The 144,179-nt window shown below is 40.6% G+C and overlaps 4 protein-coding genes, 2 long non-coding RNA genes, 2 other non-coding genes and 1 pseudogene across 9 annotated transcripts in view; 6 read left to right on the top strand and 3 right to left on the bottom strand.

Annotated features, from left to right (window-relative positions):
* Positions 1-843, top strand: part of LOC148801378 (cytochrome P450 703A2-like) — a 1,764-nt gene extending 921 nt beyond the window's left edge. Inside the window, exons 1-2 of the mRNA XM_088899973.1 lie at positions 1-9; positions 205-843. The exon at positions 1-9 is cut by the window's left edge and continues 921 nt beyond it. Of these exons, the coding sequence (XP_088756099.1) occupies positions 1-9; positions 205-843 (648 nt within the window). The remainder of the gene's footprint in view (positions 10-204) is intronic.
* Positions 844-43,446: 42,603 nt separating this feature from the next.
* On the top strand, positions 43,447-50,823 carry LOC104588784 (elongation factor 1-delta 1-like). Its single transcript, XM_010246865.2, has 8 exons — positions 43,447-43,567; positions 48,828-48,939; positions 49,028-49,144; positions 49,229-49,322; positions 49,686-49,806; positions 50,081-50,194; positions 50,315-50,476; positions 50,640-50,823. Coding segments are annotated over exons 2-8 (696 nt in total). The 5' UTR covers positions 43,447-43,567; positions 48,828-48,853; the 3' UTR covers positions 50,642-50,823.
* On the top strand, positions 45,785-45,857 carry LOC148801377 (small nucleolar RNA Z199). Its single transcript, XR_016085074.1, has one exon. It is a non-coding gene; the product is annotated as a small nucleolar RNA Z199 (small nucleolar RNA).
* Positions 46,488-46,557, top strand: LOC148801376 (small nucleolar RNA Z199). Its single transcript, XR_016085078.1, has one exon. It is a non-coding gene; the product is annotated as a small nucleolar RNA Z199 (small nucleolar RNA).
* A 26,067-nt stretch (positions 50,824-76,890) lies between the features above and the next one.
* LOC104588785 (hyperosmolality-gated Ca2+ permeable channel 3.1-like) lies at positions 76,891-88,226 on the top strand. The gene is made up of 6 exons (XM_010246866.3): positions 76,891-77,406; positions 80,723-80,868; positions 81,574-81,849; positions 83,475-84,319; positions 86,990-87,245; positions 87,711-88,226. Exons 1-6 carry the CDS (start codon positions 77,139-77,141, stop codon positions 88,092-88,094), a joined length of 2,175 nt encoding a protein of 724 aa, XP_010245168.1. The 5' UTR covers positions 76,891-77,138; the 3' UTR covers positions 88,095-88,226.
* On the bottom strand, positions 85,000-86,996 carry LOC148801375 (uncharacterized). The gene is made up of 2 exons (XR_016083857.1): positions 85,795-86,996; positions 85,000-85,741 (listed from the first exon to the last, which is right to left on the bottom strand). It is a non-coding gene; the product is annotated as an uncharacterized LOC148801375 (long non-coding RNA).
* Positions 88,227-90,552: 2,326 nt separating the features above from the next.
* Positions 90,553-94,429, bottom strand: LOC104588786 (Tetratricopeptide repeat (TPR)-like superfamily protein). Its single transcript, XM_010246867.3, has one exon. The coding sequence runs from the start codon at positions 93,289-93,291 to the stop codon at positions 91,114-91,116; it is 2,178 nt and encodes a 725-aa protein (XP_010245169.1). The 5' UTR covers positions 93,292-94,429; the 3' UTR covers positions 90,553-91,113.
* A 13,314-nt stretch (positions 94,430-107,743) lies between these two features.
* LOC104588787 (phospholipase A1-Igamma1, chloroplastic pseudogene) lies at positions 107,744-109,577 on the bottom strand (annotated as a pseudogene). Its single transcript, XR_016083611.1, has one exon. The product of XR_016083611.1 is annotated as a phospholipase A1-Igamma1, chloroplastic pseudogene (transcript).
* Positions 109,578-140,895: 31,318 nt separating this feature from the next.
* LOC104588788 (uncharacterized) overlaps positions 140,896-144,179 on the top strand; it is a 7,449-nt gene continuing 4,165 nt past the window's right edge. The window contains exon 1 of the long non-coding RNA XR_733849.3: positions 140,896-141,460. This is a non-coding gene — a long non-coding RNA (uncharacterized LOC104588788). The remainder of the gene's footprint in view (positions 141,461-144,179) is intronic.

The raw sequence follows: 144,179 nt of genomic DNA, 5'->3' as shown, positions 1-144,179 counted from the left end.
CTAATTCAGGTAAGACTCTCACAAAACAAGCTATCACTATTTCTTCTTCTTTTATTGTCTCTGGTTTGTTCACATTGTACAAAATTATGTACTGTCTATGAGGCCCATTTCAACTGGCAATTGGGCTGTTTGGTCCATTATGGCCCATTAGGTAATTAATGAAGGGGAATCTATGTAGTGACTGCACCCTAGTTAAATTTGTAGGACATGATAGCAGCTGCTACAGATACATCTTCAGTAACAAATGAATGGGCCATGGCAGAGGTGATCAAGCATCCAGAAGTCCTTGGCAAGGTCCAGGAAGAACTAGACTCTGTTGTCGGCCCAAATCGCATGGTTTCTGAGTCTGATCTGGCCCATCTCAACTACTTGAGGTGCATTGTTCGTGAAACCTTCCGAATGCACCCAGCTGGGCCCTTTCTCATTCCACATGAATCAATTCGTCCCACAAAGATCAATGGCTATGACATTCCTGCCAAGACTCGAGTCTTCATCAACACTCATGCTCTTGGACGGAACACCCGAATTTGGAATGATATCGACGAATTCCGACCGGAAAGGCATTTGCCGGCAGATGGAAGCCGAGTCGAGATAAGTCATGGAACTGACTTCAAGATTTTGCCATTCAGTGCTGGCAAGAGGAAGTGCCCTGGTGCACCACTGGGGCTCACCTTCGTCCTCATGTCTCTGGCCAGGCTATTCCATTGCTTCGACTGGATTCCGCCGGAGGGATTGAAACCAGAAGACATTGATACAACTGAAGTGTATGGGATGACCATGCCCAAGGCCAAGCCCTTGATGGCTATAGCCAGCCCACGCTTGGCAAAAGAAATGTATTGCTGACTGCTGAGTGAATAATCTTGATTGCAGTACGTAGCCAACTAATGGCTGGCTAGTTGGAGAAGCTTTGTTTGAATAAAATAACTTTAGGTATTGTTAGTTTGTTGTTTAGCTTTTTGCTTTTTGGGAACTTCATGGAATCCAAACAAAGCCTTATGGTATATTTTCAAGAATTGAATCTATGAAGTTATGCATAGAAAATTGAAACTATATTGGGCTTGGTTTAGTTCTCTGGCCCATAATTTAAAATTGAAAAAATTCTCAACCCAACCCAAAAGGTTTAATTTGTCTGTCATGGGCTTCTTCCTTCAAATTTCAAAGGCCTAGCTAGGCCTCCCACTTAGAGGCTAGATACTAAATTTTAATTCAAAATAAAAAATATATATATATTAGGAAATAACTCATGCTTTTTAATTACAAATCAAATATCATTTAATCTTCTTATTCAAGTAAATGGAATTTTTATCTGCTGACCCAAGCATCCATATTTTACCCCGTTAGTTAAGCGAGAGATCGGCTCCGATCAGGTCAGGGCAAACCTGTGTCCCCACCCTTCTAACACCCTTTTACAACCTTGCATTGAGAATATCTCCCCATCAAATAAAAGCACGCAAATAGAGAGATATTCTCAATGCAAGGCAATAAAGGCTGCTAGTTAGAATGTTGATTTAATTGAGTTACTTAAGACGATGCTTCTAACCTTATCCTTATCCTTACTTAAGCCGCGTAATTATAGATGGCTTCCGGTGCAAGGCGCAATTAAGCCGTGTAAAAGAGTGTTGAAGCCTGCTATATATATATATATACGATCTCTTCTTGCTGATCAGATCATCGTCTCAAGGCTAACTGCCAAAGCAACCGCAACCGACAGTTAGATAATTTACCAGTCTTCAGTAGTCTCTCTCCGGTACGTACTTGTTCCGATTTGCTTTCTGTCACCTCCTCCGGATCCGGCAATGGTCACCATGGTTGCACCGGCGGTGCGATGTGCCCTAGACGCTGCGGAAGAAAGGTTCAAGGCCCAGGACGTAGAAGGCGCGATCAAGCACGCCAACGCTGCCAAACAGCTTCATCCCCATTCGGAGGGCATCGATCAGTTGCTCGCTGCTTACAGCGTCCATCTGGTTGCTACAAAGAAGAGGAAAAGGAACGGCGACATGGATTGGTACGCGCTTCTCAACATCGCCGATGCTGCATCTGCGGACACCGAGACCATCAAGAGGCAATACAAGAGGATGTCTCTCATGGTTCACCCCGACAAGAATAGCTCCGTTGCTGCTGAGGGCGCCTTCAAGCTTATCTCTGAAGCGTGGAGCGTCTTGTCCCAACCCACCAAGAGGCGCAAGTATGATATTCGATCGGGTACCTACGCCCATGCACGTTCAACTCCATCTGCCGCTGCTCGACCTGCAGCGGCTGAGGCATCTGGTTCTAGTTTTCCGACGACGACGACAACGACGAGTGCAGCTTCCACGGCAGAGATCAAGCCGTGCCCTTGTTGCGGTAAGCCAGTGAGTCATGTAAAGGCCAACAACGGGTTCTTCTCTATTGTGTGCCGGGATTGTGGTTTTATTTTCAAGTACGTGAGTCCAGAATTCTACCAGTTGAGTACCAAGCGCAAGCCCGTGACCTTCTCTTACACCACGGATGAAGGAAAAGAGATCGAGATTAGAGCTTTCTGATGATACTTGGATGTTCACTCTTTCATTTTTTCTTCCCTTCATAAAATTTACTCTGTTGATCATCATTTTCTCAAAAACAAATAAACGATTATATTATGTCAATGCTCAAGCTTTCATCTTATCAGTTTAGGGTCTATATATTTGCTAGAATTTTTGGTACTAGGTTTGTATATGTTTGACTGTGATTGTTTTTACTGATTGATTAATTTGTTTATTTTTATCAGTGCATTTATGTAGGCTGTGTTTGGTTTTTGAAGGAAAGAATAGGGAAAAGGAAAGGAAAGGTAGGGAAACCATTACAAACCTTGTATGGGTTTCCCTACCTTTCCTCACATTTTCCTTCAAACCAATTAAACATAGCCGTAAGGTGTGAATTTGCAATGCACTATTAATTCGGACTGGAAATGCCATCAAACGAAGCCTCTACCTTAGGCTTTGTTTGTTTTTAATTTGCAAGAAAGGGTAGGGAAAGATCTGATTCTAATTAAGGCTCTATTTATTTGTACAAATTAATGGGCTGAGTGCAAATTTTAGATTGCTTTTCTTTCAGGTTTTACTTTATTTTGTTTGTTTGGGAGGAGTAAAATTGGAAGTAAAACAAGGTGCTTCAGATTCATTGCTCCTTTTACATGAGACAGTAGTATGAAGTTAGTGGAAAGTGGTGTAAATTTTGCATCAGCTAGGGATCTAAACCGTTGGTTCCATTTGTTCGTAGTGCAAATCTAAACCAGATATGAAAAATGTGCATCCATCTCAGATTTGCATGCGTTTATCTTTTACTATGACTTGCACCCACAAAATTTTGCGTCACTAATTTTACATCCTAAAATGATGCGAAATTAATATTGCATCCTAAGTGATGCAAAATTTGCACCACCTTCTTACTTCTATCATATAAAATGGAGACCAAATTGTTTTACTTCCCACTTTACTCCTACCACATAAACAACGTTCTTTTTTATCAAAAAAGAAAAAAAAAAACTTTATTTTAGTGGGAAAACATCATTATACTTCTCGCAAACAAATAAAACAAAATAGAACTTCAAACAGAACTAAACCAGACTTTGCATTTAACTCATTTGCACTCCCATCCATTTGAACCAGTGCAACTTTTGCTCTCAAACAAATAGAGACAATATGTTATAAAGAAATCCATACAAATCTGATCACCATGGCACATTGTATATTATAACTGCAAACCAACAGAGTCTAACTAATAAGAGGCCCTTGTCTTGTTATATCCAAACGACTAAAGGAGTCGTGTAGATCTCCTTTGAGGGCAGATTCTCCAAATTTAGAGAGACGTAGAGAGATAAATTGGACAAATCAAACTGTTGAAAAACCAAGGTCCTATTGAGTTCATCGTGCATCAAATAAAAAATAAATATAAAAAAAAAACAGATTGTTTCTCAAAATAAATATTAAAAAGAACACATAAAATAGATTGTTTCTCAAAATAAATATTGAAAAAAAAACACGTTCTTGATTATGTATGTGTTATTTGTGTTGAAAATTGGAACAAAAAATCTGGTTAATTAATATTATTATCCATAAACGGAATAATTTCTAGGGGAAATTCCTGATCGGTACCCTGAACTCTAGGGGTTGTATCAAGTCAGTCCCTGAACTTCAAAACAAGGTTTTAAAAATTGATCTAAAAACGGAACCGTTTTAGCTACCGGTTTTTAGGCCAACGGTTCGACCGTCCGGGTCGAACTGTTCGGATGGTTCATATTAGGAAAGGCCAAATAGTATATGAGTCATGAGAAATAGAGAAAGGAGGACTAGAGGAGTGGAGAAGAGTATTTTGTTGGCTGAGAAAGAAGAGAAGAAGGAAAGAAAGAAAGGAGAAAGGAAAAGAAGCGAAAGAAAAGGAAGGAAAGAAAAGGGAAGGAGGGAAGAAGAAGGAAGAGGAGGAGAATGATTCGACACTCACTGGTGACAGCAACAATGAGATGGCGACGGCGACGGCGATAACACAACGCAGATGACAGATCTCATACGAGTTCTCAGATCTTAGATCTGAGATTGATTTTTCATTTTTTTCTCAGATCTATATCTTCTTCTTCTTCTTCTTCTTCTTCCTAGATATCAGATCTGAGTTCGTGTCTCAGATCTGCAATTTCTCAAACCGCGAACCGCTATCCAGGTCAAACGAATTGACGATTCAACCGCCTGGGTCAGCGGTTTTTTGACTAAGTCAACGGTTTTTTACCCAAGAACGGGTCAGGGGTGAAACGGAACCGGTTGCTTGAACGGTTTCCGGGCCAAATGGTCCAACCATCCGAGTCAACGGCGGTTCAAAAACATTGCTTCAAAATGTGTCTATACAGTACCCTGAACTTTCATAAAATGTGTTTAATAGGTCCCTATCGTTAACAATCTGTTAGTTTTCTGTATCACGTGATGACATGTGCCACTTAAAACTTTTAAAATATCAAAACTACCCTTGAAAGAAGAGACTGTTCATTGTCTTCTACCCCAAACTTTTAAAATGTCTCTAATAGGCATGGTTTTTAAAACCGACCCAGAGACCGAACCGGTCAGGGGTTTGGTTACCAGGTCAAATGGTTGGTCCGTTCTAACAAAAAAATTAAACAAATTAAGAAAATAAAAAAAATGGTCAAAAACGTTCTAATGGTTAACCGCCCGGGTCAGCAGTTTGCTAACCAAAATCAATGATTTTTTTGAGAAATCCCGGTTTTGAGGAAAAACGAAACCGGTCACCTGACCAATTCCCAATTTTTTCAGTCCGACCATCCAATCCGGTCTAGTTTTGGAAACCATGCTAATAGGTCCTTGTTGTTAATAGTTTGTCAGTTCTTTGTATCACGTGATAACATGTGCCAATTAAAACTTTTAAAATATCAAAACTACCTTGAAAGAAGACGCTGTTCATTGTCTTCTACCTTGAGACTGAAGAGCTGCTCCATTGCTACGATGATGCTGGGAACTAATGATAGTGCCAAGAACAGATTTGAACAAACCAACAACGGTACCGGGAACTAACCAAGTTTCAGCAACGGCTGAAACTGCCATTGCTATGGTTTCCTGTATATTCTAAAATCCATCTTGTATATAATTGCTACAACCTCCCTATCTCAACTAGGATGCAAGGGGAAATTATATCAATTTTAGCATTTACAAAGGAAAGGTTATGTTGATTGTTAATGTTGCATCACAATGGTATAACCTAGTTTCTCCCTTGTTAATTTCAGAATTTATTGTTTGGATTTGACTTCATTAACCACATATTCATTGTCGGTAACCAGTAACCTATCATTTCACAAGTCGGAAAACAAGATTGCTTGGAATCAATAGGTGGAACACAACATAGTTTACTGGAATTAATCAAGATGTAACTAGAAAGAGTTTTGTTTAAATTGGTTTATGTGGAAGTGACAGATAAAGAAAGTTAGATGAAACTTAATGGGTAGTTTTGACATTTCCAAAATTAACTAACAACAGGAATAGAAACATTCTAAAAGTTCGGGGTACTATATAGACATTTTAAAGTTTGGGGACTAACTTGAACCAACCTCTAAATTTTAGGGCACTGATAAAAAAATTTCCCTTATAAATAAGGCTCAGTTTGGAAGGAGAGTAAATATAAATATGTACAATGCAAATACAGGTTTAGAAATACAAAATGCAAGTCTTTGTGTTGTACATATTTGTAATTACAATCTTTTAGTACAAATACAAATATATAGAGTGAAAAACGTTGTGTTTTTTATTATTTTGTATGAATTTGTATTGTATCAAATAAGAATACAAATCTTAATTACAAACTCATGCAAAATTCTTATCCGTTCAGATTTAAACTGCAAAGTGCAAACCAAATGAAAATTTAAGTACATTATGATAGAAGGGAACAATATAGGAATATGGCAAGTAGAGAGTGATGGAGGGTTACTGGGACATCAGAGCAAAGTAGACAAACTTTACCTTTCCTAGGAAGCTGGGCAGCTTTTCGAATTTTCACAAAAAATGAAATTTCAACCTTGTTATTCAAGCTTTGTCGGGAATAGAAAGTGAGGCAGATGAGCGGAAAATTGTAGAGGATAGCCAGAGTACTAAATCAGGGAACCCTTCTAACGAAGAGTGTGAAGCTTCGTCTGAAGACTTAAATGAGATAGGACAGTGCGAAGGAGGGGGTAAAACCGGGTTTGGACTCGGGTCTGGTGGTTGGGTCTCCAATTCAAACTCCAGAAACTGAAACGTGTTTAAGTAAAACCCAGTTATAAAATCTTAGGGTCCGTTTCGTTTGTAGGAATAGGGGTCTGGAATCTGAATCAAAATGGGCAATTCCGGTTTTAACTGTTTGGTTGAGCAAAATTATAATCTCATTCCCATTCCTGTTGGAATGCCATTCCCCTATTTGAGGGAATGGTCATTCCCTACTCTCTTGGGAATAGAATCCCATTCCTGCTGATTTTAATTCTTATTCCCATTCTGGTCTGAACCAAACAGACTATGGGAATGGACCATTCCGATTCCGATTCTGAAGGATTTCGATTCCGATTCTGACTACAAACCAAACGGACCCTTAATGTGGAGTAATTGGCCATCGGTTCAGAAAGAGAAAGGAGCGAGCAAGCTGAAATGATGGAGAACTCGGTGATCCAGCAACTGAAGAGGAAGAAAGTCAAAAAAGATGCAAACTACGATGTAAACAAAAAGGAGATAGTTGAGGGGTGTCAATTGGACTGGATTTGGTCAATCCAATCCAATGAATGTTTTAGATCAATTTGGATCGGTCCAATTCAATGTCTGGACCATCCAATTTGTTCAAATTCATTTTAATTAGATTGGTTTCAATCCAAACCCAGTTCATTGACACATATATTCTTATCTTATATCAATGGACCAAATATTGGCTTAGTCCAACCCAATCCAATATAAATTTGTTACGGACGGACCAGATCCAATCCAATATAAATTTGTGCGGGTTGTGCCGTCACGGGCCATGTCGCCCTCCCCGGTGAAAATTTTGGGGGTCAACCCGGCACAACCCACGGCCTGGGCTTGTGTCGTGCCACGGGCCAGGTTGGCCCGTGGGCCGAGCCTTGGGCCAAGTCAGGTTGTGCATCAGACCAAAGCTATTTATTTAAAAAAAAATTGACAAAAAACTTAAAATTTTAATTTTATATGAATTTTGTGTATAAAATTGCTTATATATGCAATAATTAAATAAAATAGTATAATAAAATAAAAAATATTTATTTTATTAATTTATTATATACTATATATTATTATATAATTATAATTTATAAAATATTTTATAACTATATATACAATATATATAAATATATATACAATATATACAATATATATAAATATATATATGGGTCGTGCCACGGGCCGTGTTGGGCCGAGCTGTGGGCTAGGCCATGCCGGGCCACGGGCGGCACGACCCGATTTAAACCTCTAGTCTTGTTGGTCCGTCTAATCCATCCAAATTGATTTTGGACTGGACGGGGCACAATCCAAAACCGGTACATTGACACCCTTAGGAGATACTATGCCTCTTCAATGGTGAGATCGATCAGATGCCGCCAAACTTAAAACTTCTGTAATCATTTGAAACCTTTTGTGGGCTTAGTGAAACTCAATTGTGATTTTGATAATTTGAAACCTTTTGTGGGTGACAAACGGTACAAATATAGGAGCAAACTGAATCTTAGGCAGTGGCAGAGAGAGAATAGATTTTTGGATCATTGAAGAAAAAAGAATAAAAAAAACAAAAACTTGTAGTTTCAAAGAGCCCAAGCTCAGGAAAGTAAAGGATCTTTTTATTCTCTTATTTCAAAAATCAGGTTATGTGAGTCCTTACTCAAATGTGTGTTTACTGGTGAAGAGGACAAATCCCTTAAAGTGGGAGTGAAAGGGGGTGAATAGAATTCTCCTGGAACAAAATGATATGTTTGCCACTCCAGTCTCCAAGAAACGTGGAAGATTTAGGCAATGCCTAAAAAAGTGGAACCAAGAGGATTTTGGCAATGTTTAAAAGTGGATAAAGAAAGTGAAACATGATCTAGTAGTGGAGCAGAGGAAAGAGGGATCAAATTACAGTCAATAGAGAGTGGAAAAGCTCGAGGCTGAATTGGATAGTTGGCTGAAAAGAGAGGAGATTTTATGGGCCCAAAAATTTAGGGTGAATTGGTTAAAGTATGGGGATAGAAATATTAGATTCTTTCATAATTCCACCATCAGAAGAAGTGTAAATAACAAAATTTAAAAAAAAAAATGAGAATGGAAAGTTGATGAAAGGGCAAGATCAAATAAAAAATATCCTAGTGGACCATTTTAATGCAGTCTTCACCACTTCTTCATCTACAGAGATCTCCCTAGCTGCATAAGCTATGAATTGTAGAGTCAGTGAGGAAAACAATGCATATCTATAAAGACAGGTGACTGAGGAGGAAATTAAGGAAGCTCTCTTCCAAATGGCTCCTAGGAAAGCACCAAGGCCTGGTGGCTTCCCGAATATGATTTTTCAAAAATTTTGGGAGGTCGTAAAAGATGATGTGGTAAAAGAAGTGTTATCTTTCTTTAATGATAGCATTCTAAATAGATCCATGAATTCCACCTTTAGAGCCCTAATTCCAAAATTTAGGAATCCAAAAGAAGCCTCCTAGTTTAGGCCGATTTGCTTGTGCAATACAGTGTATAAAATCATTGCAAAAGTCTTAGCTAATAGGTTAAAACCAATGCTAGATGAAATAATATCTAAAAATCAAAGTGCTTTTATACCAAATAAGACTATAACAAATAACATCTTAATTGCCCATGAAGTGATGCACTTTATGTCTCACACTAAGGCTAGAAATGGTTTCATGACTATTAAGCTAGATAAGAGCAAGACTTATGATAGTGTGTGGAATGGGATTTTTTGAAGTCAACCATGGAAAAATTTGGCTTTGGGGAAAAATGGATCTCTTGGGTCATGAACTGTGAGACAACAGTGTCTTATTAAATTTTGGTGAAGGGTTCCCCTTCAAAAAAAAATTTATCGTCAAAGGGGGCTGAGACAAGGGGATCCCCTCTCACCCTATCTTTTCCTTATGTGCTTTGATGTTTTATCTACTCTTTTAAACCAGAAAGGGACAAGGAAGGAATTCTCAGGAATCAAAATTTGCAGAAGAGCTCAAGCTCTCTCATTTATTTATTATTATTATTATTATTATTATTATTATTATTATTATTATTATTATTATTATTATTATTATTATTTTTGTAGATGACAACTATATTTTCTCTAAGGCGAGTCTTAGAGAAGCAAGCTCATTGCTAGATGTCATATTCCTTTTTGAGAAAGCCTTTAGACAATAGGTGAATTACCAAAAATATAAAGTTTTTTCAGTAAGAATATGCATCCCAAATTTAAGAAGCTGGTCTTAAATTGTTAGCATATCAAAAAAGTGGAAAAAGCTTCTGTTTACTTGGGAGCCCATAGTCTTATTGGGAAGAATAAATCCAAAGTTTTTGAATACTTAACCGAGAGAGTATCCAACAGATGTTGTAATTCCTGCATATTGTATGTCTTGTTTCCTACTTCCAAAAGCAGTTTGTAATACATTCATTAAGAGCCAAAAAGCTTTCTAGTGGGGGACTGTGAAGGGAAAAAAGAAAATAAGATGGGTCAATGGGATCAAATCAGTAAAAACAAATCAAATGGAGGGCTAGGATTTAGAGATCCTCTATATTTTAACCTAGCTTTGTTGGCAAAGCTTGGTTAGAGACTGTGTTCAGATTCCAGTAGCCTTTGGGCCAAACTTCAAAAAGCAAAATATTTCCAAATTTCTCATTTTCTTCAAAAATCCCTAAGAGGCAAACAAACAACACTGCTAATTCTTCTGAATTGAAGGTGGATGACCTAATAGATAAAACCAATAGGATTTGGGATGAAAGAAAAATTGATGCTCTCTTTAATCAACCCATGGCCCAAAAAAATCTTGGACCTGGACATCCCTACTGATGCTGCTCGATCCGAGGTCGCAGTTAAATAATCATGCTAACGGGGCGGAGCCAAGGTGGAAGGACGAAGCCGCGCTCCAAGAACAAGGTTAAAGCCCGAGGAGTTGTTCCCCGGGTAAGTACTCCGATGTTCAAGTTAGTCTAGAACAGGTGGTCAGTCAGGCCAAGCAGTAGTAGCAGTATGGAAGTCAAAAGTTGGGATCCCTTACCTTGAGCGGGAGGTACTATTTTATAGTTACAAGTCTATGTCCTGGTCAAATGAGGTTTTCGAGGTTGTCGAGATGAGGTTGCCACTGAGGTCTTCACGATAAGACCTAATCTCCAACGGAGTTGTCCTCATCCGTATGATGCTCTCCTGTCTTGGTCGCTCTTATCCACATGACGTGGTGTCGATGTGGATCAAGTGACAAGGCAGCCACGAAAGCGACATGTGGCATCCAGGGCCAGCTCAACCATAACCTGAACACCACTCCCCTAGTTCCAAAGTCAAGGAGTGTAGTGTTTGGCCGCAGTGTGGTGTGGAAGAGCTCTTGGGTTCTTGGTTGAGGAACACGAGTCTAAAGTTGGTTGAGTGGCCATCTGAGGAGAGGACCTTGGAATTGAACCAGTTTTCTGGGCAAACCGACCAGCTCGACACTTACATCATGATGATGGAAGCAACGCTTTGCTTTCCTGAGGCTACACGCGTGCGAATGTCAGTGGTGTTGTTTCATCTTCCTGAGTTGTCAGAGGGTGGAATGTGATCTATGCCCTTGATCTGGATCATTGGGAGTGCTATATAAGGGAGTGAAGAGCATTTCCCCTATGTCATTTGCGAAGGAAGCACTTGCAAAGCGCGGCGAGAAGTAGTATTCGGCTTGGTGTTTGCTATAGTTCCGCGGTCTTAACCTTTGAAATTCAATAAGATGTCTTCTTCGTCCACTGACTTCTCCTGCTCTTCTTCCTCTTCTTCTGCTTCCCTTTCTGGTAGTGAGTTCAAGCTGGGGTCTCTTGTCGAGGCTGTGGCACTCAATACTCGTGAGGCTGATGGTTAGGGGGCCAAGGCCGAGGAGTTTGTAGGGTTTGGTCCTGAGCAGGTTGCTGAGGTCAAGGAGGCTGAGGCGGGACTGTCGAATAGGAAGGGCAACCTTCTTAGGTGTGCTGGTTGTCGGTTCGGGACCATGCCATGTTGTTTGACGCCCGTGGACATAGCCCGAATCCAAGCCCTGTACTATATTCTGGAGGGGTTCAAGCTTAGGTGCCCTCGAGCTGGTGAGAGGCCTACTAGTGCTCGATCAGGCGAGCTCTGTGTGTATAAGCACAACCTGATAGCCAGGCTGAGATTTTCTGATGTGTATAAGCACAGCCTGATAGCCAGTAGGGATATTATTACTTCTCAGCTCGACAACGCATCAAAGTGCTGGTTGGGGCTCCATCTTCAGAAAAAACACTAGAAGGAGAAATTCTTCTTCGTGCACTGTCTTGGAGGCTCGTCTCTACCGGTCGAGCTCCAGAAGTCGAAGACAAAGGTGAAGCAATCAAAGCTGGCCCAGCTTACCGAGGAAGAGAGGGTGGCGATAGGAATAATCAAGAAGGTCAATTTGATATACTACACGTCCTTCTCGGTGTTGGTTCGTGCTGGTCATATGAGTGAGGCGGCCAGTCTTTTGTTTTGCTGATTCTACTGATCTGTTCTTTTTTTTCGAGCTATGTGACTGTGTACTAATCTATTGTTTGCTTGGTGCAAGTGCTAAAATGGCGAGTAGAGAGGTGATCACCTACCGCATGTGGGCCGTGGCTGACAGAGCGAGGGTAAGAGGAGTTCAGGGGACCTGTTAGACAGTTTTGTATGCCCTTAGCTTCAATCAAGAATGATGTATTTTATGAATTTATTGTAAATGAATAAAAGTACATATTTGATTCATGTTCTCTTGGTATGTTTCTGTGTAATACCCTTGAACTGGACACTTAATGAGACTCGTGTTAGTTTAGAATGTTCACAGACAGTGGATCGGTCTGGGGAGACCTATCCTGACAAGGCTGACACTGTAGTGCTACCAAATCGGTTGGGGTGGCCTGTCTCAGCTACTAGGGTGAGACCCTAGGCACATACAATGTAGGATTAATAGAACCTTTGAACCGGACCAGATTTCCAGTATTGCCCTGGACCTTGGAGATAGATGGGCAAAACTGGAAAGTTACACCTAACCCCTAGACTCGATTATGATACTACACTAGATGTCAGATTGGGCTGTCTTTGATGTACCAATCAGTGAGATCCTTAGCGAGGGTCAAAACCTGGGTATGTTGGGACAATCCGAGAATTCATCTGAGTGGGTGATCATAGTGAAAGGATCAGCCCCTTTGTCGGACAAAGGTAATGATCGGGGATGCACTCTCTTTGATGGAAACCAAGACTGCCGACAGCCGATTTCAACCGTTGATATTTGTTTTTGCAAAGTATATTTTATATGAGATATAAAAGTATATATTATGGTTTCTAAAATGTTTGCAAAAGGTTTTAATTCCCGGGATCCATATAAGTAGAGAGTGCAACACTGTTCCTTGCAGCCGAGGGAGAGGTCATCTCTTGTCGGGCAGTGTATGATCATTATGGACTGAGAGGTTAAGTGTAAGACCATTGAGGATAATACCTGATGGGCTAATCTTGCATCTGCCCACAGTCCCTGGGTGTTACAAGGTGGCTTTGTCTAGGGACCACTTAGGGTAAGTGTTGGGCCCATAGAGCCCATAAGATGGGATTCAGGGGGTGCACTGTTCATAACAGTGTGTTCGGCCAGGCCTTGTAACAAAGGCTGGGCCGAACCCATGTAACTGATGTGTAGATCAATGTTTGGGTCCCACGCCATACAAAGAAGCCCAACTAGGCAGCAGTTTGGAAGGCTAATTGAGTACATAACCTTAAATGGGCCTTAAGCCCATTTCGAACTGAGTTGATTTGATCAGTCAATTATATGGGGCGAATTCTGAGATAGATTAGCAGATAGGATAGGGTCTTAACCCTATCTACTCAGAGAGTCCAGATTTGAATGTGATTCAGATTTAGAAACCTCCTAATGAGATTAGGAGAAAGCTAATATAATCTGCAAATAAGATAAGGGTTTATCCCTATCACCTAAAGAGAGATCTTATCCAAATATGATTTGGATAAGCAGCTCCTAATTGGATTAGGAGCTGATCTTTTAGGTTAACAAAAGAAGGGGGCGGCAGCCTAAGAAAGATACACAGACCCGATTCTCTTCAGAGCTAAGAAAAATCACAAAAAGAGAGATTTCTACACCCTGCGAATTCTCTCCTGCCGCCTCCTTCCTACCGCCGCTATTGCCTTTAGTTCGATCTCCAGTTCTTGGGAGAAATCAAGATCTGATCTTGATTCCAATCTTTTGGGGAAAAGATTGGTTGGAGCTGTACTCACAAGCCATCCAGTTGATTCTTGCGAAGGGTCAAGTTCTTTTGGAAGAACATTGCTGATTCTGCTCCATCCTGCACTGTGCCATCTTCAGTGGGTGTGAACACCTCCATTGGGAGATATTGATTCTCTGTATCAAGTATATCCTCCCTCCTATTTCTTTTGGTTCAGATCTAATTTGGTTCTTGATTCAAGATTGATCCTTGAAAATATGTTTTTGAAATAGGGAATTTGATTCCCTGCAAAGATGGGAGAAATTTTTGAAATTCGCCCTATCCATTCCGCAAGATTTGGGCGTCCATGAGAAGGATATCCCATCCCTTTAGGACCTTGCCCCGATTTTAGATAGTGCAACCGAGGTCTACTGAGCAAACTCCCCGGTAGAAGAAGAGGGAAAGGCAAGCCAAGGAAGAGGTCGTGGTGGTTGACCCAGATGAGGGCACTCAGGCTGTTTACCCCCTTCCTTGTGAGACAACACATTGGAGGTCAACAATCCAGTCATTTACATGCCGCAGTGGAACGTTTGGCCCGAGGATGGACTTGAAATGGCAAGTGTTCCTGAGGAGCTGCTTCATGGCTTGTTAACCCCACTTATTAGGCATGAACTCACCGGATCAATGAGTGGGGCTCTAGAGAGTGCGCTCGTGCTTCAGATGGCGTCGGTAAGTCTTCCTTCCTTGGTTACATTCACTTTGGTCGGTTATTTCCATTGTACTGACACTTCTTTCATTTCTTGTAGAGTGCTTGCTCGGTGATTGTACTGATTGAGCGCCTTGGTGTAGTGCGACACCTCTATGAGTCGGGGTAGACCGAGGTGGAGCGCTCGAGGGCTCGAGTGGCCGAGCTAGAGACCGAGGTTGCTGAGCTAAAGTGTGGTATTGACAAGTGGAAGGAGGCACGAGAGAAGCTGAGGAAGGAGGCCGACGAAAGGGTGGCCCAGGTAGGAGAGGAAGCAATTGCCCAATTCAAGGGCTCGAAGGAGTACTGGAATGAGATGGACAATTTTGCCTCATGCTCCTAGGAGGCGGGGTTCTATCTCTGTCGAGATAAGGTTATGCGCCGGCTCCCAGATGCCATAGAAGTCGTGTAGGGCTTATGCCCTTATGATCCTGAAATGTTTGCCAAGGGCGATGCTACTGCCGTCGAAGTGCCAGAGGAGGCCAAGGAGCGCCCTACCGAGTATTAAGGTGTCTGCCTACTACCGTTGCTGCTTCCATGTTGTTCTTCTGGTGTTTATCCCCCTTTTTTTGTTTTTGTTTTGATGTATACGGCTCAGAATGTCGAGCCTTTTTCACTTGTAAATATTTTTTATTAATGAATAGACACTTTTGTATTCCGAGCTGTATCCCTTGCATATTTCCGAGCTTTTATGATTAATGGATGTCAAGCTTTTCTAGTTGATATTTTCGTTGAACTTAGTCGTGGGCCTCGGTCTTCTCTTGGCTAAGGTCTTCAGTCTTTGGCTTTTGCTGGCCGAGATGCTTCCGAGCTCTCATCATTTGGGGATGCTCAGTTGGCATCTGGTTTCAAGGAGCCTTATGCTCTTACTGGGTTAGGCATTCCTCGGCTAGCTCTGGTCTGACAATCAATCAGCAAAGTGTGCGGAGTTCGATGGCTGCCCTCTAGCCTTAAGAGGCGGGGGCGTCCTTCCCCGCTTTGGGCTCTAGCAGTCATTGACCGAATCAGCTTGCTTGGTCGGCTATGCGCTGCTAAGCTAGCATGTGGCTATGCGTTGCAGGCTCTGACCGTTGTGGGTAAACCGAGTCAGTGCGCGAACGGTCCAATCATTAGGGGTCACTTGGGCCGTACTCGTTGCACGACATGTGTTGTTTTGTGTAACGTGTTGTGCACTATGCGAATAATGTGTGTCGTGTTGTGTGTCGTACAGTGTGTGCTGGACAACTGATTGTAGAAAAAGTTGCTTTTGTTAATGTGGACTACTAACAATACATTCTCCAACTCCTCGGTACGAGCTTCCTGTCGAGGTCTTCTAGTCTATAGGTACCAAGTCCGAGCACTTTGGTGACTTCGTATGGTCCTTCCCAGTTCAATCTGAGTTTTCCTTCTCCTAGCGCGGGTACTATGACTTTGCAAAGAACAAGGTCACCTATTTTGAACTCCCTTCTTTGGACTTTGGAGTCGTAGTACTTAGCCATTCGTTGTTGTTGTGTTGCCATCCTGATGTACACTCGGTCTTGCGCTTCCTCCACCAAGTTGATCTTTGCATAGAGGTCTTTGTTATTCTACTCCTTATCGTAGAACTTGGTCCAGAGAGTTGGTGAGCCTATTTCTACGGGGATCATGGCTTTGGCCCATATGAAAGGCTGAAGGATGTCTCTCAAGTAGTTGTCCGTGGTGTCGTCCTTACGCCCAGAGAATGCTCGTCAACTCCTCGACCCACCTTCCCTTGACCTGGTCAAGTCTGGTCTTGAGGCTGTGCAATAGGGTTTGGTTGGTCACTTCGGTCTAGCCATTGCTCTAAGGTCGGTGAACAGTTGTAGTCTGGAGGTCGATCTTTAGGTTGACGCAGTAGGATTCAAGGTGGTCATTGGGATCTGTGGATCTGTTGTACCTTTCGAATTGTGGGGCTCGCCAGCCAGCTGGGGGGAGCTCGTACATGATGTCCTAGGTGAAGACTGGCTCCTTCGTAGGCTGGTTGTTCACCTCTGCGAGTTGGACCATGGGAGGGGATGCGCTTCTTTGAGCATGGTTGCGCTCCAAATGTAGGGATTAAATATCCATCATATGGACACCCAAATCTTGCGGAATAAGGTGGGCGAATTTCAAAAATTTTTCTCTCCCTTTCAACTAGGAATCGCATTCCCTATTTAAAAAATCATATTTTCAAGGATCAATCTTGAACCATAAACTGAACCAGATCTGAACAAAAACAGAAGGAGAGAATTATACCTGAAATAGAGAAGTAATATCTCCCAATGGAGGTGTTCACGCCCAAGGAAGGATCCAAAGACTGCTCCCACAAAACATGGCGTAGTGCAGGATGGAGCAGAATCAACAGAATTCTTCTCCAAGAACCTAGTCCTTCGCAAAAATTGCAGGATGGCACATGAGCACAGCTTCTTATCAGTCATTTCACAAAGAATTGATGTTAAGATCGAATTTTGACTTCTCCCGCTGAACTGGAGGTCGAACTGGCAGGTGAGGCGGTGGCAGGAAGGCGGCAAGAGAGTATTTTCGCAAATATGCTAAAATCTCTCTTCTGTTATTTCAGCTCTAAAGACTTGTAGTGATCTGATGATCTTTCGATTGATGTAAAGGTTGTCGCCCCTTCCTTCTTTTTTGTTACCCTAAAAGATTAGCTCCTACTCTAATTAGGAGTTGTTGATCCAAATCTCATTTGGATTAGACATCCCTTTAGGTATTAAGGATAAACCCTTATCTTATCTGCAGATTAGATCAGCCTTCTCCTAATCTTATTAGGAGGTTTCCAGATCTGACTCGTATTTAGATCTGGACTCTCTGAGTTGATAGGGTTAAGACCCTATCCTATCTACTAATCCATCCCAGAATTCGCCCCATATTTAACTAATTAAACAGCCCAGTTCAAAATGGGCTTTAGGTCCATTTAGGTCAAGTGCTCACTTAAACTTCCTATCTACTGCCCAGTTGGGCTTCCTTGAATGGTGTGGGACCCAAACATTGATTTACACAACAGCCACATGGGTTCAGCCCAGCCTTTGTTACAAGGTCTGGCCAAATACACTGTTATGGACAGTGCACCCCTGAAACCCATCAAATGGGCTCTATGGGCCCAACACTTACTTTAAGTGGTCCCTGGGCCAAGCCACCTTCTAACACCCAGGGACTGTGGGCAGATACAAGATTAGCTTATCAGGTATTATCTTCAATGGTCTTACACTCAACCTCTCAGCCCATAATGATCAAACACTGCCCGACAAGAGAGGACCTCTCCCTCGGCTGCAATGAACAGTGCTGCACTCTCTACTCATATGGATCCCGAGAATTAAAACCTTCTTGCAAACATTTTAAAAACCATATATATATACTTTTATATCTCATATAAAATATATTTTGCAAAACAAATCTCAACGATTGAAATCGGTTGTCGGTAGTCTTGGTTTCCATCAGAGAGAGTGCATCCCCGATCATTACCTTTGTTCGACAAAGGAGCTGATCCTGTCACTATGATCACGCACTCAGATGATTTCTCAGACTGTCCCAACATACCCAAGTTTTGACCCCTGCTAAGGATCTCACTGATTGGTACATCAAAGACAGCCCAATCCGACACCTAGTGCAGTATCATAATCGAGTCTAGGGGTCGGGTGTAACTTTCCAGTTTTGCCCATTAATCTCCAAGATCCAGGGCAATACTGGAAATCTGGTCTGGTTCAAAGATTCAATTGATCCTACACTGCATGTGCCTAGGGTCTCACCCTGGCAGCTGAGACAGGCCACCTCAACTGACTTGGTGGCACATCAGTGTCAGCCTTATCAGGATAGGTCTCCCCAGACCGACCCACTGGCTGTGAACATTCTAAACTAACACGAGTCTCATTAAGTATCCAGTTTATGGGTATTACACAGAAACATACCAAGGGAACATGAATCAAATATGTATTTTTATTCATTTACAATAAACTCATAATGTACATCATTCTGATTGAAGTTAAGGGCATACAAAACTGTCCAATAGCTCCCACTTGCACTTAGGTCCAATCAGGTACAAGCCAGAGTCCCATGCTTTCCACGTGTTTCTCAAACACTTTATGTGATAGTGGCTTCGTCAATGGGTCTGCTACATTTTTCGCTGACGTTACCTTCTAAATCAGGACGTCCCCTCTACCAACAATCTCCCGCAGTACGAGGTACTTCCTCTCGATGTGCTTTGACTTCGAGTGGGTTTGTGGCTCCTTAGCCTGAGCAATGGCTCCATTCAACGAGATGGGTGATGTGCTGGACGGAACTACTCCCAACTCGTGAATGAACTTCTTCATCCACACGGCTTCTTTGGCAGCCTCGCTTGCGGCAATGTACTCGGCCTCGGTCGTGGAGTCTGCAGTGGACCCCTGTTTTCTGCTTTTCCAGCAAACAGCACACGATCCTATCATGAAAACATATCTAGATGTAGACTTTCTATCATCTGGATCCGACTGGAAATCGGCATCAGTATGCCCTTGGATCTATAGTGAGCTGCCATCAAATACCAGACAAAACTCTTTTGTCCTTCGAAGGTACTTAAGTATATTTTTCACAGCAGTCCAGTGCTCCTGCCTTGGTTGATCTGGAATCTGCTTACCACACTCACTACCTAAGCAATGTCAGGACGAGTGCACAGTTTGGCATACATGATGCTCCCTACGACAGAGGCATAGGGAACATCTTTCATGCCTCCAATCTCCTCAGAGGTCTTGGGAGACATCTTCTTGGAGAGAGTGACTCCGTGCCTGAAAGAAACATTTCCATTCTTGGAGTTCTCCATGCTGTATCTTTTGACTATTTTGTCAATGTAAGCAGATTGGGATAATCCTATTATCTGCTTCGATCTATCTCTATAGAATCGAAGACCCAGTATATAGGAGGCTTCTCCAAGATCTTTCATGGAGAATTGTTGTGAAAGTCATACTTTCACTGTAGTTAACATTCCTACATCATTTCCAATGAGTAGAATGTCATCTACATACAGAACCAAGAAGGTAACCTTATCCCACTATACTTTCTGTAGACACAGGGTTCATTCGGATTCTGCTTAGAGTCAAACTATTTGACAGCAGAATCAAAATGGATGTTCCAACTTCTAGAACCTTGCTTGAGTCCAAAAATGGATCTATTAAGTTTACATACCATGTTTTCCTGACCAACAGCAATGAAGCCTTGCGGATGCTGCATGTAGATATCTTCAGTAAGATCTCCATTCAGGAATGTAGTTTTGACATTCATTTGCCAAATCTCATAATCATGGTATGCCGCTATAGCTAGCAGGATCCTAATGAATTTAAGCATGGCCACAGGCGAAAAGGTTTCCTCATAGTCGATGCCCTCTTTCTGAGTGTACCCTTTCGCCACCAGACGAGCTTTGAACGTCTCAACTCTACCATCGGGGCCCTTCTTCCTCTTGTAAATCCATTTGCAACCGATTGCTTTTACCCCAGAGGGCGGATCTACTAGAGTCCATACTTCATTGGTCTCCATTGAGTCCATCTCAGCTCTCATGGCCTCCACCCACTTCTGGGAATCTATGTCCAACATAGCTTCCGCATAAGTCACGGAATCCTCCTCACTAGTCAAGGTTTCCACCAGGTAACTATCCTGGTCACGGGATCCTCCTCACTAGTCTAGGTTGGTCACTACCTGGAACTTGTGGGACATCTCCCACTGCTCTTGAGCTCTCCTCATCAAGAATTATTTCCTGACGATGGGTATCCAGGATGTAATCTGTTTCCAAGAATTGTGCATTTCGGCTGCAGAACACCTTCTGCTCACTTGGGTCGTAGAATAGGTAACCCACTGACCCTTTTGGGTAGTCTACAAATAGGCAACGGTTGGTCTTGGATTCCAACTTGTCTGCACTCATTTTTTTAACGTGTGCTGGACAACCCAAAATCTTCAAGTATCTGACACTTGGTTTCTTTTCGGTCCAAAGTTCATATGGAGTGTTCCAAACCAATTTGGTTGGAACCCGATTCAGCATGTAAATCGTAGTCTCTAATGCGTAGCCCCAAAAGGATGTGAGTAACTCTGAGTGTATGAGAAGTGATCGGACCATATCTAATAAGGTCTCATTCCTCCTCTCTGGAACACCGTTAAGTTGTGGTGTAGCAGGAGGAGCCAATTGTAATACTATCCCATTGTCCTTTAAGTAGTTAGTGAATTCGTCAGAGAGATACTCGCCACCTCGATCTGATCGAAGGGCCTTAATTTCTCTCCCTAACTGTTTCTCGACCTCTTGTCTAAACTCTTTGAACTTTTCAAAGGATTCAGACTTTTGTATCATTAGGTACACGTTGTTAGACAGTTTTGTATGCCCTTAGCTTCAATCCAATTTGATGTACTTTTGATATTTAGTGTAAATAAATAACGTGCATGTTTGATTCATATTGTTTGGTATAATTCTGTACAAGACCCTAAAACTGGACACTTATTGAGACTCGTGTTTGTTTTAAATGTTCACAGCCATTGGATAAGTCTGGGGAGATTTATCCTGCCAAGGCTGATACTGGTGTGCCACCAAGTGTTGGGATGGCCTGTCTCGGCCACTAGGGTAAGACCCAAGGCACATGCAGTATGGGATTACTCGAATCCTTGAACCGGACCAGATTTCCAGTATTGCCCTGGACCTTAGAGACAGATGGGCAAAACTGGAAAATTACACCTGACCCCTAGACTCGATTATGATACTTCACTAGGTGTCGGATCGGGCTGTCTTTGATATGCCAATCAGTGAGATCCTTAGCGGGGGTCAAAACCTAGGCATGTTGGGGCAGTCTGAGAATTCATCTGAGTGGGTGATAATAGTGACAGGATCAGCCCCTTTGTCGGACAAAGGTAATGATCGGGAATGCACTCTCTCTGATGGAAACCAAACTGCCGGCAGTTGATTTCAATCGTTGGAATTTTGTTATGCAAAATCAAGGGGACTGTTTTCAGTCCCCTTTGGACCGAATCTAGGGTTCGAAGGGGGCTGTTTTTAGTCCAATTTTTTCCCTCTTGCAGTTCCAAATCTGATGTTCAATTGCAGGGATTAATTCGGCCCATCTGTAAAGCCCAGTTTTAAAAGGTTAAAACTGCAAAAGCCCACTCTTGTGAGAAAAGCTGTATGGGCCGAACTGGTAACTGCGATTCAACGCATATACCTAGTCGACATTAATTGTTACTGTTTTGAATTTTAAATGGGCTGTTCAATGGGCTTTACAGCAGTTAATTGATTGGATCAACTCTTCCTTTATATATGATGTTTGGATGTTTGATGTGCTGCGACCGTGGGCCATAAGGACTTGGCCCAAGATAACTCGTTAGTGGCTCTTGCGCACACCATGGCTGAATGCACATCATTGCCATGGTGTCCCTTAAGGTCATTGGATGACCTCTCCTTACTTGGTGGGCCCCACAACCCTGAAAAGGGACGCGTGCGGAAACCCTAGCCGATTAAGGCCCACCAGAAATCTGACTTTGTAAAAGTCAGTGGGAGCCACTCTGGTTTGACCTAAATTAGAACTATGGCATAATTTTGTTCCCTCCAGCAAATATGAGTGCTTGTGATAGGGAGATTCATATGATGGACTCTCTATGTCCTGGTGTGTTGACTCCAGGGCTTCAACTCATGCGTGTAACTCACTGCAAGGGTTCAAAGTTAGCAGAAGATTGAGTGAGGGCGAAGTGACACTATTCTTGGGAACTACTGCAAGTGTTGCAGCTGCGGCAATAGGAACCGTAGAATTAGTCTTTAGAAAAGGAGTGCTTGTACTTAAAGATTGTCTTTATGTACAGAACTTGAGAAGAAATTTAATTTCTGTTTCTAAACTATGTGCTGATGGATATACTGTTTATTTTAGTAATATGATTACTATTAAATGGAATAACAAATTCATCGCATGCGGGGAACTGGAGAACGGTCTCTATGTTCTACATCCTTCTCTGGAAACTAACTTAACCGAAACTATGTCGGTCAAAAATCCCAAGAAGAGAACTCGTGATATAGTAAATCCCACGTGCCTCTGGCATTACCGACTTGGCCATATCGGTGTTGACCGAATCACAAGGCTGGTGAAGGATGGTCCTTTGGATTTTCTAACCATAGAAAATCTTCCCACTTGTGAGCCTTGCCTCCAATGTAAGATGACTAAGCGGTCATTTGACGGTAAGCCTGAAAGATGTATATGCACACTTGACCTAATACATACTGATGATGTATGTGGTCCCCTGAGTGTTAAGACACGGAATCAACACGTGTATTTCACCACCTTTACAGATGATTTTTCACGATATGGTTACGTGTACCTAATGAGACACAAGTCTGAATCCTTTGAAAAGTTCAAAGAGTTCAGACAAGAAGTCGAGAAACAGTTAGGGAGACAAATTAAGGCCCTTCGATCGAATAGAGGTGGCGAGCATCTCTCTGATGAATTCAGGGACTACTTGAAGGTCAACGGGATAGTGTCACAATTAACACCTCCTGCTACACCTCAACTCAACGATGTTTCAGAGAGGAGGAATAGGACCTTGCTGGACATGGTCCGGTCACTTCTCATATGCTCAGAATTACCCACATCCTTTTGGGGATATGTATTAGAAACTGCTATCTACGTGCTGAATCAGGTTCCAACCAAATCAATTCCGAAAACTCCATATGAACTATGGACCGGAAGGAAGCCAAGTGTAAGACATTTGAAGATTTGGGGTTGTCCTGCACATGTTAAAAGAACGAGTGCGGACAAGTTGGAATCCAAAACCAGCCATTGCCTATTTATAGGCTACCCAAAAGATTCGGTGGATTATCTATTCTATGACCTGAGTGAGCAGAAAGTGTTCTACAGTCGAAACGCCCAATTCTTAGAAACCGAATACATCCTGAACACCCATCATCAGGAAATAGTTCTTGATGAGGAGAGCTCAGGAGAAGTGGGAGATGTCCTACAAGTTCCAGGTAGTGACCAACCTAGAAGATCCACTGGGGTATCCAGGCCACCAGTCCGATATGGTGGTTGTTCACCTCTACGAGTTGGACCATGGGAGGGGAAGTGCTTCTTTGAGCTTGGTTGCGCTCCAACTATAGGGATGAAATATCCATCATATGGACACCCAAATCTTGCGGAATAAGGTGGGCGGATTTTAAAAATTTTTCTCTCCCTTTCAACTGAGAATCGCATTCCCTATTTAGAAAATCATATTTTCAATGATCAATCTTGAACCATAAACTGAACCAAATCTGAACAAAAATAAAAGGAGAGAATTATACTTGATATGGAGAAGTAATATCTCCCAATGGAGGTGTTCACGCCCAAGGAAGGATCCAAAGACTGCTCCCACTGAAGATGGCGCAATGCAGGATGGAGCAGAATCAGTAGAGTTCTTCTCCACAAACCTAGTCCTTTGCAAGAAATAGTAGGATGGCACATGAGCACAGCTTTCTATCAGTCCTTTCACAAAGAACTGATGTCAAGATTGAATATTGACTTCTCCCACTGAACTAGAGGTCGAACTTGCAGGTGAGGCGGCGGAGTTGAAGCTGAGTTGAAGCCCCGGAGTAGAGCGTCATTTCACCTTCATTCAGCCTTCTGCTTACCTTGAACCCCTGCAGTGACTTACACGCATGAGTTGAAGCCCCGGAATCAATACACCAGGACACAGAAGCCACCAATAAATTGGTTTCTATGACACAAGATTCGAAATTACCTTTCTTGGTTCCAAGTATTGAGGACAATTCCTCTTCAAGTGGTCGGTCTGCTTGTAGAAGTGACACGCATCCGATGCCCCGTCTTTCTTCTGCTTCTTAGGTTTGGCAACTTTCTTCTGACGCTTCTTTGCCTTTTTCTTTTTCTTGCCCGATTTTCTAGCTTCAGCAAGCATAGCCACAGGCTCATCCTTCTTAATCAAATCCTCGGCCCTTTGTAATTCATATTGTAATTCATTATGAACAGGTTGAAGAAAGGAGGCAAAGAGTTAAGGATGGCATCCACTTGCGTGCCAAGATCTAGCCCAGATCCAAGGGCTTCAAGTTCGTTGATATAACCCATCATCCGAAGACAATGGTCGTGAACCTGTTGCCCCTTAGACTGCCTCTATATCGGATTGTCTAGAGAGGCAATGACATAACAGCGGGCTAGGGAGTTCTTATCCTCCCAATCTTGGAATTCCCTCATTCGGGCCTCAGAAGCCCTGTCACTCGGATGCTCTGGGGCAGGATTTTTTACTACCTTATCCAATTTTTCAGATGTTTAGACCAGCATGAGGTTACGGTACCAATCGGCATAGTTCGGGCCCTTAAGCTTGTTGTCGTCAAGCAGCTTTGCAAATTGTTTGTTTGCCATTTTCTGGTAAAATAGCAAACATTAGTCCACAACCTAATTTGATTCATGTTCATTACATTGATATGGCTTTTAATTTATGTTCCATTCCCATTTGTTCATCTCTAAGATTTCCCTCCCATCTTAGTGACGGAGACAGTGACTTGTCTCTGGAAATGTGGGAAACCACATAGGGTGCATGCAGCCAACTGTTTTCAGCTGCAAAACCCCACCACCTTTCTGTGAAGGATCATATCCACTCATCATATGAGTTTTCCCTTTGGCCTCTATTAGACAAGGTTCAGAGTCGTTTTCAAGTAAACCTTTCTGTCCAGTGAGTGCTCACCCATTATATTCATGAACGCCAAGGTACCGTGAGAGAGTTCCCATTTTCTGGTGAAGCCCCCTCCAACATCGGTCTATGACACCCCTATCATCTTATGAAACACTCAGGCAAGCCCAACAGCAAATGGATAGCCCATTTTCTGGTGTGTTTCCTCATTATTGAAGGACCCATCCTCGTGCTAATGATAGAAGGCCTTTAGAGAGTTCATCATACGAATCTCCCTATCACATGCACTCATATTTGTTGGAGGGAATGAAAAAATTACGCCCTAGTTTGATTTAGGTCAAACCAAAGTGGCTTCCACTGACTATCATAAAGCCAGATTTTGGTGGGCCCAAATCGGCTAGGGTTCCGCATGTATCATCTTCAGGAGGTGTGGGGCCCACCACTGAGGGAGGTCATCCAATGACCAATAGGGACACCATGGCAATGATGTGCATTCAGCCATGGTGTGCGCAAGAGCCACTATCGAATCAGCATGGACCAAGCACTTATGGCCCACGAACGAATCACACATCCATACATCACATGCAGGGAAGAATTGATCCAATCAATTAATATCTGTAAAGCCATTTTAAAGCCCATAATATTAAACCATTAATATTATCTAGGTATATGGGCCGAAATTAGGGTTGATCAATTTGGTCCATATAGCTTTATCAGCGAAGTGGGCTTTTAGTAGTTTTAACAATTTAAAATTGGGCCTTTACAGGTTGGGCCGAATTAAACATTCAATTAATTATCAATCATCATGCCCATTAGTGGGAGAATTAGGGCTGACATTCAGCCTTGATCGAACCTTAGATTCGGTCCAACCAGTTTGGACCAATCTGGTTCAAATGGGTCTAGGGTTTGATCTTTAATTAAAGATTTAATTCAAGAAAAATTAATCTGAAATTAAATACTGATAAAAGAAAATCAAGAATTAGTCAGATAGGGATTTTCGCACAATCCATCATGCTAAACAGAGGTTAGATCACAGTTTGTAGTTTCATAAACTGCAAATCGCAGATAGCAATTTTCCCATCTGCGAAATCTCCTTCCTTGCGCCGCCATCTTCGATCCAAAATAAAAATAAATAGAAAACCTAATTTCTATTATAATTACATCAGATTGAATGCCTATACATTCAGTCTAAAAAATTAAAAAAAAAATATTTTACATACCAAATGTAATAAAGTAATCAAGAAACTGCAAAATCGTAGGTTCCCTACACCAATCAAGATTTCGATCTCCATGTGTACGAACAACCCAAAATCAAGAAAATTATAAAGAACAATTCTAAATAATAATCAGATTTATAAAATTTAATTTCAGATTAATCGCCCATTAGCTGGAAACAAATTTTCCAGAAAAAGCCTTATATCTGCGCAAATCGAGTAGAACGCCTTCTGCCCATTTGCGCAGGTTCAGATTTGATCTAATTCGGTTCAAGATTTGAACCTGGCTCTGATACCACTAAAGGGATGAGATTTCCATCGTATGGACGCCCGAATCTTGCGGAATAGAATGGGCGAATTTCAAAAATTTCTCTCAATCCTATTGGGAATCGTATTCCCTAATTTAGAAAAATCATATTTTTCAATGATCAATCTTGAACCAAGAATCGAACCAGATCTGAACAAAAGCAGTAGGAGAGGGATATACCTGATGTAGAGAAATAGTATCTCCCAATGGAGGTGTTCACACCCAAGGAAGGAACCAAAAACTACTCCCAGTGAAGATGGCGCATTGTAGGATGGAGCAGAATCAGCAGCGTTCTTCACAAGAACCAGATCCTTCACAAGAATCAGTTGGACGGCACGTGAGCACTACTTCCAATCAGCCCTTTCACAAAAGACTGATATCAAGATCCAATCTTGATCACTCCTACTGGCAACAGGAGATCGAACTGGTAGATATGGCGGTGTCAGGAAGCAGGCGGCAAGAGAGATTTAGCGCAATGTTGCTGAATTCTCTCTACTATGATATCAACTTTGAAGAGGATGTGAATATGAATTTCTAAAGGCAGCTGCCCCCTTCCTCCTTTTATAAACTTAAAGGGATCAACTCCTAATCCCATTAGGAGTTGCTGACCCAAATCATATTTGGATCAGAATTCCCTTTAAGTGATAAGGGCAAACCCTTATCTTATCTGCAGATTAGATCAGCCCCCTCCTAATCCTATTAGGAGGTTTTCGTATCTGAATCACATTCAGATCTGGACTCTCTGAGTGGATAGTGTTAAGGTCCAATCCTATATGCTAATCTAATCTCAGAATTCACCCCTCATTTAACTGATCAAATCAGCCCAGTTCGAAATGGGCTTTAGGCCCAATTAGGTTATGTGCTCACTTAGCCTTCCAAACTGTTGCCCAGTTGGTCTTCCTTGTATGGCGTGGGACCCAAACATTGATCTACACATCAACCACATGGGTTTAGCCCAACCTTTGTTACAAGGCCTGGCCGAATACACTGTTATGGATAGTGCACCCCTTGAAACCCATCACATGGGCTCTATGGGCCCAACACTTACCCTAAGTGGTCCTTGTGCCAAGCCACCTTGTCACACCTAGGGACTGTTGGCAGATGCAAGATTAGCCCATCAGGTATTACCCTCAATGGTCTTACACTTAACCTCTCAGCCCATAATGATCAAACACTGCCCGACAAGAGAGGACCTCTCCCTCGGTTGCAAGGAACAGCGCTGCACTCTCTACTCACATGGATCCCGAGAATTAAAACATTTTGCAAACGTTTAGAAACCGTAACATATATACTTTTATATCTCATATAAAATATATTTTGCAAAGACAGCCCAATCTGACACCTAGTGCAGTATCATAATCGATTTAGGGGTCAGGTGTAACTTTCCAGTTTTGCCCATCAATCTCCAAGGTCCAGGGCAATACTGGAAATCAGGTCCGGTTCAAAGATTCAATTAATCCTACACTGCATGTGCCTTGGGTCTCACCCTGGCGGCTGAGACAAGCCACCCCAACATTTGGCAGCACACCAGTGTCAGCTTTGGTAGGATTTCTCCCCAGACTTATCCAACGGTTGTGAACATTCTAAACTAACACGAGTCTCATAAGTGTCTAGTTTAAGGGTATTACACAGGAACATGAATCAAATATGTGCTTTATTCATTTACAATAAATTCATAATGTACAATAAATTCATTTACAATAAATTCACTGTCACAACCTGCTTCTTCGCCGAATTCTTGTAAGATGAAGAAGAAGAAGAAGAAGAAGGTGAGGGAGGAAGACGAGAAGAATAGGAAGAAAAAGAAGGTGAAGGAGAAGAGGAAGATGGAGGGAGAGACAGGGAACAGGGAAGGTAGCAGATTGCCGCTACCTCGAACACTAGTTCTCTTTCCACCGCCACCTCCTCTGTTCAATGGTAGCATATCACCTCTGCCCCTCGCACTGGTTCTCTTGCCACCACCGCCTCTTCTATTCAATGGTAGCAGATCGCTGCTGCCCTTCACATTGGTTCTCTTGCCATATCCGCCTCCTCTGTTCGAACGGGGAAGGCAATGAACAGTGGTTCCTTGCTGGTATCTAGTGAAGAAAACAGTGGAGAATAGATCAGGTCACACAGTTCGTCGTCGTTGTTGGTTCATCTCCTTACTCCAGTTGAAGAAAACAATGGAGAATAGAAAACAGTGGTTCCTCTACCATTCTTCATCGCTTGTTTGTCACCTTACTATAGCTGAAGAAGAAGGTCCATCCCATGAATGAAGAAAAGTTCAGTTTTCTCGAGTTTTCCCACTAGGGTCGCATTGTTTTGGTGCGACCCTGATTCCATGATTTTGGGATCTCGCATCCCACATTTTTCTCATCCCATCCCTTTATTTCCTTCAAAACAAATAAGAGAAAAAGGAATATTTTTGGAATATTCCCTTTTTCTCATCCTCATCCCACAAACCAAACGGAGCCTAAGGGTCTAGTAGAATCAGGACTTTGTGAGAGATGTGGGAAAGAACCAAAAACGTTCCTTCATGCTTTACTCATTTGTGATAAAGCCATATGTATTTTGTTGGGTGCTGGATTAGGCATTAACCCAAAACATGGAGGACTCTTTAACACCTTTGGGGAGTGGCTAAAGAATACCTTCTCTCAAGCTAAAATTGGAAATACGGACCCCTTGGCTAATATAGTAATACCCCTATGGGAAATATGGAAAGATAGGAACTTGTATTACTTTGAAAATGATTTTAGCCCCTTTCCTATTTTGTCCAAAATTCACATGTCAATAGGAGAGACTCAGAGAGATATCATCATTGGCAGCTGAAATTGGAAAGCTATTCCAATCTATGGTGAAAGTTGGTGAACTTTTGTGGAAGCCTCCATATCAACGTTTTCTTAAAATGAATTGTGATGCAAGTTTTATTTCTTTTTGTGTGATTACTTTGGAGTGTGCTGGGTGAAGGGATGAGAAATCCATCATATGGATGGTCGAACCCTGCAGGAAGGTTTGGCAAAATTTCAAAAATTTATCTCTCTCTCTCTCCCATGTGAGAATCATATTCCCTATTTTAGAAAACTGCATTTTCAATGATCAATTTTGAACCCAAACCAGACCAAATCTGAAACCAAAAGGAAGTGGAGGGATATACCTGATACGAAGTAGTAATAACCTCCAATGAAGGTGTTCATGCCCAATGATAGATCCAAAGACTGCTTCCACCGAAGATGACACGGTGTAGGATGAAGCAGAATCAGCAGGATGGTTCTTTAGCAAGAACCGAATTCTTCAGCAAGAATCTAATGGAGGGCTAGTGAGCACGACCTCAGATTACCTTTTCTGCCAAAAGGTAATATCAAGAACTCTTCTTGATCGCTCCTACAGGTGGAGATCGAACTGGTATGACGGCAAGAAAATGAGAGAAGGAGACAGTTCAATCAGACCGTGTTGTCTCTCTGGAAGTCAGCAGTCACTCAAATGATTTCTGTTGTCTTATGAGGGTTCACCCTGCTCTCCTATTTATTGCCTTAAATAGAGGTTCTCCTAATCCCATTAGGAGTTTCCTAATCCAAATCTTGTATTTGAATCTGTACTCTCTTTAAGAGATAATGATAATCCCTTATTTTATCTGCAAATAAAGATCAGTCCTCCTAATCTAATAAGGAGTTTTCTGATCCAAATCTTTATTTGGATCTAGACTCTCTGAGTGGATAGGGATAATCCCTTATCCTATCTGGTGATCTAAATCCCAGAACTGCCCCTTTTTAATTAATCTCATTAAGCCAATTCGAATTGGGCTTTAGGCCCATTAAGTCTATTTGCTCACTTACCCTCCAAACTGCTGCCCAGTTGGATATCCTTCTATGGCGTGGGACCCAAACATTGATCTACACATCAGCCACATGGGTTCAGCCCAGCCTTTGTTACAAGGCCTAGCCGAATTCACTGTAGGAGACAGTGAACCCCTAAGTCCATCACCATGGGCTCTTAATGGGCCCAACATTTACACTAAATGGTCCCTGCGTCAAGCCACCTTATAAAAACCCAAGGGCTGTAGGCATATGCAAGATTAGCCCATCAGGTATTACCCTCAATGGTCTTACACTTAACCTCTCAGCCCATAATGATCAAACACTGCCCGACAAGAGAGGACCTCTCCCTCGGCTGCAAGGTACAGTGTTGCATTCTCTACTCACATGGATCCCGGGAATTAAAACCTTTCGCAAACGTTTTGAAACCATAATATATATATATATATATATATATATATATATATATATATATTGCAAAACAAATTTCAACGGTTGAAATCGACTACCGGCAGTTTTGGTTTCCATTAGAGAGAGTGCATCCCTGATCATTCACTTTGTCCGATAAAGGGGCTGATCCTATCACTATGATCACCCACTCAGATGAATTCTCGGACTGTCCCAACATACCCAGGTTTTGATCCCCTCTAAGGATCTCACTGATTTGCATATCAAAGACAGCCCAATCCGACACCTAGTGTAGTATAATAATCGAGTCTAGGGGTCAGGTGTAACATTCCAGTTTTGCCCATCTATCTCTAAGGTCCAGGGTAATACTGGAATTCTGGTCCGGTTCAAGGTTTCAAGAAAGTAGAATAGGAGATCTCAAGTGTTAGCTAAAGAGCTTAAGTTCCAATCCCTTACCATGAGGGGGTCACCTCCTATTTATACTTGAGGCCGCCTAGAGGTAGGTGAGCTCGGATGGTCGGGATGTAGTCTGTACGAGCGAAGTGTGGCCATCCAAGGCCACCAGGTGACTCCACGAAGCCTGTTGAGCTCTGTCCTATGCGTACCCTAATTGGGTCCGCTCTAACTTGCGCCACTTGACATGTGTGGGCCCTTGATGGGATGGGGCCATCTGTGCCTACATCATTTGCCCCCACTCCCGAGGTCGTGGTGGAGGTCCGAGCTGAGAGGGCCTCAGCTTCGGCCGAAGGGAGTGCGTCGGTTGTATTAGGAGGCATTGATGGGCCTTTTGGACGCATCGTGGCCTGTGGTGGCATCGACTTGTTTTTGTTCCCTACTCTAAGGGTCATCGTAGGGGCTCCTTCTACAAGAAGGCCTCAACCTCGGCTTTGAGGTCACTGTTGTGTCACTATTGTAAGTGGGTGAAGGTAGACCTTGCCCCTTGTCTTGTATTAGTGCTGGTGTGGAGGCGAGACCTCGGAGGCCTTGGCCTCGGCTGGGTGTGCTGAGGGCAGGGCGCTTGGGTGCCCGAGCTAGTAACTTAGTTGCTTGCATGGTGGAGCTCGTCTTTGTGGTTCTGTAAGCCATAGAGGAGACAGGTCTCGGTGTCGGGTTCGGTCATATGCGATGTGGGTCTCCAAAGCGTTGAGTCAAGGTTGTGCCCACGATAGGCTGTGGTGCCGCTACCGTAGGGGAGACGAGAACTAGGTGAGTCAGGCCGCGTTTTCATAGGGTCATCATGGTTGGGCGGACCAGCGAGTTGTGGTGAGAAGACCGGTTGGTTCGCTCGGCATCATTTGGTCTTCCCGAGGTGAGCAACGCGTGTCGGTCAGCGGACGGGGCCGCAGAGGCGATCGCTACATAGCCATTGGATTAAGTGCGATCTAGACCATCCAGTTTTCTTTAAATAGGGGCCTTAGTCTTCTACTTTCTCATCATTTGCCTTTGAGTGCTTTTTCCTTCAAGAGCCCTTTGCTTCCAGAGCCCTCCGCTAGATCACCTTTCTTAGAACTTCCCAGCACTCGTCTTCTGCTTCTTAGATAAACACCTCAGCAACATGTTTTACTCCAATTCTGGCCCAGAGTGCTATGAACTCCCAGATCCTTGGGGGGCGAGCTCTCATCAGACCCCATCACTCGCCAGCTTCGACCGAGGGTCCTCGGTAGATGAGATCCCAACCCTAATGCGAGAGGTCGAAGTGCTGAGGGAGAGGACTGCCCCACGAGGTGTTGAGTGTAGCCGATGGGGTGGAGACTCTCCCTGTGAGAGTGTCGCGTCTGTGACACCAAGGGAGGCCGAGGGGTCCCCCTTAATGGTAGAGGGGGAAGAGGTCCCTAAGCCAAGCTCGAGGACGGTGGCTGAGTATGCTGCCCGAGGGGTGAACGTAGAGTGTCTATCATGCTCGGAGCATGACGGCACTCTAGATTACGACAAGGTGAAGTCCTTGGCAAGGAGGTACCACATCCCGTGGTTCTATAGACTTAGGGTTCCCGATACTAGTGATCGACCATGGACACCGGAGGAGGGGAGATTGGCATCTACTAGTACTTCCTAGAGTTTGGCCTCAGATTTCCCCTCCACCCTCTGATCTCCAAGCTTCTGAAATGGTTTGGGATCACGCTTAGCCAACTAGCCCCCAATGCCCTTAGGACTATTGTCACCATGTTAGTAGGGGGTTGGCTTCAAGACGTAGACTTGACACCAAAGGTGTTTCATACCATGTTCGTGTTGAGGTCGCATCCTACCGACAATGGGGTGTATTACTTGTAGCCTTGGAGAGGCCGACCTGTCGATAACCTCTCGTCCGTCCACAATTGGAAGAATAAAATTTTCTTTGTGTACTGCCCCGAGGATTGGCCATTTAAGTTGGGCTGGGGAGAGATGTACCTTTCTACCGAGAAGGTCGTACCTCTTTTTCGGGACAATGAAGCCGCAGTAATGGCCCACATCCCGGTGTTGGGGATTATCTAGGCCAAACCACTTATGTTGGAGGAATTTGCCTTGGTTTTCGCCGGGCTCAGTCCTGCTTGCCTCGGTAGGAGTAGTCTTGCTATTAGCTTTTGCCTTTCTTGGAGGGACTAATTCCTTGTTCTTTTTTGCACAGATGCCATTGGATGTGAAGAGAATGCAATTGGAGAGCACGTTGGCGAAGAAGAAGGCCCCAGGCAAGGGCACGTCCGAGGGGGTAGACGCCGAGGAGGTCCATGGAAAGGACGCCTACATCGTCTGAGAGGACGTCAACACCTGCTGAGAGGACACCTCGGCCTCAGGCCCTTGCTGGCGCTGGCACTGCCGAGGATTTTGTTGCCCCTCCTACCGAGGGTGAAGGGATGAGAGATCCATCATATGGATGGTCAAACCCTACAGGTAGGTTGGGCGAAATTTCAAAAATTTCTCTCTCCCATGTGGGAATCACATTCCCTATTTTAGAAAACTGCATTTTCAATGATCAATCTTGAACCTAAACCGAACCAGATCTGAAACCAAAAGGTAGGAGAGGGATATACCTGATACGGAGTAACAGTAACTCCCATCGAAGGTGTTCACGTCCAAGGAGATTACCAAAGACTGCTCCCACTGAAGATGACACAGCGTAGGGTGCAGTAGAATCAGCAAGATGGCTCTTCAGCAAAAACCTGATTCTTCACCAAGAATCTGATAGAGGGCGACTGAGCATGACTTCAGATCACCTTTTTTGCCAAAAGGTGATATAAAGAACCCTTCTTGATCGCTCCTATAGATGGAGATCGAACTGGCAATGGCGGCAATAGCAGGAGAAGACAAGAGAAGAACATGGCGTCAGTCCAACTATATGCTATCTTCCCTCTTGTATCAGTAAGACTGAATGATGAATTGGGGTTCGCCCTTCTCCTCTATTTATAGCCTTAAAGAGAGGTTCTCCTAATCCCATTAGGAGTTTCCTAATCCAAATCTTTATTTGGATCTGAACTCTCTGAGTGGATAGGGACAATCCCTTATCCTATCTACTGATCTAAATCCCAGAACCGCCCCACTTTAATTAATCTAATTAAGCCAGTTCGAATTGGGCTTTAAGCCCATTAAGTTCATGTGCTCACTTATTCTCCAAACTGCTGCCCAGTTGGATATCATTCTATGGCGTGGGACCCAAACAATGATCTAAACATCAGCCACATGGGTTCAGCCCAGCCTTAGTTACAAGGCCTGGCCAAATTCACTATAGGTGACAAGTGAACCCCTGAGCCCATCACCATGGGCTCTTAATGGGCCCAACATTTACACTAAATAGTCTTTGGGTCAAGCCACCTTATAAAAACCCAAGGATTGTGGGCAGATACAAGATTAGCCCATCAGGTATTACCCTCAATGGTCTTACACTTAACCTCTCAGCCCATAATGATCAAACACTACCCGACAGGAGAGGACCTCTCCCTCAGCTGCAAGGTACAGTGTTGCACTCTCTACTCACATGGATCCCGGGAATTAAAACCTTTTGCAAACATTTTGAAACCATAATATATATATATATATATATATGTATGTATGTATGTATGTATGTATATAAATATATTTTGTAAAACAAATTTCAACGGTTGAAATCGGTTGCCGGCAGTTTTGGTTTCCATCAGAGAGAGTGCATCCCTGATCATTCACTTTGTCTGACAAAGGGGTTGATCATATCACTATGATCACCCACTCAGATAAATTCTCAAATTGTCCCAACATACACAGGTTTTGACCCCCTCTAAGGATCTCACTGATTGGCATATCAAAGACAGCCCAATCTGACACCTAGTAAAGTATCATAATCGAGTCTAGGGGTCAGGTGTAACATTCCAGTTTGGCCCATCTATCTCCAAGGTCCAGGGCAATACTGGAATTCTGATCCGATTCAGGGTTTCAAGAAAACCCACACTGCATGTACCTCAGGTCTCACCCTGGCAGCTGAGACAAACCACACCAACCAACTTGGTGGCACGGCACATCAGTGTTAGCCTTGGCAGGATATATCTCCCTTGATTTATCCAATGGCTGTGAAGATTCTAAACTAACACGAGTCTCATATGTGTCCAGTTTAAGGGTATTACACAGAAACACACCATAATAACATGAATCAAATATGTACTTTATTCATTTACTTTAAATTTCATAATGTACATCATTCTGATTGGACCTAAGGGCATACACTGTCTAACAGAGGGTGGTGTGTAGGCGGTTGGGTCTCTTGAAAGGTTTTTTCTCTTATTCTTTTTTGTATATCTTTTTAGTAAAGGGGGCTCGGCCTCCCCCATTCGAGGTCAAAACTTTTGTAAGCACTGGATCAATGAATACTTAATGGAATACCCCTTTCTGAGTACCTTGTGCCTTTATTGCCTCTTTTTTCTCTTCTTCTCTCTCTCTCTCTCTCTCTTGCTAAGGGGTCTATGCCCCCCTCTGAGAGGTCACAAGTAGCAAAAGTCGCTACCCAAAGTGGCTTGTTACTTAGTCACTCACTTTAAGAAGTTAAATGGCATTGGTTAAGTCTGAGCTGTGTTGCCGAGGTGCTCGGGGTTGTGCTACACCTAGCCTTTGTCGCGGTAAGTGTGTGGTGCCAAGGTGGCCTACTACCGCCGAAGACGGCTTGTTATTTCCTATTTGTCCAGGTACTTAGATTATTTTGTGTGTTTGTTCGTTATTGGCCGAGGATATTGGCCGATGTTTCTAGCTGAAGCCCCTGCCTGTCCCTGCCTTAACTACGGAGGCTAGGCAGGCGTTTAGTTCGTAAGAACTGTGTGTCCCGACCATAGTCCAGTCTGAGCGTAGGGGCCTCGAGGGAGGCTGTATGCGTCGGCCGATCGTGTGACTAAGTGGTCCTAGCCACTTTTCAAATGAGAACTTGTACACTAAAACATTGAGCCGAGGGGGACGAACTTTGCACTAGTATTCACTGTTCAGTCAATATGAATTACATTCATTGGTAGTACATTCAGAGATTCTTCGAGTTCCATGTCCAAGGGACTGGTCTTCCATCTAAGTGTTCGAGCCAAAATGTGTCGGGGCCGACAACTTGGTTGAGTTTGTAGGGACCCTCCCAATTGGGAACGAGCTTGCCTACACCAGGCTCGGGCACCATGACTTTTTTGAGGATGAGGTCTCCTTCTCAGTAGTGTCTCTCTTTCACCCTTAAATTGCAGTAGTGAGCTACTCTCTGCTGGTAAGTTGCTACTCTTATCTACACTTGTTCTCGGACTTCTTTCAACAGGTATAGATTTGTTCTAAGTTCTTTGTTATTCTCGACTTCATTGTACGCCTCAGTTCAAAGCATCGACTAGCCGATCTCTACTGGAATGATGGCCTCGGTACCTTAAGTTAGGTTGAATGGGGTTTCTTCATGGTTGTCTGAGGTGTTGTCAGGTATGCCTATAGGACGTTGTTCAGTTCGTCGCCCTGTTGAGCCTGGTCTTCAGTCCTTCTAGGATAGTTTAGTTAGTGACCTCGGCTAGGCAGTTCGTTTGAGGGTAGCCTATCAAGGGGTACTATTGTTTGATGCTAAGGGAGGCATACCACTCTCAGAACCTCGTGTCATCGAATTGCTTCCCGTTATCAGTGACTAGCATGTGGGGGAGGCCTAAGCGAAATATAATGTTCTTCTAGAAGAAATTTTGTATCATTATGGCGATGATGGTGGCCAAGGGCCCAACCTTGACCCATTTGGTGAAGTAGTCGATGGTGAGACGATGTACTTTTTGTTTCTTGTGGCTTGAGGGAAGGGACCAAGGAGATCCATGCCCCACTTGGCAAAGGGCTAAGGGCTGCTGAGGACTGATAGGGTTGTGGATGGCCGATGGGAGATATTGGAGTGTCTCTGACACTTATCACACCTTCGCACCAACTCGGTTGCTTCCTTCAGTATCATCGACCAAAAATACCCTTTCTAAGTGCTTTATGGGTCAAGGCTCTACCTCCGAGGTGGTTACCGCAAATGCCTTTGTCAATCTCTCAGAGCACGTACTCACCCCCCTCCTGATGGAGGCATCGGAGGTAGGGCAAGGTGAACAATCTTCGGTACAACTTTCCTTCAAGTAAGGTGTAATGCGCGGCTTAGCGTCGGATTTGTCTGGCATTGTTTCTGTCATTGGGTAGTTGCTCAGTCGTAAGGAAATTGATGATAGGATCCATCCATGATGGCTTGGCCTAGACAGGAAGGACTTGGTCTTCTTCGATCAAGGGCCGAGCTAACTTTTCCATACGAAAAATGTGGCTAAGGGATGAGCCCGAGGTTCTTGCCAACTTAGATAGGGTGTTGTTTCTCATGTTCTCAGACCACGGAACTTGCTGTAGGGAGAAGTGTTGGAAGTGGCGGGCTAGTTCTTAAGAGGAGATGGCCGCCTTGAGTGCTTGGAGGGTTTGCCACTTGATGATGGCGTTGTAGGGGGGGTTGATCCTCATGAACAGGAACTCATTCATCCTCGTCACCTATCGAGGTTCTATCCCTACCGTGATGGGTAGGGTGATTCTTCCTTTTGGCCTAACCGCATTGTCGGAGAAGCCGACGAGTGGGACGTTGGCGGGTTGAAGGCCTCAGGCACCAGCTTCATCTTTTGAAATGCCTCATAGAAGAGGATGTCGACCGAAGAGCCGCTGTCCACAAGGATCCTCTTCACCATAGTCCTCGTGGGGGATTGTGACCCCCTTTAAGTCCTCGTCTGTGAATGCAAGGGCTTCTTCCTGTTTTAGCTTCTTGGGGGCCGGCCCCTAGATGTTCAATTGCCTGGCGTAAGCCTTGCGGGCCGAGGCCCCACCCGAGGTTGTGCCCCCGACAATGACGTCGATGACGCCAACGAGTTATTGTTGGTGGTGGTGATGCTGTTGCTAGAAGGACAAGGCCTCGGCCTCACCCCCAACGTACTGCTTGAGGTGACTGCGATGGATGGGGGACTCTATTTCATTTTTCAACTGATAGCAGTCCTCGGTGTTGTGGTCGGTGCCGCAGTAGTACTTGTAGTATTTTTCGGTTTCCCCCTCTTGGTGTTCCTTTTCATCTTTTCTGGTCATTTCATGTATTCCTCCTTCCAGACCAGCATCAGGATCTGTGTTCAAGTGGAGTTGAATGGTGTATGTTGATTGTAAGCCAGAGCCAAGGTCGGTGGTTTCTTGTTGTCCTTGTTGCTGTTGTTTCCACTGTTGCGGTGGTCCCCATTCTTTCTCTTCTTCATTGGGCCTCCGTGATGGCGATCAGCTTTCCCTTCCTGATGTTCACCGATCGAGGTCTCATCATTGGCGATGTACTGCTATGCCTTCTTGAGAAAGTCTACCTTGGACTTCAGCGGTATCTTGTCTACCGAGCACCTAAGGGTTAAGTTGGGTAGAAGGCCCGTTGATGGTAGCGTGCATGGAGACCATGGGGTCAAGGTCTCGGACCTCGAGTTCTTCTTTCTTGAAGCGGTCGATGTAAGACCACAGACTCTCACCGCGCTTCTATTTTGCAGCCATCAAAGAAACGACGCTCTTTGGCACCATTTACTGCTGATGAAGTGGGCGAGGAAAAGGAGCGAGGAGGGAACCCAGAGAACTAGTGGTGGGTTGCCTCCTTGAAGATCGCCTGGAAAGTTCGTCACGTCAGGGCGTTGGAGTATCCGTAAAGGAGCATGAGTGCCTTGAAACTTTCTAGGTGGTCGTTCAAGTCGGTGGTACCTGCCTGTTAGACAGTGTATACCCTTACTTCCAATTAGAATGATGTACATTATGACATTTCATTTAAATTAATAAAATACATATTTGATTCATGTTATTATGGTGTGTTTTTGTGTAATACTCTTAAACTGGACACTTATGAGAATCGTGTAAGTTTAGAATCTTCACAGCCGTTAGATAGATCTGGGGAGATTTATCTTGCCAAGGTTGACATTAATATGCTGCCAAGTTGGTTGGGGTGGCTTATCTTAGCTGCCAGGGAGAGACCTAAGGTACATGTAGTGTGGGTTTTCTTGAAACCCTGAACCGGACCAAAATTCTAGTATTGCCCTAGACCTTGGAGATAGATGGGCAAAACATGAATGTTACACCTGACCCCTAGACACGATTATGATACTACACCAGATGTCGGATTGGGTTGTCTTTGATATGCCAATCAGTGAGATCCATAGAGGGGGTCAAAACCCGAGTATGTTGGGATAGTCCAAAAATCCATCTGAGTGGGTGATCATAGTGATAGGATCAGCCCCTTTGTCGGACAAAGTGAATGATCGGGGATGCACTCTCTCTGATGGAAACCAAAACTGCAGGTAGTCGATTTCACCCGTTGAAATTTGTTTTGTAAAATATATTTGTATAGATATATATATTATGGTTTCAAAATGTTTGCAAAACGTTTTAATTCCCAGGATCCACGTGAGTAGAGAGTGCATCACTGTACCTTGTAGCCGGGGGAGAGGTCCTCTCTTGTCAGGCAGTGTTTGATCATTATGGGCTGAGAAGTTAAGTGTAAAACCATTGAGGGTAATACCTGATGGGCTAATCTTGCATCTGCCCACAATCATTAGGTTTTTATAAGGTGGCTTGACCCAAGGACCATTTAGTGTAAATGTTGGGCCCATTAAAAGCCCATGGTGATGGACTCATGGGTTCACTGTCTCCTACAGTGAATTCGGCCAGGCCTTGTAACAGAGGTTAGGATAATCCATGTGGTTGATGTGTAGATCAATGTTTGGGTACCACACCATACAAGGATAGCCAACTGGGCAGCATATTATGAGGTTAAGTGAGCACATAGACTTAATGGGCCTAAAGCCTAATTCGAACTGGCTTAATAAGATTAATTAAATGAGGGCAGTTCTAGGATTTGGATCAGCTGATAGGATAAGGGATTATCCCTATCCACTCAAACAGTCCAGATCCAAATAAAGATTTGGATTAGAATTCTCTTAATTAGATTAGGAATGTTGATATTTATCTGTAGATAAGATAAGGGATTATCCTTAAAGAGAGTCCAGATCCAAATAAAAGATTTGGATTAGGAAACTCCTAATGTTTGCAAAAGGTTTTAATTCCTGGGATCCACGTGAGTAGAGAGTGCAGCATTGTACCTTGCAGCCAAGGGAGAGGTTATCTCTTATCGGGCAGTGTTTGATCATTATGTGCTGAGAGGTTAAGTGTAAAACCATTGAGGGTAATACCTGATGGCCTAATCTTGCATCTGCCTACAGTCCTTGGGTTTTTATAAGGTGGTTTGACCCAGGGACCATTTAGTGTAAATGTTGGGCCCATTAAGAGCCCATGGTGATAGACTCAGGGGTTCACTATCTCTTACAATGAATTCGGCCAGGCCTTGTAACAGAGGCTGGACTGAACCCATGTGGCTGATGTGTAGATCAATGTTTGGGTCCTACACCATACATGGATAGCCAACTGGGCAGCAGATTAAGAGGTTAAGTGAGCACATAGACTTAATGGGCCTAAAACTTAATTCGAACTAGCTTAATAAGATTAATTAAATGAGGGCGGTTATGGGATTTGGATCAACTGATAGGATAAGGGATTATCCCTATCCACTCAGAGAGTTCAGATCCAAATAAAGATTTGGATAAGGAAACTCCTAATTAGATTAGAAGGATTGATCTTTATCTATAGATAAGATAAGAGATTATCATTATCTCTTAAAGAGAGTCCAGATCCAAATAAAATATTTGGATTAGGAAACTCCTAATGGGATTAGGAGATCCTCTCTTTAAGGCTATAAATAGAAGAGCAGGGCGAACCTCCATATCATCCTCACATTCTACTGAATTACAGAGAGAGACAACACAGTTTGACTGCACTGTCTTCTGCTCTTATTCTCTCCTGCTCTTGCCGCTCTACCAGTTCGATCTCCACTAGTGGGAGTGATCAAGAACAGTTCTTGATATTGCCTTTTGGTAGAAAAGGCAATCTAAAGTCGTGCTCACCTGCCCTTCATCATATTCTTGCTGAAGAATTGTCCTATTGATTATGCTTCACCTCACGTAGTGTCATCTTCGGTGGAAGCAGTCTTTGGTCTTCTCCTTGGGCGTGAACACCTTCAGTGGGGGTTTATCATTACTCCGTATCAGGTATATCCCTTTACTCCCTTTTGGTTTCAGATCTGGTCCGGTTTGGTTTCAAGATTGATCATTGAAAATGCAGTTTTTTAAAATAGGGAATGCGATTTCCACATGAGAGAGAAAAATTTTTGAAATTTTGCCCAACCTTCCTACAGGGTTCAGCCATCCATATGATGGATCTCTCATCCCTTTAGTACCATTGTACATCTCCAACGTCGGTGCTTTGAAGTGTGAGGGGAGAGGCTTGGAGATGATGTCCGAGGTGAAGGCATCCATCCTTCTGGATGGATGGCTCTGGCTAACCGAGGCCTTTGCTTGGCTCTCTCTGACTTGATAGAGCTCGTCCTTAATGGCTTCGAGTTGGGCTTGCAGGTCCATGATTCGTTGGTCGATGGGGGCCTGAGCCCCATCCCAGTCCTCATGGACTCAGTGGGGGGTTGGCCTGGACCCTGGAGTATTCGGAAGTGGGGCAATGTCCGTTCCTTTTGGCTCGCCTATCATTCAGGAGGTCTGGGAGATCCGATATGCATGAGGGAGAGGCGTAATGTCGGCTCTCAGCCCTCGAGTGGGGGTAATGATGGCCAGATTGCCCGCCTTTGTCTCGGGAGTTCTCTCTTCGACGGTGGTGATGCTGTTCGGGGTCTCAGCAATGATTCCAGGACTAAGTTGATTGCTCCCCCCTTCGGCTAGGGGGTTTGGAGGTTCTCTGTGGCTGGCTAGCATGCTGGCTACTATCGAACTCTAAAGGGTCGGCCCGTTGAGAGTTGATTGGACCGAGGGCCAAGGGGTCCGCGGACACGCGCTCGCCCTGGTGGCCCAAGCTCCCAGCAGCGCGGGTGCCCTGGGGGTGGCCTCCTGTATGGGGTTATTCCTCGTCAATCTATTGAGCGAGGTGGTCCAGCTGATCGAGGACAGATTGGAGTTGTTTTGTCATGACCAGGTTTTGAGCGTTCCTAGTGTTTCTCACCATGTCGGTTGAGACTTAGGAGTTTAATTCTTTTAATTTTAAGTTGAATTGAGGGAAGTCTTAGCAACGTTTTCCATAGACGATGCCAATTGTTGATGCTTGGAATAGGCCGAGGACAACACTGTAATTTCGCTCCTAAGTTGGGTGCCACTGAGTGATCCGAGGTCGAGGTGAGGGATGTCCGAGTTGGCCGAAGACTTGTGGGTCGATCCTATAGAGAGGAAAACGTCAGAGACCTTGGGTTGATACCCAGGGCGGAGACTTCGACGATCAAGTTAGTATTAAGAGACGATGAGATGTGGACGAGGCATGAGGTATGAACGCTTAGACGAGGCCACTAAAGAAAATAGGAGATCTAAGATGTTATCTAAAGAGCTTAAATTCCAATCCCTTAGCTTGAGGGGCTCACCTCCTTTTTATACTTAAAAAGACCGCTTAGGGGTAGGTGAGCTCGGTGTAGGGGGCTTCGCCCGTTATAGATAGTTATTGATATGACAGGACAAAGAGGAAATTTGGAAATAATTAATATTAATAACTTCCTTTCTCTTATCCGAGATGAATTGAAGATTTTGCTTTCAGCTGATAATTCGGTCATAACTCGGATAGCTTATTGAAATCTTATCCGAATCTGAGCTGATGTGCACGCCCTGATTGGATCCGCACGTATGTGCCTGCGATGGGACGGGGCCATCTGCGCCTACATCAGTGTCCAAGAAGCTTGAACAGTGCTGCTAATGCTGCAGGCTGCAGCTAGGATTGGCTTTTCTTCGTCTTTTAAGTTCCTTTGGTTTAGCTTGTTTTTTCTGTTTTCTTAGTTTGTTTTCTTTTCTTAGTCTATTCTTTCTTTCCTGTTTTGTTGCTTGCTTTCTTCCTTGATGAAATTCTTTTACTCTGTAGCCTACTTTACCAAAAAAAAAACACAAAACTTCTATATACAGACATAGCCCATCTCAACCTTTTTTTACCTAAAAGTCTCCACCATTCAATGATCATTCCGATTTGACCCTCCTAAACTCGACATTACGAAAATCCCCCTAAACTTCATAAAATTACGAAACTACCTTATTACCCTAATATAAAATCCAACCGCAAGGGAGCCTAGCTAGTTCATCATCTTCTCCGTCGAAGCCTCGAGCATACAGGCTACAGCGGCGGTAGCGTTTTCCCCATTCGTTCTCCATAATATCTATTTATTTTAGCTTCTTTGTTTTGTTGTATTTTAATTGATAATAATTAGGCATTTACATGTATTTTTTTTTTTGATAATAAGTTGGCATTTACATGTTCTTGTTTCGTTTTTCATTCCCGAATCTGGACTAGTTACAGGATGGTCTCAGGCCTGACCGACCGAGACTGTTAGGTGCTTGGCCAGTTAATGTCAAGTGCAGAACCCCAACCTCTGGCCAAAACCCTTTTTATTAAGTCAACTTGTTTAACGCCAAGTGCTTGATCTCCTTTAGTTTCCATCGTTGCAACATATGTTATTCTCTGAATTTGTTTAATTTCCAGTCGTCTTTCTCCGTCCCTTTTCTTTTGGTTATGATTTCTGGTTATCGCTTTCTAATTTTCACTAGGACCAACTTAGTCCCTGTGGCCATGGCCCGCTTCATTGTTGGAATTAGTTAACCTTTTGTTTTTTCTCTAAATTCGCTTCTTGCCAGAGTTTGTCAATTTACTTGACCCTTAGTATTTTTAATTGAATCAATCAGTATGATTTATTGTGAGATTGTTCTTCTCTTGCTAATTAGTCTACCTGATTTTTGCCTGCCTCTTCATGATTAATATTCCTCAAATTGGTAGGATCTTTTGCTATTTTCATTGTCCTTGATATTTGTTAAGTGCTATATGCTAGATGATATTCCTCGTTCTTGGTTGTTCTTGTTAATCAATAATTCAAACAACATTGTCTTCTCTTTAGACTACGTGACTGTCATACTGTATTCATATTAACGATTTTGTGCTTTTTACATCATTGGGTAGGTCTGTTTATCCCACCGAGTAATTCCCACCCCATGTTATCTAACTCCTTTTTTATATGATTTAGGCTGCATTTGGCATTCCTTTTTTTAAGGAGTTTTCTCCTTTTTTGCAGTTAAAATGCCCTTTTAACACTGGGTCTTTAACTGCAAAAAGGAGTTAAGTCCTTAAAATAAGGAATGCCAAATGCAGCCTTAGTAATTCTCATTGCATGTTGTTGTTTATATCCCTCTTAGGTTATTAACTTTGTTGATTGATCTTTGTGTTGTGTTCATTGACTAATGCGTCTATGTGGTTCAATGCTCATTAATTTGTTTGTACTTGGTGACTGTGCTTGCTGTGGGAATGCCCATGTGGGCCCCACCATTTGGAAACGGGAGAGGGGTGTCTAACCCCTTCCCTTTCCCATTTGAGTCTTACCTGGACTGGTTGGACCATTGCTTTGGGTTTTTGAGTCACTATAAAACAAAATGATTTTGGATAATAACTCTTGAAGGTCTCATTACCTCCAATTCTTTCAAATGATGGGTGGTGACTCCAAGTCAGCCCAAGTGAGCTGTTTCTTGATGCTCACACACACTCAATGTATGTGCAAACTTTTAGAAGCCATAATGTTGTGCTTAGATGTCCAATTGGGGTGATTTTTTTGACATTGGGTAACTTTTTGAGATCTCTGCATCCCAAGGGCCATATGCACCTTGCCCCGTTAGGTTTGCAAAAATCTCCTTTTTGGCCCCAAATAGCAAATTTCGATATCCTTTTACAAATCTATATCAGATGGTGAAGTAGGGAGTCAAGGTAGGGAATTAGCTAGTGTGTGGGGTGGAATATGTGTAAACATAGAGTCATATCAAAGATGTTAAAATGGAGAAAAGAAGATCAAATAACGAAGTAGAGGGTTAGAAGGGTTTAAAGAGGAAGGGCCAAAGCTAGGCCCAAGCCCATTTCAATTTGGAAAACATAGCAACCTAGGAGCCTAACTTAGGCCAAGGCCAAATAGGCTTAGGCCCAGCCCATTTCCAATCCAAGCCCAATTTGGCCTTGGCCATATAGACCAAGCTTGGGCACAAACTCAAGCTATAGTCTAAGCCCAATTTGGCATAGACCATTATAGGCCTAGCACGGGCCCAAACTCAAACTCAAGTAATTGCAATTCAACTAAGGCCATGTTGGCCTTGTGTAACCTAAAGTCCAAGTCCATTTCAGCTTGGAGCCAAGTTCAAACCTAGGCCAAGGCCCACACCCATTATACTCAAAACCAATTATAGTTTGTTTTGGATGAACTTTGTGAACTAATTATAGTTTGTTTGCTTTTCTTCTGTTTTATTTGTTGTTTTGCTGCTTCTTTTTATGTGCTTTTAGATTTGATATATTTTTCGTTCTACAACTGAAGAGGATCATCTGATGAGAAAAAAACTGCAACAATATGATGCTTCATGATTTGTTGTATTTAAGTCTCTGATGATCTCATCTTCATTCCATATAATGATTGTTGTTTTAATGAATTTACTACACTCTCAGTTCTTTTCTTTGATATCTGAAAGGAATAGATCTTGGGGAGGATCTGATGAATAAACGTTTTTGACTGACCAACCATTATCAACCTCTGATTTCCTTTAGATCTATAATAAACCATATTGTTTCTTCAAAAAAAAACAGTTTCTGTTTTTCTTTCTAAATAAGCGTGTTCATTTATATGATAATTCTGATATTGATTTGTTTCTCAAATTACAACAGTCCTCTCTTTTTTTTGGCTGTTTTATTTCCAGAGAATTTGTCTTGATGTATTGTCTTTGGAAAAATTTCTACTGAATTTACTTGGCTATTCTCATCAACGATCAATAAATGCTCTTTAGTGATGATTTTAATTTTGAAATCAGAAAAAAAGTCTTAATATTGTTTATTGGTTCCTTGTTTAATGTACTTCTAATTAGAATTGGGAATATAATTCTGTACGCCCTTCTGTAATTTTGTCTTTTGTTTTCTTAAATTGTTTCATTTATATTTGATTCTCCTTACATTATATTATTGTTATTATTAATTTGCATAATATTTTTTATTTTCTTTTTTGATATATTTTAGTTCTACAAGTGAGGGGGATCATCTGAAGAGAAAACTGCAACAATATGATACTTAATGATTCGTTGTATTTAAGTCTCTGATGATTCATATCTTCAAACCCCTTAGAGTCCTCTTTTGTTTAACTTAATTTACTCTCTTATTTATTCCTTCGATTTCTGGAGGTGATGATGAGCAATCTTTTATCTGACTTGTGGCTCGTTACCAACTTCTTCTTACACCCCTCTTTAAAAATTAACAAAGTTTCCTTTCTAATTTTTTTCTATTTTGTTTTTCTTTTAGTTGTTTCATTTCTGTTGCAATTTTAAGCTCTTCTTATTCTGATTTTTTTCTAGATTTTTTTTAATCCCATTTCTTTGGGCCAATTGATTTCTAGAAAAAGTTCCTTGGTTTTTTCAGTGAAAAATGTGTGGAATTTATTTATCAAATCTGCTATGTTATTTATTATTCTTTATTAGCCAATAATTTTTTTTAGTGATCTTTTTGATTCTGCAATCAGAATAGAATCATAATGTGTATTTGGTGCATTATTTGTTTCTATACAGTACTTCTGAGTACAAATGAGAAATGAGTACATAATGTTGTGGACAACCCTTTAGTTCCTTTGTCTTGTGCTTTTTACAATATTGTTTTTTCGTTTTCTCATGTTGTTTCGTTTTGTTTAATTTCTCTCAACTTGTCTTACTAATCTGGTCTTTGTTATGGTCCATTTGGTTTGCAATTTGAATCGGTATCAGAATCAGAATGGTCTATTCCCTCAGCCTGTTTGTTTAAAATGGGAAGCGGAATCAGCTGGAATAGATTTTCATTTCCAAGGGAGGGGGAGGGAATGGCCATTCTCTCAAATGGGCTATGCCATTCCACCAAGAATGTGTTTGAGATTTTGATTCTGCCCAAACAAATGGTTGGAATTGGAACAGACCATTCTGATTTTGATTCCAGACCCTTGTTCCCATGAATCAATTGAACCCTTGTTCTTTTTCTTTGATTAATTGAAAAAGTAATTATTTCTGTGGGTGGAGATGATGAGTAATCTTTTTGGTCCGTGTTTCTGATTTAACCGTGACCGACAAACCATTACCAACCTCTGATCTGCCTTGTACCTACAGAAAAATATGCTACCTTCTATTAAAAACTGAATTCTATTTTGTCACTTGTCCCTGTATTTGTTGTTCTTTAATTAATTTTTTTGCTTTGTTCCGGAATAAAGGATCTGATCTATGGGTGGAGATGATGAGTAATGTTTTTGGTCTGTATTTCTGAGTCGAAACATGCTATCTTCTATTAAAAAACTGATTTATATGTTTGGTATGTTGCAATTACCACGATTCTGATTCTCTTTTTTTAATGAAATTTCCTAATTCTCATTGCTTTATGATCGATTTTAGAAACTTTGTTCTCCTATTTTTGTTTTTTCTTTCAATTTCCCTGTAATCTCTTTGGGTTAAGGGTGGAGATGATGAGTAATCTCTTTGGTCCGTGTTTCTGAATTAACTGTGACCGACAAACCATTGACAACCTTTGATCTCCTACAGATCTGAAGTCAAATGTGCTATCTTCTATAAAAACTGATTCCATTGCCAATGTTTGCCCTGGCTATCTGGGGTCTTGAAATGGGTCGGCAAGTTCTTGATTGGACTTTTTTTTTTTTGTTTTTGATGATCAGTGAGGTCATTGGGTACGTTTGGGCTCACAGATGAGGCTAATTCCTGATTCTTGGTTTGTTCTTTGATTGAACTTAGGTGCCCCTCCCTATGTTTAGGATGCCTTCTGTTACTATATAAGTATCAAATATGGATTGCTGAACAAAAGTGGTATTAAATGTAGATAGTCATAAAAAAGCATCAAATGTGGATTTTTTTACTTAATTTCTAATTTGTTTGTATATTTATGAGAGTGCCTTCATTTGCTTTATTCAAATGCATGTGTAGCAATTCTTTATTAAGAACCAATGCCTAGGACTTGGATTGACTATTAATTAAAACCTCAACATTTGGTCTGGTGTTGCTAATAGTTATCTGCCATACAAATCATGAATGAGATGTTTTTAAACAAGTTGAATGCATCTTCCCTAGCTAGGTCCATTGCCAATGTTAGGTGCCCCTCCCTATGTTTAGGATGCCTTCTGTTACTAAATAAGTATCAAATATGGATTGCTGAACAAAAGCGGTATTAAATGTAGATGCTTGTAAAAAAGCATTAAATTTGGATTTATTTTTCTTAATTTCTAATTGGTTCATATATTTATGAGAAGAACCAATGCCTAGGACTTGGATTGACTATTAATTAAAACTTCAACATTTTATTCTTTTTCAATACTCTACAAAAATCTTATCTTTTGCTTTGTCGTGCTTGTAGTAAATCATTTAAAGCCTGTCGAAGCCATGGCAGTTGCATTCTACAACCTTAACGCGGAGTCTGGCTTAAAGAAACTTGATGAGTATCTCCTGACTAGGAGTTACATTACTGGGTATATCATTTTGCTTTAAATTTTCCTTGTTTCTTGGTTTTCTTGGGTTTCATCATTTAATATCCTGTTTTCCCCCTCTTAATCCCAGGTACCAGGCTTCAAAAGATGATATTACTGTCTATTCTGCTCTTTCAAAAGCTCCTTCGACTGAATATGTGAATGTTTGTAGGTGGTACCACCACATTGATGCTCTTTTAAGACTTTCGTAAGTCTAACTACAACACAATCCTTGTCATATTTTCGTTTGCCATTTCTCCGTGGTTTTTAAAATTCTTAAGTTTGACTACAGTGGTGTTTCTGGAGAAGGCCAGGGAGTTAAAGTGGAAGGATCAGTTTCCATTACAGTGGAGTCCATTGCAACTCCTCCGGTGGCTGACACAAAGGTAAGCTTAGAACTTTTCTGTATTTGTTCATTGTTTATACATGTGAATTTACTCAATATTTCATTTTTCCTTTTTGCTGGATCCAATTACTTGTTTATTTATAATCTATAGTAATGTTGGATGGTGTTGTTGCCATAAAACTTGTTAAGTTATTAGTGTTAGCCTTGATTTCTAACAGTAACAGTTAAGGAAATATGAGCATTTAGTGTTTTAAGAGTTTCTCTTATCCTTGTTACATTCAGAAGTGTGAAATATGGAATTCTTTGTTCTGTTAGTTAATTTCCTTTTCGAGTTTCAAGATATAGTATAAGTTCTACCAAAAAAATTATATACTCATGCATTAATAGGAAATTTGAGTTTCAGGCATCGGCTACTGAGGATGATGATGATGATGTTGACTTATTTGGTGAAGAGACTGAGGAAGAAAAGAAAGCTGCTGAAGAACGTGCTGCAGCCATGAAAGCATCAGGCAAAAAGAAAGAGTGTGAGTTTCTGCTTTCTTTTACATAAAAGATTTGTGATATTTTGTCATGTGTCGTATGTAAATAACTAAGATTCTTTTCTTTTTTTTTCCTTAAAGTTCCTAAGTTGTGTTAAATATCGAATATTCATCTTTTGATTAAATCACAATCTTTGATGCTCTTGTTGTTGAAAATTTGCAATCTAGAAGAACAAATCAATTATTGTAGTTTTGTTTTATTTATTCTCTCTGCATTGAGCCTTGTTAATATTTTTCTCTTTTTTTTTTTATTCTTTAGCCGGAAAATCCTCTGTTTTGTTGGATGTGAAGCCCTGGGACGATGAGACAGACATGAAAAAGCTTGAAGAAGCAGTGAGAAGTGTTCAGATGGAAGGCTTGGTTTGGGGAGCCTGTAAGTGCCCACCTCAATCTTTTTGACGTTTACCATTCAGTGATTAACTCATCAAACCAAGTTAGAGAAAAGTTAAAATATGTTTGGATGCTCAATTAACTTGTATCCTGGTAATTTCAGCTAAACTTGTACCTGTTGGATATGGTATAAAGAAAATGCAAATCATGTTGACAATTGTGGATGATTTGGTATCCATCGATAACCTTATTGAGGATTACCTGACTGCTGAACCAGCAAACGAGCACATTCAGAGCTGTGACATTGTAGCATTCAACAAGATATGTAAGTTGAACTTCTAATCCTAGTATATCGCCGTTACGATACCAAGATGCTTCTAAGACAACATTGTTTTACGACCATTGGGGAGCGAATATCCTTCTTTCATTTGTTTTTCTTGCTGGGCAATGATATTGATCAATGTTTTTGTGTATTCTTTGTTTTGCAGAGGGCGCTGGGCTTTCCCAGTGTGGAAAATAGTTGATGGCTACTATAGCTTCAGCGGAAATGCATCTTCTAGGAGATGTCTTTTTTCTAAGAAGTTATTTTTCGTTAAATTTCTTGTAAAACCTCTGAGTGAAACTAGTTTTACATAATGAATTATCAAGTAAACCAATCTTTTCTTCTTTTTAGGGCTGTAATCAGCACGCCATCCTTCCATTTGTTTGGATTCTGTGGGCTGTAATCAACAGAGAATTAGTTTGTCCGAGAAGTCGGGGTGGTCATGGCCTCATGGGCCTTGCCGGACTCGGGCTGGGTTTAGCACCAATGCAAGTGCTATAAGCGAGGCGTGGGCCTGGTCCTGCCTGTGCCTAAATTGCAAGTCTAGTCTTTTGCCCTACATTGGTATTCTCCCTCACCTTCTAATCTATATCTATATAGAAAATTTTTGAATTTTAAAATTTAAATTATTTAAATATTATCACAAAATTATGTAATAACTTTAAAATATTTATTAAAAATAACTATATTATCTATACTATATTTTTCCAAACCCCCTTTATTGTTATCTCCTTAATTCCTTTGTTTTTCTTTTTTCTCCCTCTCTCCTCTTCATTGGAGTCCCACGCCAACTCCCTCTGTCTTATGTTCCCAATCACTTAGCCAACCCCTCCCAAATTTTGTCCTAAACTCTCTCTCCCACCTTGGACTCTCTACAAAACACCTCTTAATCTTACATCCAATAAACTATTTAAAAACTAGAAAATGTGGTTAAATAAATTGTTAAATTTTATTTTAGATAGTTAAATTAATTGTAAAATATTTTTGATATTTTCAATAATTACTAATATTATTGAATATTATTTAGTAACTATTAACACCTAAACTATGCTTTTCCGTAGTTTTGGTAAATTGGAAAATTTAATTATTAAAAAGTACTTGATGAAAATTACTGATTTGTTAATTAAATTTTAAAAAAATTGGTTTGTAATTGAAATCAATAATTACTAAAAAATGAATGATTAATTAAAATATTAATAAATACAACTTTATTAATAAAATTTTATTAGTAATTTTCATTTTTAAATTTACTTCAAAAATATAACTTTTTTTTTATATTTTTAGTAAGTTTGATATTATCAGTATTTTTTTAGAAATAATTAGTTATTGATATTTTTCAGAAAATTTGGTCAATTTATTAATATTTAATGATACTATCAGTAGCTTATTTGTGGAAAATTAATTTCAACAAATATAATTTTATTTTTTACATTTCCAGTAATGTTGATATTTACTGTACTTTTTGAGCAATAATTAGTGATTTTGGTAATTTAATTACTAAAATTATTGATTTTGGTAGGTTAATTTTGTGAAAGTTAAATTATAAAACTTTCAATTATTTAGATACATGATTGGGAAATTTTAATAATTTTCATAATTATTGCATACTACATTTATAATTGCCATAATTATTGGAATTATATTTATGGGTTTAGGGGATGATCTCTTGGTAGGAATGAGAATGGGTGGGTTCGGGGTAGGGATCACACTCCCTGTCCCCAACCTTTAGTTTTAAATTGTTCCCCATCTCTGACCTTAGAGAAATCTTTACAAACATTGTATTGGTTTTTCTATCTTTCCCTTCCTTTTCCTTCCTCTTCCTTCAAACCAAACATAGCCTAATGGAAATTGGTTCCTCATAGGGGACTTTAATCCCCAAACTTTTTATTTAAAAGATTGTTTTCATAAAGGTATTTATTTAAAATAAAGAAAATTAAAATGCAAATAATATATATATATACTTGAGGTCGGAGAAGGGCATGGACTTCATTCCCCATTCCCATCCTCTTCCCTATCCTTGACATGGTGTTCTTATTAATCCCATCCCCACCCACCAGATCGTGGAGGTTGGGTATTTGACAGGGATGGGGGAAATTGCCATTTCTCAAGGTTGCTAGTATTTAATAATATTTGGATTATTAATAATTTTAGATATTTAGAAAATTTATAACTAAATTATATAATGAAAATATAAATTATAATTTTACGGATTATCAATTTAATAACTAAATAATATTTTAAATATTGTTTAAATAATAAAAATTTAAAAAATTTAATTATTAATTTAATATTTCAATAACTTAATATTTTAAATAACAAAATATTATATTAGCTAAATAGTTGTATGAAAAAATATTTATTATTATGAAATAACTTTAAAATAAAGAAAACTTAAATAACAATAAAAGTTAAGTATATTAATTATAAAAAATTTAATAACTATTTCATAGTTAAATATTATTTAAATAATAAATAGATTAAATAACAAAATTATGTAATAACTTAAAATTTTTAAGAACAAAAGTGATTATAACAAATTTAATAATATTTGATAATAAAAATAAAAATATAAGTAATTTAAAAACTTAATTATTATTGAAATAATAAAAAAAATTAAATAATTCAGTGGTATTAAGGATTTCAAATAGCAAAAATATGTAATAATTTGCAAAAAAAAGATATTTTTAATATATATTAAAAATTAAAATAATGATTACAGTTATTATTATACTAATAATAAAATCATACTTTCACTTTATCAATTAATAATCATAGAGAATAATTTTCAGAAAAATTAATATTTATTGATAGTAGTTTTGAAATCATTATCTATATCTATCTATCTAATATAAACATACACTCACACACACAATATATTATGTATATATACATACACTAAAATTAATATTTATTTTATTTTTAGTAATTATTTATTGTATTTTTGTGAAGAATATATTTTAAATAATTATGTATAAATATATTTTTGTTTTGTTTGTTAACATTGAATTTTCAATATTTATTAGTGATTAAATTTTTGTTATTTAACTTTTGAATCTTAATTTATTATAATTATTGGATTTATTGTATTTTTGTTATAAATTTGTTTTCAGAAATTATGTATTTTGACTAATAAACTTTAATGACTATTGGAGATTAAACTATTGTTATTTATTAGCCAACTAAAGGGTGCTCAGTTGGTTCCATGGTTCATTCCAGCATAGATGTGAATTCAATTCCCGCAATCATTGACTTTGGGGAGGTGTTTTAGTGTGGTGCATATCACTAAATACAAAAACGAAGTATTGCCATTTATTAGAGACTAGACTATTAATTTAGTTGAAATTAATTATGATTATTTTTTATCGTAAAAGTTATTAAAACATGTATATTAAACATAAATAATTATTAATTATTTAAAAAATTCAAATCTAAAAAATTGTCTACTCATGTATTTTTTTTGTTTCACTTTTGCTTAACAAAACCTGTACATCATATGAGCCCCTTTTGGTATCAGGTATAATTTTTGTGTAATTATAATTTTCTCCTACTCATTTTGGTTCAAATTTGGTTCAGTTTATGGTTCAAGATTGATCATTGAAAATATGATTTTCTAAATAGGGAATGCGATTCCCAATTGAAAGGGAGAGAAAAATTTTGAAAATCGCCCCTTTATTTCACAAGATTTGGGCGTCCATACGATGAATCTCTCATCCCTTCATTAATGCTTGGGCTAGGTTTACACAAAAATTTGGCCCTAGGTCAGAAATTTTGTGCGCTGGGCTGGTTCAAGAATGATCACTCTTACTAAGAAATGAGTAGCAAAAATACTAATGCTTAGATGGATGTAGATTGAATGTTAAAGAAATTAAGTGAGAATGTAGATTGAGATGGTTTTAGTGTGGTGCATATCACTAAAAACCGAAAAGAAGTATTGCCATTTATTAGAGATTAGACTATTAATTTAGTTGAAATTAATTATGATTATTTTTTATTGTAAAAATTATTAAAACACGTATATTAAACATAAATATTTATTAATTATTTAAAAAAATTCAAATATAAAAAATTGTTTACTCATGTATTTTTATTGTTTCACTTTTGCTTAACAAAACCCGTACATCATATGAGCCCCCGCTTATATATATATATATATACAAAGCCTTGGATTGGGCAGTGTTGGACTCAATCCCTGCTTGGAAGTTTTAGGGCTTAATGCCTAGGCCAGGACCCCTAGGTCAGAAATTTTGTGCGTTGGGCTGGTTCAAGAATGATCACCCTTACTAAGAAATGAGTAGCGAAAATACAAATGCTTAGATGGATGTAGATGGATGAATGTTAAAGAAATTAAGTGAGAATGTAGATTGAGATGGCTTTAGTGTGGTGCATATCACTAAATACCAAAAAGAAGTATTGACATTTATTAGAGATTAGACTACTAATTTAGTTGAAATTAATTATGATTATTTTTTATCGTAAAAATTATTAAAACACGTATATTAAACATAAATAATTATTAATTATTTAAAAAATTCAATTATAAAAAATTGTTTACTCATGTATTTTTATTATTTAACTTTTTCTTAACAAAACCCGTACATCATATGAGCCCCCACTTATATATATATATATATATATATATATATATATATATATATATATAAACAAAGCCTTGGATTGGGCAATGTTGGACTCAATCCCTGCCCGGAAGTTTTAGGGCTTAATTGTTGGATAGTTTTGTATGCCCTTAGCTTCAATCAGAATGATGTACTTTATGAGTTTATTGTAAATGAATAAAAGTACATATTTGATTTATGTTCCCTTGGTATGTTTCTGTGTAATACCCTTAAACTGGACACTTAATGAGACTCGTATTAGTTTTGAATGTTCACAGCCAGTGGGTCGGTCTGGGGAGACCTATCCTGATAAGGTTGACACTGTTGTCCCACCAAGTCGGTTGGGGTAGCCTGTCTCAGCTGCTAGGATGAGACCCTAGGCACATACAGTGTAGGATAAATTGAATCTTTGAACTGGACCAGATTTCTAGTATTGCCCTGGACCTTGGAGATTAATGGGCAAAACTGCAAAGTTACACCCGACCCCTAGACTCGATTATGATACTGCACTAGGTGTCGGATTGGGCTGTTTTTGATGTACCAATCAATGAGATCCTTAGCGGGAGTCAAAACCTGGGTATGTTGGGACAGTCTGAGAATTCATCTGAGTGGGTGATCATAGTGACATGATCAGCCCCTTTGTCGGACAAAGGTAATGATCAGGGATGCATTCTCACTAATGTAAACCAAGACTGCTGGCAGCCGATTTCAATCGTTGAGATTTGTTTTGCAAAGTATATTTTATATGAGATATAAAAGTATATATATACATTATGGTTTCTAAAATGTTTGCAAAAGGTTTTAATTCCTGGGATCTATATAAGTAGAGAGTGCAACACTGTTCCTTGCAGCCGAGGGAGAGGTCCTCTCTTGTAGGGCAGTGTATTATCATTATGGGTTGAGAGATTAAATGTAAGACCATTGAGAATAATACCTGATAGGCTAATCTTGCATCTGCCCACAGTCCCTAGGTGTTACAAGGTGGCTTGGCCCAGGGACCACTTAGGGTAAGTGTTGGGCCCATAGAGCCCATTGATGGGTTTCAGGGGGTGCACTGTCCTTAACAGTGTATTCGGTCAGGCAATGTAACAAAGGCTGGGCTGAACCCATGTGGCTGATGTGTAAATCAATGCTTGGGTCCCACGCCATACAAGGAAGCCCAACTGGGCAGCAGTTAGGAAGGTTAAGTGAGCACACAAGCTTAATGGGCCTAAAACCCATTTTGAATTGGACTTATTTAATAAGTTAAATATGGGCGAATTCTGAGATGGATCAGTAGATAGGATAGAGTCTTAAGCCTATCCACTCAGAGAGTCCAGATCTGAATATGATTCTGATCTAGAAACCTCCAAATGAGATTAGGAGAAGGCTGATCTATTCTACAGATAAGATAAGGGTTTATCCTTATCACCTAAAGAGAGGTCTGATCCAAATATGATTTGGATAAGCAGCTCCTAATTGGATTAGGAACTGATCCTTTGGGTTTACAAAAGAAGGAGGGGGCGGCAGCCTTAAGAAGCATCAGATAATCAGATCATCTTTAGTGCTGAAATCACAGAAGAAAGATTTCTGCAATCCCTGCAAAGATCTTTCTTGCCACCTCATTCCTGCAGCTGCCAGACATCCAGTTCGATCTCCAGTTGTGCGAGAAGTCAAGATTCGATCTTGACATCAGTTCTTTGAGAAGGAATTGATAGGAGGCTGTGCTCACGTGCCATCCTACTATTTCTTGCGAATGATATAATTTTTGGAGAAGAATACTACTGATTCTGCTCCATCCTGCACTGCGCCATCTTCAGTGGGAGCAGTCTTTGGATCCTTAGGTGACTTCGTTGGGAGATACTTTTTCTTTGTATCAGGTATAATTTTCTCCTACTCCTTTTGGTTCAAATTTGGTTCAGTTTATGGTTCAAGATTGATCATTGAAAATATGATTTTCTAAATAGGGTATGCGATTCCCAATTGAAAGGGAGAGAAAAATTTTGAAAATCGCCCCTTTATTTCACAAGATTTGGGCGTCCATACGATGGATCTCTCATCCCTTCATTAATGCTTGGGCTAGGTCTACACAAAAATTTGGCCCTAGGTCAGAAATTTTGTGCGCTGGGCTGGTTCAAGAATGATCACCCTTACTAAGAAATGAGTAGCAAAAATACTAATGCTGAGATGGATGTAGATGGATGAATTTTTAAGAAATTAAGTGAGAATGTATATTGAGATGGTTTTGGTGTGGTGTTTTAGTGTGGTGCATATCACTAAATGCCTTAAAGATGTATTACCATTTATTAGAGATTAGACTATTAATTTAGTTGAAATTAATTATGATTATTTTTTATTGTAAAAGTTATTAAAACACGTATATTAAACATAAATAATTATTAATTATTTAAAAAATTCAAATATAAAAAATTGTCTACTCATGTATTTTTATTATTTCACTTTTGCTTAACAAAACCCCTACATCATAGGAGCCCCCGCTTGTATATATATATAAAGAAAGCCTTGGATTGGGCAATGTTGGACTCAATCCCTGCCTAGAAGTTTAGGGCTTAATGCCTGGGCTAGGCCTACACAAAAATTTGGCCCTAGGTCAGAAATTTTGTGCACTGGGCTGGTTCAAGAATGATCACCCTTACTAAGAAATGAGTAGCAAAAATACAAATGCTTAGATGGATGTAGATGGATGAATGTTAAAGAAATTAAGTGAGAATGTAGATTGAGATGGTTTTGGTAATTTGTGTTTTGATGGGCTCCATCATAGAACATGGGGCCCACAGAAGTAAAAAAAACATCCTAGTGTGCACTAGAAACATCTCCCGTACTTTATTTTAAAATTTCAAAACTTGATTCAAAACGTCTCTAGGATGCATTACCCTTCAAAAGTAATCACATTCTAACTCCTAACATTAGTGGATTTAAAAACTAATAAATACACAACATATGTAACACTTTGAACCTTGCTAACAAACATGGCAGGAAGGACCAAAAGTCAAAACCAATAGAATTTAAGATATGCTTGACCCGCTGCCTCAGGCAATTTTTATAAAATTAACATAGTTGCAATTTTTTGTCAAACTCATGCTTGATATCTTTAGGGTAAATTGCATATTAGTATCTTGTACTTTGGGGTTAGTCTCACTTTAGTATTGGAACTTTAAAACGTGCCATTGCAGTATTTGAGCTTTCAAAGATTGCTATTTTAGTCCAAAACCATTAACCAACGTTAGATGTCATGTGAAATGACAAAAATATCCTTTAAGTTTTTAAAATGACAGTTCTATAGTCTCTATTCCAAATGGGCAAATGTCATGCAAAATTTTCAGCAAGACAAAATTCTTCCGGTCATTGACACACCAAAATCGCCTGAAATCTTGTCTTTTCTTTTCCTTTTTTTTTATTTTGTATTGAAAGAATAGAAAACAATGAAGTTACGATAGGAAGAACTGAGATAAAGTAGTGTGTTTCTTTTAAGAGGTTCCTCTACATTTGTCCTACATTCAGAACCATCACAGATTTTCTTAGGTCACTACTAGTTGGAATTACCGAAAACTTGATTTTTCATTGAACAAACAGTGATGTAACGGTGGGTTTTTCCTTGTTCAGTTACAGTAATTGAGACTAGGGGTGGATTCGAGGTGAGCCGATATACTTGGCTATTCGAGTTCGGCTCGAGCTCAATTTGAACTAGAGGCATAAGCTCGAGCTTAGCTCAGTTCAAAAGATTGCAAGTCCGCTATCTAGCTCGGGTACTCTACTTCTTTAATAAAAGGATTATAGTTGATAAGGGCAACTTTTGGGTCTTATTATCAATAAAAATAATTTTTTTAACATAATTTCTAGAATATGGTAACTTTTTTTTAAAAATATCAATAAAGGGTAGAAACACTGTTCATCTCCTTCCTCCTTAAGACCACCGGACAAATCTCCCCACCTCTGGTCTCTATCTTTCTCTTTCCTCCTCCTCCTCCTTTTTCTTCTTCTCAGCATCTAAATTTGGAGCAGAGCCGCTATGAGTTCTTCTTCTAAAGGACATCCGTGTGTGGCTTCCGGTTCCACACTCCCCCCAACGGCTCCGCTGCTTCAGGCTCAAGCTTTAGGAATGATTCCAAGCCAGAGATCCGCTCTTTCAGTTCGACTTCACTACTGGTGTGTTGATTGTAGAATATTTCCTCTTTGAAAGGAAAGGATGTGGATGTGGTAGTATCTGATTGTCCTCCTATGGCCAGAAAAATCTTTTGGGCTGAGTCGGGGATGAAGCAACATCATCTCTTGGTTGGTGGTGGTTGTGGTGATGGACATAGCAACCTCTTCGGCAGAGTTGTAAGAAGATGAATAGTGTTTGGAAGAGGAAAAAGATGAACAATGTTTTTTCAGTTATTTGATATATTTTTTAAATAGTTAACCTATTTTAGAAATTATATTAAAAATATTATTTTTATTGATATTAGGGCCCAAAAGTTGCCCTTATCATCTATAACCCACTTTAATAAATCTGGCATTGAGGAGCTTCTTTACCTCCTCATCAATGGTTTTCCACTACTTTAGGGTGAAGTTCATTTTCCTTTACTTTACAGTTTTAACCAAAGGACTTACGTTAAGCCTGAGTTATAACAAAGGAGTCTATGTCGGGCATGTCTGTAGCCGATTAGGCAAAAATATCACTACTAGAACATAAAAAACTTACTAGTTTAGTGCATAGGGGCTCCTCGAGGCGTGACCTAATCTATACCATCTTCTCATGCTTAGTATTTGGGACATGCACCAGGACAACGTCTTCCACAAGGCGACCTTGACCTTTGTTAAGCTCTGGGAGCGGTTCTAGGTTAACTACCAATGACTGTTTTCCTTTGCCCATTAAGGCCACCGCGTAACATTTCAAGGACTCTAACTACTCCTTGTGCACTACCCCAATTCTTGCTCGGTGGGGAATTTCATGGCCAGGTGGTATGTGGATACCACGACTTGGAGTGTGTGTAGGATAGGGTGGCCAAGAATCTATCATGATTAAAAGAGGTCCTGTTTGGCACGGTCCCCATTGTAATTGACATGTTGATTCTTTCGAGAGGGTAGATGATGCCCCCGCTGAAATTGACCAATGGTATGTTGGTAGGGATGAGGTTTTTCTATCCAACTTCATCTTTTCAAAAGCCTTAATGAAGAGAATGTATTGAAAGGATGAGAGATCCATCCCATGGACGCCCAAAGATTGCAGAATAAGGGGGCGAATTTCAAAAATTTTTCTCTTCCTTCAACTGGGAATCGCATTCCCTATTTAGAAAATCATATTTTCAAGGATCATTCTTGAACCTTAAACTGAACTAGATCTGAACCAAAAGGAGTAGGGGAGGATTATACCTGATACGGAGAAATAATATCTCCCAACGAAGTTGTTCACGCCCAAGGAAGGATCCAAAGACTGCTCCCACTGAAGATGGCGTAGTGCAGGATGGAGCAGAATCAGCAGTGTTCTTCTCCAAGAACTCTGTCCTTCGCAAGAAACAACAGGATGGTATGTGAGCACAGCTTCCTTTTCAATCATTTCTCAAAGAACTGATGTCAAGATCGAATCTTGACTTTTCCCACAACTAGAGATCGAACTGGAAAATAGGGCGGCAAGAGAGTATTCGCAGGGTGCAGAATTCTCTCTTCTTGTGATTTCAGCACTGAAGAAAATCTGATGTATGTCTTCTAAAGGCTGCTGCCCCCTTCTTCTTTTGTTAACCTAAAAAATCAGCTCCTAATCCCATTAGGAGCTGCTTATCCAAATCATATTTGGATCAGCCTTCTCTTTAGGTGATAAGGATAAACCCTTATCTTATCTGCAGATTAGATTAGCTTTTTCCTAATCTCATTAGGAGGTTTCTACATTCAGATCTAGACTCTCTGAGTGGATAGGGTCAAGACCCTATCCTATCTGCTAATCCATCTCAGAATTCACCCCATTATTAACTAAATAAATAGCCCAGTTCGAAATGGGCTTTAGGCCCATTAAGCTTATGTACTCACTTAACCTTCCTAACTGCTGCCCAGTTGGGCTTCCTTGTATGACATGGGACCCAAGCATTAATCTACACATCAGCCACATGGGTTCGACCCAACCTTTGTTACAAGGCCTGGCCGAATACACTGTTAAGGACAGTGCACCCCCTGAAACCCATCAAATGGGCTCTATGGGCCCAACATTTACCCTAAGTGGTCCCTGGGCCAAGCCACCTTGTCACACCCAGGACTGTGGGCAGATGCAACATTAGCCCATCAGGTATTATTCTCAATGGTCTTACACTTAACCTCTCAGCCCATAATGATCATACACTGCCCTACAAGAGAGGACCTCTCCCTCGGCTGTAAGGAACAGTGTTGCACTCTCTACTTATATGGATACCGGGAATTAAAACCTTTTTGCAAACATTTTAGAAACCATAATATATACTTTTATATCTCATATAAAATATACTTTGCAAAACAAATCTCAATGGTTGAAATCGGCTGCTGGAAGTCTTGGTTTCCATCAGTGAGAGTGCATCCCCGATCATTACCTTTGTCCGACAAAGGGGTTGATCTTGTCACTATGATCACCCACTCAGATGAATTCTCGGACTGTCCCAACATACCCAGGTTTTGACCCCCGCTAAGGATCTCACTGATTGGTACATCAAAGACAGCCCGATCCGACACCTAGTGCAGTATCATAATCGAGTCTAGGGGTCGGGTGTAACTTTCCAATTTTGCCCATCAATCTCCAAGGTCCAGGGCAATACTGGAAATCTGGTCCAGTTCATGGATTCAATTAATCCTACACTGTATGTGCCTAGGGTCTCACCCTGGCAGCTGAGACAGGCCACCCCAACCGACTTGGTGGCACCACAGTGTTAGCCTTGTCAGGATAGGTCTCCCCAGACCGATCCACTGGCTGTGAACATTCTAAACTAACACGAGTCTCATTAAGTGTCCAGTTTAAGGGTATTACACAGAAACATACCAAGGGAACATGAATCAAATATGCAATTTTATTCATTTACAATAAACTCATAAAGTACATCATTCTGATTGAAGCTAAGGGCATACAAAACTGTCTAACATCTCTATCAATCTTCTACTGTCGACTAGAGTGCGCTTCCCCTCATAATTATGGATGATCAGCTTCACCACTAGAGCATCATCGTGCAGGTAATGGACCCCTCATGTATCATCTTTAGTGAAGTAAATCACCTCCTCAGTCCTCAACCTCTTCAAAGGGTTGTCTTCTTCATTGTTGAAGTCGCGCATTGCTTCTCTTCCGACCGTTGAGCTGCACCCTACCACTATTGACCCCGGCGGGTGGTTGTTCAATCTACCGGGGCTGGTCCTTTGATGGGTTCCTTGGTGGCTCAATAGCTTGGTCCTCCTTCTTGATGATTTTCTTCAAATATCCTCACTGAATCAACTCCCCGATCTCACACTTGAGGTTCAGACAATTCTTTATGTCTTGCCCTTTCTCCTTATGGAAGTTACAATACCAATGTTGGTTCTTGTTCATTGGATTTCCCTTTAGGCGAGGTGGCCACTTCAGGTAGTTAGTTGACTTAATCTCCACTAGAATCTCCTCATCCTTGCGTTAATGAGGTGTAATTCTTGTACTTCATAGGGGGAGTCCTAGAATGTTTCGAAGATGACCTAGAGCATTGGGGAGACAACCTGGAATGATGGTCAAGCAACCTAGAGCGCCTAGAGGACCTGTTGTCTCATTGGCTTTTCTTGTTGCTACTTTCACCTCGGTCATCATTGCATTCCTTCCTCTTTCCCATTCTGGCTATCTCTTCCTGTGGGTCTCAATCATTAAAAATCATCACGTCATCTGCATGGCAGGATTGTGGTTCTGGATCTGCAAGGACTCTAGGTTGAACCTTTGTATGAACTCCCGGAGATCTTTGTCGAAGCACTAGTAGACCGTCATGGGGTGCTCGATAGTCTTTGGACAACGTTAGCTTGTGGCGATGTGAGTGGTGAAAAGGTTCACAAACTAGTCCCAGGTCATAATGGAACCTGGTGCCAAACCTGAATACCACATCCAAGCAACTTGGTGGAATGTGGTCAAGAAGGTGAGGCATAGGCTAGCATCGTTTTTTCCATGCAGATAACATCATTGCCTGAAAGCTATCCACATGGCCAACTGAGTCATTGGTTTTATCGTAGGTCTCTAGGTTCGAGACCTTGAAGTCCTTGGGCCTAGGCTTGACAAGGATCTTAGCTGATAGGGGTGATGCCTGAGTGAACTAGGGGTGTGCTCAAGGTGTTTGACCAACTGACTTCTCAGTCTTTAGCTGGGCTTGTCTGGCGATCTTCCACTTTCGGGCCAAGTCGGCTCTTGGTGGGCTCACGCCTAGCGTGCCTCTTTCGCCTGTCCCACTTGAACCCTGATAACAAAGCCGAGTTGGCCAACTTAACGGGGGAGTGTTGCTCTATTGCCCTCCTCGTCAGGGGCATAAGTAGCGCCCTGCGCTTCGGAAGTACGGGTCCTAGTAAGGTCCTCCATCACGTCGTGAGGTTGACATTAGTCCTCTAGCAAGGTGACTGGCCAGGATGAATTCATGTTCTAGTTCTGGTCCTAGTTCTAGAGTAGTGGTTGCACCTATAATGGTACTCGGGGATGATTGACTTGAGAGCTACAAATCGATGCTTCTAGGACTGCATGCGTAGAGCCATGCTTCGCATGTAATGCATCAGCTCCTTGAACTATTGATGATCCATATCGACAAGAACCATTGAAGGCTCAACTGTTTATAATTTCCCTTATTAGAGGTTTTGTCGAGTTAGTTTCCTTGTTCTTGGGTGAAGACATTATGAAGACAGTGTAGTGAGAAGTAGAGTACCTAGGGTGGTTAACCTTGAAAAGGCACTCCAATGCTTAAGTTAGTTGAGTTGATTAAGTTTGCTGAGAGAGCAGAGAGCAAAGAAAGAGAGTGAGTGCAAGTTTTGGACGAGATTGCGTACATTGTGAAGGTTTGTAGGTTCCTTTATATAGACATCGAGGCTTAAGTGGCGTGTCCTAGATATCTAGGAACAATAAGCCTTATTAGCCTATTATCTTCGGTGCACACCGTATCAACATTGTGATGGTCCTCATTTGGTTCCTTCCAAAGCAGATGGAACCGGGCTCATCACTACTAGGTGGGTGACGTATCACCATGTGATTCGGAACCAATAGGTGAGGTGACTAGATGAGGTTGGACACACCACGTGGGCCAATATGCCAGAGGTCGGTTAACCACACAGGTTGTCAATGGCCTAGGTCGGGGAGACAGGTCGGTCGCTTGAGTCATCGACTTATGCCTTCAAGGTGGTGTAGTTCAGGTTGTCATTGAGCGACTTATATGTCTCGCATTGGTCGAGGTCTGATTCATAGAGGCCAATTTAGGACAACCTAGTTAGATGAGGTTCGGCCACATGTGGTGCCGAGGTGTCATAAAATGGTTCAGACTTGCCACGTGGCACTATTATTGGAGGGCCAAATCACCCCTCATCAGAAGGGACATTATCGTGGTTGTTGGATTAGAAGGATCTCAATCGTTAAAGTTTTTATAAAAGGAGGGGTTGAGGGGACAAGAGACCTATCATTTGTTGCTTTAGCTTTCATTTGAGAGCTTTCATATCACCTTGGTCTGCTTTTTAGTGTATGTTCTTTGAAGTCTTCGTTGTCTTCGTATTTCCTTTAAACTTCCTGGTAAGTCCCTACATCCCTCATCATGTCATTTGATTCTGATAGTGAAGCTTATGATCTTCCTTAGTGGTCCACCCCAACATTTCCTTTTCCACTTCCAAGGATGCTTCATGGAGGAATCCAAGGATGAGGTAGAGGAGACCTCCTAACATCACCATGAGTCAAATTGTGCCCAATTCCATCAAGACCGTCAATAACATTCTCTCCATAGTTCATCTCCAAAGTGTTCCTCTTACCCTAAATATGTTTAGAATCTTGTACATTACAAGGTGCTACCCCTCAGGCAAGGGATGGTGGTACTTCAAGTCTTGAGATGGGAAAATCCTGAAGGGGTCTTTGTCTTCTATGCACAACTTCAAGGGCAAATACTTATATTTGTCTTGTCCTAGGGTTTGCTCCTTCAAGATGAGGTGGGGAAACCAAAATATCACATTTGAGAAGTTCAAGTTGTACAACACCGAAGAGGAGAAGGGGTAACTAACCCGTATTAGATATAGAGGGAGTGTCTAAGTAGATGGCTGGCCTCGATTAAGCTAAGATCGGTGGATACATGTTCTTGCTTAACTTATTTCGATTTATGCATGAATTGTACTAACTTTGAGTTTCTTGCTTTTATAGACATGGATGTATCTGTTAGGAAGAAAGTGGCACTAGCGACCAAGAACGCCGATGTTGAGGCAACAATGAGGGTGACTACGGACAAGGCTAGTAAGAAAAAGGGTAAGGTTTCCAAAGGCAAGGTGGTAGCTATTGACACCACAAAGAAAAACAATGCTGAGAAAGATGCCACTTCGAAGAAGAAAGAAGCTAAGGTTGTTGTCATGCATAAAAAGAAGGCAATAGTAGTCAACAAGAGGACCTCCGACACTATAGAAGGGGAAAAGACCGCTTAAGAAGCAAGTTATTGGCCATGGTGAAGGCTCGTTAATGACTACACCTCAGTTTACTCCCCAAGTGGTTCTCTTTGATACCCCTAATGGCTCAGCTGATAGTTGAGAGCATGAGCCCCTTGACAAGTTAGTCGATGAAGTTGGGAGACTCCATCACTATGAATGTTTTAGGACAAGAGCTAGCCTGTGGCAGTGTTCTGCCTAGAGACATGCAGTCTTTGGAGGCCAAGCCCAACTCTCCCCTAATTGACTTGGCGCTAGGCAAGGGAGCTGATGTAGGGAGAAACTTTTTACATACTTGTAATTTTTGTTGGTGGTCACCCCTTACAATCGGATCCAGCCCAAGAGCAAGCATATAGAGTAGGCTGATGCCGAGGCAAGCCGCCTATCAAAGGAGGATCGGCTACAAGAAGAGGTATAGTGAAGATGAAGGAGGAGTGCCACAATGCCCTTTCTTCTCCAAAGGTGGCAGAATCTAGGGTCCGTAAAGTCGAGGCCTAGGTGTTCATTGCCATAGGGATGCGAACAAATCAGATCGGATTTGAATCAAGGTATATTCAAATCTGATTTGGTACATTATAGATCCGATTTGAAGTTCTGATCATATTTCATAAATATTGATTTAAATTCGAATATGATCAAGATGTCGAATACCTAAATTTGATCCAAGATTTCATTTTTAAAAATTAATAAATTATTAAAAGGAAAAGAAAATATAATAGTTTAAATAAAGTAAAACAAAAAATACATGTATTTTTTCAACTATTATATATATATATATATATATCAGATAAGGAGATTATCCGAATTCGATCTTTCAAAGGCAAGTCTTTCTTAGAGGGGTTCAATCTATGCTAGGGGTAGCTGCTAGCAATTATTCTAGACTTTGATGCCAACAAGCTTGACCCTTTCATGGACACTCGAGAGGAAGAACCGGGTGACAAGGTAGCCAAGGTGGTAGGCAAGAACACAGAAACCGAGGTCCGATCTATTAAAGGTGACAATAATCCAAGGAATACTAAAATATTATTTAAATAATAGTAAAATATAATCAACTAATCTTTGAAATCAAAATCTTAAAGTTTCTAGAGTCAAGTGTGATCAGTAGTCAACAACCCCTGAAGCTATAGTCGACTAACCTTGACAACAGATACTTATGTCACTCAATAGTCATTCCCCTTGAGGCTATAGTCAATTACCTTTGATAGCTGATGCTAGTGCCACTTGAATATTGCTTGGTAGTTAACTATAGAAAATCAATAGTCAAGTATGTCTCACAGCCAAGATTGAGTATTGGCTAGTAGTTGACTATAGGAGGACGTAGTCGACTACCAATGAGAAGAGACTCCTCCCTACATAGTAGTCAACTACTAGCTCGTGCTTGTCCAATACTTGGTGAAAAATTTGACCGTTTGAAGGTATAACAACTATTTCCTCTTTTGTTAAGCCTTCAACGTTATTGGGAGCTTTTTCTAAACATTTTCAAATATGGTTTAATCCTTCCCAATGGATCTATAACAGTCACTTGCTCTCTACCACTAGAAATCAGTGGTTTTGGATTGAAAACAAGAAGAGCTTAATCAATAGAAATTTGATAAGTGAAAAGAGAGCATATTGTGTGCAAAAGAGTTTTAGAAAGAAGAGATTTTTTAGCTTAATCAATTCTTAGTAGTGAGAAAAATTTGTTTCCCATTGAGGTTTCTTGAATCTCTTCAAGTGTTTGAGCCTATAGTATTGTACATACTCTTGCATCTGATATAGATATGTTTGCATTTGTTTTTATCAGCTTATCAAGAGGCATTTGTTTTGTGCTTTACATTGTTATTATCAAGTTGTGTCAATGTGTTCAAGTTTGAACACCACTTCTTTTTCCCACATTTTCTTTCAAACCAAACACAACCTAAATGAGAGAGAGATCCATGTTAGGGATTTTAATAAAACAGACCAAAAAATAGAAGGGCATTTTGGGGGCAAATAATAAGAATGTTGTCAAGTCTAATGTATAAAATAAAATCTAAAAAACAAGATGTATTAGAAGAACATCCTGATATCTAAAAAAAAGAGTGCTTTTAAGACATTAGAAGGTTGAAACCAAACCAAAAGAACAAGGCCTAAATTAGAAACCCAATTCGGTGATTAGTCGTCCACTCATACTTGTCAGATTAAAAAGTTGAAAACATTGGGTAAAAGTGGATCAATTTATATTTGGATCTAACCTATATAGATGCATTTGCAGGATGAAAGGGTTTGATTTGGTCTGAGCCATATTCAAATGGATTGGATATGCCTATTTATGGATCCACTCAAATCCAAATCTGGATCAGGTAAAGTCTAGAATTTCTATATCCATACTCAAATTTTGTTGGATGCCACAAATCCTCAAATAGGAGATGAGTGGAAAAATTAGAAATGATATGATCAAAACTTATGCCATTGTAGAAAATTAGAATGGTTTTAATAGGTGATAAAATGATAGAAATAGATTAAGATGGTTCGGTCATGTATGTGCATAGAAGACAATCAAGAGCACCCGCAAGAAGTGATTTGATACACAAGTTGAAGGGTCTAAAACGGCAAGGGGTTAATCTAAAAGGACATAAGTAGAAATAGTGAGAATGATTTAAAGGATATGGCATTAATCAGAACAGACCACAAAGCAAGATTCATGTAGCCAATGACATAAATAAGGCTTGGTTAATGATAATGATGAAATTTCAAATACGAGACTACTTAAACTCGCCCACAAATGGTTAAGTATCTTGAGAAGCTGTATTGATGTTTGGAGAAGCTATATTAGGTCATTTGTATATGCAGAGTCGATGCAGTAAAATGATGTTTTGAGAACCTGGCCTAGGGCCTAGCTAAAGACACACCACCAGCTTCTACTACGATATTCCTAAGACACCGCTAATGTCTTTGTGGGTCCCTTACAAATTACAATACAAAGATAAGGTTCAATGGCTGGTCAAAGTTTGAGATAATTAGGATTATTTAAGAGGAAAACTTGTTTCCAACTTTGAATAGGTAGTTAGTTTGTTGGAAATTTGGAGTTAAAGTAGGAAACTAATTAGATCTCCCTTATCCTAAGTTGGTTAGGATTGTTTCCTAAGTTTTAGCTTTTCTAATCAGCTAGGAGAGTGTTTAAACGCTCAAAGGCCCTAAAACTGATGTTGCCAAATGTTGTAGCAAGGTCAAAAGTGTAACCCCTGAGGTTTGGTTTGAATACAAAAAAAAGTCAGAGACTCCGAGGTTTGGTTTGAAATATAAGGACTCCAACAGTCAAGTTAGTCAAGGTCTTAGAAAGCCGAAATGTAAATAGGAATACTGGAGTGTGTAAAAAGGGTACCTGTGGTTAGAGATCCATACTTATAGTCGATGTCTCTTCCAAAGCGGAAAGGGAAATTCCTCGTAACGACTCAACGCATCGGGTGTCATTAAGGCCAGGGTCATTAAGGTGATAACCGCATGGTCGAGTGTCACTTTGTCACAAATGCACTAGAACATTCAATCTTGGTCGTAACGCCTAATTCGGCCCAATAAGTAATGTAACTTTTGACTTACGTTTTAGCCTGAGTTCAAGCCTAATGGTTTGAAATGAGAAATGCCCGTTAAATAATTGCTCCCACAAGCAGGGGTGGAGTCAGGATTTTTTCTTGCGGTGAATCTAACAGATCATAATTTTCATAATAAAAATGCTAATAATTAAAATAAAATCTAATGCATGATTCTAAAAACCAAAATTCTAAAGTTAATATACCAGAATTTTTTCTTATATTTTCAAGATCTCCTTAGCTCTTAATTCAAAATTATATGTTTTTTTTCATACTAGATTAGTTCAATAGTTCTAATTTAACTAAATTCTATTTTTTTATTATGTTCATACATTTATTTTCGTTAGATATTTTTTGTTCTGTTGATTTCAAGATATATTGAAAATAATAAAATTGTTTCACTCATCAAAATGTTAAGTAGTTTTACATTTTTTATTGAGTGTTTTTCTGTTGTCATTGACTACTTGATTAAAAAGAAAAAAACATTTATTGAGTGTTTCCTATTGTTTTTCAATTGTTTTTAATCTTTTATATGTTTTTCTTTTTCTTTTTTAAATTGGTTTTCCTTGTTGTTTTCCTTGTTAATTACAAGGGGGCTGGGTGGCTAGGCCAAGGTGGGTGGGCTGGGCATTGGTCAAGTCCAGGCAGGTGGGCTAGGTAGTGGGTAGGGGGTGCAAGTGCAGTCATGTAAGTGCTTGCGTGCATTGGGTAGGTCGTGGCCTATGCGAAAGTCCCATTTAGGACTTTTGTTCAACATATAGGGTTCATTCATTGCTAATGCTTGTCTATTTCAAAATTGATCATTTATTCTCATTCATTAACCATTAGGTTCTTTATAGAGGAAAACTAATAAAAAATACCAATAAATAAAATAAAAAATATAAAAATTCAAATAATTTATAAATATATCTCAAATCTGTAATGTAAAATTTTTTTTGGTACTCCATATTCCAACATGTTGAATGAAGGAATTCCAGTATGCACACAATGACGAACTAACAATAAAAAATTAGAAAAAAATTCAAAATCAGTTTCTTAGACTCCTCTAATTAATTAGATACATGATAAAAATAACCTTAAAAATGGAAGAGATTCAAAGTTAAAAAAAAAAAAAAAAACTTTCACAATTTACTTGCTGTGCACTTGTGTAGTCTACTAGCCTTTGTATTCAATTCAAGAATTTAAAAAGGTAAAATATATGAAGCCCACCTAATTTATTACCTTGGTTGATTGGTTATAAGTTTTTCAATTTCATATGTTTTCTGCATTATAGTCAAACTCCTTAAAATATCATAAGTTCAACTTCAACTGTTCAAATTAATGAATAATTTGCACTGTTGGGCAGTGTTCAATCTTCAAAGAAAAACTTGAACAGTGGACAAGAACAAGAAAAAAAAAATCTGGTTGTTCAAACATGTAACCTATACAAGTCTTTTGTTCCACGGTTCTAAGTTTTTGTTTTAGGCAATGTTCGAATTGATTCCAAGTGATTTTAGGCATTGGGTATCAGGTTCTTTGATTGAATCTTGGTTTTATAGAAAAACTTGAACAGTGGACAAGAACAAGAAAAAAAAAATCTGGTTGTTCAAACATGTAACCTATACAAGTCTTTGGTTCCACGGTTCTAAGTTTTTGTTTTAGGCAATGTTCGAATTGATTCCAAGTGATTTTAGGCATTGGGTATCAGGTTCTTTGATTGAATCTTGGTTTCATAGAAAAACTTGAACAGTGGACAAGAACAAGAAAAAAAAAATCTGGTTGTTCAAACATGTAACCTATACAAGTCTTTGGTTCCACGGTTCTAAGTTTTTGTTTTAGGCAATGTTCGAATTGATTCCAAGTGATTTTAGGCATTAGGTATCAGGTTCTTTGATCGAGTCTTGGTTATGTTTTTTATTTTGTTTTTATTTTTCTTTTATTTTGCAAAATAATAGGTTAGTAGCACATGTTATAGGTCTGAATCCACTACTAGGGGGGATGGCTCCCTTGGGTCCCCCCTAGTTCCGCCTTAGCCAACAAGACATTTGTAGTTAATCTTTCAATCAACAATACTTAAACACTGTTGACAGGGAATGACCTTTTCCCTGATTGGAAGATATAGTGTTACACCCTCTACTAAGATGGATCTTGGGATTAAAATCATTTTACAAATTTTTCATTAAAATAAACCATTTATAATTATAAGTACATTTTGTAAAATTTATTTCAAAACAAGTTAAGATCTACTATCGACAATTTTAAGCTTCCATCAAAGAAAGTGCATTTATACATGATATTCTATTTATTTGACAAAGTGGCTGATCCTATCACAATGATTACTCACTCAAGTACAAGTATTTGACCTTACAAAGATCTCACTAATTAACATATCAAAAGTAGATTGGTTCAACACTCAATGCAAATTCACTTATCTAGTTAGGGAATTAAGTGCAACTTTTTTCAGCTTTACCCCTCTATCCCCGGTGTCGAAGGTTAAATTGGAAATTGTCCCGTTTAGTGTTTCTTAAACACCAACTCATTATATCTTAGGCCTAACCTAAATAGTTGAGATAAATTGTTCTACCAATTTAGCAGCATAGGAGTGTCAACCTTAATACGATAAATTTCCCAACTTCTTTATTTTAAACTTACATAATTCTCATAAATGCATAATTAAGGGGTAATTTTGACAATTACACACTTGAAATAATAGTGTATTGATTTTGTTCAATAATACATGTGAGTATACATAAAATTGATGGGGTTGTGGGCATTCAATGCTTAATAGCTAAAACAAAATCACCTCCTAAACAATTCAAAAATGTTCTTGTGACATCTTTATACTAAAGCATTTTTTTTTTTCTGGTTAAACTAAAATAGGGGTGCAACATGAGGTCCTCTAGATGGTGAGTTGGTCACCCATCCTACTAGTACTCCCCCTCAAGCCTGCTTAATTTCGAAATTCAAGAGCAAAATTTTAAGAGCATACCTCAACCTCATTTTTGAAAATTACATCTTACTCCCCTATTCATTATCTTTCATGTATAGTGGAGATCACATGATTCTGTACCGCATATTACTACTCCACAAACACTTAAAACAAAGTCAAACCGCTAAGAAAAATAAACCAGAATTTACAGTCAACTCATTTGCACCCTAATTTTGTCCTTTAAAAAAACTATTTTTGGCAGGGCCACAAATAATTACATTTAATCCAATTCATTTAAATTTGGACACAGATATCTGTTTATACATAATTGGATCTAAAAATATGTTCAATTAAATTTATTAAGCTCATTGCTTGATCTAATCCGATCTGATAACTTTTTGCTATTAAAATTCTTTAGAATTATGTTGGATATGTGATTCAAATAAACTAATTTTCACCATTTAAGGTGATTTTTGTTTTATATTTAATTTTATAAATTTATACCAATTATATATAAATCCGATGATATTTTAATACAATTGGATTTAAATCAGATAACCGATATTGTTGATTACATGTTTTAGAGTCCCAATGTTTCTCTTTCGATAATATCACTTATTGTATGTTATACATATTTTAAGTGTTTCAATATTTTTACTTTGACAAATTGCCAATCAGTTGGTTGGTAAGGTTTCTTACTGATTATAGTGAAGACTTGAGATCAAATCCTACTTACACCTGAGTTGGGTGATGGGGTACCTCTGTTGTTTAACTCTAAAATCAAAAAACATTTTTCCTCTGTTTTACATGAACATCGGATTGAATTCAGATTCATCAAATTCTTATCGAATCATATTTGAATATGCCCCTACCCAAAATTTTATTGGTTGGATAATCCTATGCAAATTTGATCCGATGGCTTTACTACAGCCCTAATCTTTTTGATCTTATTGACACCAGAAATTTTGATAGAAAAATTATACCAATTAATGCTTTAATCTGCGCAACATCCTCTTAAACAAGGGGCAAAAATATAGCCAAAGTATCATTTTCACAATATTTTTTTTGCTATTCTTGACAATCTTAGACGGTTGGACCATTTGGGCAACTGGTTTCATTTTACCGTAAACCTGATTTTTAGCAAAATACCATTGAATTGATTAGCAATTTATTGACTCGGGCAGTTGAATCGTCGATCCATTCGACAGTTTATTTTAATTATTTTCTTTTATTTTTTATTGGAATAAACTGTTTATTCAAATCAGATGGTCAAACCGTTGATCAAAAACCGGTGGCTAAAACGGTTTGATTCCAAATTGATTTTTAAAACGTTGCTGGACTCCATCCCCCAGCCGGACAGAGGTATAAATAACTGCAATTTAATACTGTTTCATTGTTATTGCCGTTGTTTCTGTACTACATGTCTCTAGTCTATACATGAGATTTTCGCCTAAGGAAATTAGCGAGACTAGCACATGGTGTTATTTAATACATGTCATATGACCCTACCAATCCGCTTTTGACACATGGCACCATTAATTGCATTTTCCTCGGTGCCCACTATTCAAGTTTGATCCAATAACTGTTTTTCATGAATTTTGCTTATTAAATAAACGTTTACACTTGATTTGTCTTCAAAACCGAGAAAAAATTAGTTGATAAACATTTTTATGGGATTTATTGATCACTAGGTGCCACTTCAGTGGAATAGTAAATAAGTGCTTAGCTGTTGGAGTAAGTTTACGATTGGTGTGTACATCAATCAAAAGCAACTTTTATCAATACTTATGCCTACGAACAGAATAGAATCCACATGATGGGATAAATACTGATTTGACAATGACATGGCACCATTTATCAAATAAATGGAAGCTGCCCCAATGATTCTTTTCCCTATTCATGTCAATGTAATAGTGGCATCCACTTGCTACCCACATTTGCTATATGTCTAGGTATGCGTTGAAACAACCAAGTCAAAGCCTTTGATTTGTTGCCATGGTGTCCAGATCTCCTACCAATAGAACAGATGCCAACCCCCTACCAATATGATCTAACACCACACATCTTATCTATGGTAGGTCCTATTTTATGGTGGATCCCAGTCTCATTATGAGATGTACCGTGTTAGATGAAATTGGTAGGGGTTTGGAACACGTTTTATTGGTAAGAGATGCCAACTGGTTGCCATGGTCTCACCATTAATAGATGAAGTGATTTATTGGTGGGGCCGCTGTAGTAATCTAAAGTCATGATTTTCTCTTTTAGCCCCCTATGTTAGCAAAATTGAACCCATATACTTGCTCCTAAGATATGTGTTCCACCAATGCACTTTATTCTTACTTAAATTTTAGGGTTCAAAGTTGTATTTTTTTCTAAATTAGGATTTCAAGATTTCGAATTGGGATTTAACTTTTAAGATTACGATTTAGAGTTTAAGATTTAATAAATCTAAAATAATTTTGGATTTTGATGATTTCCCTACCTTTTCCTTTCTTTTCCTATTTTTTCCTTCAAACTAAATACAACTTAAGGGTTTAAAGGTTTATAATTTAGATTTTAGGATTTAAGATTTAGGCGCCTAAGATTTAATGGTTTTAAGCGTTTATGTTTATGGTTTATAATTTGGGATTTGGAAATAAAACTCAAGAGGTGGTCTGACGCTTTCATCCGGCGAAACTAAAAGTTCATTGATATCTACTTATACGCTGTGTTTGGTTTAAAGGAAAAAATTAGGGAATGGAAGGAAAAGCATGCATCGGTTTTTCTTCCTTTCAAACACTGCATTAAAAAATGTGGAGCCTATTGTGTATAACCAGAACCCAGCAACAGTGTGCTGGACACGAGATTAGATTCAGTATTTACAAGGCTCTGGTTACTCACGGCCACTTGCAACCGTGTGCTTGAAATGTCTATTTGTATATGGGGAGATATCCTAAATGCACAGCTGCAATTGACTGAGGAGTGAGGACTGAATCCAAGTTCGCTGGTCACATGAATCGCAACGTACCAAACCAAATTTCCGTCTCCCGTGTCCAGACCGTGGGCCATAAGGACACGGCACACCGGCAGAGGGCAGTCACGGCACTATCTATTATTCCTCACCTAACGAGAAACTTTGGCATTCCCACATCCACAACCTCGTCACGTTGGCCCACTATTCTCTCCTCCTTTTCAATTCACAACTGGTCAATTGCTGTGCTTATCCACATAATTATTATTGCCACGTGTCGCCATCTCCTGGTTGATGGCCTGTCAGTTGGATTATCATCCGAAGCAAGCACCAAGCAGCGATACTGACAACTGGCCTCTCACTCGCGTTCACTCTCTGAGCCCTCCTGTTCGTTCGCAGAGTCCGGATCTGTTTCCACTAGAATGCGTTCCAACACGATTCCAACCTGAGTTGACAACCTACGTCTCAGACTCTCAGGAAGGGTGGGCTCAGTCTTACACTCTTAAGGTGGATGATAACTGGGTCCCGGTCTCATCTCAAGGTGAGATTTTCGATCTTGGGACGGGTTTCGTTAGGAGAAGACACTGACTCTCTCCGTCGCTCGTTCCATTCTCATACCGACCATCTAAACATTGCTGACGTGGTCCCTTTCTTACTTATGTTAGTTATGTAGGTTCCATTTATTATGTACACACAATGAGTCAGTGACCGGACCTGACACCAGAAATATCTCAATTTCCAACTACCATTCCCTATCTTCTCACGTGTCGCGTCCGTGTCTTGCTCGACGGTGACGTACCTGCTCCTGACGTTGTCGTTCCTACACGTGTTCGTTTTTTATTGGGTATCATTAGTTGAAAGAAAGCAACAATAAATAAGATTCATATCTCATTTTGGACAAACGAAAAGACAAATGAACCATTAGTTATAATTGCAAGAAAGGTGGGACCATAAGGGTACTTCTGTCTTTCGAACCATATTATTAATCTAATTAATTACTTAAATAGTAAGACCAAAAGGCACCGTTTGTTTATTATTCACTTATTCTTGCGATATGATTGTCGGTAGAGCAGACAGATGGCGACACGTGTTTAACTCGGAAAGGAAGCGATTTGCTTTCTAACTGCCACGTAACACTGCTGGACAGCTCCCATTCCAAAGCCACAGCGAAAAAGACAAGTCCTAGCTCTCCTAAAATGGACAAAGTACCATAATTAAATGACATAAATATCCTTCAAAATGCAGAAAACTCCCAAACCCTCCTCCCGGTCTGTTCAACTTTCTAATTAACTAATTTGGCAAACTAGCTAAATCCAATTATCCACAAGTGACAAGAGTGGTCGGCTCACTTCCCTGGATGAACCGGTAATTTGACCCTATAACTGTTTCTTGACATTAGTCCTTCCTCTTCTCAGGGCCTTGTATGGTTGCTTCAGAAGAAATGTACCAGAGGCAATACTATCCAGTTGAGTTTAAAATGAAAGGCATTTCTGTCATATTAGGTGGTTTGACAGTTATACATGAAGGACATTTTCGTCATTTGGACTTCACGCTCAACTCCTGTGTCTGAGTGTCTCTCTGTTGAGTCTGTTCGAATTCGATCCTTTTCCTAAAACCAAAAATTAAAAGATTGTGATTCATTGGATCTGGCTTCTCTTGATTACTAAAAATAAAATAAAATAAAATAATTAGAGAAGAAAAGGGTAACGTAGGCCCCAGAGAACAGCTCATCAATCATCGTCTCGAGTCTCGACAGATATTTTCTTCTTTTTTATTTATTTTATTTTAATTTCTCCAGAAAAAATGGCTTATAAAAACAGTGATCATCATCAATCTCCATGGCCCTTCGGTCTCCTCCTTTAATTTCCCGACACTTAACCGTTACTTTACTTGCTTTAATGGACAAATCAACGGCTAGTTTTCCTGGTTTTTAGAGAAAGGAATTGCTTTACGAGGTTTACACCCACCACAACTGAACAAAAGCTTAAAGCTGTACTGTAGTAGAGAAGTGGAGAAGAGGAGAAGAGTAAGAAGGGGGGATTAGAAGAGAGAAGAGATGGATTTAAATTCATTTCTGACGTCTCTGGGTACTTCGTTTATAATATTCGTGGTGTTGATGCTACTGTTCTCATGGCTTTCCAGTAAACCTTCCAACAATGTTGTCTACTATCCAAACCGAATTCTCAAAGGGTTGGAGCCTTGCGAGGGACCGAGGTCGAGGAACCCATTTACTTGGATTCGAGAGGCTGTTACTTCCACTGAAGCAGACGTCATTTCCATGTCCGGCGTCGACACAGCCGTGTACTTTGTCTTCTTGAGCACTGGTCAGTCTCTGTTTCTTCCTTGGTTCACCATGCCTCTTTCTTATTTCTGTTTGTCTGCAATTTTTCTTCTTAATTGATGGGTCTGGATGACTTCTTTTTTTCCTTCTTGGTGAAATTGTTCTATTCTGGTTCAGGTGCTGGTTGTTGCCGGTTTCTGAGCAGACGTCACCATACTTTTTGTGTCGGTTTCTGAGCACCAAATTACGTATTAACTTGCTCTGTTATTTTGGGAGATGGATTTTGAGAGATTCCTTGCCTTTTTTATATTTATTTATTTATTTGTTCTTTATATAATTTTTATGAAAATATCCTACAGTTTTCTTTTCTGTTTTAGTTGATTCTAAGGATGAGTCTTTTTCTTAATGAATTCCCTTTTGTCCTATAATTTTTATGATTGTTTTTTTTATGAAAATCGCCCTTTTTGTGTTTCACTCCTCTCCTAAGGCCATGGTTGGTTTGACAGAAAATAAGAGAGAAACATAAGGTTGAGGGAAAGTTCTTCACAAAATTTATGAAATCTTGAGAATTTTTCTTCAACTTTCTGTTTCTCTCTTGTTTTTTCTTTCTTTCTTTCTTTCTTTCTTTCTTTTTATTATCAAAACAAACACAGCCTTAGTAGTTCGTTTTCTTTCTCTTGGCGTTTCTGGGACTTTCTGAGTTTGACGACATGATGGGAATTAAAAAAGCGGCTTTCAATTGTTAAATAAGATGTTTTTAATGGCAACTGTTTCTTTAAAACATTAAAATATTTCATTTTTCTTTGAAGTACCAATTTATTACATGTTTTATGCAATTTAAAAGCTATTCTTATGCATTTCTAGGCATTTCCAGATATTTAATTAAGATGTTTCTAGTGCTTAATTCAGTTCTTATCTTTGATATTTCCTTGGGATTTTCTTAACTGTGATAGTTGTTGCATATAATTCCTTCAAAGAAGTTGTCTTCCATGTGGAAGATCAATTTGCAGATATTCTTGTTCCTTCTAATAAACCTCTGTGGGCTAGGGTGGACTAGGTTTACAAAAACAAGAAGAGGAAAAAAGAGAGCAGGAAAAAAATGAAATAAGAAAATGAACAAGAAGTACAGAATTAAGAATAACAACTGGGTCCATGAACTTTATAAACAAAGTAGTGAGATATTTGACTGAAAAATTTTGGATGAAATTCTGAAAATTCCTGGAATAAATGAAAGTAGAAATTGATATGTATCTTAAATATTTTCTAATTTTCCTGTATTGTCTTAAATATTTTCCATAAGATGCATGTAGAATAAATGACTAGAAGAGGCAAGTGCACTACTCAATGTGAGAGAGTTAGATAAGAGGGGAGACAAATATGGTGGTAGGAGTTACATTGGAGAAGAGATATGCATGGCCCCAATTTATTATCTTCTAGTTACATAGCTACTCTTGTGGAATTACAAATTTGACCTTACTTTCTTGTTCTCAACTGTTTGATAGTTTCTATGGTACCATAAAGATATCATACCTGAAAAAAAAATTAACCAATCAGCAAATTGCGTGAATACCAGTAGATTGGTTATCAGTTTTAGAGGTACCATATCTTCAGTACTATGGTAGGACTCCAACTGTTCATTGCATAAAGGAAATATACAGAAGAAAAAATCAGTTCAGCCTCAGGAAGGTCCTTTTTGCTTAACAAGTATTATCCATTCTATGTAGAGTGGATATCTCACTTCTATAGGAGGCTTTGATGCATGCAGAAAGGCTGCATAAAGCAGTTCTTGTCTTTCTATATCACATGTAATGCACATGGTTTCTCTGCTTGTTTGTTTATATCAAATAATATGATTTTTTTTAGTAATAAACTGTATAATCTACAAATGCCTTAGAATTTCTGTATAATACTTGGAATTTTGGATAATTTCATTTCATTATCCCCATATTATTATTATCTAAGCCTTGTCCCAACTATATGGGGTGAGTGACATAGTCCTGTTTTTCCATTCAGTGCCATATCCATTGTTAAATTATGGTGTGGAAGCTCTTGCCTATTTCTCACCACAACTGGGCAATGTTGTGTGTGTCACTTCTAAGGAATGCCCTAGCATACCTTTGCTCATTTCGTACACTTGGCTGAAAGGATTTATATCTGATTTATGTTTTGATGAGAATTCAATAAGGAAGAGAAGAATAGAAGAGGAGAAGAGAGGAGAAGAGAGGAGAAGGGGAGAAAAAGAATGAGAAAAAGGGTCATACTGCTCCATTCTTCTATTTATATGTTTGTAAATAAAACATGAGTACAATTCCATTAATACCCCAAACTGGATTTCCTGCCCACTACTCTCACCCACACTCTACCTGCCTTGAATTGCAGCCACACGTCACCATCTTGTATTGTGAGATGTGTGGCTGCGATGCACTGTGGGTAGGGTGTGGCTAGAGAAAGTGAGTAGGAAATCTGGATTCCTAATACCCCTGCTGTCTATATGAGAAAGAAATAGAATAAATAACATAAAACAAGCATAAATATGAAATGGGACCACACAACTACTGCACTATATCTCTACAATACTTGGGTTAAGGTGTAGTGGGTTGCTTCTGGGGACTCTAGCATGAGCAAGAAAAGACAATTCAACATCCATATTTATAAGAGTTTTGCCAAAGTTTTAAAGCCAACTGCCAACCTGACACAACACTCCTTTATCCAAGCTTGGGGCTGGCAATTGTAAGACAGCATATATATGGACGTACATTGTTTGATAATCTGAACACATGTACCTGGTGCCCTGTTGTATCAGACACTTCAATTTGTAGCTTAAATTCCTTGCTTTACACCTCCAGGCATGCCCTTAAATGTATGTGTATCATAGCTATACACCTGTCAACAAGGAATAAAGAATAATGATATAGGAAACGAATTTACATGGCAATCTGGGACAATAAACGAATTCAACAATATGAAAGTAATATCAGTATTTGTAGAGACTAGAGACCAGCTTCTGTGTGTGATCAAAGAAAAAGGTTTAGCCAGCTAATTGCTGTTATGTTGTACTCTGATATCTACCATTATGGATGGCAGGGAGGCTTTCTTCAATCTAGTTAAAATTTATATTTACCATTGTTTATAAAAATAAATTAGTATTTAGAGAAAGACAAAAGATATATTTTAGAAATAAATACCTTCTGTTCTGTATTATGGAGTCAGTGGTTTAGTTATAAAGGGCAGAGTAAGAAGTTATGATTTTGAAAACAATTATGAGCATACCAAATAAATGCTTATATGATATGCTTTTGTGTTTGAAAAATTGTATACATGGTCATTTGGTCCTTTCTAATTGTAAATCTATGTTCCAGTATTGGGTATATTGGTTTTATCTGGCCTGGTGCTGCTCCCGGCTCTTGTACCAGTTGCTGCAACTGATGATAGTGTGGGCTTAACTCAGACAACCGGTAATGGGAACTTCAGCAGCCTTGAGAAGCTATCCATGGGAAATGTCAAAGTAAGATATGTGGCCTTCTCTATGAACTTCTGTATTCTCCTCATTCATTAGTGGAAAGATACAGACTTCTAGTATTCTGAAGAGAGTGTAACCAATTTATACAGTATAGTTATGCTGTTGCCAAGCTTCACTGTTTTGATTTGATAATTCAGATTCCACATCAGTATGAGAAAGCACTCTTTAATGTCCACATCTAGGCACCGAGGAATGACTGTTAAAGCCCATATTATTTTTCTGTGTAATATAAACCATTGAGTCCACATTTGTTTCCTTACAAGTACAACTTGTCAAAAATTCTGTGCTCCTACCTAAAGTCTAATTTTATAAGGATCTTAGCTTTTGATTTCTCTTTTTCTTTTCAAACTGTTTTGGCATGAAGTTCTTTTTACATAACCATCATTAGTCCTCAATCTGGAAGTAAATGTAAAGTTATATCTACAGGGACTACTTCATGAAGGTTTGATTGTAGTTTTCAACACCAAGGATTCTGCAGTTCATGGTGGTTGATGTTTGAAATGTTTTTGGTGTATTTTGTAAAACATCAAAGCATGTTTTACATTCTCCACTGGTGGGATTATATGAGGTCCTGCGTTGGAAAACAGATTAGGATTTTACCATGGCTGTTCATGAGTCATGACACAGTGCTTTCTAAGATTTCACCACATCCCCAGCATTTTGTATTGATTTTACTATTATTTATTTTAGGCAAAAAGTCCAAGGTTGTGGGCATTTGTCATTGGAACCTACTGGGTTTCATTTGTTACACTCTATATGTTATGGAAGGCATACAAGCATGTTTCCGAGCTGAGAGCTGCTGCTTTGATGGCTCCACATGTGAAACCTGAGCAATTTGCCATTCTTGTGAGGGACATACCTCCAGTTTCTGAAGGCCAAACTCGCAAAGAACAGGTTGACTCGTATTTCAAAATGATTCATCCAGACACATTTTACAGATCAATGGTTGTCACAGACAATAAAGAGGTATTAATCTTCAATTCTCAATAAATGTTGGGTATTTTGCTTGTAATGGTTCAGTGTTTCTGTGCATACTATTTTGTTTCAGGACTCTTTGCAGTTTTACCCTTCTGGAATTTGTTATTTTTATATTGATTGTTTGTATTATCCCAAGCATATATATCTTCACAATGTAACTTTGGTCAATGAAGAGAAAGAAAGTGAAGAGGTTGAGGAACCTTGCAATACAAACATTTGCAAATGGATAAATTTTGTTAGGTGTGATACTGTGACCCTTTTGTGCACTACTTTGCTATGCATTAAGAATACTAATATATTTCTTTGTGTCTGACCTGTTATTTGAGTGTCTAAGAAAAAATGCAGAGATACCCATGTAGATATCATATGTTTTGGTATATATTTTTGGAAAATCAGGGAATTTATGCATGCTTGAAACATAGAAAGAAAAGGGTGTTACCCAATGCTAGTCCTAGTCCTGGTCACTGGATGAGAGGGGTGGGATTTGGATAACCTAACCTTTTGTCATTTTATCACAAAGAGGGTGCTCTTAGACTCAAATACATGTTCCCATACTTGTCATCCCTGGATTTATCTTTTGACTAGGCAATGTTTATAAAATAAGATTATGAACAAAAAATTGACTTGTTTTGTAAGTAGTGTCTTGAACTAAGAGATATTATAGTTTTGAGTTTCAGATCAAGGCTGTAGCAATATCTGTCATGCTGCTTGCACAACAAACTTTGGAACCTTATACATTTATTTTAAACTTTCTTGCAAAACCAAGCTTAGGCATTTATTTCTTAGATAGTACAAGTTGTTCATCCCTAACATCCCTGCCCATGGTCATTTTATCTGAAAGTAGAGCCAGGACTGTAAGCATGATAATAGATCACAATCTTGTTTTCATGCTTATTCTGACAATCTAAAATCATCTGTTAAGTCAGTTGCTTGCCTGACTTGGGCATTGCTTGAAGTTCTTTTGTGGTTTTTCTTTGTTTGACTTTCTGTAGGTCAACAAAACTATAATATCTCTTAGTTCAAGACACTACTTACATAACAAGTCAATTTTTTGTTCATAATCTTATTTTATAAACATTACCTAGTCAAAAGAACTTCAAGCAATGTCTGTCATGCCGCTTGCACAACAAACTTTGGAAGCTTATACATTTATTTTAAACTTTCTTGCAAAACCAAGCTTAGGCATTTATTTCTTAGATAGTACAAGTTGTTCATCCCTAACATCCCTGCCCATGATCATTTTGTCTGAAAGTAGAGCCAGGACTGTAAGCATGATAATAGATCACTAATCTTGTTTTCATGCTTATTCTGACAATCTAAAATCATCTGTTAAGTCAGTTGCTTGCCTGGTTGATGAAGTTGTTAGTTTGGTGTCTTGGGCATTGCTTGAAGTTGTTCATCCCTAACATCCCTGCCCATGATCATTTTGTCTGAAAGTAGAGCCAGGACTGTAAGCATGATAATAGATCACTAATCTTGTTTTCATGCTTATTCTGACAATCTAAAATCATCTGTTAAGTCAGTTGCTTGCCTGGTTGATGAAGTTGTTAGTTTGGTGTCTTGGGCATTGCTTGAAGTTCTTTTGTGGTTTTTCTTTGTTTGACTTTCTGTAGGTCAACAAAATTTGGGAAGAATTGGAAGGGTACAGAAAGAAGCTTGCCCGTGCTGAAGCCATATTTGCAGAATCTAAAACAACAGGCAAACCAGAAGGAACAAGACCAACAAACAGAGTTGGTTTTCTTGGTCTTATAGGTAAAAAGGTAGACACGATAAATTACTGCAATGAGAAGATCAATGAACTTATCCCAAAATTAGAGTCTGAACAGAAGCTGACCCTCAAAGAGAAACAGCAAGCTGCTGCCATTGTCTTCTTTAATAGAAGGTTGGCTGCAGCTTCTGCAGCTCAGTCACTTCATGCCCAAATGCTTGACACATGGACAGTGACAGAAGCCCCTGAACCCCGCCAAGTAATATGGAGTAATCTTAAGATGAAGTTCTATGACAGACAGATTCGGCAGGATATTGTTTATGTGATTGTGGCATTAACCATATTTTTCTACATGATCCCAATTGGGTTTATCTCTGCATTAACAACCTTGAAGAATCTGAGAAAGCTTCTACCATTCTTGAAGCCAATTGTGAACCAAAATGCAATTAAGACGGTATTGGAAGCTTATCTGCCTCAGATTGCACTTATAGTTTTCTTAGCCTTGCTGCCAAAGTTTCTTCTGATTCTATCCAAGGCTGAAGGGATCCCTTCTGAGAGTCATGCTGTGAGAGCTGCCTCAGGAAAGTATTTCTATTTCACTGTATTAAATGTTTTTATTGGAGTAACAGTTGGTGGAACACTCTTCCAAACATTCAAGGATATTGAGAAGCATCCAAACAATATTGTGTCCTTGCTTGGGACTGGCCTACCTGGAAATGCGACCTTCTTTCTGACTTTTGTGGCCTTGAAGTAAGTTTATATCCTTTTCTTCCTTGTAGTTTACTCTGCACCTGAAGAGAAACTACTTTCAATTTTTTCTTATTAATTAACATGAAGAACCTTGAATTTTGAAAGGTTTCAGAAATCAGGAGTCTGAAATATAGGTTTGAAATGCAACATGTTCCAAATTTGATGTATCACAGATGCCCTATAGTTTTATACTTTAATTTCCCTATATCTTTTTTTTCCTCTTTATTTTGTGTCCTTTCTACAGAGCTATATAAAAGGGCCATTACCCAGTGATGGTCCAGGCTGTTTAGAGTCTTGGGAGCAATCCAGGCTGTTTAGAGTCTTGGGAGCAATGTTTTATAAGGCGTGGGAAGCATACACTTGTAGGTGCCAGAAGTGTTGATGTCTCTGATGTGTACATCTCAAAGTTCAAGCACCTTTTGCATGAGGCGTGCTAGAGGGTTATAAACCTTGTACAAAAAGAAAGAAAAGAAAAAGGAAGAAAGGGAAGAAAAGGAAAAGAAAAAGAAAGAAAGAAAGAGAAGAAAAAAAGGAGGAAAGAAAGAAAAGAAAAGGAATGGAAGGGAAAGACCTCCATCCTTTCAGCTAGTGTTATGCATCTTCTTTCTTCTTAATACAAGACAATCTTTCATAAAAAAGAAACAAAGAAAAATAAGATGAGACCCTCCTCCTTCTTATTCTCCCCCCCCCCCTCTTAAAGGGTCTTACACCCTCCTTGTTCTTGGGAGGCTTACACCTCTTGTGTTCTGAACTACACCCCACACCTCCAAATAGTGGAACACCTCATGCCACATCTCCACCTTTTAAAATGTTTCTTGGGAGGGGTAGACTGGTTAACCATTGGCATTTTTTTTTTTTTTTGTTGGACAAGGTGGCTGCTTTTAGAGTCAAAACTTGTTGTCATTCTTGTCAAAACTTGACAAGGTGGGACCAACCATGTATGAGATGTGCGTGCAGATAACATATCATGCCATCTCCACCTTTTAAAATGTTTCTTGGGAGGGGTAGACTAGTTAACCTTTGGCATTTTTTTTTTTTTGTTGGACAAGGTGGCTGCTTTTAGAGTCAAAACTTGTTGTCATGCTTGTCAAAACTTGACAAGGTGGGACCAACCATGTATGAGATGTGCAGATAACATATCATGTTGGAATGTTTTTTTGTTGGTAGGAGATCCAAGCACACATACAAGCCAGGGGGCATCAGTTTTCTGTTTTCTTCATGAAAATTTCTGTCTGGGTTATACCATATGGGATTAGCAGAGACATCCCCATACCAAAATAGATAGAAAGTCAGTTGATAATCTTTGTTTTTATTGTGGTCATCAAAGACCCTGCTAGTATGTAGTATTGGGGGTCTACATTGTTGTAGACCACATGATCTAGGGTTACAAATGTTCTTGGCTGGTGCAATGGGCTTTTAGGCCTGGCCCAGCCAGCATAGTTTATATGGGCTCATGGTGCAATGGGCTTTTAGGCCTGGCCCAGCCAGCATAGTTTATATGGGCTCATGAGTTAAGCTTGGAAAATTTATAGAAGCCTATTTAAAAAATAGGCCGGACTTGCTACTGCTGGCCCAATGTGCCTGGAAGTACATCCCTAAATAGGCCTGGCCTATAGAAAAATTGTTCACTGGTTCAGTAACATAGGGTACTTTCCTACATGAATCCACCTATTCCTCCCATGTGGTGGGATCTTGTAGCTGATCCAGACGTCCATCATATATGGGATCTACCAGGTTGGCCATACACTCCACCCTCTATGATACCTAGATACCTGTATGCCTAGTGTACAAGTTGTCAGACACTATACTTACTAGCTAGATACGGCACTGGGTACTGCATGGACACTTCTAGATGTATTCCATAGAATCAAAACTATTAAAATATGTAAAATTATAGTTTGTTTTAAATTATCATACTCTAAAAAATTGTATACATGTTAAGAACTTGACATAATCCGACAAGACATAAATTTTGGCAAATGTCATTTAGATTCAAAACTAGATATAGAAATATGATATAAGCATATTACATGGGATATAAGTGTCATATCCCTGTTTCCCTTATCTGTATTCATGTCTACATCTGTATTTTGGCATCATATAGGCATGTTCAAATGCTTTAGGATACATTCCTATGAAAAATGATGTTGATTTGGGCATCATAGAGGCACCTTCAATGGTCGAAGATGCCAATGAAAGGTCCCTTATTGTAGAGGGAAGATAATTGGATCATTACAAAACAGGCATATAGTGAAAAATAGGTAGATGATGACATGACCCCATGTATAAGATTTATGTGCATTAGTTACAGTTTGTAAATCAGATGACTCATGATATATGAAAAGGCCCCTATGACAGACCTCTGGTACCTCACTATACCATGATCCCATGGACATTTATTATCCTTGGTGGTAATTATTTTACCTTTTATATTTAGCTATGCTAATTTCTTTTAGTTGCATATATCAAATTATTGCTAAAAATTTATTGGTTCCATTTATAAAACGAAATCCATAAATCAAGTACTGTATTGTTATAGAGCAAGACTTAGGTTCTGACACAAGTGGTGCTTCACTTAATGGATTTTTTCTTCCTTTCTTTTTTTTTTTTCTGGTTAGATTCGAAAATTTCTTATTGCTTTGACCATTATTTTCTGTCTTTGGGTCTCAGATTCTTCGTGGGCTATGGACTTGAGCTGTCCCGCTTAGTTCCTTTAGTCATGTACCACCTTAAGAGGAGATTTCTTTGTAAAACTGAAGCAGAGTTAAAAGAAGCTTGGGCTCCTGGAGACCTTGGTTATGCAACAAGGGTTCCCAGTGATATGCTAATCATCATAATTGTCCTCTGCTACTCTGTAATAGCTCCTATCATCATTCCCTTTGGCGTGCTTTACTTTGGCCTTGGATGGCTTATTCTTCGGAACCAGGTGAGTATATAACTCAGTGCACTATTATACCAAAAATAGAAGTCCTAAATTGTAGAGTCAAAACCATGTACACATTACCTTAATTATGGTTCTGTGATTATGTTGTTGTAAATTAGTCATTCTAACTGAAAAAACTCTCTTAGCTGTATGATAGAACTGGATTAAAAGCTGACCACTTGCTTAATGGGGAACATTATATTTTGAAGTCCTATTAGAGGTGGGGCTAGATAGATTCATTCTTCTGGATCATTGAAATGAAAGACACACTTGAGCCCCCGAGCCCACCCATGTGCTTTGGACACACTTGTGGGACAGGTATCACATACTGATTGTGTTCCTTACTCAATGTGCTCACCTAGTGTGCTTACCAGATCCTCCAGGTAGCTGGATGAACATCCTGGTAGTGCTAAAAGATTACTAAGTTTATTTTGGTTCCTTCTTTTTCTGACACATTTTCTTTTCTAGGCTCTTAAAGTTTATGTCCCATCATATGAGAGCTATGGACGGATGTGGCCCCATGTGCATTCACGTATTCTTGCAGCTTTGATCATCTACCAAATTACCATGCTTGGCTATTTTGCAGTGAAGAAATTCTTCTATACACCTATTTTGATACCCCTTCCTGTATTGTCCTTGATGTTTGGATTTGTCTGTTCAAAGAAATTCTACAAATCCTTCCAATCCACACCTTTGGAAGTAGCCTGTCGGGAATTGAAGGAGACTCCAAACATGGAATCTATCTTCAGGGCATACATCCCACCTTGCTTGAGCTCAGATAAAGTCGATGATGGGGAGCAATTTGAAGATGCTCTATCAACTCAAGTTTCAAGAACAGGATCATTTGTTTGATGTAAATACATGACAGCATGTACTTTCACCTAAATTATGTGTTCTTTGACGTATTGTAGCATGACAACACATCTGGTACTGAGATTGGTCATATTTTGCTATATATATATATATATATATGCCCTCTATCTAGTTTTCTTTGTGTTTGGAGAATTTTATTTTGTCAGCAGTGTGAAGAATTTTCTCCATTTCTTTAGTGCAATTTCAGACATCAATTGAGATTTTCAGAGTCCAAGTGCAGTGCAGAAATAAAGCAAATAAGTATAAAAGACATCACATGTATGCTTAGCTTCTCATTGCATCAAATTAATAAGACTTTAACTGATGCTTTCACTTTACATTTGTTAACAGTGCAGTTTCTGCACCATAAATTTTGCCATTTAAACAAAATATGTATTGTCCTCGTGTGGTTTCCTTTCGGTCTCCAATAAATCTAAGGAGCATGTCTGTCATTCATGGTGAGAAGACCACAATTGCTTTCACGTAGGAGATAACAAGCCAGCAGTTTTAATGGAATCTGGTGGGTTATTCCGGAGGTTCTTTTAAGTTCTTCAGACAATGGTATAATAGTTAGAACCTTCCATTTTAGGAGGACGGAGGTGACAACAGCCTGAATCCATGCCATGCATGCAAGGTTCATTGTTCAACGGATTTCTCTTCTTTCATCTTTTCAGCAGTGTGATTTGCAGGTGACTTGTAGAAGGTGCGCAAGGACATTACAGCTGTACATTAGGAATATCTCCCCGTCATTTAATGTTCCTAATACATGGCAGTCGTGTCCTGTGGGTAGAGATTAGGAACAGTTTGTGGGTAGCAGATCCGGAGTGGTTACAAACTATAGCAGTTTAGCTAACTACCTATGCCCAATATAAAGAAGGTACAAACTAGAGGGATTGCTTTCCTGCCACTTGTTAGTCAAGGATTTAAATATTGACACGATACGGGGCATATCGTATCAGTATTGACCTATGTAATGATACAAATGTATATTAGCCTGTATCGCATTGTATTGGTTGATACACATTGATACAGATTGATATGCATTGATACGCTGTGTTTCTCCATAAACTAAAGCAGTTTAGCTACCTTGCACCTTAAATGAAATTCTAAACTATTAAGCCACGTTTATTCTTGGGAAAATAAATAAAATAAAATAAATTTTATAACTCGTCTCTACATGCAATTTAAATAAAAATCACATGTTTATATTTAACAACTCTAACTAAAATTTCAAAAGAATAATATTTAAAAACAGTATTTAATTTATAAACTAATGCAATAAATAATCTATCAAACCCATGTTTATATCAAGAAAGTTATACAAATAAAATATTAAGAATAGAATAATCATTTTAATACTTAAATTTATATTTTTATATTTAATAACTTTAACTAAAATTTCAAAAGAATAATATTCAAAAATAGTGTTTTATAAACTAATACAATAAATAATCTAGCAAATCCTTGTTTATATAAAAAGATGAATTTTAATATCAAGAAAGTTATACAAATAAAATATTAAGAATAGAATAATCATTTTAATATTTTAAAATTTATAAATTTGCACATGATATGCATCTAAAAATATATTTTTTACAAAATATTAATTAATATTAATAAGTAAGAACGACATATTTATTATTTATGAAAAATAAAAATATTGTTATAAAATATTTAAGAAAATAACATTAAATTGAATCTATCAAATCCATTAATATGCATTTATTTCAAAAAATGATTTTTTATTTTAAAAAATTATATAAATAAAATATTAATAATGGAATAATCATTTTAGTAAATAAAATTTATGAATTTTTATATGATATGTATATTATAAATTTTAACAAATTTGATATACTGTAAGTTAACATTATATTTTTATAAATCATTAATTAATATTTTAATTTACATTTGAGAATTTAATATTTAGCTGAATTTTTGTTAATGATAAAAAAGTTAAAAAAGTAAAACAAAAATAATTAAAATATAATAGGTGCATATGTTTAGTGTCTTGGACTCTTGATTAATGCATTATAAATAAAATTATATGATATCTATGCATCTTGATATATTAATTATAATATACATTTTCTATGTATTTATATATTATTTGCAATTATTTTGATCTTAAATGTAATGATATTAATGTATTTATGGAATTTATATGTATTTTCCTAACATAATCATGTGTTTTCATATCTTTTATCCGTATTCAAGTTGTTCGATATGATACCCAATATCAATACTTTACTCATTACTGTTAGTGTCAAGAGGCAATAGATTGAATATTCTATAATTAAGCCTCTTAATTTCAGCACGTTGATCCTTGATTCTGTATTCCTGTTTAGAGTGGATTCCTCAGATTCCACAATGGAAATTAAGTTCTCATAAAAATGTCAGATATTTAACTGAAGATATAGGTATGTAAAAACTAAGACCATGGAAAGCAATAAGGTTTGGTTTTGTTGGATAATCAAAGGCCACTCTGAAAGTTTCCTGAATTGCTGATTATTTTGTTCTTTTTTTTTTGTTCCGGTTTTTTTTCTTTTTTGTCTTGCTGTTATTTCCTGTATTGGTGCTTCTCTTCACAGTTTGTTTAATGATGTTTATATCACCCAAAAATGCCTCGGTGAGTAGGGTACAAGAGGAAAGATTAAAGTCAACACTCTGGATCTCCCACCCATAGTAACTCTGCCCACGTCTACCCACAATACACCACCTCCGTGTATTGAGAATATCTCCCTGTGCACGAGGATGAGATGTTCCCATGTATGACTACGATATGTGGGTAGACGTGGGCAAAGTTATTGTGGGAAGGAGATCCGTACTCACTTTTCATATGCTCCTTCACAAAAGTGGTGCACAAAAAAATATAGAAAGGTAAACCACATAAGAAAAGTAAAAAAAAAAAAAAAGAAATCAATATATCAATATGGTGTGGCTCCAAACTATATTTTCTCATGATTTACTATGATTAGTGAAGGACGATTTCTAATTTGGTTAAGTCTTAAAGAAGGAATTAACTGATGATATATGACCTGAGAGTTCTTATTTCCTCTCCAATTATTCTCAGCATAGATTTAATCTCTTTGAATTCTACATGAGATTGATCTCCAGCAAGAAACAAATTAAGCTTGTTATTTATTATGACCCAACTGCAACCTGGATTCTTTCTTATCCCTTTCAATTTCTTGGCGATCCTTAGGTTTTCCTCATTCTTCTTTTGTCCTACAAGGGAATACATGCTAGATAAGACCACGTAAGCAGTTGCACTATTGGGTTCCAACTCAATAAGTTGCTGAGCTGCAAGTTTTGCAATATCAAGATTCAAGTGGATCCTACTTGCACTAAGCAATGCACCCCAGACTGCTGAATGAGGCTTGAATGGCATTGAGTTGATGAGATCAACTGCTTCTTTAAGAAATCCTGCACGGCCAAGAAGATCAACCATGCATGTATAGTGATCCAGATCTGGTTGAATGTGATATGAAGTGCTCATGGACTTGAAGAATTCCAATCCTTCTTCCACAAGCCCCACATGAGAACAGGCTGAAAGAACACCCAAGAATGTAATTTCATTTGGTTCATAGCCTTTCATCTGCATATTCTTGAACAAAGTTATTGCTTCTTCCCCAAATCCATGTTGGGCAAATCCAGTAATCATTGAGTTTATAGAGACAAGATTAGGTGCATCAATGCCCTTGAAAATTTGATATGCATCATCTACATTTCCACATTTTGCATACATGGAAATGAGTGAATTTTGGATGGATAGATCAGTTTCCATGTTCATCTTGACAGCATGGGCATGGATCTGCAGGCCTTGGTTCAATGTTGCCAAACATGCTGAAGCACTAAGCATACTACTTAATGTGAGAGCATTTGGTGTGATTGAACATTGAAGCATCTGGATGAACCACCGGAATGCCTTTTCAAATTCCCCATTACTGACAAATCCTGAAATAACTGCAGTCCAAGCAATGTCATCTTTCTCAGGCATCTCTTTGAACAGAGAGACGGATTCCTCAATCTTCCCCTTATTCGAGAATCCTGCAATCATGGATGTCCAAGAAACAGCATCTCTGTCTGGCATCTTCTTGAAAAGCATGTAGGCTTCTTCCGTTCTGTCATTTTGAACACAACCAGAAATCAGTGAATTCCAAGAAACAATGTCTTTCTTCTCCATCAGTTCAAATATTTTGTAAGCAGCATCCAAGCAACCGCATCTGCAATACATGGTGATAAGAGAATTTCCTAAGAAGACATCAAATTCAAAACCCATCGACAATATCAATCCATGAACCTGAATCCCTTCTCTAAATCTATTTAGACTGGCACAAGCTTCAAAAATTACTGTCAGTGTTGTGGAATTAACCTTTACGCTACCCTCCCTCATCTGCAAAAACAAACTTAACCCATCTTCGAAATCTCCCTTTTTCAGGTACCCACCGATCATTGCTGTCCAAGAAACCACATTTCGTTCTGGCATCTTCTCAAACAATTCTCTCGCATCTATAATCCTACCGCATTTGCAGTATCCATCAACCAAGGAGCTCCAAGAGACGATGTCTTTCTCATACATGTTACCAAAAACATTAACTGCCTTTTCTAATTCACCCAGCTTCAGATAACCAGTAAGTAAGGCATTCGAAGCAACAGGGTCTCGCCCAATTGGTGGCATTTGAAAGTACACTTTCTCGGCCTCTTGTACCATTCCCACCTGAATAAAACCTGTGATCATAGCAGCATGTGTGATGGGGTTTCGCTCAGGCATCTGTGAGAACAACTCAGAAGCTTTATAAATCTGATTGTTTCGGATGTAAGCCGTGATCATGGCGTTCCATGACGCAGTGTTGCGTTCTGGCATTTTATCGAATAATTTCCGGGCTTCCTCAGTTTTTCTATTCTCTGCATATGCCGTGAGCATGGCTGTCCATGATATTACGTTTTTAAAGGGCATTCGATTAAAGATAGCTTCAGCTTCTTTGAGGTCACCATTTCTTCCATATTTGGTGATCCGAGAATTGCAGAAAATAAGAAATTTACTGGTTTTGGAATTTAGTGAAGAGATGGGTGTCCTGGGTTTGGACTTCGAGAAGCCAAACGTTGAAACAGATGAGTAACCACAGACCAAATCCAATGAAGTTAAGAGAGAGAGGCGTTTGCGGATATGCCTGTAAGTTTGTTTTACTACCATGACTTGATTCTCCGAAGATAGCCCATGGTTTTTATTTTGCTGGAGGGTGCGAGAGTTGTTCGCTTGCCTAACGGTCTGCTGTGTTACGTAGTTCCCAGATCCTCGATCAAACTCCTTCACCGTTCACCCTCTTCTCCCCGTTGCTCGGCGAAAATGCAGAGCTTTGGGTATAAGGTCGGGACCCTTTGGGGAGTTTATGCGCAACTCTAAAAGCTGGTTGTATTGGAGAGACACCACACTGGTAATCAGTCTGGAGGAGAAGAAGATGGGAGGCGATAGGGCGATCAGTCTAGTCTAGAGGCGATTAGAATGAGTCTTTGATCTAGACATCTAGATCGTGTGTCAAACTCAAGTGTGCAAACTGAAGTCATGGAGATTCCGTCTTGGTTATTGGAGATGGTGCGCGATCTGGATGCTCTTAGTTGTAGGGCAGCTCGAACGTCTGTTGTTGAATAGGTTGTTCGAACTGTAAAGAAAAGGAGGATCAGAGAATTCAGGGTGGCTAACCCGGCGAGGTCGCCTCGATGTTTAAGTCAGTAATTGTGATATGCGAGCTGAGAGTTTGAGAAATAGGAGAGCTAGAATGCACTTAATCGTGCGTACCTGGGTCTTGGGGGCCGATGCCATTATATAGTTGAACTGCCGTGGGTCTCACGAAATGGCTCTGAGATCTTTGGTCCGCGTAGATGGGATCCATTTTGCTTTAGAAGGAGAGTAACGTATCAGTCAATGAAGTTTATCGTTACCTTCCAATTCGGGCGGGGAGAGGATAAGGCCTGTTGTTATGCGGCGTGATCCGGGAAATTCAAAGTCCGCTAAGAAGCTTTTGGAGTTGATTATGTGTCACTTCGATACTCGGGAGTCGTAAGTGGCTTTGGTACTGAGGTGCCCAAACACCTGGGCTCCCGAATTGCTGACAAGGCTCTCCTTGCTGAGTTGTCATCCTGTTGGCAGGTTGTGTCCACGTGTCCTTTACTTACTAGGTTGGGCCAAATCACCCATCATCAATTGCCCCCACTCCTCGTGCCAGGGGTCCTGACCCAGCGTGGGGAGTTCATGACGGGCCCAGGTGGATTTGGCACGATGTCTAGATGGTATGGAGGGCGGATCTTCGGTCATAACTGTATGACCACTTGGCTCGACCAGGAAATGACCCAGATTGCGTATTAGGTACGCGTGGACATCACGCCGTTTATAAACTCCACGAACATCAAAACACGCGCTCAACTAATTTCGACCTGAGTGACGTATAGCCAATTTTCATAGGAGCCGTTGGATCATGTAGATCTTGGCCGTTGAACCTGAGTTACGGTGGCTATAAATAGGGGCCAAAGGGGCCCATTTTTCTCGCCTTAAATTGTGTGATTGAGTTGTTAAAGTCGTGCTCAAGTATTCCAGATTAGTGTCAATTGTCCTTGCGTCTCAGGTCATCTCGCTTCATTTTGTATGATGCATTGTTAAATTTTTTAATTAAATGAAAATTTCTCCTAATTAAAAATAATTATTGTTATTTGTTGTATGATGCATTGTTACATAATACTATTTTTTAATAAACATTGTTACTTATTTAAAAATATTGTAATTATTAATAATAATGTTAATTAATAAATACATTACTCTAATAAATGTTGTTAATTAAATATTATTGTAAATACTGTTAATTAATAACTACATTATTTTTCATGTATTTATAGTAATGTATTAAAATATTGTAATTATAAAATAAATTACTATACTTATCAAAGTTCTGTTAATTACACTTTAAAATATTGTAATTATAATTACTGCTACTTACCATTTAAAAATTATTTACTTACAATTAAACAAATATAATTGAAATTGCATCCAAAATAAAAAAAAAATATATTTTCAAATTATAGAAACTATAGAATTTGAAAAACAAAATCAGAAAATAAAAATTGTAGAATAAACACCAAAATTATAGAAAAACACAGAAAATTGCAAATAAATAAAAAAATATAGGAAATTTTATAGATGGTAGAAAATAGTAAAATGTAAAAATAATATAAATATGTTACAAAAACAGAAATTATAAAAACAACTAATATATATATATATATATATATATATATATATATATATATATATTAAAACTTTCAATTATTCATTATTTTTTACTAAATTAATTACAAAAGTTATTACTTCATTAAATATGTATGTATATATATATATATTATAATTATATATTATTGTTAATTAATTACTGCTAAATGTAATTAAATGTATTTTTTGGTAATTAAATTTGATTTTTATGCTATTTATAGCTTAAATTATAATTACTATTAAAAATCATTTAGTTACTATTTTAAAAATATATTATTTTTACAAATAGTAATGTCTTTAAATAAAAAATAATTACTGTTAATTGTTGTATGATGCAATGTTAATTATTGTTAATTACTAAAGTAATAGTAATTAATGATTTATAATTAATTAATTACTATTGATAATTAATTAAATCTATTAATTACTAATATTTAACACTACCCGCAATTTTCAAAAAGAGATGAACCTTATTTGAGATCTAGCAAAACAAAATTTCAATATTTAGAACAGAAAACACAACACCATCTATAGGTTTCGTACACATTTTAATTTACTAAGAAATGTTTAAATGCATAAGAATAGGAAGGTTGGGATCTCTATACCCAAAACTACGAACTTCCGCAACAGACAGAAGAGCCAAAAACTGAAAGAATTACTTCGGATCAATGATTTAGATAGCGACAATAAGGCAAATAGAATTAAAAAAAAAAACAACTTTCAGAAAATCTTAATAGAAATGGGATCAGAAACAAGGATTCTAAACCCATAAATAGAGCTCCACATAAATTTTATGTATAGTTTTCACACTTCCTTCTAATTTTATATATTCTTTATATACATTCAAAAAACACTTCTCATTTATTAATTACTAATAATAATTAATTAAATTTATTAATTATTAATACTAATTAATTATTGATATCTAATATTATATATATATACATATATATATGTATGTATATATAAAAGGAATGATTTCAAGCCAAAGCCTCCCCCAGACATGTGGTTATCCTCTATTCAAACACCTGTCATTCCAAAGATTTAAACAAAATGGATACGTGTCAAATTCTGATTAGTGGTAGTTCAAGAAAAGAGCCCACTAACATGCAGAGTGGAGCCCACCACCATACAGAGTTGTGAGAAGTGGGAAGCTCCCACTTTCAATCCTTTCCTAAAAGAAAAGTAAACTGTGCTATTAATTACTGTTAACTACTAAACTAATTAATTAATTCCAGCTATTGATTACTAATAATATCTACCTCTAATTAATTAAGTAGAGCTATTAATTACTAATAATAATTATTGTTAATTACTAATTAACAATAATTATTTATTTTGTGTGCATTTTCTAAATTCATACCATAAATTAGGAGTAGAGTCTCATTGAATACTCGGCATCGGATAAAGTATTTTAAAATCATTAGTTAAATACTTAATAATAACAATAATAATTAAATATTATAGTACAAATAATCTTTCAAAAAATAAAGAAATAATAATAAAAATTAGACATTTTTTTGCTTAAACAAATGTCATTCCTGAACTTCTCTGAGTGAAGGTTAACTGGACTTCTTTAAGTGAAGGTCAACTGAACTTTTCTAAACTTCTCTATATTTGCAACTCATACAAGCTTGCAATCTCAGAGAAACTGATTCTATTAGGTTAGTTAATTCATATCAGCATAAATATAATTATATATATTTAGTGTTAATTATATACATTATTATTATAAGTGATAATAATTAATACTATTATTATTCTCCAATCAATATTTCATTTAGTGAAAATTAAATTATAGAACTATGAATTCTTCAATATTGTTAAACTAAAAGAATTATTAGAGCAATTATTTTTCCATGAATTAATTAAAAATCTTAATTATAACAAATTATTTACTTAATAATAATAATGATTATTATTATTATAATAATAATAATAATAATAATAATAATTTAATAGCAAAATTTAATTACTTAAAAATCTTTGCTGAAACTATCCGTTTTAATTCAAACTGATTATTAATTAATAAAATTAATTTCTAAAAATTATTATTTACTCAATATTTTTAATTACTCTTTGGTTAACGACCTTATCTTTGAATAATTGGTTTTTTATGTTCAACAAATATGTTTTTTGCAAAAATCCAAATAATTTTTCATTTTCACAACTAACTGATGGAGGTAGATTTGGCCCGACCCCTTGGCTGTGCGACACGTGGAAGAAACCGGGGTGACCTGGCAGGAACGCCAACTCGGCATAGTAACATAGCATGGCCATATCCCAAGAAGAGGCCCAAGCTCCCAAGCTCTCCAAGAAGAAGCCCAAGCTCTCGAGCTCCCCAAAAGGAACCCACACTTCCTGGGAGGTGAAACCCGACCTCTCCCTAAGAATCCCGAAGCTAGCAAGCCCGCGAGGGGCGAAGCCCGGACTAGCCCACCTCGGGTCAGTCCGGGTCATATCCCGGCACCTCGGGACAGGTATGTGATATTTGTGCTTTCTGGTCCTAAAGCCTCTTATTTTCCCTTGCCTTCTCAAGAGTATTAACTTGAGCTTTGGAGTATTCCCACCGGGTTCCTCCTCGGAAATCTCTTATTTCTTCCTTGTTTCAGGCATCTTCAGCTTCGTCAAAGGCAAGGTTACTGACAGTTAAGACCGACCGGATCGTGCATCATCATTTGGCGTTGTCTGTGGGAAGACTTCAAAAAGCCTCCCCTAACCTTTAACTCTCTTCCAAAGAAAACTTAGCATTCATGGCTTCCTCTGGCAGTGACAGACATAACGCCGACCTGAATGCTGTAGAGGAACACCCTCAGCCCGCCACTGTGTGCATCGGGCAGTTCACCATCCCCCTCTTGGCAGACGGAATCCCTAGCCTCAATGCGCCACGAATAGTGGCGCCTGTGAATGTTCCCCTTCCCCCCTCTATTGAGACAACCTTCGTCGAACCGACCGTTGTCCCTCTGGCGACCAGCCAGAACCAGCTTGATGACTTGATGCAATGCATGCGGGCCATGCAAGCCCAAATGCAACAGTTTCAGCAACACCAACTCCATCAGCAGCAACTACTACACCACATTTCTTAGTACCACTACCAACAGCAGTTCCCCCAACTGCCTCAGAATCAGTCACAGCTCCCACCTCGACACCCTGCTCTCAAGCAGGTCAAGCCCTCTCCTCAGGGCGGGCGCCTTCACCGAGGGGAAGCTTTCCAGGCTCAGGACCCCTCCAGAAGCCAGGCCTCATCCCCTGGCAGGAGGGAAAGACTAACTACCCCCGCTTCGCAGCTTGCCGGCGGATCGGGAACCTCCCAGCCAATCAAGTCAGCACCACCTTGGCACTTGAAGTTCGGGCTCCCGCTCACGGAGAACCAATTCGGCGCCCTGGCCGCAGACTACCACCAGCAGTCTAGGCCTATTGAGCTCGGCAACACCGAAGCAAGCAGCGCCAATACCGGACCTTCCAAGCAGCAGCGGAGGCGCCGACGAAGTCGCCGAACTACCACCTGCGTCCTGCCCGAGCTTCGAGGTAAAGAAGAAGCAAGCTCGGATGAGGTAAAAGTTGCTCCTATTCTTTCAGTCCCTTCCCCCCTGTCATCAGAACTCCTCACTGTTCCCATGCCCAAAGATTTCAAACTCCCCCCGCTAGACAAATATGATGGGTCCTTTGACCCTAGTGATCATGTTGATGCTTTCCAATCCCAGATGCACTTGGCAAGGGCCAGCGAGTCCTGCATGTGTGTGGCCTTCACTACCACTTTCAGGGGAGTGGCTCGCACCTGGTATAGGAACCTGGCCCCCGGGTTGATAAGAAGCTGGACCCAGTTTGTGCAAGTTTTCACCGTGCACTTTGTCACCAGCAAGCGGTGCCCCCGGATCGAGGAGAGCCTCCTCGGGATAGTCCAGAAGGAAGGAGAGTCCATCTGGGGCTATATCAAGTGGTTCAACAACGCGTGCTTATAGATACCGCGCCTTGACCCCGCGGTACAGCTCACGAAGGCCAAGAGGGGTGTGACGCACAAGGAATTCAAATGGCACATGGTGGTCAACCAGCCCACAACCATAGCCGAATTCCTCAAGCTCGTAGATAGATTCATAAGAAAGGAGGAGGAGATCAACCAGAGAACTGAGGGCGGGTTCAAAAAAAGGAAGAGGGAAGGCGAACCTCCCAACCAAGATGATAGGAGAAAGAAAAACCCAACTCGGGGGGCGAAGCCAAGTCAGCCATTCCGAGCTCCCATGGTAGATCGGGCGGACTACACGCCCTTGAATGCAAAGCGGGTTGAGATCCTAATGACGATCAATGACACCCCGTACGTGAAGTGGCCACCTCGTCTGAAAGGAACCCGAATGAGAGGAATAAAAATTTGTATTGCAGCTTTCATAGAGACCACGGTCATAGCACCGAACATTGTAAGAATCTCCGCGACGAGATAGAGGAACTTATCCGTCGTGGGCACCTAAGAAATTTTGTACAACATAATAATAATAATAATAATAAGACAGGTCGGCAGGGGGAGCATAACAGAGATGCCCTCGAATCCAGCAGCTGGCTAGCAGAATGCACCTCGGCAGCAGCTCGGGCATCAACCCGTGAGGCCGCTAGAGAAGAACAAAATCCCCCAAAGCGGCCAAGGACGGAAGACCCCATATTCTTCACTGAGGATGATGCGCGCGGGGTTCACTACCCCCACGACGACGCCCTCATCATAAAGGTAAAGATCAATGACTTCGAAGTTCGGCGCGTACTCGTTGACTCCGGCAGTTCGACAGACATCCTTTTTAAAGCGGCCTTCGACAAACTCCAGTTCCGAAAGAGTGACTTGAAGCCCACGAACACCCGCTGGTCGGCTTTAGCGGAGAAGAGGTCCGACCCTTGAGAAAGGTCACAGTACCTGTGGAAGTTGGCACATGGCCTAGCACGGTAAGACTCAGGCACGACTTCTTGGTGGTTGCGACCCCCTCCCCATACAATGCCATAGTAGGTCGGCTGATCCCCCCACGCTTTAAAGGATGTGGTGTCCACTTACTATTTAGCTATGAAGTTCCCCACGGACTTCGGCATTGGGGTAGTGCGGGGTGACCAGCCCGAGTCCCGCAAGTGCTACGTCGTCGCCCTCAAGGAAAAGGCCAAGGTGACCAGTGACCTCGAGCTAGAGCGACCTGCGGAACAGAACGAGGAGCGAATTGCGCCCACAGAGGAGACTGTTCCCATCCCTGTCTCGGCAGAGGACCTAGCCAGATCACTTCAGATCGGTGCTTCCCTGGAGGAGCCCTTGCAATCCGAACTGGTACGCTTCTTACTCAATAACTTAGATATCTTCGCTTGGTTCGCGGCAGAAATGCCCGGCATAGACCCTAACCATATAACTCACAAGCTCAATACTGACCCTGTAGTTAGGCCCATTAGACAAAAGAAACGCAACCTAGCCCCAGAGCGCTGGAGGGCGGTCGATGGGGAGGTCGAGAAGCTCCTCGCAGCAGACTTCATAAGGGAAGTTCATTACCCGAGCTGGGTAACCAACCCCGTTCTAGTAAAGAAGGCAAACGGAAAGTGGCGCATGTGCGTTGACTACACCGACCTAAACCGAGCTTGCCCGAAAGATTGCTTCCCCCTCCCCCGGATCGATTGCCTAGTGGACACGACCTCGGGACACAAGTTGATAAGCTTCTTGGATGCCTACTCGGGTTACAACCAAATCAGGATGGACCCGACCAACGAGGAAAAAACCACCTTCATAACCGAGTTCGGCCTCTATTGCTACAAGGTTATGCCCTTCGGACTGAAAAATGTTGGGGCAACCTTTCAAAGGCTTGTGAATAAGCTGTTTCAACCCTTAATTGGCACAAAGATAGAATGTTATGTAGACGACATGGTCGTTAAGACACAGTTTTCACATGAATTAATACAAGATTTACATTGTCTTCCAAATTCTGCGCCAATTTAGCATGAAACTAAACCCAAACAAGTGTGTCTTCGGTGTCACCTTGGGTAAGTTCCTAGGATACATCGTCAAACGGCACAGTATTGAGGCCAACCCGGACAAAATAAAGGCCATCCTAGAAATGAGACCACCCCGGAAAGTAGGGAGATTCAGGGGTTAAACGGCAGAATAGCCACTCTGAGTCATTTTATGTCCAAATCGGCAGACCGCTGCCTGCCCTTCTTCAAGGCAATGAAAAGAAAAGGGTTCGAGTGGAACCTAGGATGCCAACTCGCATTTGACGAGCTCAAAAGATACCTCGGCAGTATCCCAGTTTTGACCCGACCCGAAGAGGGCGATGTTTTAGAACTGTATCTTTCAGCAAGTGCCGAAGTGGTCAGCTCAGTACTAATAAAGGTAGTAGATCGGGTCCAACGACCTATCTACTATGTTAGTAAAGTGTTGTAGGGAGCAGAGACGAGATATCCAGAAATAGAAAAACTGGCCTATGTGCTGGTCATTGCGGCCCGTAAACTCCACCCGTACTTCCAAACCCATACCATTATCGTCCTCACCGACAAACCCTTGAGGCAAGTATTGCTCAGGCCCGAGGTCTCTGGTCGATTGACGAAGTGAGCCATCGAACTCAGTGAGTACGGCCTCCAGTACAAGCCACGAACTGCTATCAAAGCCCAAGCCTTGGCGGATTTTGTTGCGGAATGCACATTCAGCTCCGAGGTCTTTAGCCCGGTTGAGCACGAGGTCCCCAGTTCGGGTGTGCTCGGTGCTCCCAGGCCAGTTGAGTTCGGGCACCGTGAGGTCGCACCCAGTTCGGTATCTCTCCTGGTTAGGCCAAGCGTGAACTGGGACAAAGAGCCCTGGATCCTTCACGTAGATGGCTCCTCAAATCAGCAGGGCAGTAGAGCTGGTGTAGTTCTTCACGGCCCGAGTGGCACAAAACTGGAGTACGCACTACGCTTCGAGTTCGCGGCATCCAACAATGAGGCGGAATACGAGGCGTTGGTAGCCGGGCTAGCCCTGACGCAAGAGGTAAAAGTACGTCATAATAGACGGACGGTTGTACCGAAGATCCTACACGCTCCCCTACCTGCGTTGCTTGCGGCCTCCCGAAGCCGAGCTTGTACTCCACGACATTCATGAAGGCCTGTGTGGTGGACACCTGGAGGACAGGGCCCTCGCTCAAAAAGCACTACGACAAGGGTACTATTGGCCAACAATGAAAGCAGATGCTGTTGAGCTAGTCAGGAAATGCGATAAGTGGTAGAAGCACGCCAATATTCACCACCAGCCCGCCGTCGACCTCAAGTATCTCACCAGCCCATGGCCCTTCGCACAGTGAGGCCTCGACCTACTCGGGCCATTCCCGCCAACAACGGGTGTGAGAAAGTTCCTAGTAGTGGCGGTAGATTACTTCACAAAGTGGGTTGAAGTTGAACCTTTCGTTCTATGGGCATACCGAACTACAGAGAAAACCGCCATCGGAGAAACTCCCTTCAACCTCACCTATGGCACGGAGGTAGTCATCCCAGCCGAAATCGAAATCCCCTCACTTCGGTTGGAAGCATACAACGACAATACCAATAACGACGAGCTACATACCAACCTCGACCTGCTCGACGAGGCGAGGGACCTCACATACATCAGGACCGCAGCGTACCAGCAAATGGTAGCTCGGTACCACAACGCCAGAGTCAAGAAGCGAAACTTCCGTGTCGGGGACCTGGTTCTTCGCAAGGTCATGGTACCTGAGCCCGGCATTGGCAAACTCGAGCTGAACTGGGAAGGACCCTACCGAGTAAAGAGAGCACTCAGAGGAGCGTACGAGCTCGAGACCCTGGAGGATAGGCAAATACCCCGAGCTTGGAATATCATCAACCTAAGGCAATATTACCTATAAGTTACCGAACTGAGCGGACTGTGAGCCGCTCCCAGAGCCTAAGGGCCAGAACGCCAAGGTAACAAAGACCTCGGCACTACAAGACCCAATCGCCTCCCCGGCATGGGCAAAAACCTAGGAAAATATCCTAAGGGCTAAAACGCCGAGCTGAGGATGACCTCGGGACCTCATCAACGCAAACTAAGTGTTAGTGCCAAGAGAGCAGGCAACACGGGTATGAAACTCGGGGTGTATAGCTCGCTCCAAGCCAGGCCTACTGAACTGATGTTTCCTTTACCCAGGCGGAGAATAGATCGGGCATATAGCCTTACTATGTTAACCTGCCTCAAGGAATCCCCTCGTTTCGAGGACCTAATTCTATGCAGCTCGGCAATATAGTCACTTCGGCAAAAGGAGAATAGTTGCACAAAACTTGAGCAGAAAAAGTACTTCATTACAAATGTTTGCTTTACAATGTTCAAAAAAAAAAAGAAGAGAAAAATTATGAGCTCGCAGGCTCGATACATATCACTTCGGGCTCGCAGGCCCAGTACACATCACTTCGGAACTACATCTCCCTTGCCCTCAGAAGGGACTTCGGCAACCCTTGGGGAGTCAACCTCGTCTTCAGAATCTGGATCTTCATCAGCTGCACGAGCCATCTCTGGAGTAATACGCGAGGTGGTGATGGCACGAGTATCAAGTTCGGGGTAGGTGTGCCTTATCATCCACCGGCTCAGTTTGAAGCCTCTCTGGTATGAGCCCACCATCAGGTCGTCGAAGCGCTCCAACGCTATGTAATCGTCCACGGCCTTCACCTTGGTGTCCTCAAGAGCCTGGAAGAAGATCTCAAACTTCTCCTTGATGTCGGCCTTGAGGTATTCCACCTCGTGCTCCAAGACCCCTTTCGAGGTTGCGAGGTGTTTCACGACAAGCCTCAGGGCATCGTTCTCTCTTCGGAGTCTCTCCAATCACTCCTCTGAGCCGAAGTCTCACCCTCAAGATGCTGGACCCGCTCCCGAGCTGGTCCCAAAGCCTCTTCGGCAGTTTGCGCTCGCTCTCGAGCTGATCCCAAAGCCTCTTCAGCAGTTTGCGCCCGCTTCAGATTCCTCTCCGATTGGATGATCAAGGCATGGATGGAGGAGTTTGCCTGCCAAGCAAGGAGTCAGTTCGGCAAGAAAGTAAAAGTCGAAGCAAAAAATAGAGGAAAAACCATGTCAACTTACCACCATAACATGAGATGCAGCACGTGCGCCGATGTGGCCCGGAGGAAGTTCGGACCATGCTACGACCTCGCCTGGATAAATGGCCTTCTGGCTCTTCTGGAGAGCACAGCTCGGAGTCAACACACTGCCAACCCCATCTTGGCTCCCCGAGTTGGAAAACACCGTTTGTGTTCGAGAAGCCTCTGTAGTTTCAGCTTCCCGAGTCTCTGCAACACCGGGTTCCGCTGCCATTTCTGGGATTGGCCCGGCCACCTCAGGTTCCCTGGGAGAATCCAGGTTGATGATCGGAGGATGGCTCAGGATTTCGGATTCCATGGCCCGAGGAGACTCCACACGAGCTCGCTTGGTGACCCGCTTCCTCCTCTTCATTCCGTCAAGTAGGTTGACACCACGGGTCTTCTTTGCCTCCATGATACCTGCGAATAGAGCTCAGCATCAGTAACAAAAAAAAAAGAAAGGAAAACTGAGTAAAGAAGCCTACCCGGACTCAGGCCGGCCTGAATAAACTTAGCCTCTAAGAGGTAATCTCCGCACTCAAGCCCGACCTGGGCCCAGGACTGAAAGGTCTCCGCCATGTCTTTATCTAACATGACGCCGGGATCAGGGACAGCTGCCCTCCAATGAGTAGGAAACGGCCACCCCGTAGCACTTCGGACCACGAAGTAGTCCCGCTTCCACGCCGGGACCTTATTTGAAAGTTTGTGAAGAAGTTTAAATCCCGGGCGGGGAGACAGGTAGTAGGCCCGCCTATGCTCGGGAAGGAAGCTCGCTTGTTTTTTGAGCATGAGAAGGGCAGAAAAAATTTTTAAGTCAAGGGAATAACGTATTCGCAGCAGAGGAATATGGTCCCGACGACATTACGAATGGAGTTCGGGTGAAGCTGACCGACTAAGACACCAAAGTGGTTCAAGACTTCGACGATTAAGGGGTGGAGAGGAAGGCGCAGCTCGGCAATGAGCTGCTCCCGGAAGACCACGATCTCATCTGGATTGTGCTCCCAAGGAAAGTTGCCCGAAGGTAAGCTATATGCATACTCCCCGGGCAGGTTGAACTGACGAACAAGGAACCAGAGTCTCTCAAACGTCATAGTGGAGAGTCCAAACGTGTCCGGCATCCGAACCCGACGAGAAGTGGACTCTAGGCTACCAGGGGTGACCCGGGCTGAAGGCCCTACCTCGGGCTCATCCAGAAGGCTGTCAAAAGAGTCAGCCCGACCCGAGGTCCCCGCCTCAGGCCCTTCTAAAAGATTATCTAAGCTACCCAAGCTACTCAAACTAGACATCGCAAAAGGGAAGGAAAGGAAATTGAAAAGGCTAAGAGGACTCACCAAGGGAACGCTACCGAACTAGGGAAGGTGACGCGAGCTGAGGACCTTGGACGCGAGCTCAAGAAACAATCGTTGAATATTGACAAAGGAAAAAGTGACCAGGGCCCCCACTATTTATAGCCGTTGTACCCGCGCATCAATGGTCGAGATCAAAGCCATCCAACGGCTCTCTGGAAAACCGGCTACACGACCCCTGAGGTGAAATCAGTTTAGCGCGAATTTTTGATGTCCGAGAGCTGATAAATCGTTTGACGTCCGCGCGTGAGTTGTACGCGACCCAAGTTGACTCTGGTCGAGCCGCACTGACCCTGGTTGAGCCAAGGGCATAGGCGGGTCAGATCGGGGGATCTCTGAACTGGACGAAGCATGCCACGAGGCAAATCCACCTGTCAGTCCGTGAACTCCCCATGGAGGTAGATTTGGCCCGACCCCTTGGCTATGCAACACGTGGAAGAAACCGGGGTGACCTGGCAGGAACGCCAGCTCGGCACGGTAACATAGCATGGCTATATCCCAAGAAGAGGCCCGAGCTTCCCGAGCTCTCCAAGAAGAGGCCCAAGCTCCCGAGCTCTCCAAGAAGAAGCCCGAGCTCCCGAGCTCCCCAAAAGGAACCCACACTTCCTGGGAGGTGAAACCCTAGCTATCCCTAAGAATCCCAAAGCTAGCAAGCCCGCGAGGGGCGAAGCCCGGACTAGCCCACCTCGGGTCAGTCTGGGTCATATCCCGGCACCTCGGGACAGTAGGCCATACTCTCATCCGAACTCAAGACTTCACCCCGTGCACCACTCCGGCAACTCGGGTCTAGGTCGTGCAATTGTGAAATCGTACCTGACAGGTCCGTACTCAAGGGCAGCACGCCTGACTGGTCTGGATCTGACATATGGCAATCACACTGTAACGGCCACCTACTACCGCCATCTCAGTTGTGGCAGAGACGGCCCTGACAGAGAGGACAGTGGCGGTTAGGTCTGCCCCCCACAGAGGCTGTTATACCTGACCTGGCAGAAGCTTGGGAATGAGTGCACCAGGTGGTTATAAAAGGCCTTCTTCCCCTAGAAAGAGGTATGTGATATTTGTGCTTTCTGGTCCTAAAGCCTCTTATTTTCCCTTGCCTTCTCAAGAGTATTAACTTGAGTTTTGGAGTATTCCCACCGGGTTCTTCCCCGGAAATCTCTTATTTCTTCCTTGTTTTAGGCATCTTCAGCTCCTTCAGAGACAAGGTTACCGGCAGTTAAGACCGATCGGATCGTGCATCATCACTAACCATTTTATTTTTCTATTATTCAGTTTTCCAAAAGATAAAAATAAATTAATGATATTTACCTATTATTATCAAACCAAATTAAATTAAATACTGATAATTAATAACAAAAATAATGATAATTCTTTCATATTCATAATAATCAATTTATAATTATACACGTAATGTTAATCATAATTAACATTACTTAGTACGGGAAAGTTAATAATTATTATTTCCATTGGCAGCAAATAATGTAAAAATTATTTACTGAAATTATCCATTTTAAATCAGAATTTTGCATTGAGTTGCAGTATATATATATATATATATATATATATATATATACGGGGTCATTCACTAGTTGAAGAAGTAAGCGAAAATAATGCATGATAGAGTGAGCAACCGGTCATTCACTAAATGGACCTGAAAACCTGGCCGGGTGGTGAACCAATCGGTCTAATTGGATAGGCCAGTGATGGTTTGTTCCTCACATACCTGACCAGACTTTATATTTAGGGGTGATCATTCTTTGCTCGGCCAGGAAACCCAGCCCCAAGCCCAGACACAGGCTACATCCCTTTTCATAGGTGCAAAACCAGGCCCGGCCCATCATGACCCCCACTTTATATCAACTTGAGAGACACCATCTATCTATATTGATAATCCTTTGGACAATCAAACAATTAAGATGGGTGGGTGGATTAATTCTCCAAGACAGTTAAATCCTCTTCAGTCTTCATCAGGATATAGACATGCATATATAGTAGGTTAATTTGACTAGTGAATGAATATGGGAGAATTCAATATAGCTTTTGCCTTGAAAAACTATTACAATCATTTACAATTAATGGGGATCGAATTAAATGTATAGAGAAATAGAATCCATAGAAAATTGAAAGAAGGGAGTAGATCCTTCAGTCCCTTCATAATTGCTTGTAGGCACCTCACCAAAAACTTGCTGATGGCTAGGAGCTTCTCTTGAAGGTGAGGGTATGTCTTCAGGGTCCCTCTTGGGTTTAACCCATCTTCCATAAGAGTTGAGAACTAGTCCCTTGTTAGCCAATTGGTACCAGCAGTGAGGGATTCTCAGCTCATCCACCAACAACCCACAGGCTTTGTTTACCAGCGCAATATCCCTCCGAGCATCCGACCTGAATGTTGAGGCAGAACTCAGGAAGCCATCTACGAGATGTAGGTAGGTCTCCTGGCTGTGGAAACCAAGCAAATCCAGCCCACGCTTGAGGTAGGGTGATGAGCTTACATCAAGTCTCAGTTCAGCTCCTACATGTGTGTAGACCCACTCCAATGGCCCTGTGAAATCATCAAACCTTTCCAAACCCTCATTAAGCATAAGTCCAGGCATCTTTGGGACTACATCTTGCTTCACCACCACCCGCAGCGTTTTCACTCCCATCTGCTGAAGCTTCTCTCTGAAAGCAACGTTCCCTACTCTTGGTGCACCGAAAGAGATGACACTGATGGGGAGGCCAGGGAGAGAGGAGGCAGCTTCATAAGCATTGAGGAGACCTAAAGCACCGCCGAGGCTATGGCCGGTGATGGTAAGGCTCACTTCTTCACCTCTTTCTCTATAGAAGCTAACCAATCTTCTAACTTCTTTCATCACTTGTTCTGATGCGCTTGACTTGTTATATCTAGTGGTGTCACACTTGGAAGTGTAGATGCTGAGGAATCCATGTTCAACTCTCACATCCCCATCTCCAATTGGCTCTAGTTTCCTCTGCAAATCCTCATACCACTCGGAGGGTGCCACAGTCCCACGCCATGCCACCACGATATCTCTTCTTCCTATCCTGCGTGATTCTTCCCCGTTACTGACTGCAACAAACCCCATCCAATTTGAATCCTTGCTCCATGTTTCCTCCACCAAATTTGACCTCTGGAGCCAGCGAGGCATGTCAATGTGAGACATGGCGTAGATGTACTTGCTCATCACGTACCCATTCTTGCCAAGTCCTAGCTTCTCAAAGAACCTTTTGGGATTGTATCTGCAGCTCCCACAGTACTCAGAGAAAGAGTCAAAGTCGAATGCATCATATGTGGCCTGAGAAAATTCGCCATACTTTATGATCTCTCGCCGGAGCCAGGGGTGGAGTGGGTCTAACAGATTGTCCCAGTCGGTCAATCCATGGAGTTCACACCATTTCTCTGATATGTCTTCTTTAGGGGATGATGTCGGAGTAGTCCGATCGCTGTGGTCTAGGCAACTCCAATCTATTTGGTGAAGTTCTTTACGTAGCGGGGTCTCTATATGTACACGGAGAAGGCCCGAGAGAGATTCAGCCAGCCGCCGAGTGGCTGTGGCTGCACCGTTGCTCTTTGCTGGATGATGATGCTCTGACTTGACGGCAATCTTCTGATTGTTGGGGATTAGGAGGCTTCTGGTTTTTGTAGAACTTCTTGGGACAGGAAGGTGCTGATTAATGGAAGAGGGTGTGGTCTGCATGATGTCAATTAATTCCCAAGAGGATCAAAAGATCTCCTGGGAAAACTGTTTTGAGGGGATCGAGATGCTTTCTGAGCTTTACTTTTGATTGTTCCAGGTCTCGACTATATACGGAGCTTTCAGATTTGGAGAAGAAAGAGTGGGAGGAAGATATAAATAGGAAGAGAGGATGGCTAATTTGGACTTTTGGAGGTTCTCTGCAACACGGGAGACGGGACACCGGACACGGCCGGCCAGAGAGGAATTTTAATGGACGCGTCGATGACTTCTTTTCTTCATGGGTAGGTAAGGTCTGGATTGTTGAAAAGTTGGCAAAGGTTGACTTCTTCTGTCTATTTAGCGACAAGCCCGCCCTTACCGCGAGGGAGATATTACGGTAAATGCCCACGACTTTGAAAATTGAAAAGCTCCCACACCCACACCACATCACATGCGGCGTTTGTTAGTCAAACCGGCCGGACCAGTGGACCGGCTTGGACAGGAACTGAACCAGTAGTGAATGGTCTTGTATTGACCCCGAGCGGGATGCATAGAAGTTTGATAAAGTTGGTTTGGATCATTTATTTCATACGATCTATCGAACCGGAAGGACCACTACGCGTCGTTGGTTCTGCTGGTTGGATGTGGCACCGTCATTATTGTTAATGTGTTTTCTACAAAGCCATGAGGCCCATGAAGTAATTTGGTTAAGATTTAAGAGGGTGTGATCAGGGGCCGGCCCGGGCTCCGCGTCTGAAACAAAAGCCCAAGCCCGACCCAAACCTGATTCTAGGCCTATGTCATATATTATGCATATAATATCAAATGACATATATTATATGCATATAAATTTATTTTATACATTATGTAATATAACTTTATATTATAAGTGTTGTATTATAATATTTATAGTAAAAAATAAATATATTAAACTATATGTGGCCAGGCTTAAAGTATTAAGTCTAGGTAAGGATTAATGTTTTGGTATCGAATATCATATCAAATTGTTCAGATATAGATAAGGACGAAAAAATAGGTTTTAGAAATGTGTGGAAATGTGTGGATAAGGACGAAAAAATATGGAGACTCTTGAATACATTTGGAAGTGCATATAAATTTAATAACATTATATTTAAGATCAAAATATCCATAATTAGTGTATTAATACATAAGAAAATGTATATTCTAATGACATTTGTGAATAAATGTATTACAATTAATATAGTGGGATGCATAGAGAACATACAATTTTATTGATAATGTATCAATCAAGAGTCCTAGAATATATTATATATTTTTATAAATTAATGCATGCACAATGTTATTATTATGTTATTTTCTATTGAAGTTGAAGCCACAAAATATATGCAACAATTATATGTGAATTATTATATAGTAATTTTAATTTTTATCATCAACAAAAAAGTCAACTAAAAATTAATTATCAAATATTTTTATTTTTGTAAACAATAAATAATCGTTATAAAGTGTAATTAAAATATAAATTAATAATTTATAAAATATATAATTTTAGCTTAAAATATGCCAAATATATTAAAATTTATAAGATACATATCATATGCAAATTCAATTATTAATATTTTTATTTTTATAAATTTATGAAATAAAAAAATCATTTTTTGATATAAAAGTTTATTAGTGGATTTGAGAAATTCAATTTATATTATATTCTCAATTATTTTGTAAACAATATTTTTATTTTTATAAATAATAAATACGTTGTTATCCAATGCAAATTAAAATATCAATTAATAATTTATAAAAGTTTTAAGATACACATCATGTTCAAATTTATAAATTTTAAGTTCTAAATAGTATTTTATTTGTATAAATTTCTTGAGATTAAAAACCACTTTTTGATATAAATGTGGACTTGAAAATTATTTATTCCATTAGTTTACAAAATACTAATTTTGAATAGTATTCTTTTATTTAGCTGAAATTGTTGAACTTAAATATATGTTATTTGTCTAGATTACATAAGGGCATTATAATTGATAAAGGTTATTTTATTTCATTTATTATCAAAAAGTGTAGGCTGGCTTAGTGGTTTAAGGGTGTGTTTATTAAGTAGAGGCTGGCTTAGTGGTGATTTTGGTGATACAAATGAGTATCACGATATTTAAACTGCCCATCCTTACAAGGCATGTTCATCAAGCCGATGAAACCAACTAACTTGATTAGGTTTTAATATTTTAAGTTGGCTTTGGTTCAGCAATTTTCCAACCTGGTCAGGTCGGGTCAATTTTGGCTAGGCCATTTGTAAGCTGAGTAAAACCAAATCGACCCTGTCATGGATATATATTAATATTTTATACTGTAAATATAATTTTTTTAATACGTGAAAGGGGGAAACTCCCATATTTCCTAGTTTAAAATATTTTATATTGTAAATTTAAATTTTTTAATAACAACATTGTAATTTTTAAAAGTTAAAATTAAATTTTAATTTATTTATTAAATTTAAATTTTTTGAAAAGATCGATCAAATCGAAAACCGATATAACTTGAATTGGCCGATTTTCACTAATGACCAATCGATTTCGGATAACAAACTCCCCAACTCAATTAGGTCGATTCGATTGGCCAAACACCTTACAATCGAACCAACCCATAAACACCCCTATTCCCCACCCGACGAGATGAAACATTCACCATCCTTGTCACATAGAAAAAAGATGTCCACGAGGACCAATAAATTTGAACCAATGAATTATAATATGCTTTCTAGCCTTGCTCAATTATAGACTGTGTTTGGTTTGAAGGAAAAGGTAAGAAAAGGAAGCGAAAATTAGAAAAAAAAATTATATGAGGTTTGGACAGATTTTCCTTTCTTAATTTTCATTCCTTTCTCTAACTTTTCCTTCAAATCAAAGACAGCCTAATGTCCAACTGTTTCACTTTCTAGAGCTCCATACTTGATTTGTAAGTTGTAACCTCTTTAGGGAGGATATTATTCGATGATTGATGCAATAAATTCAGGCTTATGGCTGAAAAATATTGGAAAGGTAAAGGTTGTTTACTTTCAATCATCAAATAAATTATTACAGCTGGTAATTTTTGACAAGATGTGAATAAGATTTATTTTAAATAGGTTAATCATGTTTATTTTATGTTAATTTCGATTATACATGTCACTTAATATAGAATTAAATAGGTTAATCATATTAATTTGGATTGCACCTTGTGTAATAAATAAATAGGTCGTGTTTGTATTTGAAAATTTGACATCATTAATTTGAGTGTAATATTCTCGTTGACCCATATATCCAAATACTGATACCTTGACACAACATGAACACGACTAGTGAACATGAACTGCCGCCCTATAAACAATTCAATTTTGAAGTTGATTATTTTATTGAATTGGATTGATTTTGTTTCTTGTCTCAATTATATGGGTGAATTACATGAATCCTATATTGTCATTTCATTCTGCAGTACTATATCAATTGTCCTATTAAAAGTGTTTTTTATCTTTTCTCAAGAAACAGGTTGGGGGTATTTTATGAGAAACTGAACACTATATGAGGTCAGCTACGTGAATTCTAATTTGGCATTCCGTTCTATTTAGTATTATGTCAATTATCAAATTATGGGAGTTTCCTATTTTTTCTTGAGAAAAATATTAGGGTTTTTTTGGTAATTCCACCAACTTTTCTGATTTCACGCAATATGAACGCTCCCTTCTGTACTGTGAATCGGATTCTGAGTGTAAGTCAATCTGGCTAGGCCGAGCTGATGCCTAGGTGTCCAAGCTAAAGCAAGCTGTAAGGCGAGAAGAGTGAGAGTGACCGGGTGTTTTTTATCTGGGGGGAATACTCCGATGCTTAAGTTAGTAGGTGAATGCAGATTTATCAGTGAGTGTGAGAGAGCTAGAGTGTATGAGTGTGCGTACCTCCCCAAGTGAATTCAGGCTTCTTTTATAGTCATCAGAGGTTCAGGGTGCTTTGGCAATGTCTCTGAGTTTTTGGTGGAGCTATTTCCGCAATATGAGGCATATTAATGCGTCAATTACTAGATCTACGCAGCGGTTATAGTTCGTTCATTCAGATTGTAGCGCACGACACGGTGAGTAGCTCCAACAGTCGCGACATCGGCGGCCTCAGGAGCCGGATGTGGGGGCAGATAGACAATCTCTCCTTCGCAGGTCACCTTAGCTCGCCTCAAGTTGGCTGACTTCTTGGCCAGGTTGCCAGCTACCTTAGGGTCCCTGCCAGCTCGCCCTTACTGAGGTTGAGAGCGGTCCTGTGCAAGGTGCTCTGAGCTAACCTGCCAAGTGGGCTTGCTGACTTGGCATTGCACTGTCGCTGATGACCACGTGTCGTCATTTGTTTGGGAGGGCCAAATTAACCCTCATCAATTGCCCCCCACTCTCGAGTCAATGTCTATTTGGTGAAGAGAGTAGGTTCTTCTACGGGTATTTGGCCCGGTCTGGTTCATGGGTATCCTAGCTCGACCGGGTTCGGTTAGCTACTTGAGCCGTGCTTCTAAAAATTTCAAATCTTGAAAAGGGAGGGAAGGTGCGCGTTCGGCGGGATCTTTGGTGGGCGCTCAAATTTGAATCTCAACATGCTTCATGTGTGCGCGTGTGATTTCAAAAATTTGAACTTTCAAATTTGCGTGCTCAAAATTTCACTCATGCGTGCGCCCTGACAGCTATAACCTAGCTGTTTTGGTCACTCAAAATCTGCACCATTGGATCTCTGGTTTGCGCTTTCTGCTAGCTATAACTCGCATCGGCGCCACTGATCACATCCCTAGCGAGTTATAAGTATGGGGTCCTTGTTGAGGTCCCCACATACACGGTGTAGCTTCTTGGAGGTTTCTGGAGATTTGCGATTCTGCGATCTAAGCCAGTCGGCTGAGCCGAGCTCCATCTTCCTGCTAGTTTGAGCTCCTTTGTTGCTGTTTTTCTAGGTTTCCTCCATTTTTCTAGTGAGTACTCATGATTTTTTTCACCATGTCTGGTAGTCCAGTGGAGTATAGGTTTTCCGACCATCGCTCGGATGGTGAAGTGAATCCCTTGGGGTAGGGCTTGTTCGGTGTGTGTGGTGGTGCCAGGGTGGGAAAGAGACACGAGGTTGAGCAAGCCATGTCGTCCTTTAGCCTGACTAAGTTGTCTGGTGAAGAGATAATCAAACTATGTTGCCGCTATGAGAATCCCCAACGAATTCAATTGGATTGAGCCACTGGCCGATCATTACCCCTCGGACCACGGCCGAAACACTTTATGTGTCTATGAGGAGGCACTTGCCGGAGGTCTTCTCTTTCCTCTTCACCCTTTCATAGTGGCTGTGTTGAGGCATTACCACATGTCTTTAGGTTAGCTCGCACCTAACGCGATCCGGGCACTGGTGGCCTTAATCAGCTTGTTCCACCACTGTAACTTTCCTTTGAGCCTCGAGGCCTTCTCCACCCTGGTTCACATGAAGAGGATTCCAGGTCCCTTTTGTTTATGCCTTCCTTTTCATAGTGGTTGGAAGGTGCTAATTGATCTTCCTAACAAAGTTAAAGGGTGGAAGAAGAGATTCTTCTATCTTGATAAGGATGGTGGTTGGGGTCTCGATACTATCTAGTACAGTAATTGTCGGAATGTCGCTGAGAGTGAGGATGATCAGTTGCAAGCTACCCTTCAGGAATTTATCTACGAGGAGGTGCAGGTTGAGAGAGTTTTAACTGAGCCCATGCTAGTGTAGGTGGGCGTGAGCCACATAGGTGGATCGGTTGACTGGTTAGGCATCTCCTTATAGAATTCATTATATTATCGGCTTGGCTAATGGTTCTTCTCTTTTTTGCAGGTATGGTGAGCTTGTCTTCGATGATGTCAATCGATAAGGAGAGGAGGTCTTCTCAAAAAAAGCACTGACTGAGCATCGCTCTTCTATGGAGGGGACTTTGGCCAGCATGCCTCTTGTTGTTGACCTAGAGGGGGAGGACGAGCAGATGTGCACAGAGTAGCTCCCACCTGAGTCCCAGGTCGGCCAGGAGGAGCGAGAGGCCAGCCCCTATGTCTAGGACATCCCTCCCTTCATCCCTAATGTGCCTGACGTTTCTATGATCGACTGGTCGGATAATGCGCGCGTGGCTCTTTAGCTAGCCAGGGGATACTCCTCCCTAAGGATATGTGCCAGTTTAGTGAGCTAGATCCTATAGAGATAGGAGCTCAGATGACCCAGTGCATCATCCAAGTTTATTCTTCTTCCTTTTTGTGTTCCTTGATCTCTCTGTGCGAGGTATTTTATTATGATTTCATTCTCCGCAGGCGAAACTTACAGCCAAATCTTAGTAGACCGCATCCAAACAGGGCAGAAGGAGAGGGCCAGTATGCAGGTGAACATCGGTTTGCTTCAGGCTGAGATGCAAAAACTCTGGGTCGATTCAGAGGGGGAGTGTCAGCGCCTCTACCAAACGAACCAGAATCTGAAACGCGAGCTGATGGAGGCGCGCTACGAGTTGGAGGAGAGGCGGTCAAAGTGTCCTCAGGACATGCACCGAGCTAGGGAGGAATTTATTGCTCTTTATCTGCAATCCCCAGAGTACGAAAAGAAAAGAGCGGAGGATGACATCCCTTCAACGAAGAGGGGTTTCAAACTATACCATCATTATATGACGTCTCTTTATCCCGCTCTTGACTTCGGCTTCGTCTCTGTGCATAGAGTCCCGGACGAGATCGTCACACAGGTGGATGAGGAGCTCTTCACTCCAGAGGAGGAAGAAGATGACAATGAAGAAGGGGTCGGGGAGGGAGGTGACGAGGAGGCCCAGGATGATGATGGTGACGAGTAGCTCGGCTGGTTTGGTGGTGGTGGTGGTGGTATCTATGTTTGTTCCGGGGGATGGTATGCTCCTGTAAATTTTTCGGGGCCTGCATGCCCTATTATGTTTGAACTATTGAACACTTTCTTCTTTTTTTTTGTAAGCGGCCATTTGGCCTGCTCTTTGTACGGCCATTTGGCCTTTCTTTTCTTAATAGAAGTTGTTTCCTATCCACCTTTTGTTCACTTGGCTTCTTTGACATTGATTAGCTTTGCTCAATTGCAGTATTGCTGATATATTCTATCTTTGTATTCCTTTAATTTCGTTAATCGGCTATCCATGATTCTTGGGCATGCTATCAGTTGACCTCTAGAAAGCCTTGTCACAAACTTTGGTGATCTCACAGATGTAGCTCGAAACACTTTGCTTTAGAGGTAGTACCTTCGCAAATTATCTACATTCCAGGCCCGGGGCACTACCTTCCCTTCGAGTGTTTCAAGCTCGTACGCATTCCAACCTATGATCCTGGAGACATTGTAGGGGCCCTCCCGATTCGGGTCGAGCTTTCCCACACCGGGCTCAGGTACCATAACTTTCTTGAGTACCAGGTCACCAACCTTAAAGTGGCATCTCTTAACTCGACCGTTATAGTACCGAGCTATGCATTGCTGGTATGCTGTGGTCCATATGTAAGCTAGGTCTCTGACTTCCTCCACCATGTCGAGATTTGCTCATAAATCCTCTTCATTTGACTCTTTTGTGAAGGCCTCAGATCGTAATGTTGGTATCTCCATTTTAGTTGGTATTACTACTTCGGTGTCATACGTCAAGTTGAAAGGTGTTTTGCTTGTCACTATCTTGGTGGTAGCTCTGTACGCCCATAGTACACTGGGTAGTTCGTCCACCCATAAGCCCTTAGCTTGGGAGAACCGAGCTTTGAGGCCACATAGAATGGCCCTATTGGTAACTTCATCTTTCTCGTTATCTTGGGGGTGTGCCACCGAGGTGAAATTCTACCTTATTCCCATCTGTGCGCACCAATTCTAGAACTTGAGATCTTCAAACGGCTTCCCGTTATTTGAAATTAATACTCTAGGTAGGCCAAATCTACAGACTATGCTGCGCTAGAAGAAGTTCTGGACGTTGCAAGATGTTATGGTGACAAGAGGTTCGGCTTCTACCCATTTGGTGAAATAGTCCACTGCTACCCATTTGGTTAAGTATCTCAAGTCAGCGGCTGGATGGTATAAGATGTTGGCGTTTGTCACACTACTAGACTAGCTCGGTCGTGTCTGCTTTCATGGTGGGCTAGTAGTACCCTTGTTGCAAAGCCTTCTAAGCAAGGGCCCTGCCCCCCTAGGTGTCCTCCACAGAACCCTTCAAGAATCTCGTGGAGCACATGGTCCATTTCAGTTCATAATAGGCATCGTTGGTAGGGCAGTGTGAAGAACCTTCTGTAGAGCAACTCGCCCACTATCACGTAGCGTGTTGCTTGTCATTCTATCTATCGAGCTGCATTTCTCTCTTTTGGCAATGTGCCATGCTTCAAGTAGCTTAAGGTTGGGTTTATCCTACTTGGCTCGATAGCTTCTATGTGGGCAACCTCTTCTGCCCCTTTTTCTATCGACGGGTGAGGTAGCTCTTCTATCTAAACTGTCCTTTTTGTCGAGCCAATCGTGCTCGCTAGTCTTGAGAGAGTGTTAGCTTCTGTGTTTTCCAATCTCGGAACTTGTTGGAGGTACTAGAAGTGGAAGTTAGGCTGGAGTTCCCTGACCTTGGCCAGATAGGCTACCATGGCGGGTTCTCATGCCTCATAATCCCCGTTTACCTAGTTCACTACTAGTTGCAAGTCACTACAAGCTACTTGATGTTTGTCTCCTACCTCATTTGCTAGTGCTAGCCCAGTTATTAGTGCCTCGTACTTGGCCACATTGTTTGAAGCTCGGAACTAAAACCGGAGCGCGTATTCCAGCTTTACCTCACTAGGTCTGTAGAGTATCAACCCAGCTCCACTTCCACCTTGATTGGACAAGCCATCCACATGGAGTTTCTAGGCTCCTCATCCCAGCTCACAATCTCGCGAACCGGGAGTGGTGTTGCACTGGTTGAAGCCTCCGATGCTTCAATGGGTCCAGTCGTGTTAGGGATTGGCGAGCTGAAAGTGCACTCAACAATAAAATTTGCCAGAACCTGTGCTTTTATCATCGGTCGCGGCTCATAACGGATGTTGTATTCGTTTAGCTCTATTGCCCACTTTGTTAGCCTCCTCGAGACCTCAGGCTTCTGAAGAATCTACCTCAAGGGTCATTTGGTCAAGATGACAATGGTATGGGCTTGAAAGTAAGGCCTTAGCTTTCGGGCAGCTAACACCAATGCAAAGGCGAGCTTCTCTATGTTAGGATATCTTGTCTTGGCAGCATGCAGGACCTTACTTACGTAGTACACTGGTCGATGTACCTTGTCAATTTCTCTTACTAGGACTAAGCTAACCACCTCATCACTCGCAGAGAGGTAAAGTTTGAGCTCGTCCCTAGTCTCGGGTCGAGTTAACAAAGGAGGCGAACTAAGGTATACTTTCAACTCGTTAAAGGCGAGTTGGCACTCTTCGATCCACTCAAAGGGTTGGTTTTCTTTATAGCTTTGAAAAAGGGAAGACACTTCCCAACCAATTTGGACATAAATCAATTCAAAGTTGCTACCCGTCCGGTTAATTTTCGGGTTTCCTTAACCGAGCTAGGAGGTTTCATGTCTAGGATTGCCTAGATTTTGTTTGGGTTAGCCTCTATGCCACGCTGACTAACGATGTAACCTAGGAACTTTCCTGAGGTTACACTGAAAGCGCACTTGTTTAGATTAAGTTTTAACTTATGTTTTCTCAAAACACTAAAAACAAGATTCAAATCGGCAACGAAATCACCTAAAAAATGGGATTTCACTACAATATCATTGACATAACATTCTTTCTTATTTCCAATTAAATCAGAAAAAAACTCGATTCACAAGTCGCTGGAAGGTCACTCCAACATTTTTCAATCCAAAGGGCATAACCTTATAATAGTACAACCCCATTTCTGTTATGAAAGTTGTTTTCACTTGGTCTTTTGGGTCTATCAGAATCTAGTTATAGCCAAAATAGGCATCCATAAAGCTCAGCAGCTCATATCCTAAAGTTGCGTCCACTAGGCGATCTATGCGAGGTAGGGGAAAGTTGTCTTTCGGGTAAGCTTGGTTCAGGTCTGTATAATCTACACACATACGCCACTTGCCATTTGCCTTCTTCACCAGAACTGGATTTGCTATCTAGCTCAGGTACTGAACTTCCTTCACAAAGTCCGTTGTTAGCAGCTTTCCCACCTCTTCATCTACTACTTACCACCTTTCTAGGGCAAGGTTTCTCTTCCTCTATCGGACGGGTCTAACTATAGGGTCAACATTAAGTCTGTGAGTTATGAGTCTAGGGTCTATGCCGGGCATTTCCACAGTCTACCAGGCAAACACATCTAAATTATTTAATAGAAAACTTACCAATTCGAAGCACACAGGCTCTATCGTGCGAGCTCCAATTTGTAATACTTTTTTAGGTTAAGTCTTGGAGACTGGGACCGTGATGGTCTCCTCTGTTGGTCAAGCTCACTCTTCAATATTTTCTAAAGATGGCTCCAAATCTATATCGGTGGCTATCTTGCCTTTTGCTTTTAAGGCCGCTAAATAGCATTTTCGTGATTCCAACTAATCACCACATAGCACACCTACTCCAGTTTCTGTAGGAAATTTTAGCGCCAGTTGATATGTAGAAACGAAGCTCGAAGGGTGTGCAAGATAGGTCACCCCAGAATTGCATTATAGGGAGATGAGGTGGCAACCACTAGGAAGTTGTGTTCGAAACATATGGTGTGAGGAGGAGAGCCTCCCTCGACTGGCACTCTTACCTTGCCAATGGGACGGACTACTTCACAGCTGAAACCTACCTATGGGATGTTGGCAGGTTGTAAATTTGTCTTGTCGAGCTCCATACGCTTGAACGCTTCCAAAAACAAAATGTCTGTCGAGCTGCCAGAGTCAACAAGATTCTCTTTACCCTGAAGTCATTGATTAGCAGTTTAACCACTAGAGCATCGTCGTGTGGGTACTGGATCCCACGCATGTCAACTTCGGTTTAATAGATCACTTCTTCCTTCCAGTGTCACTTCGACGGGTTGCTGTCTTCCTATTCCAGCTCTCTAATCGAGCTCTTGCTTGTTAATGTAGTGCAGCCAGCAACAATCAATCCTCCTGTAATCATGTTTATGGTCTCTTGGACCTGTCTTTCTGGCTGCTGCTGATTTCGGGGAGATGGCTCTTGCTCCCTGCTGGCCTGAGGCGCCTCTCTGCTTGCTCCTTCCTTAGGTTTCTGCTCATCTTTAATGAATTGCCTCAAGTATCCTCATTGAATGAGATCTTCTATCTCATTCTTCAAGTTCCAGCAATGTTCTGTGTCGTGATCCAAGTCCTTGTGAAGATGACAATATTTGTTCAGGTTCCTGGTGGTAGGATCCCCCCTCATCTTGGGTGGCCATTTCACAAAGTCATTTGACTTGATTTGCATTAGAATCTCCTTCCTTTTAGTGTTCAGAGGGGTGAAGGTTCTGGTGTATGTAGGTGGTGTCGCTGCTCACTTGTTCGAACATTTGGCCGGTGATTTACTCCTACGCGGCGAGTTACTACGCTTGCCTTTTGGTGACTTGCTTCTTTTGGGTGATTTACTTCTTCGTTTGGTCTTGCTGTTATTTGCTTCTTCCTCTGCTCATTTCCTTTTTCCAAACAGTTTGGGCTTCAATCCCACTGCTTCCTCAGCCTTGATCAACTGGTGGGCTATGTCGAGAGACTCTTCCATCGTAGCTGAAGGGTGTAGCTCAATTTCCCAGTTCAGCTCGGGGTGTTGTATCCCATTCTTAGTTGCAATAAGTTGTATAGCAGGGTCTAAGTCTGGGATCTGAAGGCATTCCATGTTAAATCTTTTGATGTACTCCCTCAGTGTTTCATTCGGTTTTTGAATCACATTTAGCAGGCAAGTCGCCGACTTGGAATGCCTCTTGCTTGTGGCGAACTAGTTGATGAAAAGTCTGGCGAAGTGTTCCCAGTTTTTATTGGAGTCGGGGGCAAGTCTGAAGTACTAAATCCAAGCTTCTTCTTTCAAGATTGTCTTAAAAGCTATACACATACTTGCATCGTTTGCTCCATGAAGTAGCATAAGATCTTGAAAACTGTTGGCATGTTTGATTAGGTCTGTCTTGCCTTTGTAAGATTCAACGGTTGGTGCCCGAAAGTTGTTCAATCTTAGGGCCTTAAGGATCTCAGGGGCCAACGGAGTTTCCCGAGTCAAGCAGGGTGGTTTGGAGAGGGAAACCATCCTGCTGGCGGCTACACTATTTCCTTCATTATGGGCTTCACTTCCTGTTGGGGCAAGCTGGCGACATCTATTCTAGCGGGAACCTCAGCTCAGCTTTCCGCCAGGACCTTATTATCACGAGCTATGTCGTTAGCGCAATTTCGGTTGTCATCTCTGTTGGGCACATGGACCTGGCTACAAACTCACGAAGGGATTTGTTCTTCCTAGTCGACCTGGTTCAGGCCAGCATTCCGTTGTAAAGGTACTTGTTGACTGTTCCATGGTACTTGCTAACTGTTGCGAGGTGCTTGTTGGCTGTTGTGAATTGCTTGTTGGTTGTTGCGAAGTGCTTGTTGGCTGTTCCAAGGTACTTGTTGGAGGGGTACCCGCGGAAAGTGCTTCTATTGTTGTTGTTGCTGTTGTTGTTGCCCCTGCCATAAAGGTGAACCTATTCTCCCAGGATCGTAGCTGTTCAGTCATCCCTTGCACGTACCATACCAGATCATTGAACTGGCGCATGTCAACCATTGCGAGAGATACAGTAGGCTCAACCGCAGGGGGAGGCGCGTTCACATTGTCTATTGGTCCAGTGGGGTGTAAGTGAACGTCAATCTGGCCAATGATAATGGTGGGGACTTGGCCATTGACGTTATTGTCGTGGGCAAGGGGATTGCTCGAGGATGCCATTGGTGAATTTCTAAAAGAAAGCAAGAAAGAAACGGGAACTCAGATTTTTGTTGTGTTTCCCCTAGACAACACCAATTGATGTTGTGCATTCTAAACACTCCCTCGTGTATTGTGAATTAGACTCCGACTGTACATCAATCTAGCTAGTCCAAGTTGTGTGGCCGAGCTTATGCCTAGGTGTCTGAGCTAAAGCAAGCTAAAAGGAGAGAAGAGTGAGAGTGCCCAGGTGTTTTCTACCCGGGGGAACACTCTGATGCTTAAGTCAGTAGGTGAATGGGGATTTCTCTATGAGTATGAGAGAGCTAGAGAGTATGAGTGCGCGTACCTCCCCAGGTGAATTCGGACTTCTTTTATAGTCATCAGAGGTTCAGGGTGCTTTGGCAATGTCCCTAAGTTTCTGGCGGAGCTATTTCGACAATATGAGGCGTATTAATGCGTCGGTTACTAGAGTTGCGCGGTGGTTATAGTTCGTTCGCTCAGATTGTGGTGCACAACATGGATGATTATGCCGAAATTCATCATGTGCTATGGTCTCCTGACTGTTGTGGAACTTGAAAATTTCAATAAGTGCAAGCTCCTCCCTCCTTTTGGGAGTCTACCATCATTGAAACAATTGGTTATGGCAAACATGAAGGAAGTGGAATTAGGATAAGAAATTTTATAGATGCAACAATAACAATACTAGAGATTTCAAATGTTGGAGAAATTAATTAGATCTTTGGGGCATGAGTATTTTGAAAGAATGGTGGGGAGCAAACAAAGGTGAATTTCCTCGTCTTATAGAACTTATTATTGGATATTTCCCAAATTAAGCAAACTGCCCCTCCCCCCTCCTCTCCTTCCTTCTGTTAAACGAGTACAGATTGGGAGGTGTGATAAGTTGACTTCTCTTCCAAGGTTTCCATCTACTGCTGAATTAGATTTGAAGAAATGTAATGGAAGTAGATTGAATTAGATGAATCAATGCCCTTCATTATCATGTTTTCCAATTGGTAATTTTGAAATTGTGTCATCCTTTCCCCCATTAACATTACATGGTCTTGCCTCTCTTCAAAACTTGAAAATTATAAATTGTCACGGGCTCCAATCATTACTGATGAAGGGAAATTTGGCCCGACCTCGCGATCGCCCGACACGTGGCAAAGACAAGCAGCTCGGGACAGTAGAGCGCCCGAAGCGAACATCGGAAACAAGTCCAAGCTCACTACCGAGCCCGAACTCCAGACCGCTGTACTGAGCCCGAGCTCCCTGTTAAGAGCGAGCTCCCTGTTAAGGGTCCGAGCTCCCTAAGAACCCGAGCTCCCTAAGTCCGAGCTCCCTACTAGGAGCCTGAGCTCCCTGTTAAGGATCCGAGCTCCCTAAGAACCCGAGCTCCCTAAGTCCGAGCTCCCTAATAGGAGCTTGAGCTCCCTGTTAAGGATCCGAGCTCCCTAAGTCCGAGCTCCCTACTAGGAGCCTGAGCTCCCTGTTAAGGGTCCGAGCTCCCTAAGAACCCAAGCTCCCTAAAGTCCGAGCTCCCTATTAAGAGCAAGCTCCCTACTGGGAGTTCGAGCTCCCTATTAAAGAGCGAGCTCCCTACTGAGAACCCGAGCTCCCTACAAGGAGCACGAGCCATACTGGGCCCCAAGCCTCACAAAGCTGACCCGAGCTGGCCCATGGCAGCTCGGAACACTTCAAACCGAACTCAAGACACCTCGCTCGCCACTCCAACACTTCACTTCCGAAACACCAGGCCGACCAAACGTACCCGACACCAAGGACGTCCGTATCCAAGGGCGACGCGCCTGACTGATTTGGGATCTGACGCCTGACAGCCGCATTTCAAACGGCTTCCTGCTACCGCCACCTGCAACCGTCGTCACTAGCCGCAGAGACGGCTCCGACAAAAGGAACAGTGGCGGTTCTGCCCGGCCAGAGGAAATGACGTCCGAACTGGCAGGAGTTCAGAAGTAATCATGCCCGACCTGACGGAAGCCTGGAAGTGAGTGCGCGAGGTGGTTATAAAAGGCTTCTACCCCCCCGGAACGAGGTATGCTAACTTTCGCGCTATCTGGTTTATCTTGCCTTTGAAGGATTCTAACTTGAGCTTCGGAGCCCTTACGTCGGGTTCTCCCCGGAGCTTCTCTTCCCCTTCCGTTTCAGGTCCCTGTTACCAGTTCAGAGGCAAGATCATTGACAGCTAAGACCGGCCAGATTGTGCATCATCAATTGGCGCCGTCTGTGGGAACGCTTCAAAAGGCCTCCCTCCAAAACTTTCATACCCTTTTCTTCTTCTCTGAGAAACTCAAAACTCATGGCTTCATCCAGCAACGCCGGACGCGGCACAGAGACAAACACCACCGGGGAACAGCCCCAAGTTCCCGTGGTGTGTGTTGGGCAGTTCACCATCCCCCTCTCGGTGGATGGAATCCCCAATCTGACTACGCCACAAGCAGTGGCGCCTGTAAGCCTACCTTCCGCAAACATCCCCTTCCCTCTTCCCATCGAGACTACCTTCACTGAACCAACCGCCGTCCCCCTGGCAGCTAGCCAAAATCGGTTGGACGACTTAATGCAGTGCATGCGGGCAATGCAAGCCCAGATGCAGCAGTTCCAGCAACACCAGCTTCACCAGCACCAAGTGTTGCACAACCTCTCCCAATACCACTATCAACAGCAGTTCCCCCAACTGACACCGAACCAACCACTACTTCCACCTCGCCACCCTGCCCCGAAGCCAGTCAAGGCCTCTCCGCAGGATGGGCGCCTCCAAGGAAAGGCCTCTAGGCCCCAGAATCCCCCAAACAGCCAGGCCTCGTCCCCTGGCCGGAGAGAAAGAAAAGTTATCCCCGCCTCGCGGCTCGCAGGCGGATCGGGAACCTCGCCCGCGAGATCGGCACCTCGGGGCTCCAAACCGGAGTCCCCACTGGTGGAAAACCGATTCGGCGCACTGGCAGCAGCGAACTACCAGCACTCCGGGCCCATCGAGCTCGGCAACACGGAGGCCAGCAGCGCCAGCACAAGGCCCACTCAGCAGCGAAGGCGCCATCGAACTCGACGAACCGCCACCCGCGTCCTATCAGAGCTCAGAGGCAAAGGCGAGACGAGCTCGGACGAGGTAGGAGTTGCCCCGATTCTCTCAGTTTCTTCCCCCCTCGCATCAGAACTCCTGGCAGTCCTCTTGCCTAGAGATTTCAAGCTCCCACCCCTAGACAAGTATGACAGATCCTTCGACCCCACCGACCACGTGGACACTTTCCAGTCCCAAATGCACCTCGCCAGAGCTAGCGAATCAGGCATGTGCGTGGCCTTCACCACCACCCTCAAGGGGGTAGGCCGCACTTGGTACAGGAACCTGGCCCCCGGATCGATAAAGTGTTGGGCTCAGTTCGTGCAGGTCTTCACTGCACACTTTGTCACCAGCAAACGGTGCCCCAGAGCAGAGGAAAGCATCTTCGGAGTAGTCCAAAGGGAAGGAGAACCCATACGGGGCTACATCAAACGATTCAATGAGGCATGCTTACAGATACCTCGGTTAGACCCCGCGGTGCAGCTCGCCGCAGCAAAAAGAGGGGTGACGCACAAGGAATTCAAGTGGCACATGGTAGCTAACCAGCCCACGACCGTGGCCGAGTTCCTCAAGCTCGTGGACAAGTTCATGAGGACTGAGGAGGAAATCAACCAAAGAATCGAGGGCGGAAACGAGAAAAGAAAGAGGGACGACGAGCCCTCTAGCTCGGCCGACCGAAAAAACCCGGCCCAGGACCCAAAACCGAACCAGTCGTTTCGAGCTCCCCTGCCAGTTCGGACGGATTACACGCCACTGAACACGAGGCGGACCGAGATCCTAATGACGATCAAAGACGCCCCCTACGTGAAATGGCCACCTCGCCTAAAGGGAAATCCGAACGAAAGAAACAAGAATTTGTATTGTAGTTTCCATAGGGACCACGGTCACAGTACTGAGCAGTGCAATAACCTCCGAGACGAGATAGAGGGTCTCATCCGTCGCGGATACTTAAGAAACTTTGTACAGCACAACAATAATAGCAATAAAGCGGATCAGCCAGGTGAACACTTAAATGACGCCCCCGAAACTAGCAGCAGGCCTGCCGAACCGATGCAGCGACAGCCTCCGGCAGAAAGGCCAGTTCGGGGAACCATCCATGTAATTGTGGGAGGTTCGGTGGTAGCGGGATGTACATCAGCGGCAGCCTGGACCTCAGTTCGCGAAGCGGTCCTACCTATAGGCCACCAAGTACCCCGAAGCCATTTCATGTCAGAAAACGAACTGAAGGACCGAAATGGTCAGTTCGGCAAAAAATATAGCTCGATGACAGGACAACCAGTACATTAACAAAAAGCCATTTCATCTCAGAATAGATGTGTACATTCAAAAAAAAAAAAGTGTACATTTCATTTCACAAGCCAGGGGCCACTTCATCATTATCAGAAGCCACTTCGACAACGCCCGAAGGACCTGCCTCCCCCTCAGAGTCCGGTTCGGCATCTGCAGCATTAGCCATCTCTTGAGTGATGCGCGAAGTGGATATGGCGCTGGTATCGAGGTCGGGGTACGTATTCCGGATCATCCACCGACTTAGCTTGAAACCCCTCCTGTAGGAGTCTACCATCAGATCATCGAAATCCGGCGAAGCAATGTAATCGCTAACAGCCTTCTTCTTCGCGTCTTCGATGCCTTGAGAGAAGATCTGAGTCCTCTCCCTGATATCCTCTTGAAGATACTCGACCTGGTGCTCCAGGTCCAGCTTTATTTCCGCCATACGCTTCACCACCACTCCCATGGCCTCGGCATCCCTCTGAGACCTTGCCTGCCTAGACCGCGCAAGGCGAGCAACAGCCTCAGCAGCACGAGCATTCTCCTCGGCAGTCCGAGCAGCCTCCTCGGCAGCTCGCACCTGCCTCGAGCATTTCTCCACTTGATTCGCCAAGGCGTGAATGGAAGAGTTCACCTATCAAAGGAAAACGGGATCAAAGAAACGAATAAAAGAATAAAAGCCGAACTCTAAAGAATGGAACACTTGCCACCATGGCATGAGTAACAGCACGGCAGGCCACTTGGTGTAGAGGGAGCTCGGTCCACGCCGCAACTTCCTCGGGAAACATCGCCTCCTTACTCCGTTGAAGAGCATGAACAGGCGACAGCACGCTCCTGAAGTCCCCCGGGGCCTCCGAGCCCGACGGCCCAGCTCGCATATGGGCAGACTCGGAGTAGGCGGGAGCCCCCGTGTGTGTGGTTTCGGCATAAGGAGCCCCCGCCGGCTCCTGCATAGGAGGAACCATCTCGGGCTCCTTTGCCGGATAATCCGGCACCTCGGGCTCCGCACCCTGGGATGGCTCGGCGCGAGCTCGTTTAGCCACCCGCTTCCTCCTCTTCATGCCCTGGAACAAGTGCCCACCTCGGGTCCCTCGAGAGTCCATCGTACCTGCGAAAAGGAGTTCGGCATTAGTAAGACACGTAAAAGAAGAGCAAGACAGGATCACTAGGGAAACAACCTACCCGAACTCAGGCCCGCAACAATAAGCTTGGCCTCCGTCAGATACCATTGACAATCCAGCCCAAGCTGCACCCATTGCCGGAGGCCCTTCGCCGTCTCCTCATCAAGTGTGATGTTGGAATCAGGAGCGGCCATCCCCCAGCCGGTCTGAAACGACCGTGTTCCCAAGGAAAGCTGCCCGTAGGGATAAAGTAACCGTACTCACTGGGCAAGTTGTAGTAGTCTACAAGGGTTTGAAGTTCCTCAGGTGTCATAGTCGAAGGGCCGAACTGATCTACAACCCGGCCACGACGGGAGGTGGACGCCGACCTACCCGAAGCACCTCGGGCTGTAGGCCCGACCCCTTCCTCAGGACCTACATCGGGCTCACTTGAACTACCGGGGGACGCAAACTGGTTCGTAGAACCTACATCAGACCCACTTGAACAGTCTGAACCCTCCAAACCAGACATCGGGAAACGGAACGGGATTCCAAAAGCACTCACCTGGGAAGAAGACTGAAGCAGACCATGAAAGCTCGAACAAGCAAGGAAACCTGGGACGCGAGCTGAAAAGCCTGGACGCGAGCTGAAACTTAGGCACGAGCTCAAGATGTACAACAGTAGCAAGGACGCCCCCCCCCCCCCCCCCCGCGTGCTATTTATATCCACAGCGGCCGGAAAGCGACGGCCCAGATCGAAGCCAATCCAACGGCCCATAGCCGCGCTAAGCCGCACGTCTTCCAAGACCAATCAGTGCACGTCTTTCCAAAACTGACAGAGCGTCGCGCACGTCTTGTCAGAGGACAGGTGTCAGCACGCGTCTTCCCGAAACTGACGGGGTGTCGGCGCACGTCTCCTCGCAATAAAAGCGTTTGCAGTGCAACTCCCGAACAACTGCCGTCACGACTCCCAAACGTGCGCCCTTTTTTGAAAATCAAATTAGAGCAAGCACGCTCGGCACGGACCAAAACCCTCCTACTACCTTACAAACTCCCCGCGCCAAGACGGGACCGTTGTTGCAGGGAGTGGGGGGCAATTGATGAAGGGAAATTTGGCCCGACCTCGCGATCGCCTGACACGTGGCAAAGACAAGCAGCTCGGGACAGTAGAGCGCCCGAAGCGAACATCGGAAACAAGTCCAAACTGACTACCGAGCCCGAACTCCAGACCGCTGTACTGAGTCCGAGCTCCCTATTAAGGGTTCGAGCTCCCTAAGAACCCGAGCTCCGTAAGTCCGAGCTCCCTACTAGGAGCCTGAGCTCCCTATTAAGGATCCGAGCTCCCTAAGAACCCGAGCTCCCTAAGTCCGAGCTCCCTACTAGGAGCCTGAGCTCCCTGTTAAGGATCCGAGCTCCCTAAGAACCCGAGCTCCCTAAGTCCGAGCTCCCTACTAGGAGCCTGAGCTCCCTATTAAGAGCGAGCTCCCTGTTAAGGGTCCGAGCTCCCTAAGAACCCGAGCTCCCTAAAGTCCGAGCTCCCTATTAAGAGCAAGCTCCCTACTGGGAGTCCGAGCTCCCTATTAAAGAGCGAGCTCCCTACTGAGAACCCGAGCTCCCTGCAAGGAGCACGAGCCATACTGGGCCCCAAGCCTCACAAAGCTGACCCGAGCTGGCCCATGGCAGCTCGGAACACTCCAAACCGAACTCAAGACACCTCGCTCGCCGCTCCAACACTTCACTTCCGAAACACCAGGCCGACCAAACGTACCCGACACCAAGGACGTCCGTATCCAAGGGCGACGCGCCTGACTGATTTGGGATCTGACGCCTGACAGCCGCATTTCAAACAGCTTCCTGCTACCGCCACCTGCAACCGTCGTCACTAGCCGCAGAGACGGCTCCGACAAAAGGAACAGTGGCGGTTCTGCCCGGCCCGAGGAAATGACGTCCGAACTGGCAGGAGTTCAGAAGTAATCATGCCCTACCTGACGGAAGCCTGGAAGTGAGTGCGCGAGGTGGTTATAAAAGGCTTCTACCCCCCAAGAACGAGGTATGCTAACTTTCGCGCTATCTGGTTTATCTTGCCTTTGAAGGATTCTAACTTGAGCTTCGGAGCCCTTACGCCGGGTTCTCCCCGGAGCTTCTCTTCCCCTTCCGTTTCAGGTCCCTGCTACCCAGTTCAGAGGCAAGATCATTGACAGCTAAGACCGGCCAGATTGTGCATCATCAATTACCAAAGTTACAAGCTCTTACACCCCTCCAGAATTTGCAAATAGATAATTGTCATGATCTCTAATCATTACCAGAGTTACAAGGTCTTACATCCATCCTTAATTTGAAGCCTCTCTGGACATGTAAGGAGGGTAAACAAGAAGCCTCTCTGTGGCTGTCATACAAAACCCATAGAGTCTGAGCAGATTGTGGTGTACTATTAGGCTAATCATCTTAACTTCCGTCTGAAATTGAATCTCCCCTCCTATGGAATTTCCATCCTTGAGCCTCTTTACAGCCACAATGGTCCCATCTTGGAGACACCCTTTGTAGACAATCCCAAAGCCACCCTTTCCAAGTATATTTTTGCTACTGAAGTTGTTTGTCGCAATCTGAAGCTCCCTAAATTGGAACCTCTTCAAATTTCCAAGGCAAACTTCCTCATGATGTTGCTCTGAAATTTTGGAAGAGGTTGAACTTTTGTAAGATGAGACAACCAGCCAGTTCATACTACTAGTAATGCTATTTCAGTTTTTCTTTACTAACCATTAACATCAAAGAATATCTGTTGGTTGTGTTTTTGCCTCCAAAGAAATCCCAATCCAAGAATGAGCAGACAGACGCAACCTAGGCTTGACCCAAAAGCAAGGGCCACTTTGTGACTTCTTGGTCTTCCTGAAGGTTGGACACCTAGAGAAGTATAGAGAAATAGAGGTCATGGCAATTCAAGGATGGATAAGTAGAATTGTAGTGATAAAGTAATGAAAACCAGGATGAACTTCTAAACTAGAACCTTAAATTTCTGAAGCATATAAGAAAAGTACTTCTATAAGGTGTGTATTAAAATTCAGAATAGGAAAAGAACAACAATCATGAAACTAAAATTAAAGATAAACAAAAAAAACTTAAAAAGGAAAGAACTAATGACAGATTCAATCTACTGCTTCATAAATAAACAGCTTCCCAATTTTAGTGTAGGATTTAATTTCAAAAACAGAAATTTTAGAAACATAAATAAACAACTTCCTAAGTACACATTTACTGTAATATCAACTTGGGCACATAATCCTGCATCTCATGATAGTCCAGAATGCCTAAAATCAATTTTGTCCTGGTCTTTTGAAATAATTAGCCATCACCTTGCAACTTATATCACATAACCAGGTAATTAATTTTTTTCCTTTTTCATCCAAAAATTGTTGACTTAGCTAACCCAAGTCATTCTCTAAAAGATCCTGAAGACTTCATCCACTCCCTCATTTTAAGTTTGGTTTAAGGTTGATTCAACCTAATCAAAATGTTTGCATGTCCAGTGGCCTAAAGCTGCAATAGAAGCTAAGCCACTAGGAGAAAGGCCTAATCCCAGTTTACCGATGCATGCGTTCATTACTATTTACTAGTTTGAAGAGCAAGGTAGTTTGAAGTATCTTAATCCAACTTGGAGGAGTTCTCGGTGTTAATGATGAAGGGTCAAATGGAGACTGTGGAACAGATGAAGGCAATGAACCAACTTCCAAGAACTCCATCTTAAAATTTTCAGCCTATCTTACAAGATTGCTATGCTCTAAGAGCTTGCTTCGCAAAACCGATGTACCCTTTAGCACAAAGAAAAATTAGAGAAACAGTTTGGACAACCTTCAGATGTATGACTACAATTAGAATGGTTGGATTCAGCTAAACAACATGATGAGAAAGAATAAATAAACAAGTAAATAACCACAAAGAAAAATTAGAGAAACAGATTTGACAATCTTCAGATGAATCACTACAATTAGGATGGAGAGTGGTTTGATAGCTTGCCCATTGTTCATTTTGTCTTATTGTCCAACTCTGTTTTTTTTCCTCGTACTTAGGTTTCAGAAGAGGATTAAAAAGTTAAGAGAGTGGTTTGATAGGTTGGCAAAGGTAACAAGGTTATAGTATTTTCATGCATTTTTCTGCAAAATTATTGTAATTTCTACAATTTTTAGATTTTCTTGCAATTTTCTGCAAACTTTCAGGTATTTACAAGAATTTTTCTGCAAATTTTCTGTAACTTCTATAATTTTCTGCAAAATTGTTGTAATTTTTGCATTTTCTTGCAAAGTAAATGATATTTTCTGTAATTTCTATAATTTCCAGGTAATTTCTGTAATTTTTTCAATTTACTGCAAAATTCCTGATATTTTCATGCACTTTTCTGAATTTTTTCTGCAAAATTATTGTAATTTATGCAAATTTCAGATTTTCTTGCAATTTCTGCAAAATTTCAGGTATTATCATCCAATTTTCTGCAATTTACTGCAAAATTCCTGATATTTTCATGCATTTTTTTTCTGATTTTTTCTGCAAAATTATTGTAATTTCTGCATTTTTCTGATTTTCTTGCAATTTCTGCAAAATTTCAGATATTTTCATGCAATTTACTGCAAAAATTCTATAATTTCTATAATTTTCTACAGAATCATTGTAATTTCTGCATTTTCCTTCAACTTTTTGCAATTTCTGCAAAACTCTTGATATTTTCATGATTTTTTCTGAAAAATTGTTGTAATTTCTGCAATTTTCTACAAATTTTCTGAAAAATTGTTGTAATTTCTGTATTTTCCTGCAACTTTTGCAATTTCTGAAAAGTTCCTAATATTTTCATGCATTTTTCTCAATTTTTCTGCAAAATTATTGTAATTTTTGCAATTTTCTGATTTTCTTGCAATTTTCTGCAAATTTTCAAGTATTTTCATGCATTTTTCTGCAATTTCTTGCAAATTTTCTAGTATTTTCATGCATTTTTTGAATTTTCTGAAAAATTGTTGTAATTTCTACATTTTCTGCAAACTTTTTACATTTTTTGCAATTTCTACAAATATTGAGTATTTTCATGCATTTTTCTGAATTTTCTACAAATTTATTGTAGTTTCTACATTTTCTTGCAAATTTTCTGCAATTTCTGCATTTTTTGGTATTTTCATGCATTTTCTGCTTTTTTTATTTTTATTAGGGGAGAAATTGGAAATCATGGTTGATTCCGATTCCAGCCTCTTCATGAACCAAGCAGCATCAATTGGAATCCAATTCCGATTTATGTTTGAACCAAACAGGTAGGAGGAATAGACCATTCCAATTTCAATTCCGATTCCGATCACAAACCAAATGGACCCTTAATGTAATTTTGCTTTTAATGGAAATCGAGGTGCTGGCCAAATGGCTCAAGCTAATATTCCCAAATATTCTCAAGATCCTTTGCAAGGAATCGGTGGTCCAATAACTAGGGCAACGACAAAAAGGATGAAAGAGGTTTTACAAAGCTTAATCATAGAAGTGCATGACAAAGAGGTTGTTCTAGAAGATTATAAGACTGTTATAGAAGTTTCCAAAGCTTCACCAAGGATAATCACCTATCTTTATGTGCAAAACGATGTACAAGGCGCATGGACATGATAAGAAAAAGGCCCAATCCGCATGCTAAGGTGTATTGATGGGCTTGGCGCATGGACATGATAAGAAAATGCCCAATTCGCATGCTAAGATGTATTGATGGGCTTGTTTTTGTCTTGTTGAGCTTGTTTTGTCTTGTGTTGTTTACTTTGACTTTTCTATGCTTAGTTGTCATTAGTTGTAGTCTTTTAGAAGGATTCTTATTTCAAGACAGATTTGTTTTCCTAAATTAAAGGGATCCTCATTAGTTAGGAGTTTCCTTATAACATTAGGAGTTTCTTTATAAGATAATGATGTTTACATGCCTATATAAAGGCTACAGCTATGTAAAATGAGATCATCAATGATATAGAGATATTTTCAGCAAGCATAGCTTTGCCTTTTTGTGTTCTTGGTAGAATACAATATCTTGACTTATCAAGGGAGTGATCAACCTTTGTGGCATCTTCAAGATTGGATTCTTTAAGGACTTAGTTTCCTTAAGGTTCTAATTTGATCAACTACAGCTTGTTTTCTAGCTTTTGGGTGCACATAACAACTTGATTCAAGAATTCCTAGAACAGGTCATCTAGTGAATTCTTATCATTTGGTATCAGAGCCTTGGCTCTAGAAACAGGTTATTTATCCTTTGTTTATCCTTGTTTTGTGTTTTTATTTGATCTTTGCGTGTTTCTTGTGTTGTCCTTGCATAGTTTCTTTGAATTCTTCCATTCGGCTTCTTTGTGTTTTTGAATAGAGTCAATTCTATTTTGTGTGTTTAATTTGGCAAAGGAAAAAAAAAGAGAGAGAGAGAGAAAAGAACACCCAATTCAAAAAAAAAAGAGAGAGAAAAGAACATTCAATTTGAAAAAAAAAGAGAGAAAAGAAAATGCAATTCAAAAAAAAAAAGAGAGAGAGAAAAGAACATCCAATTCGAAAAAAAAAGGAGTTAGATTGCAGATTTGATTTTTAATCATTTTCCCAACATAAATGGGATTTCTTGAATTGCAAGATCATATTCCTATAAGTCATACGAGTGAGTTCTCCTTTCTTTTTTGGGGTTTGACTAGTTGACTAATTCAAGAGCCAGCTGTATAGTCCTTTTTGAGTTGGGATTTCTTTTCCTTAAACAGCTGTCTTATTTAGTACTAATCTTTATCAAATAAGGATTCTTGTGTCTACATTAATTTAATTTCGTGCTCCATATTTATTCTATTTGGGTTTAATTATGCAAGGTTGTTTGTGTATTCTAGTGATTTCTTTTGCATGTCTTTTGTTTCTTATTGAAGTTTTCTTATTTTTTGGCTCTTATAATTGATTTTTCCTTCCTTATTTCTACCGTTTGCCTCAACTAAGTTTTTAAAGTTTTGATTTTGAGATTTTCCACCATCTAACCGATTGCTCCTTGAGATTTGTTGATCTTGATTCTGTTAAGAACATAAAGGGGGCTGGCTTGAGTGAAAAAAAAGGGGGGGCAAAGAGAAGTGAAATCATCATCAAGAAAAGTCAGAAAGTGACAACAATCTGATTTGAGTGCGGACACGTGAGGGAGTGTGTGAGGAACAAAAAAAAAAAAAGGCAAAGAGAGGTGAGACACAAAATTTCTTTTATTTTCCAACGAGTTTTTGCATGTTATAAACATGAGTATTGAAGGAGAACCACAAGAGATTGACATGAAATTATTCATAAGGATTGTTAATGAACAATTTAGAAAGTTGAATGCGAGGCTAGATGATTTGCAATTCCCATCTATTTCTAAGTCCACTAGAAGACGTGTGTTTGAGGAAGAAGAGGAAGATGATTCGGATTTGGAGGAATCAAGTTCTAAACGAGGCAAGAAGGTTGTTTCCAAAAGAGATAATAATTTGGGCAGCATAAAGATGAAGATTCCGACCTTTCAAGGAAAGAATGATCTCGAACTATACTTGGAGTGGGAAAGAAAGGTTGAGCACGTATTTAATTGCCATGATTACTCCGAAGAGAAGAAAGTAAAACTAGCAGCCGTGGAGTTCACAGATTATGCAAGCATATAGTGGGATCATTTGGTGATCAATAGACGTAGGAATGGAGAGAGGCCAATTCGGTCATGGGAAGAGATGTAATTGGTAATGCGCAAGAGATTTATACCTAGCCACTACTATAGAGATTTGCATAAAAAGTTGCAAGGGCTGGTTCAAGGTTCCATGAGTGTAGAGGATTATTACAAAGAGATGGAGATAGCCATGATTAGAGCAAACATAGAGGAGGACCGAGAAGCAACAATGACTAGATTTATTGGCGGTTTGAACAAGGAGATTGCTGATGTGGTAGATTTGCAACACTATGTGGAGATGGAGGAGCTGTTGCAAAAAGCCATTAAAGTGGAGAAGCAAATCAAATCAAAAGGGTTCAGATCTGGTTCTTCTTGGAAACCTAACTGGAAGGACAACAAGGTTGTCTCAAAAACAAAAGAGGAAGCAAAGCAAAAGGATCCGGTTGCTGTTCATAAGGGTAAAACCAACACTAAAATTTCTTCTAAGTCATGTGAATTAAGTGTTTTAGGTGCCAAGGATTCGGGCATATTGCTTCTTAATGCCCAAACAAAAGAGTTATAATTGTGTTGGAGATGCTACCATTGGAGGAATGTTCTGATGTTGAAGTTGCAGAACCCGTTCATGGTGATTTGCTAGTTACAAGGAGAGCCCTAAGTATATATCCTAAAGATGATGGTGATGAGGAGTAACGTGAGTATATTTTTCACACAAGATGTCATGTGAAGGATAAGGCATGTACTATGATTATTGATAGTGGAAGTTGTACTAATGTTGCTAGTACGTTGTTGGTAGATAAGCTGAATTTGCATACCATAAAGCATCCTAAACCATACAAATTGCAATGACTGAATGAATGTGGAGAAGTGAGAGTAACCAAGCAAGTTCTGGTTTCCTTTTCAATTGGCAAGTATGAGGATGAGGTTCTATGTGATGTGGCACCAATGCATGCTGGTCATATATTGCTTGACCGACCATGGCAGTTTGATAAGAAAGTTACACATGATGGGTATAAAAACCGTTATTCTTTTGTAATGAATAACCGAACTATTGTACTAACCCCTCTCAAACCTTTGCAAGCTTATGAAGATCAGATTAGGATAGCAAGAGAGTGCAAAATGAGAGAAGAACAAAAGTGTGAGAAAGAGGAAAAGAAAAAGAAAGAAAGTGAACAAGCAAAAGCAGAGAGAGCAAGTGAGACCGAGAGGAAAAATGCAAGTGGAAAGAGTGAGGCCGAGAGAAAAATTAGAGAGAAAAGTGTACAAAAGGGAGAGAAAAAGCAAGGGAATGAGTGCATTTGCTGAAAAAAAATGAGATTAACAGTGTCATGATTGCAAGGCAGCAACTACTTGTACTTATGTACAAGGATGTTTACTTTTCTACTAATGTCCTAAACCCCTCTTTGCCTAGTATTATTGTGTCTTTATTGCAGGAGTTCGATGACCTATTTCCCGAGGAGATTCCCCATGGATTACTTCCCTTAAGAGGTATTGAGCATCAAATAGACTTCATACCCGGTTTCGCCATACCAAATCGACCTGTTTATAGAGATAGTCCCGAGGAAACAAAGGAGATACAAAGGCAAGTGAATGAGTTGGTGCAAAAGGGTTTTGTAAGGGAGAGTCTTAGCCCATGTTCGGTTCCTGTCATCTTAGTCCCAAAGAAAGATGGGATATGGCGTATGTGTGTGGACTGCCGAGACATTAACAAAATAACAGTTAAGTATAGACATCATATCCCTAGATTAGATGATATGCTTGATGAATTGCATGGTTCTTGTTTGTTTTCTAAAATTGATTTAAATAATGACAACATTTATTATCAAATTCGCATGAAAGAGGGAGATGAATGGAAGACAACATTTAAAATTAAATATGGATTGTATGAGTGGTTAGTAATGCATTTTGGTTTAACTAATGCACCTAGTACATTCATGAGGTTAATGAATCATGTCTTGCGTGCTTTCATAGGGAAATTTGTGGTAGTTCACTTTGATGATATTTTAGTTTATAGCAAAAATTTGGATGAATATGTGAAACACTTGCATGTTGTTTTTAGTGTGTTAAGAGAGCACCAATTGTATGCTAATCCTAAGAAGTGCACGTTTTGCATGGAATCTGTTGTGTTTCTTAGATTTGTTGTTAGTTCGCAAATTAGTGTTGATGAAGAGAAGGTAAAGGCAATAAGGGACTGGTCTACACCTAAGAATGCGAACGAGGTAAGAAGTTTTCATGGTTTAGCAAGTTTTTATCGAAGGTTTGTTAAGGATTTTAGTTCTATCGCTACACCTTTGAATAATTTGTTAAAAATAATGTTGTTTTTAAGTGGGATGAAGTGCATGATCGAGCTTTCAAAACTTTGAAAGATAAGCTAACTAATGCACCTTTGTTGTGTTTGCCTAACTTTGATAAAGCTTTTGAGGTAGAATGTGATGCATCTGGAATTGGAATAGGGGTTGTTTTGATGCAAGATTCCAAACCAATTGCTTATTTTAGTGAAAAGCTAAGTGGGTCAGCCTTGAATTATCCTACTTATGATAAGGAACTTTATGCATTAGTGAGGACTCTTCCAACATGGCAGCATTATTTGTGGCCAAGGGAATTCATCATTCGTTCTGATCATGAGAGCTTAAAGTTCTTGAAATCCCAAGGTAAGCTTAATAAAATGCATGCTAAGTGGTTGGAGTTCATATAAACGTTTCCTTATGTGATCAGGTACAAACATAGAAAGGAAAATGTTGTTGCTGATGCATTATGTAGGAGTTAATAGGACACTCACTACTTTGTTGCGTGCTATCATTCAAAAGAACTTAAGGCAGTGGGAGACCTGTTTACCACATATTGAGTTTGCATATAACAGGTCTGTACATTCTACTACTTCTTTTTCACCTTTTGAAGTTGTTTATGGCTTTAATCCTTTAACTCCTGTGGATATTTTACCTTTGCCTACTAATGAACATGCTAATCTTGATGGTAAGAAAAATGCAGCTTTTGTAAAGGATTTACATGCCAAGGTTCGGACTAACATTGAAAGGAAGAATGAGCAATATACTAAGCAAGCTAATAAGGGGCGTTTGAAAGTTATTTTTGAACCTGGAGATTGGGTTTGGGTGCACATGCGTAAGGAGAGGTTTCCTACACAAAGGAAATCAAAATTGCAGCCTAGAGGAGATGGACATTTTCAAGTCTTGGAAAGAATCAATGATAACGCCTACAAGCTAGATTTGCCAAGCAACTATGGTAATGTTAGTGCGACTTTTAATATTGTTGATTTATCTTTATTTGATGTAGGTGATTCGAGGATGAATCCTTTCGAGGAAGGAGGGAATAATGGAGATTGAGGTGCTGACTAAATGGCTCAAGCTAATATTCCCAAATATTTTCAATATCCTTTGCAAGGAATTGGTGATCCATTGACTATGGCAAGGACAAAGAGGATGAAAGAGGCTTTACAAGGCTTAATAATGGAAGTGCATGACAAAGAGGCTATTCTAAAAGATTCTAAGACTGTTCTAGAAGTTTCCAAAGCTTCACCAAGGATAATCACCTATCTTTATGTGCAAAACGATGTACAAGGCTTAGATCTTGAAGAACAAAGCTTGGAATCAATGACATAAGACCAATGTGCATGGACATGATAAGAAAAAGGCCCAATCCGCATGCTAAGGTGTATTGATGGGCTTGGCGCATGGACATGATAAGAAAATGCCCAATTCGCATGCTAAGATGTATTGATGGGCTTGTTTTTGTCTTGTTGGGTTTGTTTTGTCTTGTTTTGTTTACTTTAACTTTTCTATGCTTAGTTGTCATTAGTTATAGTATTTTAAAAGGATTATTATTTCAAGGTAAATTTGTTTTCCTAAATTAAAGGGATCCTCATTAGTTAAGAGTTTCCTTATAAGATAATGATGTTTACATGCCTATATAAAGGCCATAACTATGTAAAACGAGTTCATCAATGATATAGAGATATTTTTAGAAAGCATAGCTTTGCCTTCTTGTTCTTGGTAGAATACAATATCTTGACTTATCAAGGGAGTGATCAACATTTGTGACATCTTCAAGATTTGATTCTTTAAGGACTTAGTTTCCTTAAAGTTATAATCTGATCAACTACAGTTTGTTTTCTAGCTTCTTGGTGCGCATAACAACTTGATTCAAGAGTTCCTAAAGCAGGTCGTCTAGTGGGTTTTTATCAGTTTTTTTTTTTTGTTATTTGAAGAAACGGGAATGGGATTCCGATTCCTGGGGGGTGGGTCGGGAATGGCCATTCCCTCAAATGGGGGATTGCCATTCTGCTTGGAATGGGAATCGGATTCCAATTCCGCCCAACCAAACATTTGGACATTCCGATTCCGATTCTAGACCCCTATTCCTGCGAACCAGACTAACCCTAAATTTCTAACATAAAGGGCAAACCACCCAAACTATTCAACCCGAACGGTCAAACCGTTCACTCAAAAGCTGATGATCAAAGCAGTTTGGTGTTCGGATTGATTTTTAAAACCTTGTCTGAAATAGTAAAGATTCTTGGATTCAAAGGGTTCTTGTGTGTCATCCTTAGAATTTTTTTAATATTACACACAAGAAAAGGGTATTATGGTAACTTTGCAATTATAATGTCCTCAATCTTCATACTTAATGGGCTTAACAACTGGCAAAATCTTGAGGAAAAGCCATCAATAATGACCTTCAACACATAATAAGTTGGAATGAAGAGGATATTGGTTTTTTAGTATTCAGGTTGGTAGTTTCTTGGAATCTAGATCTATGTTGCACACAACTTCAACATGCCATATAGGAGTTTGCAAAAAAAAAAAAAAAATCCATACAGGGATTAAGGGGTCGAGATAGAGTAGGGAGCATCCCTACCCTAAATAATTTGGAGCTTGGATTTCCTGCCCACAACGATCCTACCAATCGGACGCTATAGCTGTATATTGGTAACATCTTCAAGGTGTGTCAACGGTATTCGAAAATCTAATTTTGAATTTGATATTCGATATAATCGAATCGAATTCGAATAATTCAAATATCTAACCAGTCGAATTCGGATATTCTATTCTCACTGAATACTTACTCGGATTCGAATTTGGATATGACCTGATTTGATTCGATAAATATTCGAATTCGATCGATTATTTAATTCTTATATATAATATATTAAATATTTTATATAATTTATATATAATAATTAAGTTATATAAATAATTTATATATTTTATATCAATAGAATATTTATTTTATATATTTACTAATTATCTAAAATAATTAATTAGTCGAATCGAATATTCGAATATTTAATCGGATTCGAATTCAGATATTGCCTGATCTGATTCGAATTCAATCCGTTTACACCCCTAACATCTTCCATGTTTATATGTTACCACTCTCATGGGAGATGTTCTCAATATACAATTGTAGTGTCTTGTACGTAGGATCATTGTGGGAAGGAGATTCTAATTTATTAATAGTCTATTTGGTTGCTCAGAATTAGATGGGATGGGAATAATCTTTAAAGAATATTCTTATTTTCAATTTTCATGTGCTTATTTTGAAAAAAAAAAACTGGGATGGGACTAGAAAGGAGTTCAAATCAGCCCCCCACAAGACTGTCCCCATTCCAATTATTATCATTGTGAGGGGGGCAGTTTCGTGAGGGGCTGATTTGGTCTCCCCAGAGTAACGGGATCTGCTCCTCACGAATGGGCATCTTAGGGAAACATCGACCGTGAAACATCTCTCATGAATAATAATTAATAAGTATGGAAGATGTTCTAAATGCATGATCGGATGTGCGTGTGAGGCGCGAGGTGTGAAAAGCAGATCCGGTCTTTATGTGGTGTGACCCCACTTCCTCTCACATGCCGTCCAACAGTCTTCTCGCCAATGCCAATCTCCGGCCATTTCTTTCGATCAGATTTGCAATCCTCTTGCGATTTACATCCACTTTTATACCATTTTAGTTCCCATTCGAATCTCACCGTCCTCTACTTCTATGCTAGTCCAAACCAATCTCCATTGCCAGAAAACATCTGAACTGCCATTCAACGTGTTCATTTAAACATTGGAGCTCTAGATCTGGCTTCCAGCGTTTGCCTCATCCAGATCTGGTGTTTTACTGATACCAAAATGTTCCAGTCTCTACCGACTTGTTCTGGTATGACGTCTCTCGTTTTTCTACCATTAAAGGATAGATGGGCTTTGTCTCATGGTACAAATTTAGGTCTGTTATAGATTTGTTGTTTTATTTTTTATTTTCAGTTCCAGCATTTTATTATGTCATAATACTTGATCTTAGATCTACATTTTTTTTTTCATTTTTTGGTGTGTTTCAAGTCATCTCAAGGCAACCCACGCAAGGGATTTTCAGGCTTAGGTACTGAGATCTATTTAGAAGCATATGGATTTTGTTTCAGTGAATGAGATCTATTTAGTCATTTGGTAGGTTGTGTCAGTTTTTTTAGGATTTTTGGAGTGCTTGTAGGACTGATCAAGGGGTTTCTTTGGAATCAAGGGGTTTATTTCACTCTCCTCATCCCTAGATTTGACAACAATCTCATCAGTTTATTTGACATCTATTTCTACTTAATTGTCATCTAAGAAGAGTGAAAACATTTTCTGGAGTTCAACAAGTTAGATTAAGATAGGAGCTTAGGTGAACATTTAGTTAGACCTCTGGGGGGGGGGGGTTGATTTCTCAGAGAGTGAAATTATCTTTTTGGTGGGCTTTTGATCTCTCAGGTGAATATTTAGTTTTCTCTATGGTAACTAGTTTGATTATCTCTTAGAAGTACTAATTTTGAAGAATCAGTACAATGTTCTTGAGGTATCTCTGGTGATTCTATTATATATAGTTTCAATCTTCTGCTCTGTTATTGGTTTGTCTTTTCCATTATAAACTTGTGATTTGATGACTTGGGTTTTGTTTATTGTTTAAATATTGGTGTTTCTTCCATTTTGTGGTATATTATTTTCCTTTCTGCAGGTTAATTTTTCTCATCTGTGTTTCCTATGCTTGAATAATAGTGAGAATGCCAACCACCATTTCCCATCTTGTTCTTACATAATTGCAATATAGAACTGAATTTCCCTCCGGAGCCTCTTGGTTGTTGCCTAATGACATAGAATTTCTAAAATGAATAGAATTTCTGGAGCCTCTTGAATGGCTTCATCTTTATTAAGTTCCCTTGAGTCTGAAATGAATAAAATTTTTGAAATTTAAAACTTTGATCACTCTGCAAAACTAATATCTTTTAAGACAATTATAAACTATACATGACTTGACTCTCAAGAAAAACAAGCTGCCTGAACATGGAGCCATTCAAGCTGAACAGAAGCCCAAATTTGGTCCAATCTGTAGCCCATAATTAGACCCAATACGTGGCGCCCCAACTGAGATCTGATATGCATTCAGGTCCATGATTAAGAAAATGGGTTGGTCAGCAGGTCCGTGATTCAAGGGGCTTTTAAAACAAAATAGACTTGTTTTTGCTTCAAACCAGAATTAAAGAACACATTTTATATTTTAATTTGAGACAAAACACATTTCTATGTTTTTTTAGAAACAATTCATTTTCAAGCAAGTTGGTTTAATTTGTTTTTGAAGCTCACAAAAACAATTCACTTTGAAAAATATCCTCTTAGTTCTCCAGTTATTATTTGAACATTTTTAAAGTAGGGTGATCTAGTGTCATTGTTGTATTTGGTAGGTACATGTATTATTGAAAACCAATAGAATTTCTGAAATGGGTAACTAACGTACCAACTGCTTAATAAGACAATTATAAACCAGCTTATCTTAAGACAAGTGTGAAATCAAATTCAGAATAATCCATTTTCTTTCCTTACCTCAAGTAACAAGTCACCAATATGTCAATGTTGCAAAGAACTAAAAACTCCTTGTGCCGACCTTTAATACAAGAAGAAATTCCACAAAGTGAAGCTTACAAGCCTTGGCCCTCAACTTTTAATAGGTGGGTGTCAAGGGTAGTGATGATCAACCAAACCTGATTGTGATTTCAAGCTTTGTCCAAAGGGAGTACAAGGTTGCATGCTGCTATATCCCCAAGTGTCATACTTGAAGAAAAGCTTATGGTTATGGGCTTTAAACATTTTCAGCAAAGGGGGACACAAACCACTCAAAAAACAGAGAAATTACACCAAATGACCAAACACATGTCAACATAGAAAGAGAAAACCTATCAGTTTGGCTATCAACAGCATAAAATGGAGTTATTTTATATTGCTGAGCTTTTTTTTTTCCAGCTCAGATCCTAATTAAATGAGACAAAAGCCTATAAGTCAAGGGAAGAACAAACTACAAACGTAACTTTTTTTATCAACTATTCAAGGTTTAGATATATGAGTTTATGAGAAACGATTAAAAAACTACTGAGCTTATAAGAGCTCTGCAATCATGTTTATTAGAATGGGACAAGCTGAAACATTATTATTACTCATCTTTGTTGATTTGAAGTTTAAAAATATTGGCATAATAGATAGATTCTAAAAAACAAATGCAATATAATGAAGTGAATATCTGTTTATTAATGTGGTTAGTAATGATGTTACTGATGGTTGTTTAAAGCACATCACCCTGAAATTCTAGAATGCACACCCAAAATAGTGTACCTTGACATTTGGAATTATCCTATTCTCTATCTCTAAAGGCCATATGTATTTTCTCTAGAATAGTGTTAGCCATATTGGTTTACAGTTATATGTTTATTGAAGTAGAAAAGAGAGCAAACAGCCTCAAAGTTTTAGTTTTAACCTAGTGAGCTAGCTTTATTGCGACCAGGTCAAGAAGTCAAGAGGACAAGATCATCAAAAAAGATAAAGCACTAAACATAATTCTTTGAAAATTCATTGTGTTC

This window comes from Nelumbo nucifera, chromosome 3, assembly GCF_055504915.1.
Source record: "Nelumbo nucifera cultivar China Antique chromosome 3, China Antique-T2T, whole genome shotgun sequence".
Lineage (NCBI taxonomy): Eukaryota > Viridiplantae > Streptophyta > Magnoliopsida > Proteales > Nelumbonaceae > Nelumbo > Nelumbo nucifera.
The sequence above is the reverse complement of the archived record's forward strand: the minus strand, read 5'-3'. Positions and strand labels throughout refer to the sequence as shown.

Bases quoted from the DNA above. Each gene is read 5' to 3' on its own strand.
- LOC104588785 (XM_010246866.3), top strand. From the start codon at position 77,139: ATGGATTTAAATTCATTTCTGACGTCTCTGGGTACTTCGTTTATAATA. The intron at 77,407-80,722 runs GTCAGTCTCTGT...TCTATGTTCCAG, and splicing joins CTTTGTCTTCTTGAGCACTG to TATTGGGTATATTGGTTTTA. The intron at 80,869-81,573 runs GTAAGATATGTG...TATTTATTTTAG, and splicing joins TATCCATGGGAAATGTCAAA to GCAAAAAGTCCAAGGTTGTG.
- LOC104588784 (XM_010246865.2), top strand. From the start codon at position 48,854: ATGGCAGTTGCATTCTACAACCTTAACGCGGAGTCTGGCTTAAAGAAA. The intron at 48,940-49,027 runs GTATATCATTTT...TCTTAATCCCAG, and splicing joins ACTAGGAGTTACATTACTGG to GTACCAGGCTTCAAAAGATG. The intron at 49,323-49,685 runs GTAAGCTTAGAA...TTTGAGTTTCAG, and splicing joins CTCCGGTGGCTGACACAAAG to GCATCGGCTACTGAGGATGA.
- LOC104588786 (XM_010246867.3), bottom strand. From the start codon at position 93,291: ATGGTAGTAAAACAAACTTACAGGCATATCCGCAAACGCCTCTCTCTC.